This window comes from Athene noctua, chromosome 2 (assembly GCF_965140245.1).
Source record: "Athene noctua chromosome 2, bAthNoc1.hap1.1, whole genome shotgun sequence".
Lineage (NCBI taxonomy): Eukaryota > Metazoa > Chordata > Aves > Strigiformes > Strigidae > Athene > Athene noctua.
This window is the reverse complement of record NC_134038.1, coordinates 135,793,129-135,937,307: the sequence shown is the minus strand read 5'-3', so window position 1 is coordinate 135,937,307 and position 144,179 is coordinate 135,793,129. Positions and strand designations below refer to the sequence as shown.

The 144,179-nt window shown below is 37.7% G+C and overlaps 1 protein-coding gene across 1 annotated transcript; it reads right to left on the bottom strand.

Annotated features, from left to right (window-relative positions):
• Positions 1 to 37,956: 37,956 nt before the first annotated feature.
• On the bottom strand, positions 37,957 to 104,438 carry AHR (aryl hydrocarbon receptor). Its single transcript, XM_074900369.1, has 11 exons — positions 103,888 to 104,438; positions 96,075 to 96,262; positions 62,210 to 62,325; positions 58,497 to 58,586; positions 56,574 to 56,697; positions 51,045 to 51,175; positions 49,964 to 50,166; positions 48,256 to 48,365; positions 46,605 to 46,746; positions 44,565 to 45,828; positions 37,957 to 40,772 (listed from the first exon to the last, which is right to left on the bottom strand). The coding sequence occupies exons 1-11, from the start codon at positions 103,941 to 103,943 to the stop codon at positions 40,617 to 40,619; spliced, it is 2,580 nt and encodes an 859-aa protein (XP_074756470.1). The 5' UTR covers positions 103,944 to 104,438; the 3' UTR covers positions 37,957 to 40,616.
• Positions 104,439 to 144,179: the final 39,741 nt, after the last annotated feature.

The following is a 144,179-nucleotide window of genomic DNA, read 5'->3' as shown; positions in this document are numbered from 1 at the left end:
TTAACTACTCTTTTTTAAAGCTTTGTAAATTCAAATGCCTTCAGAAAGATTTTTCAGAAAGAAACTGGGGGCTCTTCAGAGCATGTCTACTTTGGATTGGTGCTTAAAGATGCAAAATCTCTTTGCCTTTTGAAGTTCACTCATCATTTGTCAAGGACAACAGTGAAGAAAATTTATAGGATATATCTGGTACTTTGGGCAAACATGAAAAGATTTATCAGAAATAGAAGAAACCATAGAGGGTTTTTTTTATCATATGCTCAAGGATCACAAAATGCTCAAGGATCACAAAAAATATTTCACAAGAATCAAATAGCTGGAGTGGGTGTGGCTGATCTGAAACAGCATGAAAAGACAAGAAAATTAATCTGTGCTGGGATATTAAACTGCGCTTGGTGAGTAATTGTACAGTGATGACAATTCATTTGTTGAAGCTGAGGTTAGGTGGTACGAGTGACAAATATGAGATGATCATGTATAGAGAGTCTGTCCCCATTGCCGTTGGCAGCACCACAGAAGAGGCAACTGAGAAAGCATTATTATCCATACGAAGATATGGAGACCACTCCCTTTGAGGGACCCTGGAGCTGAAAACTGTCCCACAGGGATCCTCAAATAGCTAAAAGAAGGCGTCATTCTGGATCAGCTATGTCTCAAAGTTTTGTCCTGAAAAACAAGCAAGCTAGAAAATTGCTGAGCTGTGATGAAGTTATTAAGGCTGCCAACTGAAGCATGCAAAAGAGTAATCTTAACAACCACCACCCCCAATGTATATATGGCAATAGGGATTTTAACTAATTCATATGATTCTATGAATTTAATTGCTTCCAAGACCTGCTGACTTGTTAAGTGTACAGGATGGTGATGAAACAGCTCTGCTGAGGAAGTCCAGGTCCTCCAATATCCTGTCAGTTGAGACTTGGAGGCACAATGCCAGAGCCTGCTGTGTGCTCCCACCTTCCACTCAGCCAGACAATATACAGATGCTATCCCACATATGCACTGTGGTCCTGAGGATCACAGAAATAAGCAAGGAAAAAATATCAATTCTGTCTTGATTAGCATTTAAACACATTGCAGTAAGTATGGCTAGGGACCACGTACTAAACACACAGAGAAAACAAAATTTAAAATACCTGCTTGTTAGGAACACCCTATCCATGATGAGTATTGAACAAGACAAGGGTGATCTGGGATCCTACCTTAATGCATATGCACAAAACAGCTGAGTTATTATCACAAAGACAGCCCTTAAGTCTACCATCCCCTAACTTCTGAATTATGTGGCTTTTAATATTGTGGTTTTTTGAGGTAGGCTGTGTGTGTATAGTTCTAACATATGACAGCCAAAGAATTCAAACGAGGAGATCCAGTCTTTCTAAAAATCTGCTGAGAATTTTTCTCTTTCTTGAAAACCACAAGAGTTCTTGCCAGAGGTTAAATGGATTTTTGTTTCAGTGTAGATTTCTCACTAGAGCAAGTGACTGCAAATCAAGACATCTTTCTTCTGTTATAAATTCAAGCTAGGGAAGTTTGGAGAGAATGATTAAACTCGCTTTTCTGTCCATGAAGCTCATACTCCTTCCTGACTTACTTTTGAAGCTTACAATCTTCAGGGCCTAAATTCTTGCCTGTTTTTGCCTAAATCCTGACATCATAAAACATGTAAGTGTGTAACTCATGACTAAGCTCTAACATGTTGAGGAAATATGTTACAGAATCACAGAACCATCTAGGTTGGAAAAGACCTTGAAGATCATCTAGTCCAACCATTAACCTAACACTGACCGTTCTCATGTTAGTATGCCTTCCCTCTTAATTCCTTTTAGGAGCCTATGTGATGCTTTTCAAGCAAAACACAGTGATTGAAGCCTGTGTCTTCCCCTGTCCTTCATCACTGAGAAGTCAATGTTGAGAGGACTTAGGCTGGTTGGTATCCAAATGCAGATCCTTCCTCTTCCTGATATCTGTGGGGGATTTAAACCTAGATCTTCTAACCACTGCAAAGTTAGAGAGGTTCAGTTCTGATACCTTCTAAGTCTCTCTTGTCCTACTGTGTAAAAAATATTGAAATATTCATTGACCTTGAACAGAGTGTGAAAATGACTATATTTAGATGCAAACCTCTGCTCATACAGCTACTAATGTGTGCAAAGTGGATCACCTTCAACAAAGACTCTGCTCAGTTTATTCTATGGTCTGTGTAAGGGAGCTCTCTTGAGAGGAAAGCAATTTTATTTCAAAGCCTTGCTCTAAATCAGATGTAATAAGGACTTGAATTGAAGGATTCAATGCTTTTATTTCAGCTACAATGACCACAATTCTCTCTTGGCTTTTTTTTAGCAACACTTTTGCATCTACCCTACTTCTGAAAATGATTCATGGCTGTGAAGTATATGTTAAATGAATCCTCTGTCCCTCTACTTAAAAATTTGTAGATGAACCACCTTTTAGAAAAGAGCTAATCCTGCTCTTGCCTGGGAATTCCCTGTCGACCATCTTAAGCTGCCTCACACGTATCTGACTGTTTTCTGAGTTTCCTGGGCTTCAGATATTTAAATGCACTCCATCAGTTGCCTGGCACAGAATCACAGAATCATCTATGTTGGAAAAGACCTTGAAGATCACCTAGTCCAACCATTAACCTAACACTGACAGTTCCCAACTACACCATATCCCTCAGCGCTATGTCAGCCCGACTCAAACACCTCCAGGGATGAGGACTCCACCACCTCCCTGGGCAGCCCATTCCAATGCCTAACAACCCGTTCTGGAAAGAAATGCTTCCTAATATCTAGTCTAAACCTTCCCTGGTGCAATTTGAGGCCATTCCCTCTTGTCCTATCGCTTGTTACTTGGTTAAAGAGACTCATCCCCAGCTCTCTGCAACTTCCTTTCAGGCAGCTGTAGAGGATGATGAGGTCTCCCCTGAGCCTCCTCTTCTCCAGACTAAACACCCCCAGTTCCCTCAGCCGCTCCCCATACGACCTGTGCTCCAGACCCTGCACCAGCTCCGTTGCCCTTCTCTGGACACGCTCGAGTCATTCAATGTCCTTTTTGTAGTGAGGGGCCCAAAACTGAACACAGGAATCGAGGGGCGGCCTCACCAGTGCCGAGCACAGGGCTCAGATTCCTTCCCTGTCCCTGCTGGCCACGCTATTGCTGACACAAGCCAGGATGCCATTGGCCTTCTTGGCCACCTGGGCACTCTGCTGGCTCCTGTTCAGCCGGCTGTCAATCAGCACCCCCAGTTCCCTCTCTGACTGGCAGCTCTCCAGCCACTCCTCCCCAAGCCTGTAGCGCTGCTGGGGGTTGTTGTGGCCCAAGTGCAGCCCCCGGCATTTGGCCTTATGGAAACTCCTCCAGTTGGCCTCAGCACATCTCTCCAGCCTGTCCAGGCACTAATTTGGCTGTTGAGGATTACCCATTTGAGCAGCTGGGTCTCAATTTCCCCTGTACGTGTTCAGGCCAGACAGCAGGCAGGGTGATGGCTCTAGTGTCTCTCTGGATGTTGCAGAGACAGCAAGGGTGACACTGCCTCCTCAGCAGGGTAGAGCACCTAGAGAGGGAAAGTGCTGGGAGCCCCAGGGCCAGGGGGTGGCACCAAGTAGGGCCCAGCCCACCCTTCTGACAGCACCCGAGACAGAATCCAGCCCTGCAACATCCGGTGGGGGTGCAAAAGCCAAGAAGAAAACATATGGAAAAAATGAAATTAAGGAACCTTGTAAAAAGACTGCATTTAGAAAGATGAAAAACACGGAGAGCAAGCTGAGAGGCTTAGCCTGAATAAAAAGCTATGGGTACTGCCAGCCTTTTCCTGTGCAAATAGAAACCCTTGGCCAAGACTTGTCGTGTGAGGTAATCCCTAGCAATACATGGCTAACCAATATCAGATTGGTACACTTCCAATATTTTCATTTTAGAAGGCCTGATTTTAAGAAATGGAGTGAAGTTAAACTTCCAGAATTTCTTGCACTTGACAAATACTAATGAAAAGTTTGGATTCCTCAAAACTATTATTCACATTTTTCTCTCCCATTCCCATCCCTTCACATTCCCATAAGAAAGTGTGGTCTCCTAGGCCAGGTACCAAGCAGAAGCTTGAGCTCACCTCAGGTAAACTTTGTCAGGATATTACCTCCCTGATCCATTTGCTATTGTTTATTCCCTTTATTGAAAGAGAGAGAGGAATGTCTCTTGCCACAGTGAATCTCCTCATCATTAGTATAGCAGAAAGCTAGCGGTACACTTGAACCAGTGCAGCTAAGATATTCTCAACATACTTTGCTGACCCATCAGTTATGGCAGCATGCCTTGTATCTTTTATGGTGGTCACAAGCAAAAGAGCTGGCAAAACTTGTGTGCTGTTCATGACAGTTGCAAGCACAGCCACAAATGTCCGTGAAGGTTTTATTTTGGATGTATACCGTAAATATGAGTGAAGAATTTTTTTTCTTTGAATACAATTGTCAGTCATTGTTCAAAGCATAAAAATGTTTTGGGATGGAGCAAATTGTAAGCATGTAATTAACTGAATTATTTTTTGCAGCTGAGCTGCTTGCTGGATTATATAGCATAGGTTTTTTTATTCTCTGTTTTTTATTTCCTGTTCTGTGCTTGTTTTATGATGTGTAAATATATCACAGGAAGGCTAATGTCAAGGGATACATGAAACTAACATTTTCTAATTAATAAATTAAGAATCATTAATGTGTGACACTTTTTTTTTTCTGAGAATTCATCTTGGAACTTTTGAAGTTGATAACTGCACATCATCAGTGAATAAAGCTAACAGTGATTCACTCTGCTTAAACAAATAATGTTTCTCTTCCATGGACAGATTTAAGATTTTTGCTTATATAACCAGAAAAGCTAAGATGTATTTTTTTAAGTAAAAAATATTAGCATTTGATAAAGTACCCTACACAAATTAAACAAATGAACTGATAAAAGAACATATGTTTAAAAACCACAGATAAAACCCCCCAAACTATTAAAATTGTTCAGGCCTTGTTCAGGCCAAAATATATTTTGGCCCTATGATGTATTAGCCTTGAAAAGGACTGGGTAGTGTCAACATTAAGCTTTCAGCTAGTGCACCTGAAATGCAGCAAGTATGTTTTGTTATTATCTGTACCTGTCTGAACTTGCTGTACTACTCCAGGGCTGCTCTCCACACTACTATGTCTGATGTCTATGCTTTGAAACAGCCAGCCAGTATTGTGGGAGATAAACAGGTCTGTGGCACACCTACTTCATTTTTTTCTTATGCCTGCGTTATCAGAGAAGGAATGTACACATTGCAATGTCTCCTGTTTTCTGTTAACGTAGAGTGACTATAGAATTCTTTCTGGATTACTCTGAAATCTGCAAGAACAAGCAATCACAGTAGGTACAAGGTATTACCTATTAAACCCTGTATACTTATCGTGTAAGCAGTGAGCGTTTGCATGATAGCCATGCTCTGTAACTTAGTTATCTAAAACCCTGCTAAATGTTTTAAAGACCCTTTCACAGGGTTCCCCACAAGTATCAAAAAATAAAAAATAATGTCAGCAGATGATATGTAGCAGCTGTGTTTTTAGCAGGTCTGGGCACTGAAAAGCACCAAAGATAATGGTTTATGAGACCCAAACTAATTCTTCACTTAAAAGCACAGTGGGCATTCTATTACTCAATGCAACTAAGAAGAAAACTTTTGCTTCCATAGCATAATTGAAAATATAAACAAATTAGTCATCTAAAATGAATGCAAGCCATTTTGGATGTCTGTTTCATTCTGATCTGAATTACACTGGGACATCTGATTTTTTGCACGGTAGTGTATTTTTCAGCTGATTAAAAATAGACACTAATAATCACTTCCCATGTTGAAAGCTCTGTCTTCTTGCTTTATAGTCAAATCCTTACCCATGGTAGAACTTTATCATTTATACTGTTGCCCCTTGGTTGAATTAATATTACCTCTTTACCTTAATAATAAGTATATTTCTTAAAGGGCATTTCATTCTTTATAGGCTATTACAGGATTTCTGTTGGCCACTTATTCAGCAATCATATTTTTGTACATATGCCGAGATAATTCTGATAACTTGAACTTAATTTTCCATGTGTGGAAGACACAAAAGAGTAGTTTAACCACAGTGGACAGACACCAGGTGTGTATGAGACTTCGGGCTCTTGTAAAGTTACTTTTTTGGCTTTCCTAGGAGTTGTCAGAGACTCTCCCACCCACATTGGTAACCCTTTAGGGATGGTACTAAATTCCATCAGAAGTACTCAATTTCTGCACATAGGTGAGCCTGTGACTCCCCTGGCAGTGGTGTGCAAAAAGTTCCTTCCAGGTCAGCCTTTGCCCGCAGAGCACCCTGAAAGTGGCTTTCTTTTCCCTGTCAACCAGGCAAGAGGAGTTGCTCTCCCCTCTCCTAACTGCTACAGATGTGCTCTGGGACTGATGGAGGATTTGGTACAGGGAGATGAAAGATGTTCAGACAGAGGAAAAAGAGCAGGGACAGTTTCTCACATTGTCAGCAGGTGAGGGAGAGTTTATTCTTACCCAAGAAGTTCTGTTTTTCCTGTAAAGTACAGGCATATTACTGAATATAATGAAAAAAAGAGGTATCTTTGCAATGGCGTATGATGCATAAAACACTTATTTTGAGCCTCCATCGTAAAAAGTCTTAAGCTCAGCATCTTCCCTGAGATAACATCTGTTCTTCATTATCTTCATGTGTAGACTTTCTCTGTGCTATGTATGTGAATAGTTCTTTTTTTCTGTGATAAGCCTGACATTACACAACTCTCACTTACATTAGAAAACAAGGGTTCTTTTTGTTGAATTACTAGTACTGAGTCTTTCAGAGTTATGTTTTTAATGAAAGTTTCCATAGATGGTGGATTTTATTTGGATGGCATTATACTTCCATAAAAACCAGTAGGTCTTTATTGTTTCCATATATACCTCTTACAGTTGTTTTTTGAGGTGGTCACAGGAAAAGCTGATGTCATGTAAAAATTTCATTAAGGGATCTTTCCAGAATTTTTTGGATCATTATCACAGAAATAGAACAGGGAAGAAAAGTGTCTGAAAGACCAGAGAAATTTTTACTAGCCCACCATTCTCATATTGAGGTACAAGTCTCAGTTTACCTGGTCCTGGCCATGCTTACACTCAACATGAGCCGCAGAAAAAACAGTGAGGGTGGTGCTCTCTCTAGCCAAGGTTAATTTTAGTGCTAGGTTTTAATTTCACCTATAGTCTCTGCAGAGCTCTACACATAAAACTTCCAGACATCTACATACAGTGAGTTCTAGGACAGTGTGTAGCATTAGCATAACAGATAGAAGTCCTATCAACTTTCTATTCCCTTGAATAAACTGAGGATGAATTGTATCTGTAGTTTCAGTTTAGCCGTGTCAAGTGTGTAGGATTGCAGAATCGGTGTATATGGAGAAGATACGAAGGTGTTACTGTTTTCCAGATTTCCTGAAGATGCTGAAATAGCTACATGAAATAATTTTGATGCTATTAGGCAACGGTAAGAATTTTCCATAGTAACTTAGGGAGAGGGACTGGCTTCATCTCATATTACTTTAGGCATGTAAGTAATAGTCGCTGTGTATAAGCTGGTTGCCTAGGCTTCTTCTGCAGGCACTCGAAAGAGATAAGCAGATCTATGGGGCAATTTATCTCACTTAACAGCCCTCAGCAACCTTTGGATTTACATAGCGGCCACACTTTTGGAAATAAAATTGTGGCAGGCATCCTTAAAAATGTACCCATATCAACTATGTTGCCACAAAGCAAGGTAATCTGTGTTTAGATATACTTGAAAGTTCATCCTTCTTATTGGCATCAGTGGATGGATAGCATGATTCACAACATGATGGAATAAGTGACATGAATGAGGCAAGAACTGAAGGAAATGTTAAGCATATCTTCTCTATATGCTTGAGACTATGTTATATATACTTCAGCAGGAGTGTGCATGGTTCTTTGCAGGCATAAGAGAGCTCTCAGGGAATTTACCATCTAAGGCTATTTGTCAGTGCTTTACATGAAACTACTAAACTTGGCAGGATCTGTATTCTTTTCTAATATTACGAGGGATAAAATAAGCAGCCAGGGATCCCACAGACTGAGTAATGCTAAAAGAAGGTGTTTTATACTGTAAATCTGGCACCTTCCACTTCTGTATCTTGAAAGTTGAGATGCATCTGGTTTCAAGATGGCCTGGAGTGGAAGTGGACATCATGGTCATGTATAAAATTCCTCTATCTCAGCTTGAGAACTTGGCTGCTCCTGAGCCGCAGGTGGTCCTCTGCTGGGGACACCGCCTCTTGCCAGGAGCTCTTAGCTGAGATGGGAGAAAGGAAAGCTCCAGAGTTTCCTGTTTTTTTGAACTGAAGTGTCAATGACCATTATTTATTAACTGACAAAGGGGCCTTTTTTTCCTCTCTTTTAATTAGAAACTACAACAACTTGCTTTTCAAAGCTGAAAATACTTGAAATGATCCCAAGTAATATTCCAAAACCACTAGCCTAAAGCTGGCAGTTAGAAATCTAATGAAATCTGATCGACTGGCTGAGCCCTCCTTTTCCTACACACATACTCACATGCACACACACGCTCCCCTTGCCCCAGCACCACAAAAAAAGACCCCAGACAAGGCGACCACATTCCTTCTGAACAGCCATCTACATTTGTTACACAGCGGACAGCTTGGGATCTATCCATGAGAGATTACATGTACTGCTTTGAGAAGCAAAACTTCCTTCGTGAAACCTCCCAAAGCAGACTAAGAAAAGCACATTCATTTCACAGGCTATTTTTAATTTCATTCCAGGCTCATCACAGGGCTTTATAATCCTCTTCTGTGGGGAATATCTTCATGGTTTGAACTCTTTAGCAGGGTAGATTTAGCATTTGCTGTGGGAGGGGGAAAAGCTAAATGAAGCTGCGCTGAGTTACAGCAGCTGCTCCATCACAGGCTCTCTCCTTCCCCGTTTATCATGATTGCCATTCTAGCACAGGCCTCTGCAGCACACACACACCGGCTCACAAGATGTGACTTTTTTTTTTTTTTTTTTTTTAATGGCAGAGTTTGACAGACAGCTTGCTGCTGAGGTTCAGCCAGATACAGCTGGTTAAAGCAGTGCTGCTCATTTACATCTGTCTCCCATGCACTGAGTTCTGTCAGGTTTTATTTGTCCTGGATGAAGTTAATTGCAAAATGCTCAATACTGAGAGAATATGGAAGATACAACATAAAACAAGCATCTGTTCTATGAGAAAAATGAAATGCTGACACAAAGCTGGCCTAAAGCTCAAGCAGTTTAAATGGCTTCATAGGCCCCATGTGTTTGAGTGCTCCAGGATTATTTAGTCTGCCTTATCCAGTCCTCCTCCTCGCAAGTTTCTCTGCTATAGCCCACAGAAGCAGATTCTGAGCCTGTTCTTTCACTGTGGCATCACAAGAGATGCTTGAAGATTGTGGTAGAAAATAAGACTATGTCACAGGGTTATAAACAGCGATAAGATTGGAGCTGCTGTATGACTGAAAGCATTTGAGGAAGAGGGACTTGTGGAGAAGGGCAGTGGGCAGAATTTAGAGATGCGTTAGTCATGAGACAACAGAAAAATATTTTCTAAATATGAAGAAGGTGCTTCTTGAATTTTGCTTAAGGCGTGCCTCCATGACCTCAAGGCTCTCTAGTATGGATGGCCTATGCTCCCTTTGCACAAGAACGCCTGTCTGCAACGTGTTTTCTTAAACTGGGGTCAGATGGTCTGTGCTGCATACAGTTGCTCCTCTTCAGAAACAGCAGGATCACTCTTAGCTGGTCACAAAGCCTTCATGATATATTTGCCACCAAGTTGAAAATAATTTTAAAGAGACTTTTCTGAAGACATTACAGTGCCCAGAAGTTTCCACAAAGAAAAAATTTCATCTCTCTGAAAGCATGGAAAAAACTCTTCTCTATAGAACTTCAGTCAAAGCCTGCCTCTAGGAAATGGTGGTTTGTAGGAATATATAAAACTGGTACATGGCACTTCTCACACAGCGTAAAGACCTTTTCCAAAAGCACACTATTTGTTAGAAATCATGTTTCATTTCCATTTGCACAGAGTTTATCATGTGTTGCTCTATCTATGCTTGATTATAGTACATTTGATACCTCTGTCCATGAAATCAAATCTCAAATGAGAAACATTCAAGAATACCCATACTCTGTATAGTTGGAGTATACTTCTTCACATGCTAACCTTTCTATAGGCACAGAACAATCATTTGCAAAATATTCACAACACACCACACAATGTATATATGAAGACATACACTTAAACCCTATTGATTCAAGTGAGACTTCAGCATTGTAAGTTAAAAACACACTTAAACTCTTTGCAAAATGGTGCCTCAAATACTTGTTAAAGCCTACCTCTTTCATACCAAAGAGTCAAAATAATTTAGTGATGCCACTTCTGAGTACTTTGATCTATGTAGCAAAGTCCTCCTTGTTGTCTGCTGCACATCTGTTTATCTTCTCACTCCAGTTGCACTCCACAAAAGCCTGTGGGCTCTCTGAAGTCATTTAGGTGGGATGCAGCAGAAATGCAGTCCTGACCCATCAGAAAGGCTAAAAACATTGACACTCTTGAGTTGGGAGTTAGAAACTGTACCAGATGTGAAAAGGAACAAATCATAGCTAATTGCAGAAAACTGCCAGCAATCCACGGGGAGATGCAGAACTCCGTCAGGAAATCACACAAACTTCAGGAACAGAAAAAATTCCTCTAGACCATGGTGTCTTTACAGCCTTTCTCTAAACCCAAACTCTAGTTCTTTTAATGTCAAGTTAGCTATCCCTTTGCTTCTTTTGTGTGTATCGTTCTTTGCTACTTTTTTTTTTTTTCCACAATCCCTTTCCCATCATCCTCCTTACCTCCAAAAATATACAAGTAAATAAATAAGCAGTGACTGTGACCTCTCTCTGACTTTGTTCTGCTTTCAATAGAAACATGGTGGAGGTTGATGCTTCAGCAGAATTCGTCATAATTTTAATCCTCTTGAAACAAATGTTTCCCTGGTTTTGTCACCTGGAGCCTTAGGATAAACTTAGGAACAAGAAAATTCTGTCTATAGTTGTTTGCATTGTTTTCAAGATCTTTACGTCTATTTGGTTTTATTTGTATAGAGCATACTGTCCACTGCCAAAAAGGGAAGGTGGAGTCTCTGTGGAGTCATAGCTATCTGTGGTAAATCATTAATTTGTCTGTGTTTTGGAAATTTGGAGTTCTTCTCCATGTTCAGGGAGTCAAGCCACTTCACAAATCATCTTCACCATCTTCCTGAAAAGGTAATATTAAATCTGCCCTGATCACTAACTGGTTTTTGCTTTGTCTTTGAAGTGTCATATGGAAGCCTGTAAAAACAATAGATTTTTTTTCTTAATTTCCCCATCTTTTTATATCAGCAATTCTCCATCCCTTCTGTTCATATGACTTCTCTCACATCAGCAGTTCCAAGATGAGAAAACCTGCCTAGACTGACAAAGATATGTGAAACTCTGCCACATCCATAGAAGGGCAGTTTTTTCACATCAATAAAGCACTTGAGACATAGTAGGTATGCCACATGGAAGGTGTCACACACAAAATCTATGTGACTGAGCACAGCGCTACAAATATTTCTATTCCACAGCATTCAGAACTCCGTTCTAAATGCAATAGGTAACTAGTTTTGGACATTTTTCCAGGCGCTTTCCCAAAGAACTTGCAGATTTTCGTGAAAGAAGTAAACTGGATTGCTACACTATGTCACGGGACTCTTTATCAGGCAGTATAGTGATAGGACAAAGGGTAACCATTTTAAACTGAAAAGGGGTAGATTTATATTAGATATAAGGAAGAAATTCTTTACTGTGAGGGTGGTGAGACAGTGGAGCAGGTTGCCCAGAGAAGCTGTGGCTGCCCCATCCCTGGCAGAGTTCAAGGCCAGGTTGGACGGGGCTTTGAGCAACCTGGGCTAGTGGAAGGTGTCCCTGCCCATGGCAGGGAGTTTGGGACTAGGTGATCTTTAAGGTCCCTTCCAACCCAAAACCTTCTATGATTCTATGAATTAGTGCTTTCTGAAAGCCTGCATTGGGCTCCACATTGTGAGCGTGTTCTTGCAGTTTCTGCTGTAAGATAATGGAAGACTAGGTCTCAACTTGTCAAGCTGACAAATGTCGATATTTACACTTCCTTGTCTACATTAGAAATTCATAACATTAATTTAGAAAACAGTGTAGGTGCTCAATGTGTACTGATTTCTTTGGATCCATAAATAAAATTTCTTCTTTTTAAGAAATCAGGATTATTAAATAAATAAAAATGAATAAGTGTATTTTGAATTTTCCCATGCTTTAATAGTTGAAGAAATATCTTTAAATTTGTAGTTATTTCTAGGACTTTCAATACAAAGCCTGAGATCAAGCAGTTTAAAAGAACATAAAATTCATAGGAACCATGTTTATCTTATTCTTAACACTCAACATTTTGACTTATAAGCTCAGATCATTTTCATGAGAAATTATTGCCTACTGCTAAGAGCTGGATTCAGTTTCTAAGAAATTAGAAGCAATCTTTTGATAAACAAGTTAAGGATCACTTGTGAATTTATCACATGACCCAGATTTAAATTTGATCAGTTTCCCTAGTGTCTTCATTTGCATTAGTGAGGGCTAATTCCAGAATTAAGGGGCTTAGTTGAAAAGTTTTGAAGAACAGAGATGATGTTGATTATTGAATGAACAAAGCCTAAGATTTCTGAGGAACTTAGGGGAATTAAAGACCCAGCTTGCGATGGAATGTAGACACCTAAAGCTCCTAAAGCTTATTTATATTATGACTAAAAGATGTTTTGTTACAGAATTACCCCCTTCCAGAAATGTCTTGCTAACTATTAGTTAAGTTTTGACCAGAGACCTCTATTGTAAGCAGGAACATGAGAAGTACATGACCTGTAGGTAGCACTGTCTTTCTGGGATCTCCAGCCACTAACAAAAATGCCAGGCATGGCAGTATGAAGCATTAACCTGTGTCAGGGAAAAGCTCCTTGTTTCACATCATGCTGTCTTAACAGACCATGCATATGAGCAGAACAGTGACAGCTGAGGAGATGTACTCAAAGTAATGGTCAGTGGGTGCACGTGTCAGCTTCTGCCTGCCCTGTAATGGTGTAATGGTCTTAGCTATTAGAACATCTTACTGATGCTCTTCCCATCCTCCAAGAACTGCCTCGACAAAAAAAATCAGGAAGAGGTGGGAATAAGAAAAATAGTAAACATGAGGGAGAGCGTCACAGAAAGGTCTTCGATTTTCCTTTTTCATTTGTCATGTCCTTGCTGAATCCTCAAACTTCTCCTAGAAGTGCTGCTTTCAGTTGGATATATGGCACTGTGCAATCCTGTATTTTGGGTATAGAAAAAAAGGTGTTCCTTAATGCTAATTTTAGTTCTTCAAAATCAAGCTGTAGTGTTTCTACCTTCCATGTTCCTGTCTGCAACAGAGTTCTGCACACCAGTTTTGTGATACCATTCACAGCTCTAAAACACCATTCTCCTCAGCTGTGCTGGTCAGGGCTGTGGGAGCTGTAAGGTCAATTAGATATCAGTATTTGCAGTGCCCATGGATGAACAAGAGTAGAAGTACTAAGTAGCTCTTTCAGTTACTCCCCTGAATCCTGCGTAGCCAAGAAGAGCAACTGCTTGGTGAAGTTCAAAGTCAGGTGACATTTTAATCAAACATGGTAATCTAAAGTAAACAGGAAAATGTCTTCTGTGAGAGAATAAGTTTGGTGAAGGGAGACAGGAGTGTGAGATGAATCTTCCCACTACTATATAGTACAATAATTTTCGAGGTGGACAAGCTGTGTAATGCATTGCTTATTACATTAATTTTATTGGTGAGCTTTAATAGGATGTCATATGTAAATTTATGGGATTATTCAGCTCACAGTCTCCCATAAAAAGGGAACTTCTTTAGCTGTATCTAATAATTACAGAGCACTAACTTGGAGTTCTGGTCCAGATCACAAAGAAATTATTAATATTCACCAGATGAGGGCAAGCTCAGCGCCCATCTCCACTCAGTCACAGGCAATGGTCAGAAATCCTGTGATCAGGTCATTAAGTCCAAGATCAGATCAATATCGTTAAGTCCAAGGTGCAAATGCAGAACTGGGAATAAATGCCACAGTCAAGTTGACTCTGGTTACTTTATATGTGTCAGCTCAGGCCAGGTTGCTGTGCCAACCATCACAGTGTATTTTCCCTCGACTCAGATTGTTAGCGGTAGCATCTTACGAACTGGTCTGGTCTGTGTTACTGATTGAAAGAAGGAATAGGCACCACCAACATTTTAGACACATTTTTAGATCACAGTTGGCAAAAACTGAAATGGTTAACATACACTCTCTCACTTCAGATTGTGTTTCAAATTGAATTGACACCTCTCTCTTTCCATTTACTTTAAAAACAAGTAATAAATCACTGACATGCCTCAAATGAGCAGCTGGCTAGCCCTATTATTTTTCTTGAGATGAAAAAAACCCACAAAACAAAACCTAATAACCAAAACAGAACTAGTTTATTTGCAATACAATAGACTAAGTTTTTGGCTGTAAACCCTACTTGTGGTGTACTATTGTGTTAGTAATTCTTCTACCCTGTGGATAAGACAAAAATGAATATGGTTGTTCTAAAGCATATACACACAAAAAAAGCCCCCAAACCTTATTCATTTTGGACGTGTTTGTGCTTATCTAACCATAATGGTTAAAACTATTTTGGCAGTGTAACAGTGAATTATATAGTTTATTGCTTTTTGTTTTGGAAAATGAAAGCTGCTAAGATATTGTGGTTTGGAAGCTGTCTGCAGAGTGTGTACAGTGTTTTTCACAGGCGTACACTTTCACTGTACTGTTGTTTTGTCAATGGATTACAGACATCTCATACAGTTAGACTTTTATGTACCTTTTTAAAGCCTCTTAAAAAGTGTAGATAGACTCTCAACTGGTTTAATTTGAGTCACTCCCATGGTATCAGGAGAGTTACGTATTATACCATAATAAAATGAATAATAATTTACCACCCCAGGAGCTGGTTGCTTTAGGCATTATTATTACAGTTTTTGATTCCTTACTTAATAACTAAATCTGCATTCCTCTTATGTTTCCTTAAAGAAAGTTTCCTATCTATAAAAAGATACCCTTTTCTGAGATTTATTGAATAAATAAAACAGAATTAAATTCCACAGTCTTTTTTTCTTGTGTCTAGTGTCCAATGCCAAAACACATACAGAAGCAGTAAATAGAGAGAGACATGAATAAAACAAAGGAATTCAAGGGGAAATGACGTGAAGGGTGTGCAGTGGGGGCTGTTTCTGATGGGATTGCAACAGCAACAACAAAACCAGATTTTATATTGAGGAAGAATCACACTGTCTATGGCACATGGCTTATGTTATTTTTTCAGGATGCTGAATGTACAGATGGATATAGTGAGGGAAAGTGTCAGGATGGAGCTGGAGCTTAACACTTACTTAGAGTTTGGAAGGCTGTTGAGTAGCTTTCCACATTGTACCCAATTCCTGCTTTGCCTGAAGACCTAGAAGGTGGCCTGAGGTTACCACTGGGGTGTTGATGGATCGTATATGCTGTTCTCAACAGTACTTTCAGCTCTTACAGTTGTGTTCTAATTACCTCTCATGTCTTTAAATTGGGATTTATCTTGCACTCAGTATGCTGGGTGGTGATGGGGACACTTATTGTCTATTTTGTTCAAAAGCAATCCAAGTGTGGTGAGATTGTAAGGATTACTAGGGGAAAAACAAGATGTTTTGGTCCAAAGGTTATAGCAGAGGTGTGAAGACTGTCAGGTCTTCATGGGCCAGACTTCTTTATTTCCCAGCATGGTTTCAGTGGCAAACCCTAACTTGGGATACATAAATTCAGTCTGACGAATGTTTCACAGATTTTTGTGTTTCTTCACCTTTATAAATAAAATGGCAAGTTAGCATTTAAGTCCATCTCAGTGCGTTTTCCATCCTCTTTTCCTCTTACTTGTTTATCATGATCAGTGGAACAGTAGCTTGAGCAATAAATAACTGACAGCTTTTAAAAGGGATAAAAAAAAGATCTTTGTTTGTTCACTTTTATCTTAGGACAGAAAGACTGGTGAAAGTACAAGGAAATAAATGACTAACTTATTAAAGTGCTTGTCAAAGAAAATGGGCTTCCATTCTGCGTAGTCCAACATGTGAGTCGAGAGGAAGTGGGAAGATATTTTTCTAGTGGAAAAATACTATCTCCAAGATAGTCACGAGAGTGAGCAGAGTCTGAGTGGTACCAAAGTGCCAGCCTCCTCCTGTCACAGCTGTGTCTTGCAGGCAGCTTGCCTGGTTGTTCCAGGCAATTTGCTCACCCCCAAGCATGCTGGGACAGGCACCCTGGATTTCGGGCTCCAGGTATGCCTGGGGTCATATCTGTGGGCACACAGTACATGGGGAGGAGTCTGGCCATTAAGAAAGCCTGGTCCAAGTGAGGTGGAGACATGGCCAGAAATTCAGAGCTTGAGCTAGCACCATGTTGAGTGAGGATACAGGTTTTAAAGATGACAACACATGGGGAATACAGGCTGTTCTTTATATGTGGTTAAGTAAAGCATGCACTTAATAACATAATCAAGTAGCTATCACAGTGCCTGTACACACAGTGGTTTTTATAACCTTATTCCTTTGTTATTGCCTTCTGTTACTGTAGTCATGGTTTGACGTATGACAAAGATATGTGGGTGTAATAAATATTAGGATGCTCTCATCTATAGTATGCCACTGAGGGAAGTAAAATCAATAAAGAAGAGATAAAAAAGAAAATTACTCTTAGATGGTGAAGCTATAAATCAACATCGTGTAAAGTGCCAGTCATGTTTATGTGGTGCTTTTACTGCAAAAATACATAGCAATAGGAATCGGCTTGCGTGGGGGATAATAGCAGGTAGGGCTTACAACCACACCTTTACCTTTGTTGCCAAGGTCTGTCCCTGCCAACACAACTATGTTCTGACCTATTAAGGGTCTCCTTTTTTATGCTGATCTGTCTACCAGCACCCCGGCTTCTGCACTGGGACTCCCTGGCAGTCCGTGGGGGCCAGCAGACACCTGGTAATGGGAGCCAGCATGGCTGGCAGCCAGACATTGACCTCGCAGCAGCCCTTGCAGGCTGGGCTGCTGGTCTGGTTCCCCCCTCTTTTGCAAGAGCGTCCTCCTCCCTGTCTCTGCCACGGTGCAGCCATGCGATTCCCCCAGTTCTGTACCAGATACTAGTCCAGGCGGGGCCCACATACTCCTACGAACTGGATGCAAACTTATTTCCAACACCTCTTCCAGGGACCGTAGCCTGCCTGCTGGCCTGACTAGGAAAGATAAGTGTAGGTCTAGGCTGGGTTCCCAGATCCTGGAGATAGCTGCTGGGGAAACAAAGGTGCTCCTCTGCAGCCCAGGCAAGCGCTTTAACCCCACGTGTTGCAAAGGGGCCCCTCCACTCGCGGCAGTGTTTAAAGGAAAGTGGCAGTCACGAGTACTTTCAGCATACTTTGCAAATGCCTCTCTGATCATGCCCCATCAGGGATTTAGGCAGAGGAATGCTGGGTTCCCCAGCTCCCAGCTGCTCGGCCCTGTCAGAAATGGGCCCGTTTTGGGAATGTGCTGAGATGTGAAGCCTGGCACCGTGGAATTGCAGCGAAAGAGGAAAGCATTTCTGGTGTCTGGGTGCCTGCAGGCTTATGTAGCTGATGGCTGTGTGGTGGTATTCAGGCCCTACATTTTGCATTCACCACCCAAATTCTGCTCGAGACCCCTACCTTGAATCCACTTAAAGTGCATTACCTGGTGCACGGAATCTTCCCTTCCCTTTCTAAAATGAGTCTTCGCCTCTCTGTCTGATTATATTCCTTTATTTCACCTCTTGTTACTCTATCCTTTCATCTGGCCCCTAAACTTAACCGCCTCTTCTGACTTGCAGGCCTGATCCCACCCCGGCAGGTGTCAGTCCTCCCTGCGAGGGCCTTGTCCAAACCTGACATTTCCTCCCCGTCTCCCTCCCCACAGGGCCTTTCCTGACTCTGGTCATGCACCACACCTGCAGCTGAACTGCTGCAGATTATTCCCCAAATATCTCCCAGTTTTCTCTAATACTGCAGTCAGGATCCCTCCATGATCTCCCAGTCCCAGCAACAACTGCTGCTTTTCCCCAGAGTTCTGGAGCAAGCACTAGTTTCCAGAAGAAAGGGCTGATTTTATGTGGGAAGAACAGATTTTTTCCATCTTTCTTTTTTTTTCTTTATTGTTTCCTTCCTGAAAGTCTTCTCTGTGAAGGGACCACAGGTAACAGACAACAGTGTATTGCTTAGCCTGGTGCAACTATGCGTTTGCTCTGGTAAACAAACAGGGCGCAGAACCCAGCCAGTTCCCAGATTTCATACTTTCCCCAAATGTTTTCACAGGAAAGAATTCACATTTCACTTCCTCTGTTTTTACAAAGATTCAAAGCATTCATATTTGGCATATGGTTTTATTTTATTTTGAGTTTTGTTTATCCTTGTTTTTCTTGAATATAGAAGCCACCATAACTAAACTGTACTGTAATTCAAATACGTTTAACTACATAGTAAAACAATGAAAAGCAAATTTAAACAAAAAGTAAATGAACTCGGCACTAAACCACAGCATATTTCCAAATGAAACCATTACTGCTCTGCAGAATCATTACATTGTCTGCGTGGTGGGATAAAATGAAAATTACCTCTATGAACATTTTTCAGCAAAATGACAATGGAAACTATATAAATATATTTATATATGTGTATATATATATGTATAACATAACATTGGCTAATATCACTTGAAATTTATTCCTCTCAGTATTATCCTTGATTACACAGCCATTATCTTTGATTTATGTCAATACAAGTGAGAAAAGGACCGTGCCCTAGCACTTACAGGCAATCATACCTTCATGTTCTCAAATGTATCCTCTGTTACAAGCATGTTTTCCATTACTTCTTTTTCTTCTCATATTGAGAGCTGTACTTTGTATTTATCTCCGTTGTCATTTTTTTTGCTTCTTAAAAAATTATTCCTTTGTGAGAAGGAGGATTGAACTGACTTTAAAAGCTGTTGAAATCTTCGAAAGTAGAAAAAACATTTATTTTCTATCATTTCTAGTATAGCTTTATACTAAACAGATCTTTTTGTCCAAAAGTCAAATTCCTGAATTTTTTGGAAATGAACTGTACCTGTCATAAAAAATCCCAAACAAGATCAGAATACATAATCTTCCATTTTATTTCACCTGAGATTCTAAAAAAAAAAAAAAAAAAGGTCAATCTTCTTTCTGTGAAGGAGTGAATTCCATACATTAGGAAGATAATACTTCTCTAGCTAAAATAGCATTAGACATGGGATTTATTAGTGCAGGCAGATGTCAGTCAATCATCCTATTTGTTATTACTCCTTTGAAGCCAAATGCTCCATGCAGGTTAATAGAATTCCTACCAGTCACAAAAAAACACTGTTTCAATTGGAGAAGAAAATGTTGGCAAAAGTATGGGAGAATCATATTTAATCTCATAGAGAACAATGAGTTCTTCAATTAAAAAAAGGGGAGTTTCTGCACAGCAGTAATTTTATATCCCCTATTTAAAATGAAATAATGATCAAACAACTTGCTGTGCAGATGCATTAATTGTAGCAGGATGAACAAGTTCTAACAATACGGTGATTAAAAATGATCATATTTCAGTCCAGAGCTAGAAAAGACTGGAAGGTTTCAGTAGATAAGTACTGCGAGACAGTGTCTTTCATCTTACTATAGCTGGCTTGAAGCAGCCCAGGCCAGTAGTAACCAAAAGTTTTCTCATGTCCTCAATAAAGATCTTCTGAAGTCTGTTTTCCAAGTGGAATGAAGCAGCAGTTTCAGTTCTGGGGAACAGTAACTCTCTCACTGTTGTCAGGGTCTTTGCAGGCTGTTCCAGCACACTAGAGAGAGTTTAGGAATGTGCCCTTACTTCTCAGCCCTAGAAGTATTCCCCTGGAGGACAGGTTTGGGAAAGCTTGCTGTGGGAACGTCTGAAGGACAGGTAAGAGTTAAAGTCACCCAGGCTAAATTAACATGTAAAATATACAGATTTTTTCAAATAATTATTCTTTTTTATTTGACCCATTGAAACCTGCTACAAACCTGCAGAGCATCTTTAGAGGCTGCAGGTACTGTAAGTGACAGGCTGAATGTTCTTAACATGAAACTGGAGACCATAGGAAGACTCTGGTTTGTCTTCACCTTCTATGCTATTTCTGTTAGTTGGTCTTTTACAAGTAAGTTATATTATAGGCTGCTCGGAAATTAATTTCCGTTTTGTAACGTGATTTTCATGGTATATGTTTCAGGAATAGTACCTTCTCGACTGGCGTACTGTTATATATTTTTGAAAAGCTCATGTTATGAACTTCTACGCTGTATAAATTATAATATAAACTGCGTTTTTGACAAATTTTGGAGGTTTGAAGTTCAGATGTCAAAACAGCAGTTTCGACAGATTTACTTCTACGAGTTCAAACTTGGACGTAATGCAGCGCAAGCTGCTTGAAACATCAATGAGTTATATGGCCAGGGAAGCGTTAACGAACGGACAGTGTGACTTTGGTTCCAAGAATTTTGATGTGGCGATTTCAACCTTGAAGATCCAGAAGGCTGCAGACGTCCTTCTGATATTTACGACGATGAATTGAAGGCTCTGGTGGAAGCAGACACACGCACAACTGTTCGAGAACTTGCAAAAGAACTCGGGGTAAGCATATCAATGGTTTCTGAGCATCTGAAGAAGATTGGAAAGTTGAAGAATGGTGTGACAAATGGGTGCTGCACGAATTGAATGAGAATCACAGAAATCGCTGTTTTGAAGTGTCATCGGCGCTTCTTTTTCGCAACCAGAACAACCCATTTCTCGACCGTATTGTGATGTGCAATGAGAAATGGATGCTCTACGATAACCGGCGACGATCAGCTCAGTGGTTGGACCGCGATGAAGCTCTGCAGCACTTCCCAAAGCCAAATCTGCACCAAAAGAAGGTCATGCTGACTGTCTAGTGGTCTGCTGCTGGTTTAATCCATCACAGCTTCCTGAATCTGGGTGAAATGATCACGGCGGTGAAGTACATCCAGCAAATCAATGAAATGCACAGAAACTTAAATGGCTGCGCCCAGCACTGGTCAACAGAAAGGGTCCAATCCTTCTCCACGATAACACGCAGCCACACATTGCGCTTTTGATGCTGCAACGGTTGAACAAGCTGGGCTACGAAACTCTGCCTTGTCCACCGTACTCACCAGACCTCTCACCTACTGACTATCCTTTCTTCAAGCATCTTGACAGCTTCCCGTGCGGGAGACGCTTCAGAAACCAAGGGGACGCCGAAACTGCCTTCGATGACTTCATCACCTCCAGAAGTCCAGAATTTTATGCAACCAGAATAAATATGCTTGTTTCTCGTTGGCAAAAATGTGTTGATTCTAATGTTTTTATTTCGATTAATAAATTTTATTCTGAGCTGAGATATGCCACTTCAAACATTCAGGTTGAAATCGGCAATTAATTTCCAAACAGCCAATATCACTCAGTGCGAACTTTACACTGCTTGTTTCTGAATTTGAACCAGTTAGGAAAGTGTGCCTTAAATTTAGAGAGAAAGCTTTGCCTTCTTTCTTTATTAGTGTAAATGATTCTGCTCTGAGTCAATACAAACCTCAGAGCTGCAAGACCTATGGGAAATGATAAGTAGGCTTTTCACGTAAAAGAAAAAGGCAGGAGCGAAACTCCCTCTGATTTATTTGTATGAATGACAGTATTTCTCTTTTACCATGTTGCACAGTGTTTGAGGTGGTCTTGTTGAGGACTTGATGTTCTAGTTGTGGAAGTGACACCCTCTAGTGAATCTAAGTAGATCTACAAAACCGGTGGCAAAGAGAGAATCAGCTGGTAGGAGGGCAGAAGCAGTGCACATCCCTGTGCAAATAGGCACAGGGATTTTCTCTGAGTAAAATACAGCCCTCAACATGGTAGACTTGCTGAAATAATTTTTCTCCTTGTCTTGACTGACTCAGCCCTATCTAGATGTTATTCCTCCTACCGAGGGAGGAATAAGTAGGACTGCTCAGGCAGTTAATGAGTTAATGAGCTAAATTAATGAAACTGAATCATATAATTGATGCCACAGAGGTATCTCAGGTCAGACTTTTCCTGCCTCTTTGAATAGTCTAGATAGATATGTAAAGTCAATTTGGAGTGAGAAGGAATTTTCTAATTGTCCTGTAACTAATCAGTTAAATATTTTGACAGAAGATTGGACTGCATGCCTGGTACTAATTTATTCTCTTCTAGTTTCAGATTCTGTAAATACCTTCCCAATCAAAACCAGTCTATATTCCTAGAGATTTCAGAATGCTTTCAAAGAATCACTGAAAAAAAATCACTGGTGGTAAGGATTGCTTATGACCCTCCACACTCCAATTACAGCCTGAATATGACCCTGTAGGAATTTCCCATGTGCTGAGAAAACCAAAATGTTCTAGAGTAGATTGGCAACTTACCATCTTTTACGTCCCTGTCACATCGTGTGCACTGGAGTTAACTGTAGCTGATATGTCTCTTGCAAGTATCACAGGCAGGAGCCTTAGAGACAGGTTTTTGCTTTTGCTCTTGAACCGGGGTAAAGGTATATGTTGGGCAAGAGAATCTGCTTGACTATTTTAAAGTACAAAATGTATTTTTGGACAGTTGGGGAAAAAAAAAAATCCAGAATAAGCAAATACAATCTTTTAGAGTATGTGCAAAGCCCTGAAAGTCTTGAAAAACAAAGAGTTTTAAGAAAATGAGCCAAATAGTTACATAAATATTTTTGAAAGTTGCTACTTATGATACCAAGGAAGATGAGAAAAATCAGAGTCACTTTGCACACACAACAATGTTGCTTTCTAGTCAGAAATTGCAATTCTGAAGACTTTTCACTCTGAAGGCAGGAACCTGAAGATGCTTTTCTATGGTGCCCACAAATGAGCTTAAGTTGGGCAAGAATTAATTTGATTATAAGAAAGCAGACTAGAAGGCAATCAGAGAAATTAAAAAGACCCACATTAGAAGTGTTCATGTTGCAAATGAACCCCATTTTGAACTCTAATGGATTCTGTTTTGTCTATAGTGTTGTGTGCAAGCTTGATTTGTAATGTTTTAAGTACATGTAATGGTAGGTTAAAGTTACATGTTTATTAAAAGAAAAGCTACAGGGCTTAGCCAATATATGATCATCCTAGATAAAAGCTGATTCATTCTGGCCCAAGGGCAGAATCACTGGAATAAATCCTACTAAGCACTAAAATCAGAGAGAATCAAAGCTACAAATCTGGCATGCAAGAGCTTTAATCTAGAAGCACTATATACATTGTATTATAGTTTGGATTTTAATGTACTCATTGCTTGAGGAAAAACCATCTGCTTTATATTATGCCTGCGGTGCAGAGTACATTGATTTCATCACATTTCTGTACAGAATAACAATAAATGGACTGTGAACCATTCTTCAAATAAATTCTTTAAGAATATAACAACTGGTATAATATTTCAAGGTATGAAAACAAAAAGAATGAAATAGAATAACTGTAAAAATGCACTTTGAGAGCATGTTTCAGAACTGTCTCAGTCATCTTCCATTTATTCTCCATTTTGACAGTTGGCTATCTTCAGCCGTCACCAAAGAGATTGATTCAAAACTTTCACTTTATTCCTATTTTAGAGATACTGTATTATATTGGGAAGAGATATTGATCTCCTGCAACATGAAAGCTGCAGGACATGTCCTGTGTCTTTTTCTTCTTTAAATGAGAAAGTTATTAATTATAACTTTAAGGAAAAAATTAGCAGAACTTCATATTTGCAAAAATAGTTTAAGGCAGAGAACCTTTGCTAAACTTTACCAATAGCTGGGTTTAGAAAAAGTGGATGTCAGGCTGCTTTCTGGAACAGGACTTCTAGAGCTACATAAAAAAAAAAAAAAAAGCAAAAGCACAGTGTTTGCAAGTGTTTGCAAAAGAATTCAGTAACATATGTTGACATAAGCAAACCTAACTACCTGGAACTTTCAGAAAAGCAGAATAGATGTGATGATGGGCATAATGTTACACAAGATATATCATTGTACAAACATTATCTAGAGCATAGAGCAACATACATGATTATTATGGTCACTGGCCAGCACAAAGAAAGTTCAAAGTGGTGAAGGTAAATACAGTTAACAACACAGTTTTCCACTGCTTTGATGAAGAATGTGGGGGCTGCTCCATGCAGTGCAAGGCAATTGTATTATAGCAGGAACTCATTCAGAAAAAATGGTCAGATGAGAGCCTGAAACTTCTGTAGTAGTCAAAAAGTACTGAGCTGGACCTAAATGACTGCATGATGTGAGGGGCAGGCCCTTAACTCGTGGTGTTCTATCATTGCATGATCTGGATTCCCCTGCTTTGGAGAATAAGTAGTCATTGACCAACCATGATTAGGCCAGTAATTAGAAAATTTGTCCTAGACATCAGAAAAATTCAGTGGTCTAGTTCCGGTGACCCAGAGGTTCTCCACAACTGGTAATCAAGAGCCATTCTGTTTCCACTAGACCAGACTCCAACATCTGAATCACTCTCCAGACTTCACTGACTGTAGGTTGAGATCTTTGCTGACAAAAATAATTGATGTATGGACACCAAGGTCACATGTTCTAAAATCAAGCATCTTCACCTGATGCTGACTCTCCACCCTCTCACTCTGCTGTTGCTTCTGTTGCTCTTTTTCAGTCGTATGAATCAAGACAACACTAAGTTATGACCATGCAGACTAGATGGCATTGATCGTTCTGATTCATCCATGAATCTGTAAATAAAAAGAAGTTTCAAATGCTCAGTAAAATGGTCTCAGAGGCTGAGGTCTGCATATGGGGAATATGAAAACACTTTATTTGACTCAACATTAATTAAAGGGCCACATATTTAAGTGGGGAACTATAGAGTAGTTATATTTTATCACTGAGGTAATCTCCAGTACTTTGGGTCAGCCCCATTACATGACTCAGTGATTCACAAGAGAGCAACCAGGACTGCAGGTTCCTCATTTCCATCAAGATGTAGTCACAATGATGGGCTCACTTTGAAACAAAATCTGCTCCGGCAAAGGCAGTGAAAGAAAAACAAATAACCTTTTCCATGGGGGCCCACTCATTCTCCCTGCTAAGACCAGAAAGGTCCATCTTTAGCAGTTGCGTGGGGCTACTCAGTGCCTGCACCATTTCAGGTCAGTAATACCTGCCCCATCTCCTGCCTGATTTCATGAGGTGGCACTGACAATATCTGCCTATGCAGTCTTGAAAACCAGAAGGTTTAGAAATAAACTTAAGCAGTTCTAACTTCAGTAATGATATGTCAGAAATGGTCTATTCTGACTTCTTTGCAAGAGAAAAAAGAGGGTGGGATAGGCAGTATCAAGGGGATGACACCAGCACACCTGAACACAGAGATTTTTTTCCATTTTTCCCAGTCATCTCTCACCACTCCCCTCTACTCAAAATCTCCTCTTGCTTAAGCACCACAGCACCCCTGCGCCCATCCTGCTGTGTATGCCTTCATAACCACTGTCTCAGGTTCCTGGCAACTCAATTTCTACCTGTTTTTGGAAGTCCCACTGCTGCCCTGTGTGCCCTGACATTACATATGCTGGTCCATGACTGTTGCTGCCTAGCAGCTTCTCTGGCTGAACTTGACTCTGTCAGGAAAGAAAGAACTAGAGTACTTCTCTGAGTACATCAAATGAGCTACATTTATTTGAATCTATTTTGACGTATTTGTGAAGACAGAAAAAGCAGGAAATGTCTAATAAACAATGAAATATAGGTAATAGGACTCCAAACTAGTCTCCATTTACTTTTACTACTTTACATTTTATTTTTAGCCTGGGTCTGAAAATGAGGTGAATGCAGGAGATCATAGAATCATAAGAATATTTCGGGTTGGAAGGGACTCAAGGATCATGTTACACCCTAAACCTTCATTTTTCTATTTTGTGGACAATACACAGTTCTTCCACTGCAGTAGGCAGAGGAAGTGACCATACATTTCTAGTTCCCTTTTCGATACCTAAAATAAGATTATGACACTAAATGAAATTATGCTAGCACTTTGCCTGATCTGACGTAGATACTCTTTTCTTCCTCAAGGTAAGTCGGTGGCTCTCAGCAGGTAGCAGAATCCAAACAAATGTCATAAATCATGATAAACATAGATTCAAATAAAATAGAGGGCTTTAACACAACTAATCAAAGTGATGGGGAAAGACTAGTAAGTGAGTCGAGGAGATGAAAGCAAAATGTTATGCTACCATTACACTAAACAAAGAAAGGATTTTGAAGACCTGACCATACCTAGCACCTGTTGGGACCCAGATGTCAGAACATAACTGTGATGCTGAGAGTCTGGCACATGTGGTCAGTGGCTACATGACTTCAAAGGACAGTTATGTTCTGTGTAGGACAAAGGAAAATGTGTCGTACAAAAAAAACCCTAAGTAAATGACCTTTCTGGCAAAGACATTTTGGTATTTCAGGTAAATCAGACCGTGTTTTTAAAAAAAGGCAGTAAAACCTTAATGAATGCCTCTGTATTTGGCATAAAGCCAAAGAAAAATGCTGTACCACTGCTTTTCCGAGAAAGTGAAGTTATTATTCACTTCATGGGTGTGGGATAATTATTATGCACTTCTTTGAAGCAAAACTTTTTCAAAGGCAATTTAAAGCATCAGGTAAATTGCATGTGATTTAAAAATAAAATACCTCTTTTATTGACAATACACATATTTGGCCAGGAGGAAATCTATACAAGGAGCAGGCTTATTGGAAGAAGTGACAGGAAGGTTTCCTAAAGATTAGGACTCTATAAAATACAATACCTTTTTTTGTGACTCTTACTGCTGATTTCAGTGGGAAATTGGTTCCTGTGTGTATGTGTGTGTGTGTTTATATATATATATATTTAAAACTGCTTGATTCCCCTATAAACCCAGACCTCTGTGAGTGGTAGGAGTTCTCAGCCTCACTCACTTCATGGGGGAGATGCACATTCTCAGCATGCTACCTGGAACCAATCTGTTCATATTTTAATTTTTTTTTAGAGTAAAATCTTCTCTTGGATAGGTAGTCTGAATGATTTAATCACTTACAACAGCTTATATGAGGGCTTACATTGTGCATATGTCCCAGGTGAGCCTTTCAAAGCAGTTCTCCAAGTTTGAGTCACAGATCAGCCAGTTTGTAAAATTGTGCAGAACTGTGCACAGAATTTTTGGCCTGACCAGCAAGCTTGTCTTTGGCCTATTACCTCATCTGCAAAAATAAAGACTCTTCAGAATGAGAAACAGGAGATAAGAGGGGAGCAGTTATGGCAGAGCTTCTATTGGAGAAGTGGATGCATCATCTATGAAAAATATCCAGCACTGTTCCAGATAGCTGATGCTACCCAGATACATACAAAGCATATGCTTGAGGGATCACAATGAGCTTTAAAAGCCTTTTCTTCAAAAACATCTCTTCAGAAATGTTCTTCCTCCCTCAACAGGCCAGAGACATGGAAGAAGAAGAATTAGCATAGAAAAATAAACTGAGTGCCAGCAGTTCCAGCAGTGCTGTGCTCACTGTATCTGGCTTCCATGTCTGCCTAAGGCAGCCTGGACCTATCGCTCCAACACCCCGTGGCACTGGCATACAGATTGTACAGTGTCACTGTAAAAGCTTTCTAGTTGAGTTTCTTATCCCCTGTCACAGAGAGGAAAACAGGCTAGATGCTACCAGCAGCAGCAAAATGGATGTTTCCCAAGGTCTTTTGCTCACAGGACAATTACAAGCAGGATGCAACCTAGCTCAATGTGTTGGATAATTGATCAGAATGGTTTTACACTGAAGGCTGAGCACCAGAGGCCAGAACTGATGTGCAATCCTGTGGCCACATTTGGACAGAAGCACTGCATTTTCTTTAGTGAGATGAAATTGGCAGGTTTTTGCTCACAAAAATTTAAGTTGCTTCTGCATCCTAGATGCTTTGATGATACAACTAACTTTTTTAAATTTTAAAAAGTTTTATCAGTACAATGTTAATCAGTTAAGAGCACAAAAGGACTATGACCTGGTGATGGATTACAAAGATAGACGTTAGTAAATTCAGTTTTGCCCTCCCAATTTCCAGGTCTGTAAGATGGTGGATAATTCAAACTGTTTGCCTATTAACGTGCTAAACAAATCCACGTTGTGGTCATGTCAGAACATAACAGGATTGTAATTATTTATTAATTTTTTTCCTCCTAAGTGTTCCTCAGCAATGTGAGGATGCCCCAATATGAGTGATTCATATGCATGGCATAAGCATCAATCTGTTCTGGCCTACCAGCTGAGGCTGTAAAAGGTTATGAAATTGCTTATGTAGATGCTTTCCATAGCCTATAGCTAAAATGACACTTGATGCCTGTTTTAGGTCCCTGAATATCTTCTAGTGTTATTCACTGATGTGGGAAGAAGATTGAATTTACAGGTTCAGAATTTCAAGATGTATTTGTGTAACTACTAGCTATGTATACCCTGAGTAATTAAATGGCTGATCTAAATCTTATACCTTAGTCACGCTCTTGATATTCTGTAAAATACAGAAGAAAGCTAAATCTAGCATTACATCTAGTAACAGATCCCTTCCCTTTGCAACAGTGAAGAATTTCAAATAGTCACTCTTCATTCCTCAGAGTTAAGAGTAAAATGGATGATGACATTATCACCGAGTGAGAAGGATAAGATGCATACCAGTAAGACTGTGTCAGTAGATTGCTAATACAGCAAAGGTTTCCATTTCTCAGTGAAGGGCAAGGATTACATTCTTTAAAACTACACAGATGCTGAGGAGAGGCTGAGTGGTTGAGGAAAAAAATACAAAGAAGGAAAAACACAATAGCTGATTTCTCTGTCTATAAGAAAGATAATCTTCCAAAGGTGTTTAGAAAATAAAGTACAAAATTCTTTCTATTGCCTCAACCTCTTCAAATAGAATATCATCATTTATGAAAAATATGTCTAACGGGCCAAGTAGTGTCAGGACTGAAACGTGGAAAAAGCCCTGATTTTGTTCTAATGTCATGTTTTCTACCTTCTCTGCTGTAAAAACTAAAAAACTGTAGCATAGATTAAAAAACTGAGGTTAAAAACCCCACCAACGGTCAGAATTTTCCAAGCTTGATCCATATTCAATAAGAATACCTTAAAATAAGAGCTTTTCTGTGTTTTATATGAATGACAATCATCTCCAGCTTCAGAGGCAGTAACCATTACTGCTAGGATGGAAGCAAAAATAGGAGACCCAGAGGTAAAATTCAGAGCCAGAGACTGCCAGAACTGTTTTAGGTGCATGCAGAGAGTACAGTTATTTTCACAAATATGGTCTGTATTTTTCTGCATGGATAGGCAGAAGTGATCTCTTTCCTGAGGCGTACAGTTTCTAAGTAAGTAAGGTAAGCCACTTCTAAAATCAACTGTCAGCTTTAAACAAACTAATTTTCTTTGAAGACAACTAAATCCACTGTGACTGGGCCTCCAGGTGAGGAAGAAAGTCATGGTACAGACAAGCAGGAATGGAGGGGAAGACATCAACTCAGTGGGTAAATCAATACCTATCTTTTTTGTTTGTTTTTTCCATGGACCAAAAAGACTCCACAAAACATTGCCAGAAATATTTAGAAGCAGCAAATATAGGATTTACATGCAATTTTTGTAAAGAATCTCAAATAACATGATGCAGTTTGTCGAGTTCCATGAGATAAAACAATATCATGGGCGAAGGAAGATGCATGTTCAGCTGCTATGAAAGCATCTTGATGATAGCTGAGAACACCTGCTGCAGGCTGAGATATGACACACAAAGGCTGTCAGTTAGAGGGTAAACACCTTCCCTTTCTAACTTTTCTGGAGGGATTTTGAAATGTTTGGGTGAGTCACTTCCAAAGGTTTTGTATGATTTTCAAAACTACATGAAACCAAAAAGAAAAAAGCAATTTGGCAGGCAACTATGAGCCCTTTAAAAGCACATAGGCAAGCATCCACTCTTGGGCTGCGGACACATGTTTTTCCCATAGAATGAAAGGCCCCAGTCATGGACTAAGCAAAGTCATGAATAAAAGATGGGAGAAATCCATTAAGTCATATAGATTGTTCAGAGAGCACAAGCTAGCTCAGTCTAGGTCTGAGTGCCCTACACAATGGCACCTCTAACTAACACCCAAGGGACCATCACTGGATCTCCTATTACTCCCCCAACCCTCCTTAATATTTTGGTCTGTCTTTCTTTCACAATTTTATCTAACATCTCACTGCTGCATCTGCTTCTGTCAGAAGAGTTCTCCCTTTCCTTTTTATCTTTTTTTTTGGGGGGGAAATGCAGACTGTCACCTCTTTGAAAGTATGAAGAAAACAAAGAAATCTTAGTGATGGAAAAAGAGACACTGCACAGGATATTTGACATGAGTTTGCAACATAACATTCAACAAAATCAAACCAATACAAATCTGTCATGAATAAGGAATTCCCTCATATAAAGAAGGAGGTAAGAGATTTTCCCATGTATGTATGTCTCTAATACAGTGAACAATTGATTCAACTAATGTCTATTTGTTCAGTACTGAGATAATGGACTGTATTCAGTTTCAGAAAAAAAGAAAACAACAAAAAATAACACCCACCCAAAACCCCAGCTTCCTAGGATTTTGGAAACAGAATAATAACAATGGGCTTTTGTTACAAGGGAAAGGATGGAGGATTTTTGTTGAAGAACTTGCTTTCTTTTCAAGAAAAAATAGGAGCTGGTCAGTTGCTACTTCTGATGGATTGGTCTATTTCTTTGAACTTGTCTCTTCATACCAACTGTTTTATTGCATGTTGTATGGAGAAACCAATTTCTGAATATATACTGTTCAACTACAAAATGACTAAGCGTAATAGTCAAGAAATATTTTGTTGTGTGGCCATCTGGGAGGCAGTATCTTGAGATACCTACATGAAGAGAGTAGTAGGAAGAAATTAAGAGCTGGAAAAGTGAGGACGAATGAAGGGAAATCTTTCTCGCAGGGAGGACTTGTACAGGCTGAACACACTCTTGAGTGAATAGAATTTACCACAGTTGCCCCAGTCAGACAGACAAAGCTTTTATGCAACAATGAAGAATCCTGTTCTGTTGGTGAGAGATGATGTAAGCGGCCCTTGCATCATTCTGTGATTCACTAGTAATATTTCTATTTACTGATTAAAGTTGATTAAAGTTAATCAGGTGATGTTCTTCTACTAAAGGCTTTGCTGTGAAATAGAAACTTTGAAGGTTTCTTACTGATAAAAAGAGATTAAACAGTCTGATCACAAACTAGACAGCCATAGGTCATAGCTTGTTTATGCAGCTCCCTAGGAAACACTCCAGCAGAACGATGACAAGACTTTACATGAGCAGGGTAATAAGCACAATATAGCTGCAATTCACAGCGCTTGACTATTTTTAGTTTCAAGTGTGCCTAAAAAGCAGGCTTTGAGACATTAAGAATCAGAAAAATCAGAACAGGATGCAATTTATCCTGCAAGGCCAAAAATGTTAGTCTAAAGATCTCTTTAAAGTAATCTTAATGGAACTATACTGACATTCATCTGATACGAATGATTTTATTTAGGCAGACTAACAAAAAAAATCTTAAAAGCCACAGAGCCTGCACTGTGGTTACAAATGAGCATGATCCCAGAAGCAGATAAGTAGCTGATTTGCTCCCAAACGTGCAGGATCTCAAAATACATTCATGGTGAGTGAGACTTTTTTAATCTCCAGCCAAGAGTTACTATTTTTCCTCCTTCTGCTACTAGGCAAAATGTGCCTGGACATTTTACAGTGTGTCATAAATTAAAGAACACCAAAGGGACCTTTCCTCTTTATTATAGCAATCTACACCAAAACCACAGTCTGTAAATAAAACAACATATCTGGTTTCTAATTCCAGCAAGCTGAGCAGCTAGTTGTTAATGTGGCTCTCAAAAAGCATTTCATGCATGATTTAAGAAGCTGAGTAAAGATAATTGTATCTGAAATTATACTACTAAAAATATAGTATGGTAAATGAAAGGTCAAATACTGGCTCTTGAGGGATGGAAGGAGGTCCTTCATCATTTGTTGCATGCTATTTTTAAAGCAGTCTCTCAAATTTTGGGTTACAATTAGGAAGTTATAAAAGGCTTCAAAGAGGGTGGAAGTAGTATGTAGAAGTTCTATTCCTCTAACGTGGGGAGGAAGGAGGGAACATGAGTGGGCTGTAATACCTGGCTGGGTATGTTTATCTTAGCTAGGGAATTGCTACCTACCTCTCACTGCTGGCAGCGGATTGGTTCCTCCTGGGCAGAAGAATTGACTCAGGGCTGCATGAAGACTGACAGGCCAAAAAGTTGAGAAAGGCTGCTTTGAGGGAAGACATGACTCAACTGGCAGTGAGAGCACTGAACTATCGCCTTGAGTCTTAGCACCAGGGCGAGGTCCCTGTTCCCAGCACACAGGGGATAGAGGAGGAATAGCGATGACAAGGGACAGACCCAAGACAGGTATTCTACTTGCCAACTCTGCTGTAAGACTGATGGCCAAGGCCTTAAAAAAAAAAAAAAAAATAATCAATCTCTCCACTAAAGGTGAATTAAGGACTATTATGCAAAAATTCCCTGTATGTGCAAAGTAGGAAAAGCTCCTTAAGGTAATGCACGTTAACATGTATGTTAGAAGTCTGTGTTATTTACTGTTACCCACTCTGAGTTGCTGTAGCAGGAATAGAAGTCTGTGTTATTTACTGTTACCCACTCTGAGTTGCTGTAGCAGGAACCACTCACCAATGTGCCATGGTAAAGAGAGTGGCTGGAAGAGCGAGGGACAGAGAGCAGTGAGAAGTTGCAAAGAAGAGTAGCAAAGAAGTACGGCAAAGCTACAGAAAGCAGATAGCACAAGCAACTTAGCAGCTGTTCAAATTGGGTTGTGTTACCCAACAGGTTTTGTCAGCTGAGGGCTGCTACTGCTTAAGTGATATTGCAAGGTGGACAAGAGTTGACCCAACAGTTGCCACATCAGATGAAAACGGAGTCTAAAATAGTTTGGTATTTGCTTTAGGCATTAGGTGTTATAAATCATCCTGTTTACCCAACTTGTTGGCATTTTCTCCCCCCACCTTAAATAACAACTGTTAAGTGATCTTTGTTTGCAAGCAGGGAAGACAGCTCATTTTAAGCATTAAGTAATTTAGATCAGTTATTCCAAGTTCCTGGATTTGAGCTCTACATTTGAATGCAGTCCTTCCTGCTGCCAGTCAAGCCCTAGCAGAAAGGATATACTAGAACCACGAGGCTCTTGCATAAAAGGGAGTCACCAGTTTCTTCACAATTGTCTCAGACAAGTCTGGTCTAGGAATTTACAGTCAGCTCCTGGCCCTGTGGTGTGAGAAGTACTTAGCAATATGGATCTCCCTGCAGTGTCTATAAAGGAGTTAAGAACGTTGGCAGCAATTCTGAGTTGTATTTGTCCTTTGCATGTCCCGTTAGTGACTTCAGCTATGGCACAGCATTGTGGCAGGAGTCTTGCTACCCTGCTCCCTGAGGAAACGGGCAACTTCTCCAGCCATGAAATGGCCATTCTTGTTACACAGACTCCCACAGCTGTCTGAACTTCTTGTCTGCCTTTGCCATCTGGGAGCTACCTGCCCAAGTGATTTGAACAGACTTTCATATTTTACTATGGTCTTTTCTGCAGAAGCTACACAGGTGTTTATTAGGAAGCAGCAGAGGCTACAAACAACATTGATATCATCTAAATGATAGGCTTGTATTGGTCTTATTCTGCTAACATCTATTGAAGCAGGTTCTACACAAGGTTTATATGACTCTTGAGAGGATATAGGTAAGCATGTCCATTAATACACAAATACCTTACTTCTAACAGTAAATAAAAGCAATGAAAAATGTTCCAGTGGTGCATCCACTCAGATCTGAAACTTTTGCCACATGTTTCATTTTTGTCCAAATTTTATCATTAGAAAGCAACTAGCATGCTGGCTTCAAAGTACTTTGAACTTCCACAAGTTTTGAAGTCACAGCTGATCAGAAAATCTTTCTCATTTGTAGCAAGAAATATTTTAAATGCTGCTTTTAGATGTCTGCAAAACAAGGAGGGAATGGAACAAACTTGATGAATGTGACTACATACAGCCATAGTTGAGGGGAAAAGCAAGAATTTAGAAGCATGTTAATGAGGTTTATCTACATTCTTTTAACTGATCATTTCCATATTTCTGCCCCTTAACAATAATACTCTTGGTCCAAAATTCCTGCCATTGTTGTTTTACCTAGCAATATTAAAATTGAAGCATTAAGTTAGCAAAACTTTTCTTTGCCTGAGAATTTCCTTTTATTTATTTTATTAAGAACTATTAAGGGACTGAAAGTAGACTTGAGCCATAAAGCTAAGTACATAAAAGTTTATGTGCTGATTATGTCTAGGACTGAAGTTTAATGCAGATCCTTCTTTATATTGAATGAGGTGTCACAGGCTCTTATTAGCCTTTCAAGGTTTGATTAGATGCCAGTGTAATTAGAACATTCTTTGGCACATTATCATGTGCCTTCACAATCACAGGCTGCTCGGTGTGCATGCATGCGCATGTTACACAGCAACACTATCACCACCCACCAGGGACTCATAAATGCTATACCATTTTATCCAGTAATTTTAGGGACTTCTGCAAGCAAAGGACTGTTATATTTTTCATAATGATTGTCACTACTGTAAAGCCATTGACCAGCTCTTAGCACTGTATTTGAAGCTCTACTGGTAGAAAATAATTTTCCTCTTCTCTATAGTTCCATTTGTAACCTGGAAGAACAATTTGCAGCTTCTGTAGAAACAGGTCTCAGAGAGACTGATGATTACAATGTTGATGAGAACTTGGAAAACATGTGCTTTAAAAACCATATACGGCAGCATAGACTTTCTAGCTACTTTCTGCTGGACAAATTTGTTCAGAATGTTTGGGGCCCACAGAGATGCAGGAAACACCTGGTATGCAACTCTGAGGACTTAGCCAAGTAGATCAGTGCTGCCAGGATCTGAATGGTTATGGAAGAATCAAGGTAGTTGGCAGCTGAGTAACAACTCGGAAGATATAAATTTTGCTCTTTAAAAAAGTATGGATAATGATTCATAAATTGGAAGAGAATACAGATACCCTCACCTTAAGGGTGAGACCATCCTTGCTCTTCCTGCACTTCCCTCTAAAAACTTCACTGACTAATGCCACTAAGTAAATTCAATAGTTTCTTCTAATTTAGCTCTTACATTAATTAGCAAGGAGCCAAGTTCCTCTGGCTTATACCACCTACCAACACAACACCCACTATTCCATATTGAGGGAAGTCTTCATGTCCATAGTCAGTAAAAAGGGAAAAACCTGGTCAAAATTTTTTCTCTTTTCCCTTGTCATTTTGTAAATACAGGAAGAACTGTTTCACTGGAATACATCATACTTAATAATATTCAATTAGTCCCAACATCCCTTAGGCTCCCTCTTCTGTTTTTATAATTTTTTTATAAAACTTCACAAACATTTGTACAGATTTTAGACATTCAGACATTATCACACACAACCTTCAAAACAGTAAAAAAATCCGAAGTTTTTAAATTTCTGAATATTGCTTAATATTTAATTTGCAGCCAGTCTGGATTCAAGAGAAGATAGAGCCTGTTGGCTTCAGTATAAAGTAAAAAAAACACAGTAATCTCAATGCTGAGGAACCTTTCCCTTTCTCAAAGACTGGATACAACGGAAACTAAATTTTGTCTAGCTTTGTTCAATGCTAATAACATTGCCTGCTGGACCTTGACTAAAAAGGTTAGGTTATAAAGAAGAAACCTCCTTATCCCATAGACTGATCACATCTTTGATTTCACACCTTTGGTTGAATTTTTGAACATTTTTGCACTTGGCTGCCGATGCCTTACTATTCCGGTCCTTCTTGTCAGAAAGAGCAAGAGATAAGAGTATTTATAAAACATAGGTTCACCACAAAAATCAGTGCACTAGAACTTGCTTGAGAGTAAGAATGGGTGTTCTGGAGAGCTGGCTCAGATTCCCTGGTAAGCAGTCAAAGTGCATATTGCTCACTGGAGGGAACAGAAGTGAAAGGGTTGCGAACAGTAGGCCATACTGGAAATCATTAAGTGTTCAGATTATGCAGAGTAAACGATGACTGGAATTTCATTAGCTTAAGATGTCAACTTGTATTCTGGATGTCTAAAGCTATTTTGTTCTAGTATTACTTATTTAGCACTAAAAGTGTCAGCTTGCAGGGAAGGATGCCTAGGCAGAGAAGGAAGAAGGCAGGAAGATAATTTGTTAACTTAATCAATGGACAGCATAAAAATACTAAGAGTGGAATCAGACTCTCATTCTAGATAGTTACTTTAACCTAACTTAATAAGCCAGTTCTCACATGAACAAAATCACCTGAGAATAAAACAGCTCTCAGTTTAAGCGTGTGAGTGGGAAATGTGGTTCCTCACTATGAAAATGCATCTCCAAAAGAGATATCTGAGAAAGCCGCCCTCTGACAGAGCCTTGAGTAAGATAACAAATTCCACCAACATACTGCCTGAGCTTATGACACAATGGCCTAGTGTAGGTTAGATACCACCATGGTTGTTAACTTTCATGTTGAATTAGAAGTCGAGTTCCATAAATCAAAGAAAATGTCTCAGTTCAGAAGAAAGTATCTCTCCCCTTCAAACAAAACTGGACAGTGCAGTCTTATACTTCGGGAACAGGTTGATATGTGGCTTGAAGGTATCCTTTTAACAAATAAAAACAGACTACAGAAAAGGATGGCCTTATATTACTGCCTGATTATTTCCAGATGTTACTTAACAGACCTGCAGCCTGGTTGAATTACTCTTGTATCTTAGCTTGGGGTTTTTGTGCTATGCACGTACAGTAACAAGAGGACCTACATACAGAGTTCATAGCCTAGTACTGATTCTGGATAAGACATGTGTCTTAATACACTACAAGATAGAGTAGTTGAAATAAATTAAATTCTTGACCATGACGTCACTAGACCAAAGAACTACTGTAAATTTCTTAAAATGCATAGGGGATTACAGTGAAACATTTGATTCAGCATTACAATTGATTTTAAAAGATTATCATGCAGTCAGTATAGCACCCAGGAAACCGTAGTATGAGTACTTAGAAATAAACCAAAAGAATTTTCTTAACTTAAAACCACTATTTATGAGATAACAATAAACAGTAAGTAGGTCACCAATGGCCAGCTACAAATCTCAAAGGAGAAAATGCTTCTTATTTTTAGCAGCATCTATGCAGAAATCTGTTCCTGCCTCAGTACTGTTCAACTGCGAATTTATTGTCACTAAGCAATGAATATAGAAGCCTTCCAACTGCTAATTGTGTTTTACTATTTACAAAGTTTATTTATAAACTCATTTTCATGCAAGTATAAAATACTAATTCCATGGACAAATACACATTTGTTCACCACTAAATTATATACATTGTATTTGCATCTAATATTCAGAGAAGTGCAAAGTCTACAGTGATGTAAATAACAATAGTTTTGTAAACTATTAGATGATGAGCTCTCAACAGATATTAGTAATGGTATGATAATGTATTTTTTTGTGTACTGCTGAAATCAAACATTTTTGCAGTAAAAGAACATACATTTCAGCTACATTCAAGTGATTATTTTATTACCATATATTATGTCTTACAAACTTTACTGGAGATGAGCAAGAGCGCTACAAAACCATACCTTAACGCAAGAGGTGTATTGCATGGTATGTGCAGGCATAGCAAAGGAGAGGTAAGAACTGGAGAAAAACAAGCTAAGAAAACTTGTACAAAAATGGGTAGTAATACTGACTAACACTGGGTTATAAATGTTACTTATAACAGACCCGAAGGGCTAATAGAGATCCAATTCAGAAACATCCGTGCACTGTAGGTACAGTTTGGTGCAGATCAAGAGTGCACTAATACAGTCAATGTTGTACGCATAAGATAATGCACAAAATACACTGATATGCATATAAACAACTAATTTGTTTACAGTAAGTAGGGCAGCACAGTTGCAGTACTGCATCCTTGGCACTTAGTGATAGGACAACAAGTATTTGGTTTAACTAAATTCATAAACAGGATATATACTGGTTTGTAAGATGTAAAACATACATCATCCCTTTGAACCTTCTGGTTTTACAGCATTTTTTAATTTGCAAGTTCAAATGCAGACTTGATAAACTAGCTAGATATGGAAGACGTTTCAGATATTGGCTTAAAACAAGACCTTCAATTAAAAAATGACAGAGTCACAAATTAATTCTAATGATATTAAATCTGTAACTGATGTCTTGTGCTGGAAACAAAATCTGAAACATTAAAAAAAAAAAAAGCAACCCACAATGTCTTTATGGGCTTTTCCTGAATAGTAATTGCTTCCTTAACGTCCCTTTCATATACGGTAATTTTACTTAAAAGAACTGCTGAATTTATTAATCTGAAAAATTGTTACTGAATTAGAAGTTTGACCTAGCATATCACATCACACAGAATGGAAGAAAATATGCTCTTCTTCAAAGAAAGCACATTTCAGCTATGAAAGGATTACAATTGTAAATGATTGTCCTTGTATTAAACAATATTAACAACCTTCTGGAGGGAGCCAATTTACTTTTGCTTGTTTTAAACAAACCGGCTAAATTACCATTTTATATTATATATAACAAATGTAATAAAATTGTTCTTAACATATAATGATGTAACACTTTAAAATTTACGGGTTAAAAATATTTTACAAAGACATTTTATTATATATGAACTATACAACACACAAGAGTATGAAATATTTTGAACATATACACATTTCTGTATTTTTCACGTAGATTATTATTTTGCACCAAACGTTGGTGTCTGCAATTTTAACAATCCTCTCAGATAAAAACAAACCAAAAACCCAGAATGTTTTTACGGATGTGGATTTTTTTTCCTGAAAATAAAACCTATTGCAAGGAGAATTTCTCTAATGACTTTTTTCTTTTCTGAATTTTCACATTTTGCACAAAGCTTTTCAAATGGATCAACATACATAGAGAGAATAACCTCTCTGTACTTTGCAGTGCAATTTGCTAGGGATAAAGTTTAAACCAAAACTGACCCTTTCCCCGCTACGAACATTGAAAACTGCAGTCAACGTAAACATCAATACCAATTGCTACTGAGACTCCTTTCCCCTGAATTTAACATGCAATCCTTTTCAATATCAATTTTAATGAAAATATTTGCATAGAGCAGCCTTGTATTATTTCTAAAGAATATTATGAGCATTTTAACACAAGATAAGGCACATGTTTTTCAGCATTAATAATCTAAAACTAAACCTGAGGCTCCTTCCCCTCAGCAAAATCTGCTTTTTTAATATACCCTGTATTACCTGAAGAAAGCAGAAAAGCAGTATAGAATAAACCAAAACTCTTTAGCTGAACTAAAGTCAGAACAGTAATCACTCCTGATCATAGTGTAACAAATTCACAGATAAAGAATTAAGTCATTCTCTAAACAAATTATTTTTAGGGGAGAAAATAAAAAAATATACAGCCAGTAGCACTGTAGATGTTAGATAAAAGTTCACATAATATGGATGACATTTATAGTGAGTTTTGCTAAAATAAGCTCCCATCAGAAACAAGGTAGCTAAATTGTGAGGCACTTAAGGTTGACAAGAAAAGGAGGAATGCAAGGGGTCTGTTTCATAGAAAACCTGAAGTTGCATATCATATCCTTGTATTAAGCCTTCTATTAAAGTGCTAGAAATGGAGACTTAAAACAAAAGGATTTAAATATAAAATAAGTGATTAAAGAGCTTACTATGCATTAAAATTAAGTGCTTTTGATTCTCATGATTTCAGAGCTTTTAATATTTTTTCAAAAATAAAGTCTAGAAATAATCCATGTGTGAAATCATCTTCCTTGTGCCATTGATGCTACTTGTAAAGTGCCCAATTATTTTCTAAACAACAAAACCATTTGCCTTATCTTATGTTGTATAGCATGACATAGTCTGTAGTACATATGTAATCCATACTGCAGTGACACAGTCAATCTGATGGAAAACAGCACACGCATACTTTTAGTCAAAAGTTTTAATCCCACCTGTCACTCTAAAAAGCCAGGTCTTGGACTACATATCCACCAGTATATAGTGCAACCAACCTCATATTCTCAAAATGGAATTTAGCTGTTAAAGTCCGGTACTCAAAGATAGACTTATCAAGCTTTTCCTCAGAGCAGCCTGATGCCCAGACAAAATCACAGATGGAGCTCTAGATCTGAATCACATAAATCCACTAGATGCCAAATCGGAGAAGGATCTGGGTTCTGTCGGATGATGAAGAGGCTGAAGATGTGTGGCAGTCTGTACATTACTGATCACATCTAACTGAGAGGGATATGCTTCATTTATATTTCCTCCATTGAAACTGGTTTGGAACTGGCAGGAAAAAAGACCATATAAATGGTTAGTATGGGAAACCAATTTATTGATAAGTTTTTAAAAATCCTTCTAAAGACACTAATGCTGAATGATGAGAATTAAATTCACATTAAAGTAGGGTTTGAATCATGAGTGAAACTTACCCACGTTGAAGTCAGTGGGAGTCCTACTTCTGGCTAAGTAAAGAAACATCACTATTATCTAAAGTGTAATAGAGCTTCCATTTGTAGAAAGCGCAGTCTGACTGAGCACTCAATTTCCACATCCAGCTGTTGCATTTTAAAAGCAACCTTTTTGCATAATTTCATGTCTGCAGTGGGAATCAGACTTTACAGCTCTTCCAGGAATGCACGTGCAATCCTATTAAGAAGCTGAAGCATACTACATTCAATCCACACAGAGCTGTCATAGGGTGGGCTTTTTTGACAATTTTCATAGTGACAATGCCAAGTAAGAGCAATGAGTGGCTTTCATCAGTCTCAGCATAATTGTTCATAGGATTAATCATCTGATGTAATGCTTCCTGTCATGCTACAGAAAAGTCACGTTAACTATAAAATACTTCACTCAGTCATGCAAAGAAAATACAACAAAGTATTTTAAACATTTCCATCATCTCTTCAGGAGTAACTTATATCCTAAGTACTCATTCATTTAAGGTTTGTCCTTAAAAACACGTATTACACATTCATTCATCTGTCAGAACATGCTGGGTTTCGGAAATTGCTTTTTTTTCCTTGTGCACAAACACTGAACTAACTGTACGGTTCTTCTAAATTTTTAACAACAAGACTATGGAGAGGTGAATTATGTTTTTTATCAAAGTTGCCATACTTTTAAAGACAGCTACGATAACATAAATTGGGATTACTTCTGACAGAAGATGATTATTTCAATATTCTTCATTAACAAGATGAGCATGCCCATTAAAATTTCTAAGAAAGTTTTCAACACAGAATTTAGTACTTAGCAAGGTTTTTCTTGCTTAATAAAGGAATATCGATCTTAAGCTATCAAACTATCTAAGGCCTTTCTGCCCTGTCCATCACTGAAAGTGTTTTTAGACTACATTGGCTATGACCCTACCACAATTACAAGTTAGGCAGAAGGTCAAGGCAGATGACCACAACAGACCTTTCTGGCTTTCTAATCCCCTAGACTTTTCATGTAGAAATCGATGGGAGTTAGAAGGTTGAGAAAAGTATAGCAATCATGGCTTGGGTAGCATCTGTCCCCTCTCCAGACCCCAACCGCTGCTAGGGATGTCAGTGTGCTAAATCCAGCCACAAAGACTGCCCTACTTTGGCTGTGTGAACATAAGCTCAGACAGCAGTATCCTAGCTGCTTAGTCGCATCCTTACTCAAGTTACCAATTAGCAATAAAATCAAACCTTAAGTTTATTATCATAAGCAGCGATACATTCTCCCTATTTACAATAAAGAAATGTGTATTATTTGCTATCATGGGTTTGGTATAGGTGATATTTTACAAGATCACTCCAGGTGCAGCAGCTATCCTTCTGACTTACTAGTTCCCATAGGTCCTCATATTTTAAAGTTCTTAACTCCTGTGATATAAGACTAAATACATTCTCTGTAATATAAGCATATTTAGAGTTATCTTTCTCTGGAGCAATGACATTTCTAGGTAAAAAAATGTTTCTACATTAAAACACTTCTCAATGTAACAACTTTGGTTTACACAGAGCCTTACTTTGCATCAATCTATAAAAATTTTAATTGGTAGATGTGACTAGAAGTCAAAACTGAGTACAGTCTGACACAAGAGATGTTGTTTTTTTTTTCATGTGAATAGTATATAGCAGTGTGGGCTGCAAAAGTCTGTTTGGTTTAGGAACAAGCAGTCTCTTCCCACCCCCCACTGCACCCAACTGACATACAGAAGTGTTGGACCCACAAGGACCTGGAGATCAGCTATCTACAATCATTCTTTTACAAAAGGGGTTGTGTGAATAATCCTTCCTTATCTCATCAAGAAGCATGCTCCTCTTTTAAGCTCATTTCAACAAATGTTCAGCAGTTCTCTTCAGAGGTAAACAGGAGCTAACATGCAGAAGGGTAATATCAGTTCTGCAGCAGGTTTCTGCTTATGCAATGCTATCCAGATCCACACAGTACAAGTATACCATAGCAAGGGGGCTGAATTTGTCTCTGAACAACTTAAGTAAGGATAACTTTTCACAAAGTGGCCTTTGTTCAATTTTTCATGACAAACAAGCTAAATGCAATATTATTACTGCAGCACAGCATCCTAGTAAATATGAAGTATAATAGATGTATTTATTTATTGCATTCAGAGAGGTCATCTTAGTCATTAAATGTTTTACAGATAGATAAGAAAAAATAAGCAAAAAAATAACAAAAATGTGGCATAACAAAAATTATTAAGGCAACATAACAAGAAAATAACCTACAAAATAAATGTATTTGAAACCAACCATTAAAAAGAAAGAAATGGAATTGCTTCTGCACTGGCTGTTCAAAACTGATGCAAAAAAAACAGTAGAGCTTTTGTGAAAATAACAATTCTATATAATTCTATACCAATAACAGACTTGGATGACTCTCAAACTGCTCTGCAACCCTACTATCAAGCACTATGAAGGACTAATAACACTGACTACAGCCAGGAAACATACAGCCAAGTACTGTGCAAGCTTGAGCACTGCAGTTCGCCAAAGTCACTTCATGCTATTTCAGCCCTTGGGCAATTGGGCAGAAGCTATTCATCTTGCTGAACTGTTCTGCAATTCAGCAACTACATTTTTTCCACTAGTGAAGCATAGTGGAAAAGGCTTCCACTTCGGAAGGATAGGTGTTGTATTAAACATACCAGAAAACTAGTTATGTTCTACTTGCATTCCTCACCTCTGTCTTGTGTAGGTTAAATGCCAATTAATACTTTAATTCTGTAAATGCTTATGCATGTGCATAAGCATTTGTAGGATCAGTACTTTAGAACATTAACTCACTGAGGTAATAAAAAAGAATTGAGGCTCTGTACTTGAGCAGCATTAACAGAAATAAAATAGTACAATCAAAAGTACTTCAACAAAGTTTATTCAGGATCAGAAACTGCCTTAGTAATCGATTTTTTTTTTATTTGTAAGTTAATTTTACCTGTGAAATATAATTTTTTCCTGCTCTTTTGTCTTCAGTAGACAATTTAGACAGCAGCTTGCAGAATGAGATGACTTTCACTTATGACAATATAGAAAAATATTTTTGCAATATCATTGTGTGTAGAAATGCAATAGTTCTTAATATTTCATGCTATTTATGTGATATTATAATCTGATAATTTAAGCAATTCCAAAATCATCGAAGAATCTGAGTAGCTAGAGAACACTAAAACCAAGATATTTTTCTGGATCCTTACAGCACATTTCATAAAAATGAATGTGTGAGACAATATTACTGACATCATTCCACTCCTCTAAATAAGCAAATACCAAGCTTTTGACCAATCTGTTTTCCCTTTGCTCCTACTGGGAAAATTACTGGTAGGTACAACAGACTAGTTCATTCACTCTTGCTTTAACAGTGCCAGAGAGCAACCAGTCTGTGGATACACATATATAAAAACTTGACCAAACACAACCCTTTTCAATCTAATGAACAAATAAATCAAGGACATTTACACACTGCTAACCCATCAGTTTCAAACTCAGTGATTCAATTGTGACAAACTCTGCATCCCAGTAGCCACTCAAACCAGTAAAAACACGATTCAAAATGCAGGCGATACAGCGATGCTGTTTACCTTACCTTGTTCAACAACGTTTGTTGACTTGCCATCATAGGATCATACTGCATTTGATCCATGCAGCTGGGCTGTGCTTCTTGTGTGCACTGGTACATAGAAACAGCACCTGCATAGCATGTTTGAGGAGTTAGCATAACCGACTCGGAGTTTATCCCACACTCATGATTTTCAGGGACTTGCTGCAAACAACTGAGAAAATCCTCCAAGTTGGAAGAATCAGAATAGGTCAATCTGTCAAAATCTGCTACAGGGAAATCCATTTGAGCAAAATTAGAAAGTTGTGGCATCGTTGCTGGGGGTTGCTTGTAAGGTATAAACTCTTGCCTACACGCATAAGGGGAAGTGTTTACTTCTGATTTGTAAGATAACTCTGATGTAGTGGCATGCATGCCAGGGAATACATATTGCTGGGGCTGCTGCTGCGAGCAGCTAAGAGGCATGCTGGTGTCAGAGCTCCAATTTGTGAACATCCCATTGACTTGCATATGTTTCATCTTTTGACAGAGCTGCTGCTGCTGCTGTTGCTGCTCCATGAGCTGTTTCTGGTGCTGATGAAGTTGATGTGGATCTAACTCTTGCTGTACCAAGCAACCTTCATTCTGGATCAGGGGCTGTTGCTGGTTACAGCCTGAATATAAGAAGTCAGACTTATTTAAGGAATCCTGAACGTAAGTCAGGATTTCATCAGTTATGTCGATGTCCCCAATATCATCCACACCAGATAATTCAGTTTTTAAAAACTCCTCATCCTGCTGAATACACTTTAGGTCTTCAAAGTCAATACCCAGATTTTTCATGATGCTGTACAAATCACTGGTTTTGTTATCTTGAAAGAGGGCTGCACTGTCTTCAGGAAGTGGAACAGTACTGTCCTGGGAACACTCCATTAGCTCCCGTTTGAGAATGTTGTCATTTCCAGCAGGTAGGAGATTATCTGTCCAGCCACTGCTAACAACACTGCCCAGTTCATCTCTGCTGTCTGCAAAGAAGTTCCGCTCAAATGAAAGTTTATGTGATGCTGGAGGGCAGAGATACACAGACTCATCTTGCCTTAACATTGCACCTAGCAGGGAGTTTGGATCCACAGAATCATTGTGTAGCGTTGCTTTGGCTCCTTTTCCTGTCGTGCTTTTATTCTTCAGCTGAGAGGGATCCATAAGGCCCGACATAGGGAAAGATACCTCGTATAATACAGCCTCACCAGTGGCAAACATGAAGGGCAACTTCATGTTACGCTTCCGCAGATGTTCTGCCCCTTCTTCATCTCTGAAAATAAATCATATAATAGCATAATACTGCAGTCCTGAACAGTTACTGTAATCTTTTCGTCCCCTGGAATGACTATACAAAACCCCAAACTTCTATTTGTAGTCATGTTTCAAATTCCTAGCTACTCCAGTTCAATTTGGCTGAGTTAAACCGAGGGGCAGATTATGAAATAAGGAGCTTATGACTGTAATACCACCTTTGCATCTTACATTTGTAATTAAATCTAGATTGCATACACCATTTTCTGTACATTATGAGCTGAAATAAAAATAACTGGGCTTTGTTCCATGCATTATATTTTTCTTGGCATAGCAAGCAACTGAATACCTCTATACTGAAGTATCTCTTTTCTCTGTTTTATAGACTTCATAGAAAAAATTATTTAACCTGTATAATAATGCTGAACTAGGTAAAATTTAGTTCAGCACCATAAAGGGCTTTATTTCTTTGTTATCTGTTGTTTCTTCTACAAAACTGCAGTTAATAGGGATATTGAATTAAAAATAGGTTGGAGTAACTTGGTGCTTACACCATGGCTCTTATTCTTTATATGAAATCAAAACGTCTAAAGTTTTACATGTAAAGGATGATACCACATAAATACTGAAATACCAGAATTATTTTCAATGTTTGTTACCAAATTTAAAGAGGTTTTCTTTATGGAGTTCAGGATTTAAAGGTGGTTTATTTAAAAATAAATAATTTCTTCCTCAATATAAACAAGCTCAAAAGTTTTCAGTTTTTGAAGTACACTGCTTTATGAGATGACTTACGTAAGAGGTCTTTGTGTGGCAATGATGTAATCTGGTCTTCCATTTTTGTAGACAAGACGTGCATTTGCCTGTACCCAGGCCCATCGATTTTCTTTGGTTAGAAGCCTAAATACAGTCATTCCACTCTCACCTGTCTTCATCACTAGAGTTAAAAAGTAAGTATACTGTTTACTGTCCAGTGAACAATAATAGGAAAATCTGTCATGTCATGAAAGTAATCCCATTTGTAGAGCAATTTTACAAATCTCATGTCCTTAATCACCCATTTCTGTGTGGCACTAATGTATTCCTGGTGAAACAGAATGATCATTCCCTTTAAGATGTGTACTTTAATTTAATAGTAAAATAAAAGCCAAAACTGCAAGCAGTTCTAAGATATCCACTAGAGACTGGCAACAACCTATATGGAGCTTCATCCACTATTTCTGCAATAATAGAAACTAATAAGTACTAGAACATAAATGACAAAAGCCAAAGTTTCTTTTACATCCAAAAAGTGACTATGACTTAAGGAATTAGAAAACACAGTAGCTCTGAACCCAATTCTTTCACATTTTGACTGGTGAATGCAGAGGTACTTCAAAATCCATTATTTTTCACTCCCACTATCACTTCACTAAGCAAGGCTTGATAAACACACTACATTTTTGTTGTACATCACCGAAAACACTGCATTTCTAGACATAAAAATTAAATTTAAAAAATATTAGGAAAGTTTAAGAATCCTACCAAAAATAATATTTTCTGCAGGACCTCTTTTTTATCAGCATCAGAAATTGAGCAAAACCAGTTTTAAAACAAAAAGTTTCAAACAAAATTTCAAATGTTCTGTTCTGGAAATATTTCTTTTCTTATACCCTATCAAATAAATCAACCCACTGACAGGCAACAGTGGCTGAACTATACCCAAAACAGAAAACCTGCTTAATACAGGTTGAGAACTAACCCACTGAGAGGGATTATTTAATTACACATCAGGGGAAAAAGGGAAAAAAATTTTCATGAGAAGCCAGTAGAAAAGGAGAAGCACAAAAATATCCTGAAAATGTTTCTGTAACTTCCAAAGACAAAAATGTTACAGCTGACAAAGACAGAAGTTGTCTACTAAATAGTTACATATCAGAAAGCTGACAGTTATTTTCTTATCTTAAAACATTATACTTCTCTCCTTAAGTTGTTACCTAAACCAAATCAAGCTGCCAAGAATCAAAACCAGAAATGTATAGGACACTAGCATGCTAAATCAGAGATGAATTTCTGTCAAAAATCTTACACTGATATCAAAAGAAAATGCTTTATTTAACTTCTTAACAGGAAAGCTATCTTTGAAATAGTCCCTTTGCCCAAAGGAAGTCGTTTAAATAGCAGAAGTCGGGTTGAGCAGAGAAGGAAGTGAGATGAGCAAGATGTGACAGAAACAGGAATATATAACCTAAAAGGGTCTAGATAGGAATATTAAATATTTCTTCATCCAGAATAAGTAACTTTTTATAGGGAGGAAAAGATCACATGAAATTGGTAGTGTTCTTTTTGTGTTTTGGTTTGTTGTTTTTTTCTTTAAAATAAAAAAAAGAGTACTTCATAGTATTTTTTCAGTATGAATATAATCCATGCTTTGATTTTTCACCCTTTCTCAGGGAATGAAGCTTACTTCGGACATGGTTTTCAGCGCAATAAAGCATATCAGCTGCATGAACAAACTGGTATCCTGTTCCTCTCATACACAGTTCTGCTTCAGTGTATCCCAGGACAATCTTTCCTCTGGAAGGTAAAAATAAAAAATTGCAACACTGCTGATGAATCAACTCACAGAATGAATGCCAAGCAAACTAATTACGGCTGGAACATTTCAGACGCAAATGCTAACTCCATTTTGATGCAATATCAATTGTATGCAGAAGCATGACAGTTCTAATAAAAAAAAATACAATTAAATCATAATATTTTTAGCAAAATTACTAGATCATTGAAAAATAGTGTGTCTACAGTTCAGCTAGACTCTTAATTGCATACTTTTGAATATACTCACTTATATCAGGTAGTTCCAATTTGTTGCAATTAAAGACACTGTTTGCTTAGCCCTGTTTCATAGCATTTACCTATAGGTGCTTGCATGTAGAATTAACTTCAATTAACTAAAGCTTCTTGCCTAAATTAGTATTTTTAGTAGCTTAAAACTCAAAACAGGGCATACCTCAGAACTACATCCCTTTCGCTGTTGACTGGTTTGAGACTCCTGTGCTTGCATTTAAGCTTTCTAAGATATGCCTCAGAAGAGTACTGGCAATAGAGTCATGTTTGACACTGGTAGCTAAAATTAGAGTACTTTACTTAGAGGCCAGGGAGATGAAGAACTTAACAGCATTTGTGTGAGCACTATGAAATGCATGATAGAATGAAATAGTGAGAAAGAGACTGAAACAGGATTTGAAACAAAGAATGGAGATCCAAAGACAGGGAAAAAAAGAGCAAAAGTAGGGATGGGGAACAATATATGCAAAAGTGTAAAACATGACCAAAATTGGAGGTTTCAAGTGAAGCATAATGAAAAAAATCAAACAGAGGAAAGAAAAGCCTGTGTTAACGTTAACTTTTACTAGTATCAGTTTATAAAATCCAAGAAAAACATTTTGGCTTAGCAGTAGACAGAATACTGAGAAACTTGACTCTACATTATCCTATAAGTAGACATGGAAATCCACATGAGATATTCCACTGAAAATGAGTCTGAAAGCTGAGAGCATTATCAGTCAAAAATAGGAAGGAAGGGAAAAGGAAGGAAGGAAGGAGGCAGAGGCTTTTGTTTTGAGAAAGAAGCATCTTAATAGGCTTCTTGCCATGTAATGCAATAGTGTTTCCAGTTTTTATGTAGAGGAAAGAATGGTTTGCAAGTGGTAAAAGGCATAGTATGAAAAAAGGACTTAATTTGTTTATTTTGAAGTAAAGAACATTTCCATTGTACTTTAGATCTATTTTAACTGAAGGAGAAAACATGCATGTAGAACAAAATGAAAGTGTTCTATCACTTCTAAAATCAAATTTCAACCAGATTTAAACATCAAACGTTTGTTCTTCCCTTAGTCATTAGGATTCTGTCTTTCAGGTTGTTTTGGGGACTTTGGGTGGATTCTTCTGTTTTTTTAATGAGCCAGCAAGCAATATGCCCTTTCAAGGAAGTACACTATGACAATTCCATTTCTCTTTACTTACTAGCAGGGCTGAATTGAAAAATCCTAACAGTTCCTAAACAATCATCGGTGTTGACTGAAACAGTAGCCAGCTTTATATTTCAAATAAATACTTGAAACATATCTCATCAACAAATTGTTAGAGTATTACGCAGAATAATTTACACCTACTTTGCATCACATCCAGTAGGTGTGAAATCCAATTTGTGTTTAGTTCTGAATATGAAGTTTTTGGTTCGGATTTCAAGGATAGATGGTGGTTGTAGGGGAGTAGCTACTGCAAACAGAGCAAGCTGAGGAGACAAAGTAGCACCATCCTTCCCTTTCTTGTTTTGTCCATGGAGAAACTTCAATCGTCCTTGAAAATTCATAGCCTTAGGATGAGGAAAAAAGTAATCGTTATACATTAGTGATATTTAAGAGTAAGATATTTATGTTATGATGTAAAACATGTATTTATTTTTTTAAGATCCATCAGATTGAAGCTTTGTAGCATGGCATACACAAAATTTAACTAACAAGTACAGAATACTGTTGTTATATTCCTGAATATGTCACTTTGAGATCTACTAAAAAATTCACTGGAAGAACAACTAATGGGAAGGTTGTTTTGTAAAAAACACCCCAAATATGTAACAGCAAATGCCAACTGGATCTTCTAATATTCTAATGAACATGGTGTTACACATACGTCCAATTAACATAACATTATTTCTCTTGTATTTCTGTCAGTCATTAGTATAAAATATGCAAATATGTACGATTGCAAAACCCTATATAAACCATTCTACTTGTAAGAAGTCACTTTGAAGATGATAAACCCACATTTCTCTTAAAATCTACAGCATTAACAAAAAATGTATTTAAAAAAACAAGCACAGCCTTTCCCAAGTAAGGGAAAACTATGGTTCTGTTAGTTATTATGACTTAACACATCACAAGATACCAAACAGAAAATAATCTCTGTAATGCTTTTTTATCTGCAAATCACACAGTACTTTACAAAAGCAGATGCATATTCATATTCCACTGAAGAATGTGAGCCATGAGAAATGAGAGAACTAGCACCTGGCTGCAACAACATGTTGAAGGGGACACATTTAGTGTCACTATCTGAAACATACGAGTTCAAGCAGCTCAGACATCTATGAAGACTTAACAAATAAAGTAAGTTGCTGTATATTTTGTAAGGACAATGCAGATTTCCAACTTGCAAGCACATGTGGAAGTTTTTACATAACTCCATACTCACCAGGAACCCAGATGAATTATCCAGGAGGCATCGTAACCTGCAGATGAAATTCCTTTCCATAAAGGAAGAATTCTCTGGAGGAAGTTGGTCTGGGTTATAATAGGTTGCTGGCTGTGAAAAGCCATTATCTCCTACAGGAAAGGATTATTTATAAGGATTATTTTTAGAAGAACACCTAGTGAAGACTATCTATAACAAATCCTCTTCCGTCTCATAAACAAAGCTTTAGGTCATGACCTAAGTAAGAACAATGTAAACTGGAAACATCCTCAGAACCTATACTGATAATAACACTAAGTTAAATATCAGTTCTTCTGATGGGATTGTTTCACAGGTTATGGTATTGCAAAACTGCATGCAATTTTATTTTTTTTAAGTGGTGTTTTTTGGTGTTTGTTTTGGGTTCTTGTTTGTTTGGTTCTTAATTTATTATGTTTGTCAGCAATCTAGATTCTGAATCAGCTGCAGAGAGCAGAGTTCTTAGCAAAGAGCACACCCAGATTTCTGCAATGGCAGAATCTGCAAAAGGCACAGTAACGATAGGAACGGAGTATTCAAAAGCTCAGGAAATGGTATCAAACTGTGAAACTGACACTTTCCAGACAGCCAGGTGAAAGCTGTAGCACTAAATAAAAAGAAGCATTTTTAGGGAACCACCACAATAAATCAATGTGAGTACTTTCTCTAATGGATGCAAAAACCCACTATTAAACAGTGAAAATATTTCTGGGCTGTGCTGATTATGAAAACAGCATAGTTACATCTCCAGAGAAACCTGGAATATTTTGTGTTTTGTGGGTTTTGGTTGGTTGGTTAAAAAAAAAATAAATCAGACTCAAACCCATGATTTATAACTAGGATAACAATATGATATTCTTCTGCCACTTCAGGACAAGCATTTGCTGCTAAGTGGCATTTAGAAAACAGACTTAAACATTTGGAATATAAAGTAAAAACAGAAGGTAAATCAATAAAATTCTGATAGAATACATATGTTCTGCATGAGACTACACACAGAGATACCAGAGCAGGTGTATTCACAGCAAATTTAGTAAAGCGATCTTGTTTGCAATACATCTAAAAAACCACAAACTACTCATTCCCTAGGAATTCATACACACAGAAAATTAAGGAAAAAGTGTAAAATCCTATTTTAGAGTGCTAAATACTCTGTAATTTAAAGAATAGTCCATATACTCCAAGAAAACTGGTTGCCATGTACAAAGGAGAATAGAGATTTTAAGAAAGAACCCATACTGATCTTCTCGACCTGGAGATAAAGTCAGGGAGAGCATGTCACTTATTCACACTCAACATTATGTTCTCTGAAGCATAATTTTGTCTCTTGGAGAGCTGGAAAAACTTACAGATAGGCTAGGTGGTTTGTACAGTGGCAAATCAATCCCAAAGGCAAATAGATCATGACCAAAAGGCAGTTCAATTTAATCTCCTATGAATTAAAGAAACTGAACTGGAGTCACATGAGATTGCTGATGGCTCACCAAGAGGCCTTGCAATTTAAGGTCATATAAATCCAACAAGAATGCAGAGTTATCCAGTTTTTCACATAAAATCAGGGGATATCTATTTTTTTTTTTCTTAAAAGAACTTCTATGCAAGATCAATTTTTGCTGAACAAACTTCAAGGTATGGAGAAAAAGAAAAAGGGCTTTACCTAATAGTGTTTATGAAAAAGGATAATCTGAAATTACAGCCAACTGCAGAACAGTGTAGCGGCCAAAGCCACCATTGTGAGCTGATCCCACACATATAGGAACTCAGATACTTGTAGTCCAAGGTAGTCAACACCTAACTTTGATATTAGAAAATAACAAATTCCCACACTTGTCATATGGATGGTTCTCAACAGTTAAAAGCAATCTTACTTCCTTAATTCCTACTGCTGCAGGTTTTACTTTTTCAATTGCCAGTGAGAATTTTCAACACTTCTGAGGCAGTGCTTCTCCAAGAGGTGTTGAAACAGATTAAATGCTCTCTGAAGAAGCAGTGATTATGAAGAAAAGGCAACAAAGAAACAGCTTGCAAATCCCAATTCATTTTTCAAAAATCATAACTTTTATATCCTCGAGAATCCCTGCATATACATAATTCAAAATGGTTGATACACTGCATACATCAACATTTGCACTTCACAAGTATCGGCACCAAGGAAGTCACTAGTACTTCACCCTCCCCCCAAAAATCCCAATTTGTGTGTTCCTCTTCTATTGCCACAACTTTATTCTTGCAAAACCAGCTACTACTGAGAAAGCCAGTAAGGCTGGAAGAATATTGGTATCAACAGCTGGCTACTGTCAAAAGAGCTGAGTGGAAGAGCTGCTGGCCAGGCAGGAGTATACTGAGAGCACTGAGCAGTTTAGGGTGCCATAAAGGCCCTCTGTGTGTTAGTTCAGTCAGCTCTTTCATGGACATTAATGATGTTATAGTCAACTTCTTGAAGGGGATGTAGCTTTGCCCCCTGCTATACAAAAAAAGACATAGACATCTGGAGCGGGTCTAAAGAAGGGCCAAGAAGATGATCAAGGGACTGGGAAGCCTGTCATATGAGAAACCACTGAGAACTGGGTTTGTTCAGCCTTGAGAAGAGAAGGCTTAGGGAAAACCTTATCACCACGTTCCAGTATATAAAGGGTGGCTACAAAGAAGATGGAGACTCCCTTTTTATAACGAGTCACATGGAAAAGATGAGGAGTATCAGGTACAAGTTACTCCTGAGGAGATTCCAATTGGACACAGAAGGGAAATTGTTCACCATGAGAACAATCAGCCACTGGAATAATCTCCCCAGGGAAGTAGTGGATTCCCCAACACTGGACACTTGTAAGATTCAGCTGGGCAGGTGCTGGGCCATCTTGTCTAGCCCGTGCTTTTGCCAAGAAAGCTTGGACCAGATGATCCTTGAGATCCTTTTCAACCTGGTATTCTATGATTCTATGATTTAATCATCAGTAGCAGGCTCCTTGAAGAGCTCTGATTAAGTCTTCCAACTCAGATAAATCTGGCTGACAAGTGCCTACCGAGTGTAGCTCTAGTATCTAATAAGCAGTACAAGGCTTTCTGCTAGCATCCTTGGCACTGGTAGGCACGCCCTTCAGCACTTCTGCCACAGGAACAACTCAGTGTTATTCTTCTGGTAAATCCAGAGCTGGAATTTGAATCTTATCTGGGTTTTCTCAAGTGTCTGTCAACTTCCCTAGTGAAACAGGCAGGTCCCAATAGTGAACAAGGCTTTGGTGGAAGAAGTAACAGTCTGTAGGTCATGAGAGGAGGAGGAACAGAACTAAAACCAGGAGAAAATGGGCTTCAAGCCAGAGCCTCCTATGTTTGTGAAAGGAATACTGCTGCACGCAAAGAGTCTTACAGAGCATCTGCAATCCCTGGAGCAAAACTACCAGTTAACACTATATGGTTTAGAAGCCATATCCCTCATGAACCTCACACTGGATCTCATCAACACCATGAAGTGATGTGCAGAACATGTTGTGCATTAAGTCCTTTTCTTTCTCTTTAAGCTCAAGACCAAGACCATGCACGGGTGTATAGCAAGTGAACTTTTAAAGATAATCCAGATTTAAGGCCTCAAAGCAAATATTTGGGACTGAAAAATCAGAATTTTGCAAACTTCTCTGGGAACTTGACAGGTCTGAGAAGCACAGTAACAGCTGAGGAAACCAGTGGTCTAGGGACATACTATAGTATTGAGTGAGAAATAACCAGCCCAGACTAACTGAAGCAGAATTAGTTCCCAGACTCAGGCTGGAATCTGTGCTTAAGCCTGAGCACGTTTATAACATGTCTATAAATATCTGTATAATGCTAGCTGAATCTATTAAAAAGGAAATTGATTAAATTAGCAAAAATGTAAGGGTTTCTTATGATCATAGAATTACCCTTTGTTATAAATCTTAATTCAGTTTAAGAAATCCTTAACATCAAATATTTTCTGCGAGTTGAGGCCCAAAAATAATTAGCAGCTTCTAGTAAGTTAGGAACCCAAGGTACAAAATAAACAGTTGTTTGTAATCGTGCTCAGCACTTCCTGTCATTCAGTCACATCCGATGCCAAGTCAACCGGGAATCATACTTTTCAAACACAACTTTTCATAAATTCATATGCACTTGCTTAAGCGTTATAGAACACCACTTTAAAGTCAACAGTAAGCCGTCACATAAAAACCTGGTTACTGAGTGCCAGCAGCTGTTTGCTATACCAAACTGTAATATTAACTAGTTGTGTAGCATGTTTTCAATCAGACTGTGCAGACTGATCCATAGATGATACAACAAAGTTGACCACTAAATGAAAAACTGAAATACACTGAGCCATGAAACAAACAATAACATTTGCTGGTTTTTATTTCTCTGTCAAATCATGGCATTTCTGTAGTCTAAAATATTATATATGAAATCATTAGAGTTTTAAATCAAATTTCTTCATGAATGGTAGATTTATTTAAAGATAACATGGACTTTTTCTGGATTCAAAAAAATCTATAATCAAGTAACAGAGAGCTTTACCTAAGTAATTAAACAACTGTTGTGCAAAATGGAGCATTACAGCTGCCTCAACAGTTTTGTTGTCACAGGCAGGCATATGCCTCCCATATACATGTAACCATCCTTACGGACACACAAGCAACACATTTCTCCTTAGTTGTTTCGCAGTATAGCGGATCACTTAAGCATCAGTCAGTAACACATGACAACCTGATGCTCTAACAAGCATACTATTTGGTCTTAAAGGATCATCTGTTTCATCTTTGTTCCCTCTTCCCCTTTTATTCCCAAGGGAGGTACTGGTCTATGTGGCAGCCTGCACACAACAGTGACAAATGTGGAAGAGTAAACTCCTCTGTGACCAGGAATGCACTATTCCATATATTAACACCATAACTAACACATTCATAATCATGGAATGGATCTACCATCCTGAAGAGCTTAAGGAAGCTGTCATACCCCACAGTCTGCTGGTCTTCCTAAGCTAATAAATTTGGTGTTACGAATTGTAACCAGGAGTAACACATGTAAAAGAGGGATCATTACTTCTGAGAAATCACTTCCTCATTCAAACAGTGATTAAAGGTGAACAGTATGTGAGGGTGAACAGAGAAAAATAAAACTACCTTCTTACATCATCAAAAGAAACTATCCACTTCTGACTGTCCTCTGTGCCACACAAACATGCAGGATTACCTACTTTGTTATTTACCACAGGACTACTGATCAGACATGCAAGACATTCAGTCATTTATGCTCCAAACTGAAGTCTTTCAATTTAAAGCATAATTAGTATTTTAATGGTGCTGTACTAGGAATAGCACTGCTTAAAGTGGAAAAAAAAAAGTAATTCCCACTGTTGGCTGAACATGTCCATAAAATTAAAATAAATCTAAAAGATGTTATTCCTTTGTTCATATAATAGAACCTAAACTTTTTTACATACACAAATTAAAAACAAACTCTGATTAGTTATCGACAGGCAAACACATAAGTTGGCTGCATTCTCACCTTGTACACTTGGTCCAGAATCTGCAGACTGGGCAGGATTTAATGCCCAATGTAGCTGTCGTTGAAACTCAGGTCTGTCTTCTGTGTGAATCAATTCAAATACACTCTGGTGTATAATATCAGACTATGCACAAAAAGGAAAAAGGTGGGAAAGAAAGAGAATAAGAAACAATATGATATAAGGTATTTGGTTGACAACACTGATATCAATATAGCAAAATCCATTTTGCTCAGGGATAAAGATAGACATTTGCTTTCACATGGCAAAGACTTCACAAAACAGTTTTTAGCAGCATAGAGAAAAATTTGGTCACACTGATGACTGCAAACGTGAGAAATAATAATAAAAATACTACCTCCGAAAAAATATAACATTATGTCAAGTATTTCTTTACTTGCTTTTATCTAAGCAAACCTGGAACTGTTATGCTTAAGTTTTGTTTAAATCATTTCATTTTACATACTGGTAAATAAAGTACTTGCCAGCTGGTACTTGAGACTAACTCATTCTAGGTGCTACAGGAATACAGAAGAAGCCAGGACCCCGAACCAAACAACTTCCAGAACTAAGCCAAGTAGAATATGAACACTGAAACTGAACATTGTTTGCCTGAAAGCTTTGTCACTCCTTAAGGATGCACTAAAATCTGTAATTATTAAGCACTCGTATTGTCACCAACCGCATGGTTAGGAATGCGATCTAAATGGCAAAACTACAACAGCCAGGATAAGTGGCTGAAAGAAATTAAGGTGAAAATATCCACCCAAAATATTAAACAAAAGCCTCAGTCAACTGAGAGGCGTTAAACTGCCCGTTTTCTGCATTGATCAAAAACTCAACCATTATATAAACAGAAAATATTTAAAATATAGATCTGAAGAAATTAAGATGAGCTGGCCAAAGCAGAAGCGTAGCTCAAATTTTGCTTTGATGAATTTCATAAAAGAATCAGTATTTTCCAGAATAAATTGCCAGAAATGCTAATTTTTGTAACTTTAAGACTTCAGTTCTATATCATGCACTTGATTTATTGGCATTACTATACAAATTTTATGCCCAATTTGTTTTCCAAGCTTTTTTGTTCATTCCCCAACAGCAAAAGTATCTGTAATCCTAGTAATAATAATGTTTTGTTTGGAATATTTTCTTTTACACAAACATTCCTCTAATCTCTTATCAGTTAGTTAAAATTGCAGACTAAGCAGAGTTACTGCCTAGTTTTAGACAGCAACTGAATCTATCATACAGTACCCAAAGATATAAATTGATAACTATAACTAAGCTTCCTTCATTTTAACATAAATTAATCACTGGAGTCCTCAAAGGAAGGCAACATGTGCCCACTGGATCTTGGTCTTTACTACTTTGGTAGCTGACTTGCAAGCCCAAGGAAGTTAGCCATACATGATCTGCACCATAAATTGTAAATAACAAATGCTTGTTTTGAAATAAATAAGTAAACAAAGAAAGTAAATACAAGCAAGAAAACACTAAAATTCTAAAAATACTAAAATCACAAAGTTGATATGTAAAACCTCAAGGCATATGGAGTTAATTGTGTATGCAAGGTTTCTATTAAAATAATTACCTTCCCATTGAATTATGTCTCACTCAGCATCATAAACTGGGTAACACCACAGTATAAATTTCAAACAGTTGTTCCAGTAAAGACTAATTAAGTGTGAAAATTTCCTATCTTGCCTAACCCTACTTTGGAAATTATATTCCTGTTGTGCTTGGCCTGAGGTCCCATTTCAGCTATGTAACCTGATAGAAAATTAATATGGTTACAAAGTACCCCAACCCGAAGTAGGTAACTGAGATTTTTATTACACAGACTATCAGACTCTAAATATGAACACTGTTGCCCTCTGAAATTAAGCAAAACCTCTGCAAACAAATAAAGGAAAAAATAAACTTACTTGTTGGAACCCCAGGTAGTCTTGGATAGTAGAAGAGACATAAAAAACCAGAGCATCAGCTGTAACAACTAATACAAAACCATTTAATGCCTGGGGAAAAAACACAGCAATCTGTCAGCTTTAGACACAAAATTCCAGATAATAATTGTGGCTGTAAGTCTACCCTATACCCTAGTCTCCCAATAAAATGTGAAACATGCGAAAACATATCATTATCTAACAGCATAAACAGAAGGATTCTTCACTGCATCTCTCTACAGTATATATGGCACAATGAAGAAAACTGCATTTAATGGAAAAAAAAGTTATTTTGGAAAATTCAGGGGAGAAGCTAAACCCTATTGATGACTTTTAATTACTTTGCTTACAGGAGATGAGGGACAGCAGCATGAACAACTAAGTTTATCTAATATCAACCATAGTTCACAATGCTTGCGTGGCTCAAGCCTTCGGTACACCCAGCTGCCCACAGCACGAACGGGAGCCATGTCACAAACCCAGTCCCCAAATCTGTTCTATTCATAGCGCAGACAGGACTAAGTGGACAGGAAATCAAGCAATCAAGATCCCCTATATAGTCAAAGAAAACATTTTATAGCTTACTTAAAATAGAAAACCTCTGTACAAGCAGATTGTTGCAAGTAAACAATGTTTTTGAAGAGATTTCCCCCTTCATGAAGCAGCAGACTAAGTGGCTCCTTACTCAAAGTCACGCAAAGGGCATTTATCTGGACTCCCAATCAATACAGTTCATGGCAATTGTTGTGATAGCAAACAGTACATTTGTGACTTGGCAGCTCATCTGAAAGGTGCTGATTTACTTCGAATGCATTTCAGTCATGATTTAACAAAAGGCTGTCTCGAGGGACTGGATTAAGTATATTGTGCCACTTAATTTCCTCAACTGCATTCAAAGTCAAATTTGGCCAGCATACTCAAAACAGTTTCTAAAACACTTTATTATGCAAAATTATTGTAACATAGTAAATGCATAGTAAGTGAAGGATATCCTATATCTTACTGTAACAACATAATAACATATTTTTATTATAAGCCAGCATCATTCTTTCACAAAGATTAACTCCCATAGCACCACACTATGCTAATCACCAGTTGCTTTTCCATATTTTGCAGAGATACGGTTTTACTATTTCTTGTATAGTTAAGTCAAGTTAAATATCTAATTAAATGACCGGTCTTTAAGTGCTGCAAAGCACTCCTATTTAATGTATAGGCATTTATCTATTCTCATGAACACAAACTCCTTGCACAAGTTTAGAGAACTTTACCCGAACATAGTATGAGCTAAAAAAAAAATCTAAAATTAAATAGCATAGCCAGTCTGAGAAATTGAGTAGTTATATAGAATCCCTGGTTTTGATGAAGTTCACAGTAATTCCAATGAAGCAGAATGCCGCAATGGCAGGTGTTTGTGTCCTCTGCTGACCTATTCTGCAAGGCGTTTCATCTCAAATCCTTGATATAAAAAGTCTGCAAACTACACAGTATCTAATTCTGGCCCACATGTTAAAATTGGTTATTCTGGTCTGTTTCACAGAAAGCTATGTACAGTTTCTGTACTTGGAATTCAAACACATTTTACAGTGGCTCTGGTATGCAGTTCACCTTGAAACATCATTGTTACTGCAGAAATCAGATGCTTTCTGTAAGCCAAAAATTCTGTAAAATTCAAGTTTGCCCAAAAATCTAATCTGTCAAATTACTGGAAGTTCCTTAAAACATGAAGGTATCCAGGATACACCAATAAATGGGAGATTGGTTATGATCAAGGTTTTGGCAAAATGCAATCCTAAAATAATTATCTTTAAAGGCATAATAAAATTTCTCCGAGTTTATTATTCTGGAGCACTGGAGACAATATTTGTGCTTCTACAAAACTACTCTCAATATTCCTAATACAAAGACAGTTACAAAGCTGGTCAATTACTGGTGAGAAGTCGGGCTTTTTAAAAAAGTCTTAAAAGGTTGTCATTTGGCTTGCACTTCATATCATAAACTTGCTCAGACTATAATAGATTATGTATCTAAAATAAGAATTTGAAATAATTTAAATACTTTTAAAGGAGATACAGCTTAATTTTAAGGAAGATACATCTATGACCTCTACTTGCACAAAATATTGATTTGATAAGACAGTTTCTACATTGGAAATTAAAGACAATTTCTATTTGTTAGGAAACAAGAAAAAACATCTGGTGAACAAATAAAAAAAATATAAAAAATAGGGTATATATCCCTACCAACTTTGCAAAAAATAGAGAATAAAAAGGAAATGTTAATCATTAGTTACAATTTATGGAAACCTGTGCGACCTAAAAGACATAAAAGCTTAAGCAGAAGGGAAGGATTTTACCAACATTTACTGATACTCTGTATCTCCTAGAAAATTCTCACTTTCATAATTAATTTCTTACATTCCCAAAGAAAACTCTATCTGCATATTCATTTTCATAATTTCTTTTATATATAAAATATTTTTTAAAACATTAAAGAAATTAATTTACTTACTTCTCAAAAGGAGCAGAATTTACAGTACCAAGTATATCACCAATTTCATTTTCACACTGGAAAGCAGTTTGCTATAGCAGTTCCCTCATGTAACTTCCATTCAGAAGTCATGAAAAGTAACTAAATTTCACATCAAATAGATGCCTCCAGTATAAACCATATACAGTGGTTTTTGAGATAATTTATATTTAAAAGAAAGCTGTTCACCTGCAGTAACACCATAACAGTTCTTTGTCATACTTTATTAAGGTTAGAAAATTACACACACGTCCTGCTTTTTTAGTCAGTTAGGAAACAATTTTCAAATAGCATTAGCTTATAGTAATTGTTTTGTGAGATTCTTAGAAGCTGTTTTCATTTCTATCCTTTGAACCGTTAAATTAATTTTGGTTTAAGCAAATGATTGGCTCTGACTGACCTAATGATTTGCCACTTCTGATAGATAAATCAGTGTGAAACCTGTGTACAAGACAGATTATCAACATATTTCAAATGGAGCTGCAGGTCACAGTAAAGTTTATTTTACAAAACTCATTAGAACATTGGAATACTTATATTAGTAATTTTGTGAGTTTAATCTGGATCTAGTATTATATTGTTATATTTCATATTCTATGATACTCTAGGTCATTAAAACAGACTATAAATCAGATGATATAATTTTAAAAAACTCTTTTTCATTAATACTTCCCATTAGTTCACACCGCTAAAAGGTATTGAAAGTATTTTAAAACCTATCCTGAACATGTACCATGAACTGTGAGGTCTTTCAAACAACTGAGAAAGCAAGATATTCCAGCAAGCCCACGGTCTTTTAAAAAGAAATTGTTTTTTAGACAATTAGTCATGAAATTTACAGTAGATGACTAACCTATCTGACCTTTATGAAGATTGTTTCTTTATATTAATATCTTTATTAAGAATAGAGGCAAAGGCATGTGAAAAAACAACTCTAAGAAATTACTCTGAAAGAGTTGAGAACCCTGTAGTCCAACATTCACTCTTCGATGTCACTACTACCACCAAAAAAAAGTGCAAGAGCTGTATAATATTAACTTAAAGAAAATGAGGAGTTTAACAATAGGAAAACTACCTTTTTCAATCTCATCTGCAAATAACTGGTACATTAAATACAATATATTTTTTTTTAAATCTTTGTGTAATACATCCACTGCAAAACACACCTGCAGTAAGAGTTCTCCTTCCAGGATCTGCATCCCTTCTCCACGTTTTGCTGTTCTACAGTTTTCCTGAATGCCATTTCTTTCTGCTCTTGTAGAATTAGAAGATTTTAATGCAACTAGAAAAAGAAAGAAAAAAGGTTGAGTGTTCTTTGAAAGGTTCACTGGAAATTTATGTGATAATGTGCTACTTTGTGTAAGAAAAAATTTAAAAATTATAGTTTAAAAATGCTTATAAAGTCAATCTAATGAAAGATTTCTGTTTCAGTGTCAGACTTTTTCCTTATCTTTAGAGACAATCCCCAGATTTGTTGTCCATCTCCTTTCTAAATTATAATACCTTCACAACAGAATCAGTATTATTCGAATAAATGCAAATCTCATTATTTTATTCCTTTTTTTCTTCTCTTCTTTACTATAAGGCTCACCTTCAGTCTGAAACTCCCGTTAATAAAGGACGTTTTCGTTTTCATGCAACAATCTCCTATAACCAGCTAACAACACTGCTTTAGGTATGACAACGTTGACACTTATTCTATCCCATCTAATTTCAGACATCAAACTATGGTACCTCAGATATAAGTCACCTCTAGACCTAAAGCTCTCTTCAGAGAAAGAAAGGAAAGAAACAGGAACCCTAAATATATATTACAAATTAAAGGAAACAAAGAAAGCTATTTAAAAAGAAAGTTTTTCACCATAATTAAATTTTAACCATTTAAACAATTAAGCAAAATTTCCAATTTCAGATAAAATACTATAACCATGAACCATCATTATTCAGGTCACAAATACATCCAATTGAAAGAAAAAAAAAATTACTCAGTGAATAAGGGATGAAGAATCAGACTAAATTGCTACAAAGTATCCGAAAGACATACTAGCTCCCATCTCTGCACCCTGTCTTCTAATTAACAGGATGCTGTCAAGTAAAAGTAGATACTCAAAGATTGCCCATAACTCAGAATGTATTTACTGTCCACAGAGTTCTAGAAAAAAAAAAGTCTCCAAATCTGAAATTAATCTGAGTGGATCCACAGTGTCTAAACAGTTTAAAATTACTTGAGTAATTGTACCTTAAACGGTAAGTTTAAGGGATAATTTTACAACTTTACCGTAAGCAGCAACACCACAACCCCAAAATTTGTAAGCTGAAAATGAAATTTATAGAAGCAACTGCGTTTCTATAAAATGCCAACAGTTTCTCATAACAATGAGATATTCACCCTAAATTCCAAATGATTTTTCAACCTGCTAAAAACCCTTCATTTTTCAGCTGCTCAGAACTTTAGTCAAGAAACCTGAAGAACTTCTGTTCACTCACTGTTCAAGTAGGTTAAATATACTAGTATATTAACTCAAAGATAATTTATGCCTTTCAAGGGTTTTTTTAAGCTATCACCACAGCTAACAACTTTCAAGCCAGAGAGTTTTCATTAAAATATCCCTCAAAGGCACCACACAGGAAAAACATGTTCTAAAAAGACATTTACTGATTAATCAGTCAAGAATTTATCTGAAGGTTTACTTTGAAATTAAAATCTTAATGCTCTCCTTCCTACCAGATAATCAAAAAGTACTGTAAAAGGCCACACAGTGTTGAATTGCAAATTCATTATAAATTCAAAGGAAGATGGAGCAATATTTTTTTCCTAAGCATTATTTTAAAAGAATGTCTAGAACATTCACTAAAAACCCCTGAAATCCACTGGCAGTAGAAGAAAACTCCTTTTAATTTACACTGTATGATTATTGAGAAGGCCCACATTCAGCTTTGGAAGTTGCAAGATATCTGATCACTCTTGCCATTCTGAAAAATACCATATACAATTACGTACAAGTGTGTTTTTTTTCTTTTATAATGTGCAAATAATAAATCGTGGGGAGGAATTAAAGGTGGTTGACTAGTGAATGATGCTCTGCTCTACAGCTGTCAATTAACTAGAGCTCAAACACAGCCTATGCACTGGTATGGTGATATTCCTCCTAACTTTCAAAGCGTACAATAGGCACACATGAAGTTCCATATTTTGCTGAATTAGAACCTATACCTTTTGTAGAAATCAGAACATGGATGAGATCAAGCTGTTGTAAACTGAAACAGATGGAAAAATGCTGACCAAAAAATAGAAGATTGTGTTTAAAAGAAGTGGAAGATAGAGTAGAAATTGCAGCTGTATACATCACTGGGTGGGGGCACAACTCCTGAAAAAAACCCAAACCCAAATTTACCTTGTTCTGATTGATAAATCACAGGCTTGCTAGTGCCTGCTACAAGCCACCCAAGTCACTGAAGTTTCTCCCTCAACAGCCATAGCTAAGGGTGATCACACTACAGGGAACATCACGTTCTGAGACTTTGGAAATGCATCATTAACAGCTCTAAAACATACAGATACTTTAAAAAACCAAGCTGGAAAACCATTAACTGTTCCATCTGTGGAAAAGAAAATTTTTATCATCCCTCATCTTGATTAATAAAGGGGCATCAAAACCGGTGTAGATGTTGCTTAGGTAGGCGTGGTCTTCCACTGATTTCATAAAAACTAAAATGTCTTTAAATAAAAACAAAATTTTGTTTAACCAGTACTAGAAAAAGCTAATTTTACAAAAATCAAAAGTCAAATTAGCTAGAAGCACATAATTTCAACAGCAGAACTAATTTCTTGTTAGGTGGAAGTAATATAAATAATAATGTAGAAAACAAACAGTAGAGATAACCAAATATTTCTATTTAATACTTCTGAGAATAACAAGAAAGATATTCACATTTCATGATAAAACTAAAAATTTTAGTCAAGATTTTAAAAACAGCTTGTTGAATTTCCTGCTGGGGAGATAAAATAATGGAACGGATGATACAGAACTTTGAACAATAAATACTTAAAAGAAAATAGTATTTAAAAAAATAAATCAGTATTCAAACCATCTATAAACTTTAATAAAATATAAATGTAACTTGTAAAGTTAACAATGCTAATATATGGTAATTAACAGCCCTCTGTGATTGAACTTCTTTGTTAATAGTCTTCAAAGAAACATTTAAAAAAAATTGCTAGTAAGGTTTTAGGTTGACACAAATACTCTGAGACTAAGAGAGACAACACAGGTCCCTGACACTGAGCAATCCCCGCTATGTGGATGCAAACTTGCAACGTGTGGTTCAGTACACTCAAATTGAAGGCTACCAGATCCCAACAAGTGGCCTGACGGTATGGGAAGGCCATCTTGCGAAGCAGTAATTCTGAAAAGACTTAGTCATAGCACATAGTGCTGTGGCCTCAGAAATACCAGCTAGAGATATAGTAACAGATGATAAGAACTAAAACTAAAACCTGTTACTCATCCAAAGGTAATATTACAATCAACATTACCTAGTTTAAAATCAGCCATGCATTCTGCTGCTTCCTATAGTCTACGTTACTCATATAGTCAGATGAAATAATCCCAATAGTTCGCTGCTTTATAATCTTTGAATCTCTGAATTAAGTACAACACATTTTGGCCTACCCCCTCTTAATTTTCAGTCACAGAAAATCAAAATGTGAATACTCACAGAGTAAACAGAAAATCTGTATACATACTCTAAAATACATGAAAGACACAATCAAATTACATCTCAGAATTTTCCATTAATAACTTTAAAGCAACAAAAATAAAGCAAAGTTGTTTATACCTATTAAAAAAAACCAAACCCCATAAAATTCTGCTACACAATTTTAGCAAGAGAGCTAGATTGTAAGCACTTGCTTTCCAAGTAGGTTAATGATTGTCACAATCCTATGTCGAGCAACAAGCATCATTTCCACTGCCCAGACTTTCCTGATTTGAAGTAAAAGCTAAATCCCAAAGAGAACAGAACTGGATAGTGACCTTTAACAGGTTTTTCTAGACACAAAACAACATTATAGTTTCTGGTACATTTGTTTTACCGTTGTGAAATGCTTTAGCACACAAACCAGCAAATATAAAGGATAGTCAGCTTTACATTGTATCTACAAATTAAATAACAGTGGTATCATCAGTGTATACCACTTTATCTCTGCTTCTAGCTGGTACACTCAGGGGAGCAGATTTGTACAGAGATGTAGTGTACTTTATTAGACTAACAGTATGTCTGGGAAAGAAAAAAACAAGTCTGACATACAAGTACTTCTTCAGGTCTGGAACAGAATTCAAACAATTGAGTTCTAACTACCGCCAAAAGCCATCTTTCATTTTAAAAGCATGTTAAGCATTCACTGAAAAATTATTTTCGATACCTAAGGACAACAGGTATTATGCAATCTTGCTTCTTTCCAAGGACTAACATTCAGTCTGAAAAACTGCTTTTGGGATATATCCTAAACTTCATTAGTTAAAAGCAGCGTGCTGAATCAACTGATAATACATGATAGATTAGTTTCATGAACTATCTGTTGAGATTTTCAGAAGTTAATCTAATAATATGAAGTAAATTATTTTTTAAAAAGTCTGTCCACCATCTCCTTTAATGTCTATACTATCCCCCAAAGAGAAGCCCTAGACCAGGATGCAAAAGGTCTTTTTCACCTTCAAACACTTGATCTCTAGGGTTTCTACATTGCAGATATGCTCCAGCTGCAACCCATAGCAACTGGGGTCCTCTTCCTCATGGCTTTCACTCCTGTTCTCAGTGAGAACCTTTGCCATCATTTCCTCACTTGACAGCCAGCTGCTTTGAAGTCCCATCTCCACTGTTTTCAGCTTGCAAAATCAATGACCATGCAACCATCTGTAGCTACCAGAGCACCTTCAACAGAAATCCTGTAAATGGTGATTACTTACTCTGATTACCAGAAGTTGGAGCATCAGAGAATTGCAAAATTTTCAGAGCAAATGCAAATACACACATACTCCAGGGGGCACTACCTGTACTAACTGTTGCAAAGTTAATAAAGTAACTGGAGATGCTGAGTTTTCAGCATAAGGTGTATGCCAGCAACTATCCAGCCAACTTTCTGATGGGCATTCATACAGAAGCCTGATTTAACACACAAATATTTGAGCAGTCTACTATTACTTTAAGAAAATAATATTGGCAGTTGAAGTAATAGAGAGGCATTCAAAAACCATTCTAGTTCCCCTTTCTATGAAAGAAGTAACACTCCTACAATACTTGCACAAATATGCAAAAGGAATATCAGGAGAAATAAAATTTAATAAAAATGCCTTTAACCTGCATATGACTATTGTCTTACGGAATATTCTGAGAGAGAGAATCCCTAGAGATGAGAAGAGGATCCCTAGCAGTGTATATCAGGACACTGTCAATCCTCAACTCAGCCAAACCAAGCTCTATTATACTGTTTTCCTCAAATCTAGAAACTACTTAATTTGAAAAAAAAGTGCGATTTTGCAAAGCATCAGAAAGAACAAAACAAACAAGAAAAAAATATTTAATTTTCTGTGTTGTGCGAATATAGTAGTTTCTCTAACATAAATGAAGAAAATAGATCACATTTGAGGGTGCTCAGCCATAGAGTCTGAAGAAATTATCCATTGAAACCTGGGCATTCCCACACCACATGTCTCATTATTATTAAAGGAGTGAAGAAATATATGATTAAACAGACTTTCCATCTCAAAGTTTGCCTAAAGCAGACACGTTATAAGTGTTGAATAAAAAAACAATTCAGAAATTGCTGACAGAAAAGCTTCATGGAAACCATACCAAGATACTCTGCATTTAGAACCTTCTCTCTTTTCTACCTTCCCCATGCCCCACAAAGAAAAAGCACATCAAAAAGATTTGAGGAGCCATGGTAGCTCACTGCAGAGAAGCGTAGAGAAAGGAATATCCAAAGGATGCCAAATTTTAACTGAGCCTTTTAAAATCATATTGAGATGCAACAAATTTATTAAATCAGCCTGAAGATTATTTTAATTTTAGTTGAATGATTTGTTCAAGCTTAAAACTGCACTGAAGTAACACTTGCCTAATATCATAAGTATATCGTTAGCACATCAGTCATGTAGTCCTGGAATTTAATCTTAAAGAGCTTCCCAGAACTGCTTTATATCAACTTTTGGCACAGTTCCCACAATTCAGCCAAACAGGTCAAAGTTTGCAGTCAGAGCCAATTTAGACTGCTTCATAACCTTTTCAGTAGAATTATAAATTCAACTAGTCTGTTCTAGATTACTTTAAAAAACAACAGTTCTCATGAGGGGGGTGGTCTTACTCGCTTCAGCAACAAATGCTAACCTCCAACACAAAGTTCACCAGCCAAAACAAGACAAAGAGGGCACTACTGAGAAAACCGAGTTTAATATTAAACTCTTGCCTAAATCATTAACATACGCTGAACTGTTTATACTGGCAAAAGATCCATTTTAAGTGGGAGAAGGTATTATATGTATCCACGTAGCTATATGCAACCTTGACTATCTGCACTACTTAAGATTATATGAAACATTTTGCACTTGCTACCTCTGAGACTATAAAGGGAAAAATGTTTCTGAATGTTATTAAGTACCACAAAGAAAAAATGCAATTAATTATTTTTTTAGAAAGATAAAACACGCATTGATTGCATATTTTGTAAATAGCTACACTTGTACAAGATAGCATAAACCATATATTTACTTGCTAAGGATTGCTCTGTACTTAGAGATACAAGAGAAAATAAATACAATTCAGAATGATCATAACTGTATCTCTAAAGTTTTAGTTATGCTACACAAAGACATAAATAGACTTCTGTGTAGACTGCATGTACCACTACGTTACATATGGGAAAAAAAGAGTTTTCACCATATTTTGCATACTTAACTTTTGCATTTCCTATCCCTTCATCTATGAATTCTGAATAATTTTCAAGATAGTAAGATATAAATAAACAATATAAAGATGAAAGCTGAACAAGTATTTACATTGAAGTGCTAGAAAAAAGGCAATGTATAGTGTAGACGTCTTTTTTAAAATCTTGACAAGTTTTTAATATTGAAGTTCCATATTTTAATTTTATAATCCCAATATCTTGACCTCCAATTATTCTGTCATTGATTAACAATTAAATCTGAGAGCTGTGATATGCACCAGACTTTTTATTTCTTATATGTCTGAAGAGGAAAATTTAAAGGCTCTCTTCCTTGTAAGCTGTATTAGAATTTGCAATACAGCTTGTAAATTACAGTAAGCTGTGGATGGATGGATATAACACATGTATTTTCCATTACTATCAAAACACCAAAACATAAATACATTAATAAAAATGTAAAAAATACATCACTACTCTGACACAGTCTGAGGCGATATATGCAGAAAACAATTGACAAAATTAGTCACGGAAATTGAATAACAGGATTTTGTAAACATAAGCAAAATGAGGGTGAAATTGTACAGTTGGGAGTGAGTATTAACAAAGGATACCTTCTTCCTCTTAAGCATGTGAATGACTGTGCCAAATTATGACAATAATGGACTTGCTTTCAAAGAATAGATTTTACTTTTAAAGCAGAAAAACACCAATAAAACATATGCAGAAGCTGCCTATACTTTGATATTTCCATAAGAAAAGCCAAACAAAGGTTAAAAAATTAGTAACAACCAACCTTCAACCTGAGAGGACACAGTTCTCTGATTCATGAGCATATTTTCAGCTAGTGCTGAAACATATAAACATGTCTATATATTTAGGAAAAGCAGTTGAAAGAACCTAGGAGCCATGGGAGACAGGCATTTCTTGATTTGGCCTCAAAGAAATTATTCATGGTTCAAGAGAAAGAAAATACCGTGAAGCAGCTATAATAAGAGGATAAATCACACCACCATGAACTTACTAATAGTTCTTTCAAAGAACTATTAGTAGGTTATGGTTTGTGAAAGAAGACAAAAAAGAATGAGGAGGAATAGCACTTATACCAGGTTTTAACAAAAGAGATGGGAAAAAAAAAAAAAGCCTGAAAAAATTATTTCTACTAATTAAAATAGGAGAACAAAGGGTAAAAAGTAAGTGGTCAGGTTCTGGGAATTTCCTGGGCTTTTCAGTCAACTACTTAACTGCTGTCGAGATACAGATTGCCTACTGATGTGTACAAATCTCTAGAAATCAAGAATTTCCAGGTGTGTGTTATTTGCAATGCAGATTTTGTGCCAGAGACTCAAACCAGAGCCCCTCGGTTCCACAGACCTGCACTGCATGATGCAAATTCTGCGCATGTGCACTCTTCAATTTCCAGTCATCCAGTACTTTCCAGTTTAACCCAAATTCAAACCAAGTAAAATGCAAACTCATCAGCTATACAATCAGACACGGCAGAGAGAGCACAAGTCCACCAACCTGCGAGGTTGTTCAAGTATACAAGAAAGTTTCTTTAAGGGAGAAAAAAAAATTTAGGATTTGCCCCAAAATGCTTAGGCTAAAGAGAAAACAGAAAAAGGAAACTTTCATCTCCAAAAGTGGATAATTCTGAGGGTTAGAAGTGCCTTGATACAAAATGTTTCCGTAAAAACAATTAGGAACATATAGGGATTGCCACTAAACAACTACTACAATAAAGCTGTATTTGTTTACTAGACTAAAGCGAACTATTTATACTTTTGGTATAATCAAGATAAAGAACTTCCAATATTAAGGTTCTATTAAGAATCACCCTTGAACATTTCACAGACCATTTATGAAGAGAGACTTGCAAACCAAAAATAAACCAGTAAATATTTTGTCCACATTGGACTGAAATTACTCAAGGTACAGCTCCAGAAATTCCCAAGGGTCTGCTGTACTACACTTCAGACATGTCTTCATACATATTTTACACTCAACAACAGAAAAGTACAGAAGTGGTACATATTACTTGAACTGCTGGAGTCTAAATACTCTCTTCATTGCAATCAATATACAACAAATATACATGAGGAGTAAAAACAGTACACAGTATTTTTCTCAATGCCAAGTACCATGGTTTTTGAATGTGCAATATTTCAAATAAACTCTACAAAATCCATCTCATTTTAAAATGACCTTGGGTTTCCCCACTATACAAAAAAGGTCTAAAGTGCAAAATATTATTTTTCATTTATCTGTGATCAAATACTATGCGTAAATAATTTAGCACAAAAGCTATATTTGGCATAAGGAAGTCTGTTGCTTGCCCTTTCAAAATTGACATGTCTCTGAGCTCAGACCAGTGCTACTTAGTTTCCAGGTCTATGGCAAGGATACATTTCCAATGTTCAGAGTTATAAATCATAGGATGGACAAAAACTTGGCAGGAGTATCACCTTTTTTCCTACCTAAACTTCAATCAAATTTCACTGGCCAAGACTCAAAGGGAGCCACGTATTTCCCAAAAATTACATCTCTGGATCACAAGATTATTTATGAGACAGTAAATGAGTTTACTGTTCTACCAGAAAACAAACAAACAAACAAACAAACCACCTTTATTTTTTTTAAATCTAACTTTGATGCTCAGTGAAATTTACCAACATCAGCAACAAACATAAGGGAAAAAAACCCCCTAGCTTTCAAATATTTCAAAACCCTTCTGTACACCTTTTGTTGATAAACCACCTTATCCTGGAATACTTTAACATTATTTTTATTGCCCTTTCTTTAGTCTGGTTTCAGTATGTTATATTTGAACACAGTATGTATTTGAATGTGTCTTCTACAGAAGATGATCTGAATTTACATTTGTCATTTTTGTCATTTAAATAATTCTTAAATGGCATCTACAGAAAAAAAATCATACAAAGGCATATCAGCAACTTTCTAAAACATCTTAAAGTTTCACAAGGTGAACCAACAAGTCAGTAACTTATTTGCCATTTTACACCATGTAGTTATGTGTTTACTGAACCACAATTTCAATCATAAAACTCATTTATAATAAAACTAGGAGATATATTTTAATAGTTTGCTGTACTGACAAGCCATTGTTCTGCTAAGTCCGTAACTACATGGGTAAATACTGAACAGGAAGAAGAAAACCATAAATCCCTACTCTTTCTAGCACCTGAAATATGGGAAGGCCTCTATTAAGCTCCAGTTCTCCCTGGTAATATTTTTATATCAGCAGAAAGCCTCTTAGAAGAAATGAACCTTAACCTTCCTCTCCTATAGAAAGCTGAATAGGTAATGGCAGGTAACGAGGACAGGAATTAGATCTTACATAGTGAGTTTATTTGTGATGGACTAAATGTATAGGAACTTACTGAGCCAGAATTTGGACAAGACATCGTTTCCACTGTTATTTTGGAGAAACATCACAAACACTATGGTTAAATATCCTAAAAGTTTTAACTGCAAAAGTCTCCAGAAGTGACAGCTGTCGTTCCCCATAGCTTCAGTCATTGCCGTTTTAAGACAGCAGAAATATATACAAAAATGAGAAAAGCAATAAACAACACAGAGGCTGTGGCTTAGGTGTTTTCACATAGTAACACACTGTTACACTTTTCAAATTAATACCGGGTTATAACTATACTACAGCATATACATGGGTCAGGGTGTGTGGTGAGCAGACGAGAAAGACTGAAGACAAGGAGAAAGTTATCAAATATGCCTAAACGTTGAGAGGACGGATGGTTTTGTGGTTCTGACACCGTCTTCCTGTGCGATGTGGTGGAAATCATACAGGCACTTTATCTTCTTAACTATGAAACCGGAATAAGAGCACTTGTAACTCCAGCAGCACTGCAAGGATAAATGCAGTAAAGATTTAGGGAATCTGAACTTCTAATTGGGAAAGATTTTAGTGCCTCATATGAAAATCATATTAGATAATATATAGTTTAAAGCTTGTGATTGCACAGTATTTCAATATCATCTTTCCTGACAACTTTGGTTTGTTGTACTGAACTGTAACATTTATGAACTAAAGACCTACGAATGGTTATAGACTAAATATAACAATGTAAAATTTCAGTGGCTTTCTACATAGCAGAAAAACAGGAAAAAAGGTCAGACTGGATTTCATCTCATACACTCCTACTGAAGACTGTGCTTAAGAGGTCACAAAGGACAGAGGCCTGTATTTTTGATGAAGCATCAGAAAGCAGAATTAGCAGCAGCAAGCATTGTATAGTTTATGTTGTTAAGACTGTTAGACCCTAAGGAGTAGGGACGGAGAAAGGCAAGGGGAACAGGAGCAAACACGCTTAAACTCTGTAAGAGGACTTGAGGGAAACAGGAACCTCTGCTCTTCCCCACAGGGATACATTTCACAGAGGTCCTGTTTTAGTCCATCCAGAAATGAACCTCTGAACACCTCCATTTTCAGACAGAAGTGGTCTGATAAAACCCCAGACAAACCATGAGTGTTAAATTTTGCAAAGCTTATTCCATTAATTCTAACACTAGAAAATTTTATACTAAATATTAAAATATACCTTAGATACACTGAGTATTAACACACACTTGCTACTAGACAACTCATTTACTAGCCTTTCAGAAAAGTAATTGCTCAATTGAGTGGGAAGTGTATGAAGACAAGCACAACGAAGATAAAGCAAAAGGCTAGTTTGATTAGTGCATTACCAGACACATCTACCAGTTCTCACAGACAAAACCTTTTTTCCTTTAAAAATATTTTAACATATTTTATCATTTTAAGATTCAAAATTTAATCTAGAGTTTTATTTATGATTTAAATAATCATTCCAGTTAAAGCTCTATTCCAAATAATTCTAAACACAGAATCCCTTTCATAGCACTAGCTTTTCAATAAACCAAAAGCTTACAATTGCCTCAATATTTTCAATACTTCCATTCTACTGTTAATAAACTGCCTCAGAAATCAAGATAGATACTCAAACAGTATTCACTAAGCATCATCACTTAATTGACTCACTGCAACACGAACAAAGCAAGCTCCTGCCTTGAGAAGACTGCCCTAGAGGGCAACTATATGAAAACAAAAGATGAGCAATAGCATCTGACTTCTAATAAAAGATTTCAATTTCTTGTCACAGTTTCACTTTAGAACTATGTGACCTGTGTGGACTTGCAGAGGGGGTTTTTTGTGGGGGAGAGGTCAGGGGGTTTTGAGGGTTTAGGGTTTTTTTGTTTTCTGTTTGTATTGTGGGGTCTTTTGTTTGTTTTCAGACTACTTAGAAATACAACTTATTGTGAGAATCTGACAGCACAAGGGACTTTTCTGAAGTTGTGACACCACCTGGCCATGGACTTGATAAGGTACCCATGATGTGCTGTTGCAGTATCTTATATCTTTGGAGTTGAACATTCTACGCCACAATTTAAAAGGCATTTTCACCCACTTCCAAATAACTTTGTCCCACAGTTCTACAGAAAATAGATGCACAGAAAGAACAGCCCATTTCACTGACTTTTTGTTTCATACATATTCCTTTCTTGTTTGCGAATTACATATATTCTTACTTCTAAAGAAATTTGACATTTGAAAGGCTGTATGTAAGCAATCATCATTTCCTCTCAAAATGCTTTTTGAAGCATATTCAACCTTCACTGCAGCTGAAATGCCATTAGAAATCTAAGCTGGAAGGTGCAATGTCTTAAAAGAGAAAAAGCAACGTTTTCAGTCAGTAACTGCTGTAAGAATTTAAGACTTGAGAGGGACCACATCACCACAGTCAACATCAAGCTAAATCTTAAGAATACTTAATCCCTCCTCCTTTTCTCTGAAAGTCTAGCAAGGTTTATTTTGCTACTAGAAACCTTCAAATCTCCAGTGCTCACTTCATCATGTCCAGCTTATTCCTATGTCCTCCTGTGATAGTGCTGCCCATTAACTTCAACAGCTCTTCTCACTGAGAAGGGAGTACACCTAGCATATTCACAGGCAGCAATCATAACCCCAACCCTTCACTTTGCCACACCAAGCATAACAAACTCAGTCATCTCCTCTAACACACACTAGGCCTTCTCTACACCTGTTACAATTATATCCATAAGACCCTAACTTGATTTTACAAACTGAATGACATCTCTTGATCAGATCTTTTAGAAAGTCTCAGTTGTTTTAAACTGAATTTGATAAATGGAGAAACCATGTATCATGGGAACAGACCATCTAATACAATCTCCAATACTGCTTCAGAAGACTCCACCAAAATCTTCAGGAGGAAGAATAAGACAACTAGTCCAGCTTAATAAACAGTCCTCCCCATCAACTGCATTTAAGTCCCACTAGAAAGCTGAAACAAGAACAACTACAAGTTTACAAAAAAACTTCTCATCACTCTTTATTAACCGTAGCTATTGAAACATTCTTAACATTTTAGTAGGTGAACAGGTTTTGTTTGGCTCCCAGATTTCTGAAAACAGTTACATAATAGGAAATACTGCTTGAACATGGACAATTGTAATAGAGATTGCTATGGCTACAGGCCAGAGTACTGTACAACTCAACTCCAGAAGGCCAGATCCATAGAAAGGACCTGATACATGAAATTTAGGGTTCTATACTCAATATACTATTTAGAAATCTCACAATCCACATATCTTATGTACTTCATTTTCCTAAGTTTCACTGTAAGCCCACCATGTATAGCTGTCATACCTCTCTCTGGATGGGAAAAAATGGCTGCTTCACCCTGACACCAAGATCCAGAAATTAGGTGTTCTCCTGACTCTCCCCCATATGGCATAAATCCAGCTGCTTCTGACAGCTAGCTGGTAGCCACGGATTCTTTCGTAAATCTGAACAAAGTTACATGGCCGTTTTTTACAGTATCCAGAGATGCTAAACTTGTGTTTCATTCACCCCTCTGCTACAGGTGGTTCCCACTCATTTCTTCCATTGTGGCAGAAGTCGTAAAGCTGGGGTACAGGTAATACCTACTCTTCCTGCTGAAATGTTTCTATCAAACAGAAAAGAAGAAAAAGGTTTCCCAAGCCTGAAAGTTAAAAATCAAAAAGCAGGTTCCCAGCTGGGGCACTGACTACAAAGGACAAGATCAGTCCTTGATCCAGCCCACACTGAAAGGGCCACTCCACTCTTTTATGGGATGGATGCTTCATGGGAAATGCATAACCTAGCCCAGAAAACTCAGTTTTGAAGGGACTTTAGATCAAGTAAGTTAATTAAGAGAAATCAGAAGTCATTTAACATGGACTGTACTGAATTAATTTTGACAGCAAATTTCTTATGATGTAAAAAGTATTTTTACAGGCTACATCAGCAAGGATATCTGCCCACAGAGTGACACTGCAGTGGAGAATTAGCATTTACTGATTTTGGCCTCCACATAGAAAAGAAAAACAGAAACAAGCTTGGAGCCAAAATTTGATGGCAGCTTTATTTATAATGAATGTAATAATGTGCATACATTTGCTTGTGAACACCTGCATGATATTAAACTTGTTTTTACAGTTACATAGATTGTTCAGGTTTCTACCAAGATAAATGTACTTTGGTTTCTTTGCTTCAAATTTTCAGTTAGAAGTTTGTGCCATGCCTTTATCAAGTATATTCAGATTCATATTAAAGTAAGCACAAATCAACTCATATTTTAATGGTGCCATCTGTCTTTTTTTTTTTGTAATCTTCTGCCAATACAGCGGAAGATCAAATAAAATAAAATCTAAACATGAGGTTTCACTTACCCTGCCACAAGAAATAATGTTTAAGGTGGCAAAGACAGATCTGTTTGATAATTATGTATTTTCTGCTAAATTGTTCCATATGCTTCAAACATTTGGGATTAAGCCAGGAAGGAAAGCAAAAGCACTTCTGGTAGTTGAGCAGTTCCTCCCCAAAATGTGTGTTGAGTTATCTTTGCACAACTGAATCTTAGGTAAAAAGATTTATATTAACTATTTCTGTTCACTAAGTTGACTAGAAAAAAACCCACACAATTCCAGAAATACACGCATTTAGCTTAACAGTTCACAAAATCCAGTGCAGTTGCAACTATTCACCATCTTTTAATAGAAACTTTTACTCCCATCTTTACAATTTAAGACATTTGCTCTAGTTCTAAAATTTATCCATCTAATTAAAGATTAGCTTTGATAAAACAGACTGAGGAACTACTACTAGTTTTAATAGGTAGTGAGGGAAAAACACAGAGGACAGATTACAAGATGACACAGAGATCTCCCCAGGATTCAGATGATGACTCTTACTGATAGGAACTCACTTCCTTCCTGTATCCCAGGCCTTTGTGCAGGAGGATTCTGAACTCATCAGGACTGTTTTAATTAGCGGTTGTAAACTACATCATATTCTGATAATAACTTTTTTCACATATACTGCTGCTATGAAGTGTTTTGTAGAAATGAGTACTGAATGATTCCAGGTACAGCTTTGTACTACCACCCTGACCTTACAGTACAAAGGTAGGAACAGCAACATGAGCATTTTTGGCAAAAGCTATATGCATCTCCCTTACCGCATTGCATGTCATCGTTTCTGTAACAAAACTGCCAATCATAATTTAAGGAATTATTTTTACCTTCACATTTAATACATCACATAAATTTATAGAAGGAAATAGAAGAACATTTCTATTTGTTCAGAAATGAAAACTTCTTAGAAGAGTTTGAGAGCACTTATACACAAACAAATTTTGGATAAAGTTTATTAATTCTGCAGTTCCGTTTCAGATATCTGCATTCTAAGTGAGTATAAAGTTGAATGATTCTCATTCTTCCAGCAAAACACAAGTAGTACGATGGAAACAAATGCAATGGTTCAAAGAACAGAAGGGTTTGACTTGTGAAGGTAAAGGCACCCATCAAACAGTACCCTCAGCTTGTTTTCCCTCCTGAAAGTAGACATTGCCAACGCTACAACTTGGGTAGCTTTACCAGGGGATATATTTGCCTTTAAGCTAGGATAGTTCACAGCATATGGTGCTCATGTAAAACAAAAACAATAGCTCTTCCTTCACATGGTGAGTAGATGACCACTGCAACTCAATGTTCACAGCCACCCAGCTTCAATCATTGCTGCAGAGCTCAACTACTAATGCAAGCCAGAAGCCCAAATAAAGTTTAATAGAACATATTTAGTAACATCAGCTGCAACTTCCCAATTTTGTAAATGCTCTTTGCATACATTAAATTATATTTGCAAATGTGATGGACAGATATTAAATGTTACCAAATCCACTGTTACATTTAACAAACACAACAGAAGATAATGACTACTGTCTTCTCCTTATACATTAATATTCCATAAACAGCTCTTAACTATCTCTGACCCAAACATATTCCATTAAAGCAGGCTGCTGGAAAAGATAGTGGTATGTTATTTTACTAATTTAGGAAAGTGAAATGAGCCTGTACTGTCTCAATTTTGTGATACTTATGTGTATCAACTACTTAGAAAAAAAATCACCTCGTTAAAAGCCTAACTTCTGACTGCTCTCTCAGGTAGGTTTAAAAACAAAGTTCCAGTGGAAAAGGTAATTAAGAAGGCATATTACTGGTGATGACTATACTAGTGTGTGAGCAGAGGAAGGTACAGACATGTACAAAGCTAATACAGCAGGTGGGATAGATATTGTCTGTTTTGAACAAAGCATATCAAGAACCTCTGAGATGGAACTGATCTTGTTCAGTCCCGTAAGAGACAGGTAAGAAATTTCCAGGCATTCCTTCTTCAGGACAGCCTGGCTTTCTAGGGCAGACAAAGTTATCACATTGCTATGAACTTTCTCCTAGCCTACTTCTAGCTTCAGCAACAAAATAAGTTATTTTAAAAAGTAATGTCTATAGTATCAGATTTGTTTTCCTGCTCTTCATGCACAGAAGATTGTGAAAACTGCCAATACTTGCCTCTCTCCTCAAACATATCTGGCATAATTTAAGGGCGAATTATAAACAAAGTAGATTGAGTTCAGTAACATATTTCTTAAGAAAAATGTATGGGTGTTTAGTCTAGTTAGTAATGTAGTAATTTACAACTTTCTCCTTTTACGTACCAAATGGTATTTCCATCCTTAGCTCCCAGTGCCAAAAAAAAATTCTACTATTTCATTCCAAACATTTAGCAGTACTACACTGCTTATGCATACATAAATATGTATCTGCCAGCTTTGCAGATTAAATTCAAGTGACAAAGTACTTGACATCCAACCTGTTCCTTGAAAGCAACTTACTCTGAAAGCAAAACAGGAAAAGTTTCAGCTATAAACAATTTCCTGCTCTAAAAATCAAATTTGAGTATCATAGCTGATTACAACTTTAATTGTCGTATGGCATAAAAATATAAAAATAATCAACCTCTATATATTCATTATTTCCATCTCTTAGCTCCATTTATCTTATGCATATAACTTCCTTATATAGAACTTTTAAGTGGGGCAACAAGTCATATTTAAATTCAATTTGAGAAACATGCAGTCATTATGACATTCAGAAAGGAAACAGCAACATTTATTTTCAGAGAAGTACACGGAAAAGATGACGCTGCTGCAATGTCATATTCAAACTTACTGCATCAGCTAACAATTTACCACGCTGAAATTAATTTTTGAGTTACCAAAAATTACACAAGTATCATTTAAGTGTAAAATTGGTTAAAGCTATTATCAATGTCTTGAGAGGAAGAGTTCAGTTTGTGGTCTTCATATCCATCTAAATATAGTAAATAAACCATAATATGGATTATTTCCTAGGTTCCTAGGTTGATTTTTAACAAGTACCAGCATTTAATGAAGTGTTTTAGTCCTTTAGTTCCTACTGACTGTAATGATGAAATCACAAACAAAAATATAAAGCTATTAAAATACAGAACCAATTCCCTAGACATCTCACAGATGCTGCAAAATGAGCTACAACCTCTGTTAAGTATTATAATTTTAATTAAGGGAGATTAAACCCTCCTGTGTCATATCATGGTGCTAACACTGAAAACAATCTTGACTGCATACCTTCCCAGAGAACCTTCCACATATCTATTAGGTCTGAAGTATGCCTAAGAGTATTTAATGGCATGATTTGCATTTTAAAAGTCCCTTGAACATGAAGTCCAAATTCTGATGCTAAGAAGGGTCCTAATAGCACCTACTGGGTTCTTCCATCAGAGAAAGCAAACAGAAAGGAGAGAAACTGGTTGTGATATATTAAGTCAGTAAACACCTACATAAAGACAGAAATTCTGTCCAGGGAAAGATGATGGAGCCCTAGAAGGATGCCTGTAAGAATCGTGTAGCTGTGCAGACAGTGCCATCGTGAAACCCTGAGATCAAAAATCTGAAAAAGTCTGAAATATAGCTGTGTTCTCACTGCTGTAGCTTGCTAAAGAAAAAAAAAAGATAAAGCAATTCCTCCAAAAGTCTCTTACACCTTCCATTTAATTTAATATGGCCCTAATTTGACATTTACTTTAATATGGCAGTGGGTATGGGGTTGGCTAATGCAGCCAAAGAATCTTCAGAATACTTGAAAGATACCTCAAGTATGAAAATATTTACATACAGTGTAAATTCCCCATGTTTTATTTTCATCCTGAAAGGAATGTGACCCACTTTACGAAAGAGAGCAACTGTAGGCTTGGGGGCCATTACCAAATCAGAAAGCAGACATCTTTTCCTGTAGGATTTCACACAGATAGAATCTCATGAAGTTTCAAGCTGCACAAGATTTTGAACAGTATTGAAAGATTCTGCAAAGGCCATTTTCTCTGAGACAGGTTTAAAGCAGAAGTGTTTTCTGAACAGTTATAACCATCTAACAGCATACCATTTGAATCTGCCCCCTTCCACATGATATCGCCTTCCCTTCCTGTTCGTTTCCATTTATGTTCCTCTCCAAGAGACTATAAAGTAATTTACATATGGGTTTCCTGGGAGAGAAGAGGTAAAAATGAACATGGCTATATTCCTTCCCAGGACACTTAGGAGCTTAAACTGGGAAAATAAGGTGAAGGGCTAAAAATGAGGAAGAGTCTTAGCCGCTTATCACCAGGTTAGTCACTAACAGGTATAAGACCTACGTTAGAGGAAGGCACAGAGACATCAGATAATCTGTCCCCACTCTTGCAGTTCAGATAGTGTCTCTCCATTAAAAAACAGAATGAAAGCTATCTATAAAATGTAACAGCCCTCCCCAAAACATGACTTTGTGTGTAGATGTAGTGACTCTCTTGGGCCATACCTATGTTCCAGAGATGAGATTCATTTCACAACGCAAGCTGCTCCTCGAACTGATACTGCTACTTGAACTGATGAACGAAAACAGAACAAAATGGAAGCACTGAAAATACATCTCCTTTGCACTAGCAAACATAGATTGGAATGGCTATTGCAGGTAACATGACAGCAAAATAATTTGAAGTTGGGAGGTGTGGAATAGAAACACTTGCCAAGGTTCCTCTCAAACATGCCATGTTTCCCCATTTTGTGCAAGTTTTGTGACCTTCTTCCATTCTGGTCTAATTCAGACAGATTCAAATCCTGCAAGAAAAAAGCTTATAAGATTCCTCCAGTGTTCTTGAACACATAACAGCTAGAACCTGATGTCATTTTTTAAAAGTCTACCTGATCAGATACTTCCTCTTCTGTCATTAGGATCTCATACTTTCTTTTAAGTTAGAAGGGGCAGTGTAAGGCTTATTACAATTTTTACACTAGTAATCCAACTCTCTGAATTATTTTTTCCTTTAATAGTTATGATAATATTCCACCATTCTACCTTTTTCCAAGATTCCTTATTGCTTAATGATTTATTTTTTTTAGTCTAACTATGCTTTAAAACTTCTCATTTATATACAATGATTCTACAGCTTTGTCCCTCTTTAACTAGGTGTGTGTTTTATTTAATTCTCTAACCAAGGCTCCTAATGATTTTGTAGAAGTGTCCTCTGCTTTTATCCAGTCTTGGCTCCAACTCCAGTAATTGGTTGTTTTTGGGTTTGTTTTTTTTTTTTACAGTCTGTTTTTACTGGAAAAATATTTACTGAAGAGGTCAAAGATACAACAACTGATCCATTTCATGCCTTCATCACTTCTTGAAATTTTGCCCCAACTTTTGATTCTAAATCAAAATCATACACTAAATCACATTTTATGAGCAGGAAGCTCAGATCCATTTGGTGAGGGGTGATCTGCTTGCACACACAGGTCCTCTCACAAATGTTTTTTTCTTTACAATCAAGGCCTTTTATTGTTTACAAAAGTTAGCCTTTTACTTGGCCTGTACAGCAAAACAAGATGGGGTGGGGTTTTTTTAAACTTGTTCTCACTACCACAAGCACTTTCAATTAAGCAAGCAGAAGTTGTGTCTGAGAAACAAACCACCTTGCACAACACCACAGTCCAGGCAATTAGCCATTTTTTTTTTTAAAAAAACCCAACATTTTCAGTGGTGTTTTCTGTATCACTAATGCAAAAATGTTAAGAGCAACACAAACATCATAACTTATCCTGAACAGAAACTGCCTAGTATCCTTCTGATATGGTTTGAGAGAAGCAAATGTCTATTTTGCTCTTAAATTCTGAAGTCAGTTAAATATTTAAGTGCTGGTTTTAGAACGTTTTCAAAATATACAAATCAGACCAAATGTAACTGGAATGTCTGCTGACAGTGTTCTGCTAAATTTTTCCTAATTCATCTCAATATGTAAATCTCATAATATCAGCAGTTTATCCTCAAAAATCTCTTGACAAAGATCTCTTGATTTTTGAAGTACCAGAAATGTCACAAGTCTGGAAAAAAACACATTCTAGTGCTAGACCCACTAAAATGGAAAACTAGAATAAGCATTAGCAGTTTAATACCTGAACTCTTACTGTTTGTTTTCTTTCCCCATCCCAACAAATCTATAAACTGTTGGCTACATCTCATTCCTGAAGTTACAGCTGCTACCACCTATAAAATTTACTGCTACCAAACAGTAAAGTTGTACTAACAACTACAGAAAAATGATGACCAAGAGTAATGAATTGGGCATTTTTCCCCACATCTGTAGAATTAATTCAATTTTCAATTCTTTGCATAATATTTTAGTCCTCCATGTGAGACAGCAGAAGAGGGATAGTTTATTGAGTTAGCTACATGGCAGATGATGTTAATCAACCTTATTGGCTTACACAAAAATGCCTGCTGCATGCTTACAGCAGAATGCTTTGCAAAATATAAGTTGCAGAGTAATCTAATTCTTTTGCCTACAATATCACACCCATATATGGCATTCTTAAAAGTGGCTGAAGTTACGATATTGAAGCAGCACACTGGTTTTAACAGCACTTCACACAAAGACATTAGATTTTACTAGATTTGCCCAACGTATATACCATAAAGTTACAAAAACTTGTTTTAAAACAATATCCACGTAACCCAAGAACTTGGAGTTTAACCAGATTGTGTATGAGATTTTCCTCAACCTTCATAGGATACTTTCTTTTTACTCATTCCCAAAATGCAGCTCAGCAAGCCCTGAACTGTTTTTGTTGAAGTAGACTGGTGTTTCTTTTAAGACCATTGAAAGATTAAAATAAATTTTAAAAAATATCTTCTGTTAAAGATCTGAAAAATCATTATACACCACTGAATTGCTCACAACATGGATTAAAACCAACTGAACTCTGCTACACAGGACAACTGAACTTAGGTTTTTTGCTTGTTTTTATCCTTTTAAATGTTGCTTTTTAAAGAGAGTAACAGCATTAAGTGTGGAATGTTAAGTGTTTATGCAGTAGTCTCCTTTAAATGGGGGACATATCTTCAGTTGCCACAAAGTGGTACTTAACACACCGCTATGTTTTCTTAAGTAGAAGGAAAAAAACAGCAACCAAGTTGTGTATTTTTGTTTCCCTTAAGTGACTGAGTGATGCTGAACTTAGTTCACAGCATGCTAATTAATCACTGCAGAAACACCATGCTAAGTCAATATGTGCCTACCTCCAACAATAAGAGTTCAGTCATTGCATTTGGAAGATTCAAGTCTCTGTTCACGCAAACACTTGCACTACCTAAAGATGTTCCCAAACTGTGCTATGCAAGACACTTAAATGTCTTTCTTATCTCTGTGGTGGGCATGAGGAGCCACTGCTCCTGAGCTGGGGGGGGGGGGGGGGGGGGGAAGAAAAAAAGAGAAATAAAAGCAAAAAACAAACAGTCAGACGCTGTTACAACTACTATGTAATAGAAGTTCATTCATTCCCTTAAAGTCTACAAGCATACATGTGCTTCTTGCTCAGAATGACCCCCACTGGCAGAATGTAAAAGGAAGGCAGATCAAGACTTATGGGAGTTGAAAAGCAAGCAGCCATTTTTGAGATCAAGAATTCGGCAGAAGGTTACAGGACCATGAAGTGCAGGATCAGGAATAAACTATTACGCCTTTGAGAGAGCCAATGACCCTATATGCTCTCTGGGAATTTCTGTGCTTCTAATATACCAGGGTAGTTCTCCTGAACTTAAAGCAGAGCCTGAAGTTGAGAAAAAAAAAAAAAACACCCTGAAGAATGACTGTACATGACATAGCTATAACGCAGCAGAACAACAATTAGTGTGCAATGATTTTACAGCTAGCCAGTTTTAACTAGTCACCTGATGCCAGAATTTTAGTTCAGGATTATTTTTTTTTTTTAAACACACATAGGGAATATAACTTTATTTTTGCTTTTATCATTTACTTTAAGACAGAAAGTAAATCTCAGGAAACATGCAGTTGTTCAAATTTGTCAACTCTCACTTGGGCTTTGAAGCTTAACCACCACATACCAAACCTTATACTGCTTGTGGTTTCAAGACTTGGAGGCAATGAACTCTTGTTCCATAACTATCACAGAGACAACAGTCACCTGCTGAATCACCAAAACCATATCCTGGCATACCCACATCTATTCTGAGGTACTTCCCATCCAATTGCTTTGTCTGGCTACATCTTCCTTGCTTCTACAGAAAAACCTCAGCAAGAGGTGCATGCTTGTAAATTGTAACTTACCATCAGACCTATTAATACAGTACTGCTTTAGCCACAAAAAGGGGATAAAAAAAGTTTGCTAAATTTTTTGAGGTGAGGGATGAAAAGTCAAGAAAGTGAAGTGATTTACTTTGGAATGAGATCTATGGGATCTACAGAAGTAGCCAGATGCACAGAGGTACCTACCTACAATATTTTTGTGTTTTTTGAACCTTTGGTTCCTAAAACAGAATTTTCTTTTCCTATAACTTAATTTGTCCATGTTAGAACAATGCAGAAAGTTTATATGCATAAAGCTAATTAGACATTATATATTGTTTAAAAATTATCATCCATTTGTTATACTTTTGATTTGTAAAGACGACAAGTTAATACCAAGTAGAAAATATCAGTTAATAAAACAGGGGTTTTTTTACATTAAATCACTAATTCTGAAACAAATGGTGGAACTCTGTGCTAAAACAATATCCTACTATAAAATCTGTTCTCTCAGTTTTAGACATCAATAGTAATTTTTTATTATAAAGCCTAGGAATTTAAAGTGACTTTTAAACTCCTACAGTTCACAGTTATTTTATTACCTATCAGTTTCAGTGAGGAACTCATCTCAAACTTGGACCTGGTACTCAATGATTAACTCAAATCTGTACTTTTTTTTTCCTACTGAAACAATGCCTCTAACTTTGGCTTCACCCAGCTGATGGCTCAACAGCAACTTCATATAATTTTTACCTGGGAAATCTATGATTTTAACTGAAAAAAAGGAAATAGTCAATTACATTCCATGTATGAAACAGGACAGTTTAATTATTCTACTAGTAAGATGCGATGTTGAGTTTTGCCGCTATTACATTAGAAGAGTATGGAGGTGGGTTTGGACGATTTCTTTACAAGACCATTAAGTCCAGCCCTTGCTATACAAGCACTTTCTAACCAAAATAACTTTTCTTTACTGAAGAAAAAAACAACATATTCCACCAAAAGATGTGAAGTTGTCTTTTTATGCTAACTCAAAGCTTTTCAGCAATTTAACAGAAGACTTTCTGCAACGACTGAAGCATGTCAAGGGAGTCAAGTGGACCTTTGGAGGGTTGCTTCCTTTCCAGCCCAAGACTCTTTTCTCTACTTGGGATATGGGACTTACTCTCCGCTTATTTCACTGTCAAGGCCCATGAACATATCCTGTTAAAGCCATATGCATGTTCTCAGTCTGAAAGATGAGTCCTTCCTTGTCTCTTGCAGTCACCCTCTGCACTTCACAGGTTGCTGCTGAGGTTGACACAATTAGACCTCAATTGTACTACAGAGAGGGGAAGAGGAATGGATCACTTGGGACTGAAGGGATGCTCTGTAGAGACCTTAACTCACCAGCCTGGTGATACAAAAACAATGAGAGTCAACAGTGAAGACCTTAAAGTCAAGAGAACCTATATCCACTTCTCTCCCATTGTCCACAAAACCACACATCCTTCATAAAAGGCGGTCAGGTTTGTCAGGCATGATTTGCCCACAGTCTACAGATAAATGAGACTAGTGTTCTCATAGGGTAAAAGCTGAGGACAAACTTTTTCACTTAAATAGGGCAGTAGCCATTTCAGAGTAGTACATCCATGTTACAAGAAACACTGAGGGATTCAGGGTAGCTGACGCCCCTACACTGAAGACAAGTAATTGCAAGCACTGCAGCAGAGGGCCCGCAGTCAGCTGATACAGCTTGAGACAAACAGAGCAAAGGGGGACACTGCAGAAATACACAGGCTGATACATTCGTAAAAACTCTTGGAGCCACCGGGCTCAAACCCTTCCTGCAGGAGAGCATAAGCCTTGCATTCTACCTTCACCTGCTGATGGGGGGCATGAAGAGGTGCGACTTTTTTTTCCTTCCACATGACTAGGTAGAACTCATTAGCATTTATGACACCTGATTAGCATACTGACCAGGACTTCATATCTGCATTGCTATCCTGAAGAATCAGCTACAAAACACAAAATTTGTCTACAAAGTTTCCCATTAAATAGGTCAAGAAAGCATATTAACAAAAGCCTTCAGTATCAGTGTGCTGTATGACACCAGGTGCATTTCAACATTCTTTAATGTTGAAATTTGAATCAAATCAACAGCCTGGTCTCTGGTAAGATACTACATATAGCACCATACAGAGCGTGATGGTATCAAAGCAAAATTAAGAGCAGTTATAAGGACAAGAATAAAAGATGGGGATTGTTTGCTCCAGGAACCTTCTGTTCTCTGATAAGAGTACACCAAACGTCAAATGGTACAAGCGAGGAGACTGGGAGCGGCTCTTTTCCTCCAAGCAAGCAAAATATTTATGTGGCACATTGAAAAAAAAAAAAAAAAAAATCAATAAAGGAAAGACATCATCCTTCAGTTTGTAACTGATGTAGACACCAAGAGGCTAAAATGAATTCACTGAAACCGAATACTTCAGTACAAAAACTAGTGTCTTGTGCTGGCCCACAGGAATTGTACCACTGAAGACATGACAATGGAGTCTGATGGGGGTGTCAGAATATTTGACCAGCCAGACCATGGACTTGCTCCAGTAAATTCCTACTTTATGCAATCAGTTAGAATTTGTCTTGAAGGCCCAAGTATGTACATCTTTCAGCTTATTAGATGTTATATGATGCCATGCATAAAGTGTGTGGTAAAGAGAAATTCAAAAGGCACATGGGTTGAATTTCAAGAGGCAATTATTCAGTGGAAAAAAATGAGCATCTCTTTCTTCAATTAGAAACAGAGTTTAGTATGCATCACTGAGGGCGACTAATTCTTATTTGTGTGTCCCCTTTAATGTTCACAGCTGGCAAAAAACAAAACTACATTTTCTTAAGGCAGTTTCAGATAACTAGTTCTTACAGTTTACTTGATTTAAGTTTCTAGAATAACTATGGTACGTTTTATCATTAACATAACGCCTTGTCAAAACATACAGCTTGGACAGTCCACCACTGCACTGAGGTGCAGGAACTCCCGGAAGGCTTTTCCCACAAAGCATTTATCAACACATCATCTGACACTCTGGAAAGCATGTTTGAAATTGGTTATTTTTTTTACCTTTTTCAGATTCTCTTAAAAAGAAGTTAAAACTAATCACTTACAACCACAGAACTCTGGTAACTAGAATTAGCTTCTAGTTATCTAGCTAGATTTCCAAAACTATTCACAAAGCAATCATTCTTTAACTAGTTAGTGCTCTATCAAAGCATGTATGGAGCAGAAACTGTTTTAACAAACCTAAACTTTTTGTTTACTCGTGAAAAATAAACAGTGTTATAACTGGCTAGAACTGTAAACATCTACAGAACTCAGTTACACAAGCAAGTCTTATTTCCTTATCAGAATACAGGTAACGTCAAACAGGAAGAGCTAGGGCATTTCTCCTATCAACAAGCACACACAGGAGAAAAGCAGCTGAGTCATGAAGGCATGCACAGCATTAAAAGTTATTCCAGTATTAATAGATTATTTGTACACATTTTTAAAATGTATTCATACTGAAGTCTTAAATCACCAGGACATATTTTTAAGGTCACAGTCAAGCAAACTATACTTGTACGAATTCAAATGGATGAATCCCAAAGCCCATGGAAGATGGATGTTCAAAGCCTAGTGCTGTCTCTAATTAATACTTCTACAAACTGTCTTTGGAAAAGGGATCAACAGCTACTGTGATTTGTATAACAAAACCAAAAAGCTCCAAATCTCATTATCTTTAGGTGCTACAGTTTAGTAATAAAAACCTTAACAAAGATTACAAGATTTGGAATACACAGTGTCAGAGAAGCAGTGGTGCTTCCTGAGGCCAGGCTTTTTATCTTGTTACCTGTTCTGGGTTTGAACATCATACTGTTGTCCGAAAAGCTGACGTGTTGCCCAGTGTACAACAGGTCAATAATCACACACTCTGGAGAGACATTGCTCATTTATTTAGGGTTGCGCAAGCCTAGGTGCTCCGTGGTTTCCCACAAATCAAGCACAGCAATAGGACTTTGCGTGCTATATTTACACACAAAACTTTCAGAGTTACTAATTTATGATTCTATGATGATTGGTTAGGAATTTACACACAGTTATAATACTGCTGACAATACTTCTACTACTACGCATGCTCAGGGGAAGGGTCTTCACCCGGGCAAGCATCATCTTGACCTATAGGCATGATTTTAGTAAGGAGGGTAGTTCAGCTAAGGATACATGGACCTTGAGTTTGCTTGCCAAGTTGACAATGTATCCTCTTCAAGGTCTAATTGCTCTGGGATGTCCTTGCTCAAAGAAGGTTATCTATTTGTTCTTCTGATTAGGGATACCTTTGGCTTTAACATACACAAAGAACATCTTTCTTGACCTAATCATAATATTGCTACATTGTCCTAGGAGTTTAACCTTCAACAATACCAACCCTGACAATATCAATCTTCAGAACACTTACATGGTTAGCATAGAAATGATTATATTTTAGGTTCTAATCTTGGAAACAAAAGAATATTCACTGCAACAGGTATCCAGAGCAAAGCCCAAAACAGTATGCTTAAAACTAATCTTCCTATTAACAATGGCTATAGAGAAAAGACAAATGCTCTGCATACCGGGACAGGGTTTTCAAGATATTTTACAACAGCTTTGTGGATCGTAAGAGGCTCCTACATTGACTTTCTATATGCCTTTGATTAAATAATACATACAGGGCAGAGAAGAAGAGGTAAACTTTTATTTCTCTTTCTTGCAAAGGGAGTTCTAAATTATTAACATTAATCACTGAAATACTACAGTGCAACAGGAAAAGAAAATCTGAAGAATACATCGATTACCAATATTTCTAACCCGTTTCTCCTCTTTATCCTACAAATATACTGACTTATTAAGTTCTTTGTGATATAAAGAGAATTTTCAAATTTAGATGTTCCGTTTGGAATACATTAATTGTCAATTGTATCAGTCCATAGGGGTATAGAGCTGCCTAGTTGCATGATGAGCCTAGTGACACAGCACTCCTAAAAATAAAATGTTTCTGAACAAGATAAGAATGAGGATGTAACAGTGAAAACATACATATTTTGAGATTTAAGGTGATGTCACAGCTACATGGCTTTAATCATCATTTTTAAGGATCAGAATTTAGGACTCCAAAGCCTAAATCCCTACTTACGTTCTGTTATGTAAAATACAGGCTAAAATAGCCTGTAGCAGACAGCCACAAATGCTCATCAGTATGAATCTCAGGGGATTGGAGGTGGAGGGTAAATGTTCAGGGGCAGGGAGAGGGGGAAGGGAAGAGGCAAGTACAGCAGTGTGGAAGAACAAGCAGTGATTAGGAAATAACTTGAATGGTACGACAGTCTGATACCAAAATGACCATACAATTCCAAGGTTCACATTTTGTAATAATTTTGGATTGGGGCCAGGGGGGAAGACAGTACAAAATGAAAGCATAGTTCATTTGTTTGTGGGAGGTTTTTTTCAATTATTTTTTTCCACCAACTCTCAGATAAGATTCAAAGCAGCTCATTCAAAAATGTGAAAATGAATTCATATGCCTGGTAGAAATACCAAATACAGAAAAGCTAATTAGACCGAGAATGACGTAACTTGCAAGGCTGGAAACCAAGCAAATTTACATCTGAGAAATATTTTAACAGGATGAGATATCTGCTAGAAGAATCACCAAGAGATGTGATGGATTCTTCATTTAACTTCTTCACACTGATGCCGGATGTGTTCTAAAAAAACCCCACACAGAATCTTTCTCAAACTATGGGGTGCTTTCTACCTTGGAAGTGCAAAAATGGCTCAAGACAGAGTCATGAATCAAGTAAGACTAGTCAAGCCCACCAGAAGCTGCTGGCAACAGTAGATTCCTATATGGCATCAACATAAACACTTGAAAGTGGTAAGTGCCGCCTGACTCCACTGCCCTGCCCTGGAGGGCTGTAGCTTTTCCTAACTTGGGAGTCAGGAGCATCGGGGGGAGCAAGGAAAGAAGGTAACATGAAAAGGAAATCACACTTTCAAAAACTACATGAGGAAAGTCACATGAGACAAGGCAGGTAAATATAGTAACAGTCTGAAATAAAAGCAAGCTAGGCCAGATCTGCTGTATTATCCTGGTCTCAATGTGCTGAGTTTTAATTGGTTTTGTACTTTCAGGTTTCTGTTCCAGACCACCACCTAACACTTCACAGAAAGGCTTTCTATATCCACTAGACTGCAATAAGTTGCAGCCTTTCTCAATGTGACAGAATACATACATTGTCTCCCACTTTGCTTGTCTTTCCCATCTGTACACCTTATCTTAAGCTATACTCTCCAACTCAGGAAGCACATGCAGTCTGTTCTCTCCAATACACAGTACGATAGAACAGTAGGCATCACAGGAAAAATACATTGTATCAAAGAATATATTTTATCTGATGACAATGGGTGCATTGCAAATTTAAGCTATGTTATGCCAAGGAATGTGCGTTAATTATATTACAAAAAATGCAAACTTACTGGAAAAAATTCTTAATTATTTTGTTATTGCTGTGCTTGCCAGAATCACTTGCATACAACATAAGAAACCAATTCTAAACTAATTTTGAGCAGAAACTTTCTTCTGTAATTGCAGGATACTGTCCAATAAGCAAGAGGGGAAAAACCACATACTTTAAGCCACAGGAATTCTTAGTGAAATGGATGAAAGAATAATTAATAAGCAACATGTTAAATTTTGTTTCTAGTGTATTGATACACACAGAGCACAGCTACTTCATTTTAGAATCTGCAAGCCTCTCCTTATTTCTCAGTATACCTCTAAAAACAAAAATCATGCCCCTAACATTAAAAAAGATGATCATACGAACTCTACTTTTATCCGTTTAATCTAGCCACTTCACCAAAACCCTGAGAAGACTCATTATAAATGTTTTTCCTTACTGCAGTGAAGTATTTAAGTGATTATCAATTCATCATATAAGGAGCAATGCTAGAGACAAAAGGGATTTTTCCTTTAGTGTGCATGGGGAACATGGGCTATGCCTAAATGATCATCCAGTTGTGCTCCAGATGCTGAACTCACACTAACCTGCACCCACATAAAGCGCTATTGTCCTATATTCTACTTCGTATTTTTCACCACTGAATGCACACATTCATGGGCACTTAGCATAAAAACAGAGTGAAATAATATCAGGACAACATACAAAGTCTTTCTTTACTTCAGAAGACACCTGCCTGATTTATCCTAGTCTCTTAAAAATAAAAAAGCTTGCCTTAAGCCACTTTAAGAAAGTATCTTACACACACGAAATAAATACTCCAACAGTGATTTAAGCTAACCTGCTTGACTTTGAGGACTGTTAATCCACTTCAGTACAGGCAGGTAGCACCACCCAGCTGAGAAGCAACACCGCCTTAAATCACTTCTGAGCTTTGACTCACCGTGCAAGAACTTTGACTTTATAAAGAAACAGACTTGGCACATATAAGCCACCACCAAAAATTCCTTCTTGACTACAAGGTCAAATTTGTACATAAACATATAAGAGCATGCCAGAGTGCTTGACATGAGGATGCAAGAAAGCCTTCTGACTCCATGTAGACTTGAGATCAACCTGATCACACAGAACTAGTGTATCTAAAGGGCAGTAATACAGAAGGATCACTTAACAGCACAGTAACTTCACTAACAAATTACAACAATCAAAAGCAACGGCTTAACAGAATACAATCACCAACAGAAGACAGTAAGATGTTTTGAGGTTGTGAAAGAGGAAATAAAAAGTGCACCTACCTCCTACAACTTGAAATACACTAAACATGCAGAAGTCCACCACATTTTAGTTGTTTCCACCACGGAAAACCTCAGGTGTCCTTAGCTCTGGAGAGAATTCTGTACTATCTTAATGACTAGGGGCAGGGGAAGATGCTTTATTGGTTTGTCTGGCTTTTTTCAGTTTGGTGTTTTGTTTTTTTTTTTTTGGGGGGGGGGGGGGGGGAGGTTGTTTTTAATAAATACACTTAGCTTTTAAAGTAACAACAAAACACCCTGTAGATGTTTAAGTGAGGTACATTTATTCAAATTGATGTAACTTCTTGAGATGTCTTTCACAAAAACAGTTTTTTGTGCCCCCCAGATTTCCGCCTTCAGAAAACAGACATTCACTCTGGATTATTTAAACTTGGAAAAATGCAAGTGTTTTCTTTGAAAAAATATCTATTGTTACAGCAAAAACTTGGGTTTCCTTTCAAGCAAGATCATATGATTACACGTTTATATTTTACTTTCCGCAGGAATTTACACACCCCCCATTTGCATCCTGTTATTCATTCAGCGTTTCCCTTTACTTCAGCATGCTGCATTAATAAAGTGGACCTGTTGGCTCAGTCTAGGCACTCAAGGTGACAATCTAGCACTCACTCTTGTGAGATTCAAGTTTTGTTAAGATTTATTCTATAAGGCTTTCTGCATATATTTAACTACTCAAAACATTCCTTCAAAAAAACTGTTCTGTGAGAAGCACTGCACAGACAGATGGTGAAACACTAATCTATGGGTTTTCAGGGAATTTTTGCTAATTCTGTACTTCAAAGCACTAATTTATCTTTTGGAGGGTAATTTTCAACTGAAATAGATTCCATGTTATTTAAGTACATTAGAACAGGATAAAAGATATTATTTTCAACACTGGATCTATCATAGGCTGGTCACACCTGTTTATCTTCACTTGACGTTAGCCTTTAAACACCTTCAGATAGATACTGATTACTAACCTGATTTGTAGTCTTACAGTTCAAAGGCCTGAAAAGAAGTAGCAAAAAGCCTTTTTCTGCTGAAATAGGTTCAGATAGCTTCTACTGAAGCTATTCTATCTGAAGGTAGAAATTGAACTTGCTTCATCTTCTACTGTTCCAAATGTCTTGTACAAGACAAGCAACAACAAATTATTTATCTTTTCATGTTTACTGGGCTTTTCTATTTTATGGAGACTATAGGAAAAATATTCTGCTGTAATACACCTAGTATATTACTTGTTGCTTGAAAAATCCCTTCCTATGAGGCAAATCAAAATTCTGCTACTACTTAATTCATTATAACACAATTAAATATCTACAGCTCTGGTCCAGTATGGTAACATTAGCTGCATGTGTTTGTCTGATGGGGATACCATCCTAATAGTATGCTGCTGAGTTGAAAAAAACACAGGTTAACTTTGCTTCAGTTCTGGATCCTCAGTAGTCAAATTGCACATCTAATTCATCAGCACTCTAAATGGCTGAAAGCTACCTTTGTGCTCAATTTAGAAACAAGCAACTGACATGAATTTTGGTGTGAAGTGATTCTGGCTGTCTCTTTACAGCTTAAAGCCATGAATTTTTTTTTTTTTTCCTATACAGAAATCATAGCCTTAAACCCCTTTAATTCCAGGACCTTCAAGTGCAAATTTTTAATGGGGGTGTATGGTGGTGGTGGAAAAACAAAAATCAAGCACTTTCATTGCATCAGAAATTGAGATTTGCTATTATCACTCCATCCTAAGTAAGGCAAAAAGCTTGCAATCTTGTATTTGTTTCAAAATACATAATTTGTTTTTTGAAAAAGTTTCACTGAGACTAAAACTTCCCCTTCTATTCACCAAGAGAGCACAGACAAACCAAATCATTTTTTTTATGACAGTCAACCTGGCATAATGTCTCACAAAGACTTTGATGAAACTGATGTGCCAAGAGAACTCCTTCAGTTAATGGGAGAAAATATTCTCATTTGAAAAAAACACTGCTAGAAATATTTGACCAACTCTAGCTTTGAGTAGATTCCATACTAAGAACTGTCCTCAAGCACAGAAATCAAGATGCTTGCATATATTGTTCAAGCAATAAAACACAGGATATAAATTTATAAGCACTACTAAACCGAAGCCAGTTGACTCAAATGAAAATAAATGTTCTGTAGTCCTGCAGGAAAAAGTGGAACTAACTTAGGTGGTTAGGCTTCTTTAGTCCTTTCATCCATAATATGGAGTCAATGTCAAGAGGCTGGAACACTAAATCTTAAACTAATGAGGACAGAGGTTATTTTAATGTCAAAAAAAACAGTAAAAAACCTCATCTTGCAATTTAGTATCAACTGCATTTCAAGCAAAATTCCTTTGTTACAGCTGATCAATATAATTCCACCTTCAGTATAACAGTGTAAAACTTCACTGACTGATTAAAAAAGGACAGTTATTTAAATACAAGCTCCCTGCTTTATTTCAGCAATGAAAAGGACCAGACTATTTCTGCTTTTGAAGAAACTGGCACGAAGCCAGCCATTGCATCTCACCCAACAGAACACTTCAGGTAGTGAAGGAACAGGTAGAACTCCTTGGCCAGCTCTTAGATAGCACAAAGAACACGTGCTTCTGGCCTGATTACTACTCTGAGCACTGCTGCACTACCCTTGACAGGGCTGAGGTCAGTGAAAACCTGCTCACACAACTAGAGAACCTTAGCTGTCACCTTAATGCCTTATACCCTGCATTAATCAGGGCTTGAACACAGGAAAGACTTTGCCTTTATTTCTTTACAAGTCACCTTTGCAATAAACTATAGGAAGGGGCACTAGCAATTATTTTATATCAAAACAAAGCAATTTTTGATGCATCATTAAGCAAAACATACAGCTAATGGGAACTCATAAGACATGTTTTGAACAGTAATAGTTTTATGAAGGCAGTTTTGGCAGGGGAAAACAAATCTCTTTAGTATCTTTGAAAGTCTAAGGAAAAGGACTGAAAGACTCCATAAGAACAGTATTACTTCCAAATGCAAAGCTTTGAAAGACTGGTGATTTAAGTGAAATATAAGTAATTACATTTGGTTTTCAATAAACTGGAAAGCTTACTTTATACAGTTACATTGTATATAACCACACAACTGGACGTTCACTTAAAATACAGATACATTTAACAGTTTTAAGTACTTGAAACAGCTGAAATCATCATACAGTATGAACAGAATTTTACAGGCAGTCCAAAAACCAAATAAATTCCCAACCCTTACCGTCAAAAAAACTTTTGGCTCTCAGGTAACTGACGCTAAGCCTAAGCACAGACAGTTTATCCAATTTGGCGATAACATCTTGAGGGAAAGGCAGAAGGCTAGCCAAGCGGTCCAACTCTGCATTCAAGCGGTCCCTGTGTCTCTTGGATGGATTGGACTTGACTCCTTCTGCTGGGGATGGCTTTACTCTGTGGCAAAAAAACAAACACAATATAAATGCAAGTTCCCTCCCAAAATGAAGGTAAATATTCACCAAACCTAATGTTAAAAATTGTCTTTTAAACTTTAACAAGCAAAATGTTTTTCCCAAGTGACTTCTATTTCCCATTTGGAAAAAAAAAAAACCAACCCCACTAATCTAAAATGGCTTAACCCCCACCTCCAACACACACACTGCTAAACGGAGCAGAGCTACAATGGCTACTTGAACACATAATGAACATTTGAAACCTCTAAGATTCAGCGTTTCTTATTAAAAGCTTCTTACACTTTCACTCAAATGTCACTAATTCTTCCAAATGGTCATATTACAAATAATTCAATAACGTTTGGTAATATTTGTGTACAAATGCATTTGACAGTACACTTTTTCAAGTACAATTTTTCACAGGTATCCTTAATTTTTGTTGTTTGGAACAGGCAATTGTCAAATGAATAGAACAAAAATTTTAGTAACTTGCTAGACAATGAGGCATCCAAAATTGCACAAGAAAACAAGAGATACAGCTCAGCAGGTAAAATCTTTGTAGCAAACACTATTGAGCTCATCTTTTAAGTCACCTCTCAGCTGAAGGCATTTCATTTGAGTATGGCATGATTGAATGTATGCCTTTGTACCTTACAAAGTACAATTTATGAAGCTTTCCATTATGAATTGTTCTATGAAGTTTTTTCAAACTTGCTATTTTCCATTCATATCCACCCTAAACTCTAATTCCAGATACTTGGACACTCACACCTTCCCATGTACACAGAATTCTAGGAGCGGGTTTAAACCCCTACTCATTTCAATTATAATTAGTTGTTACAACTAATACTGAAACCAAATAATCTATCTGCACAAGCCATAGTAGATATTTACTAAACAGTTTTCCAATTAGAGTGATTCATTCTCACTTTTCCAGTATTGCAGTTCTACTTGAGATCTGCAGCACTTATCAATCTGTACCACTCTCATCACAGGCATGTTGGTTCTGCAAGATGTACTACTCATGAAAATACCAAGCATACAGACTTTCAGCAGTCAATTTATTCAGTATTTCATCTAGTCTGCTTCCAAACTTCACCCTTACATCAATTTTACGATGAGAAATTTCACAAGCTCCACTAGGTATTTGTGCGACTGCTGAAAGTAAACCATATGAAAAATAATTTCATCTTGTATTTCAGTCAAGTAAGTAGTGATAGAGTGGACATCCCTATTTTTAGCTTGGTTTTACTTTATGTTTCAATTACATTTCTTGTTAGTTTAAAATTCAAGCCCTTCTTTATACAGGCATTGTTTATTCAAGCGTCACTTGTCAAAAATTTGCACTTAAGCCTGGCTGCCTGTTCCCTAACACTACAGCTGCCCTTTTGAACATTAAAGGAGGCATGCTCCTTATGTGGGGCCTCAAAACTTGAAGATGCCATAATACAAAACATTTAACACACAGAAATATAATACATCAGCAACAACTACTTACTCCCCAGATGAATAAAGTTAAGCTTGCTGTAGGGTAAAAATTGTCTAGGGCACTGTTCTAGTAGAGCTTTACCCAAAAAACATTGGAAAAGGGGGGAAAACAGATGAAGAAATATGAAAATTCTACCTCTTGAAATAAAACATAGGTTCATCACCAACTGCAATAGATGGCAAACTAAATATTTGGTTAGATGCATGCTTCCATCACAAGCCCTGACTTTGAGACCTGCAGCTCACGATACCTCCAAGTGAACATTAAATTTAAAATAATTTAGTAAAGCTTTTTTGATGTTCTCTTATTCTGGCAGGATACCACTTGTACAAGATACATGATCAACACAATTTAAATACAACCACAACAAAATAAGGTTCAAAAATCACCAGATATTACCATTATCATTAAAATAAACCGCCATAAACGTAGAGACAGAAATTCCAAACTTTAAGCACGTAGCAGTTGTAAAACAATCAGTGAACAGCTCACTATATCAAATTGAACAGATCTGCTTCCAAAAAGTGAAGGTCCCCATGGAAACCATTCAAAACATGTAACCTTTTCCAGGGAAATTAGCTCTAAATACCAGACTTCTCTATTTTCACAACCGTCCTCTGCTTTGCTTGAAACTTCTACAGGCACCTTGACAAGATAGTTTCAGCTATCCTGTCACTGTGCAGTTATCTCATCAAGTTGTTAGACCTAATTGGGTTTGCTTTACTTTCTAATGATTTCTCTTTCTTACTTCTAACTAGATTAAAGCATATGGCTTTTCTATGTGCGCTATACAGCATTTCTGAACATTAACTTATTGGTACTTGCAGCATAAATCTTACCATGTTCTCTCCCTCTAAATTAAACACTTTTTTCCCTAATTTTCTCCTTTGTCACCCAACTAAAATCCATTATATAAAAGTGGATCCTTCAGCGATGAAGGGAGTAAGGGCAAAAATGCCAGGGGCATAAGTAGCAAGCTAAACCATTTTCTATCCACTTATGTAAACCCTTGATGCTAAAGACAGCTCTAGCTGCGTTGCAGAAAATTATCTTCAAGGAAAATTACATGCTACATCAAGATTAAATCCAGGCATGTATTTTATTTAAAAAGAAAAGAAAAAACTAAGGAAGGGAATGGATAAGCTGATTTTTCAGTTCTTGATCTTTTACCTTTCACAGGAAATTTGAATTCCCTAATCAAAGGCCAGAGGTCTCTGTACACTCCATGTCTCCAAATCAAGCTACAATCCTTATCATCCAACAGCTGCAAGACAAGCAAGAAATCTTCATTCTTCTTTTAACAATTCTAAAGGATTTGCCTTCATAACATTAACTGACTACTATTTTCACGGGTTTGCTGCAGGCTACTTAACCAGAAGTTTTTATTACACATGCTTACCACATACGCCTTTAAAGATTTTAACAACACAAAATTATTAAAAAGAAAGTGCACAAGTACCTGAGTTAATTATTATCAAAAGGCCAAAATAAGCTTCAATCTTTACATGCTAATTTGTTTTTTAAAAGGAAACTGAAGCAGTTCTTTGAAAAACTGAAAATAAAGCACAAATTTATTTTTTTCATAATGACAACAAAAATTTTGAAAAGAAAAAATTAAACAACAACCAAGCACTGAAAAGCACAATACCTTATTAACAAGACTAAAGTGCAAAATACAGTCAGAAAATAAAAGAATGTGAAGAGCAGCACTAAAGAGAGCACGACATTAAAAAAACTAATTCTGTTGAAAAAAAACTAATTAGAAGCTCACCAGAACTATTTTATTGCTTAGGAAAATTGTACATAAGGAAGAACATACATGACACCTAGCTAATGGATTGAATCTTTTCAGCTACATATATTTTTCATCTCACACTTAATAGTACATGCAATAACATGTTATTCTTATGTATATTATTTAATTGTGTAGGTCAGGTATATGAAACGCACCAGTTATCACTAAGCAAGTATTATAACAGGTGACATCCTTTAGCAACTGAAAAATAATTCTAAGCTAATATTACTCTTACTTCCCACACCAAAATTACAATTACTGAATATTCAGCTGATGATTCCTTTGGAAGAAACAGGTATGATACAGACTATCGACCTCTTTGATCAAAAGTTGTTAACATCACTTGAAGGGGCAAGAGACTTTCCAGTGGTCCTTTAGAAGGCTGTGAAACCAGCAAAGATTTAAGCCGCTGAAGGGATAAAGTTGTTTTTTCTTTTTACTAAAGAAACCTCACTCAGCAGTGTGCTATTCATCTGATGCTGGGTAATTTTTTGTCCTTCAGTCGTAAACAGAGTTTTAGTTTGCTCAGGTTGTTTTGGTGTATGAAGGACTCCACCAGTGATAGACACAGCCAGACTTCTAACGAAGAATCCAAGATTCACACTCAGTTTTAATGTATTTCATTACTAAGATGACAAGCCTAAGCTATTTGGAAAGGGGGGGGGGGGGTGGCGAAAAGTATGTTCCTATCTACCAAGCATGTTATCCACATTCATCTACCACCATTTACTGCAAATTACCTTTCTGAAAAGTATACTTTTGCAGGGAGCATTGACCAAATACCAACAACCAAAAAACCCCACAAACCTTAAAAATAGTGAATTTTAAGTATCAGTCTACATGTAACATACAGGTACCCCTAGACTGGCAAGTTTATTATTTATATATAAGTTTATCCTACATATAACAGCTTTATTGCCTCTGTTTCAAATAAGAGGTGCAAACTGCTGTTTGTAGCAGATACTGTTTTACACAAAGGAATCTTTTAAAGATTATTTTTCTTTTCTGATGAACTTCCATTTTGAAAGCTTGTTCTGGCACTTCTTGTTTGTTTGCCTTAAAAGAATAAACAAACAGTTTCATTTTAAAAATTCAAATCTCTCTGCACTGCTTTCAAAATTATTATGTCTACTCAATTACAGATCAACCAAATTTTTCTCTTCAGTATTTAATATCAGAAATAGATTTTAGTTAACACAGAACAAAATCATATAATAATTTCTTATTTAGTCTGCTAAAGAAACACGCCATTATGCTTTTCTCACCTGCATGATATGAAACTATTAGACCTCCTTAACCCATTCTTTGTCTATTACATTTATCCAGTTATGCAAAACAATTCTTATCCAAACACTGAAAAAAAAAAACAAACCCAAACCCCAGGCAAATCAGAACTACTAGGCAGAAAACTATAAAAACTACACTGATATAACATCCACCAAATATTAGAAACTACAGTAAATCCCACTTCCACAAAATTTCCATTTTATCCTTCCTACTACAATACTAGTATATTAATTCAGCAGTTCAGTTAATAATCATTAGAGTAAAAGAATTCAAATCTGTAAGAAATTAAAAAAAAAAAAAGGCAAGCAGGGGCCACCCATTGCTCTCCAAGCTTCAGTGGGGAGTGAAACACCCCACAGATGTGCTGCCACCAGGGGGAACTCGCCTTGTTCAAACATGAAATGGGGAGGAAATTTAAAGGCTCCAATGTTTTAAGAAAGTGATTTCTGTAGCAATTGGAGTGCACATGGTTTAGAAGGCCCTTTTTTTTTTTCAGATGACAACAAGATGAACTGCAGGCACAGTTGCCTATTAAGTTCCCCCATGATTGCTTTTCTTTTTCAGCTGTGATACTGTAATTCCCTACTGAGTAAAAAAGTAAAAAGCTCATTTCAACACTCAGCACTGTCAGGCAATAGCCCGAGATTCCCTCTCAAGTTCAGTTCTTTACGTCGCACATAAGAAAATGGGGAGTTGCAGGGGAAAAAAGTTTCTTAAACTGGTTTTGAGTTACCACTGTGGCTTTAATGAGTTATTTGCACCTGAAGCAAGAAGTATTTCTTCTACCTCGTTTTGTTCCACAGCAACTATGGCATTATATGAATAGCTTCTTCCATTTCTATAAACTAGCTGCTTATTACCACAGGTTACCAATTATCATGCTCCATTCAAAGTATGGTAAATAAAACAGTCTCTTCTATAAAAGATACTAGCCCAAATAATGTATTACTTTTTTTTTTTTTTAAATCACAGTAATATCAAACCTTTATTAATCAGCATCAGGTACATCTTCCCTTCCTGCACCAATCAGCTAGAACAGCTTATTACCTCTCTCATGTTTTTGGCCTAAAGGTATGGTCTGTAATTAGTTACATGAGAAATTGGGGCCCTCTAACCCATTAGCAATGTTCTGTACGTTTGGTCTAACAGAAGCAGCACCCAAAGAGCACAGCCATTTTGAGGAGGAAAGAAACATATAAGCATTATATGTGAGATCTATCTGTCTTGCATGAAAATAATTTCTAGCAACCCAAGCAAGGTGGATTAATAATCAGCCTCCACTTCAATTTATTTGTGAGTAAATATTTTAATATGAATACTTTAAGAAGAAACACTTACTATCTCCCTTTGGTCCTAAAGGGCAAAGTCCCTCAATAGATAAATGTTCCCATTAGTAATAAAAAAAGGCTTCAAGTTCAACTAATCAGCGAAGCTCAGCCAACTTACATAAAGAGGAGATACACAGAAAAGGATTACTTATGTAGATACTACAGTAACAGAAAAGAGAAGGTTTCACATCCTCTAAGCAAGGCTAACCAGAGTTTAATAGTAAGCCAGACATTAAGTGATCTTACCTTAGCAAGGCAGAACACCTCACTCTTTCACAATCAGAACACGCAAGAATTATTTGCCTTTAGCTACTAGTAGTCTACAAATATGGCTAATACATTTTTATTTCTTCAGGAAAAAAACACTCATTTCAGTCTTAAAATCCAGCTCTACAGCATGAATTTAGTTAGGGACCTCTACATTTTTATTTGTAAATGAATCATCAAAAAAGCAAACGCTACTATTCTCATAATGAATTAATCTTATAGCAAGGGAATTTCAAACCGAAAAAAAAAAAAGCATTTTTAGACTGTGTTAACTTGTTGGGTGAAAACCCAGCTATGTAAACGTATTCATTCTAACAAATCCAACCGTAAAGAAGCAAGAACTCAAGCTAATTTCCCTCCCCCCGAGACAGTTGTCTGCTGTAAGTCTAAAAACATATCCTTCACTACCGAATTTCATTAAATATTAGTCATTCCCTCCTTTAATGCTTTTGTCGTCTTGGCAGTTATTTTACATCTACAGAAATACCCCACAGAAATACACGGGGATTTTCTGAGCTTTGCTTATTTTTCTTGCAACTCAGTAGTTTAGCTTTGCTACTTTTTATGACCTATAGATTCTTGACTTTCAGTTGAAAGTGCAAGTTAAGCGTCTCCTCTAGTCTGAAAAAATCGCTCTCGTGAGACCAGACTTTTAGCAGAGCATACAAAGCCCAGGACTCGAACCTACAGCAGGTGCAGAATACGAAATCACTCGGGTACTAAGCTGTTCCCAGAGTCTCAAAAAGATAAATTAATAAGCAAAAAGCCACCGTACGCCCAAACTTTTTTTTTTTTTGGCCTCTTTCGACCGGTCAGCAGCACTCGGGTTTGTCTGCGGCCGAACAAATAAAATCATCTAATGCAACACCGGAGGGTTAAAAGACGGTTCAGCCCTCCAGGATAAGCTCAAACCAGCCCTAAACGGTGGGCATTGGCCGAGCCTCTCCCGTCTCCGGCCCCGCGCTGCCCGCAGAGACACCTGAGCGCGCCGGCAGCCGAGATGCGGGGCGGCCCGGGCGCGCCGCGGGGCGGGGCGGCGGGAGCGCGGCACCCCGTCCGCGGCACCCACCCGCGGCGGCCCGCTCCGGTGGGGCGACCGCAGCCACCGCTCGGGAGCCGTCACCTCAGATGCCTCCCAATGTAGGTCAGCCGGCTGCGCCGCGCCGCCGGCACCGTGCGCTCCCCCCTCCCGCCGCCAAAACCCTCCGCGCCCCGACACTCCCCACTATCTTTTTTTTTTTCTTTAACAGGGGAAGGGGACAAAGCTAAAAACAATAAAAACCCTGCCGGCACCCCTAGGTGCCACCTCTCCCGGGCGCCCCTGCACCGCACCGCGCCACCGGCCGCCCCCGCCGGGCCTCCACGGCGCGGTGCGCGGCAGGACGTGGAGTCGCCGGGGAGCCGGTCCCTCCCTGCCTGCCGGCCTCCCTCCCCGCCTCCCGCCCCGCCGGGCGGCTTACATTTTCTGCACAGGTTTCCGCCGCTTGCGACTGGCGTAGGTGACATTGGGGTTCATGCTGCCGCGGCTCCAGCGCCCCGCGCCGCCGCCGGCTCCACCGGTCGGGGGCCGCCGCCCTCCTGCCCGCCTCGCCCCGGCTGTCGGGAGGGGGCGAGCCCCACCGGCGCCGCAGCCCTCGCCTCGCCTCGCCCGCGGGCCCCGGCCCTGCTGCCCGCGGCCGCTCGCTCGCTCGCTCCCAGCGGCGGTGGCGCCTTCCCCGGCCGGGCGAGGACTGGAGGCGGAGGCGCTACGGGGCGGGGATTCCAGGTGATCGGCGGCGGCGGCGAAGTCGGCTACACCCACTCACCGCCCCCCGGACGGCACAGGTGGGAGGGGGGGGGCGGCCGGGGCTTTCCAGCGCCGCTCACTCCGCGTCTCCCCGCCGAAGCGACGCCGTGTCCCGGCCGGTCCCCTCGGTGCGCGGCAGCCGTCTGCCGGCCGAGCGCCTGTCAGGGTGCGCGGCGCCGGGCCGGGCCCTACCGCGCCGCCTCGCCCCGCCCGGCCCGGCCCCGCGCCCGCTCCTCCCGCCGCCGCCGCCGCGCTGCCCCGCCCCGCCCCGCCCGGCCCGGCCGGCAGCCGCCGCCCCCTCGCCGCGGAGGCCCCTGGCGGCGGCGGGGCGGGGGGAGGAGGGGGCGGCCGCGCCGCCATGTTGGGAAGGTCACGCGAGGAGAGGGAGGACGCGCGGTAACGGGCGGGGGCGGCCCGGGGCGGGGAGGGGGGGGCCGAGACGGTAGGGCTGGGCGGGGGGGGTCGGGGAGGGAAAACCCCCGATCCTGGGGTGCGCGGGGGCTCCCGCCGCAAGTGGGAAGGAAGGTCAGGACCCAGCGCCCGCGTAACCCTCAGCACAAAAAATAACCTGGGGGCGCGGGGAGGGGGGTAAATAATCACAGCGCTCAATTTTCAAAGAAAAATGACACTACCCCCGCGAAACGGGGAGGCTTGTGTCTGTCCGCCCCCCATCGCCAGCCCTGCCGCCTCCTCCGCTTCCCGCCTCCTCCGGGCTGAACGAGTCACGGCCGCGGATCGCCCGGCAGAGAAACCAGAAATCATACACGAGCGCCAAAACCGGGGGGAGGGAGCCCCGGGCGGGCGCACCCGCGATGGGGGGAGCGGCAGGGCGCTCAGGACAAGGGCGGCGGGACACCGGGGGAGGGAAAGGGGGGTCGCTGGGGGCAAGGTGGCCACTCGCTGAGCACCGAGGGGACCGACGGGGCTTACTGGGCGAGGACGTGGCTCGTATCTTATTCGGGGATAAATCTCCGAGGTACTACACTGACATTTTAAGCGAAACAATGTAAAGGAAAAGCTCAGCATCGCGAAAAGTAAGAGGGGCTGCCAAACTGTTGACAAATAAAAGCATCCACCAAGAGCCCCGGTGCCTTTCTGACCCGCCGCCGCCTCTCCCGCCCGTTTTCTTCCTCTGTTTCCTCTCGCGGCGGCAGCGGCAGCAGCAGAGCTCAGCTCTTCCCCCGGAATAACCGCAGTAAATCGCGTCCCGGCGCCAGGCTCGGGAGCCGGGAGTCGCCCTTGCGTGAGCACAAGTTGTACGCGGTGGCGGCTGCGACAAGAGCAGTGGAGCGCTGCCCGCTCTACCCTTCAAACCCACCCGCGTCCCGCGGGGGGACGGCCGAGCGCAGCCCAGCCCAACCCCCGGGGAGCCGCGGCGGCGGCGCGCTCAGCCCCGCTCCCGCCGTTCGGTGCCCCCGCTCCGCCCGTGCCCGGCTGCCGGGAGGCTGAGGCAGTGTCCGTGGTGCTGGTGTCCGTCTGCCGGTCCGCCGGGGCTGGCCGGGCTGGCGGCGCCGCACGGCGGCTGGCAGCTCCCACCTTCCCGCGCTGCTTGCCGAAGCCCCGGCTGCTCAAGCGGCTCCGGTCCGCTCCGCGGGCGGAGGTGGTTATCGGCGGGACAGGTACCAGCGGACGGTGAAACCCGGGGACTGTGCAGAGCCCGGCCCCCGGCGGAGCGCGGCGGCTGCCTCCGGGGCCCTCCCGCCGCGCGGGCCGTCCCGGGCCTCCTCCGCGGCCGCTCGCGGCTGGTATTAGGCAGCATAACGCGTGCTTGTTTGCCAGCTTAATTGCTCGGGTTTAATTGCCTGGGAAGCTATCCCAGATGCAAAGGACGCTGAAGCCACACTATGCAGATAAAATGAACTTGACTAAACCTTAGCGGCGCTGATGTGCTTGTTTGTGTGCTGAGAGTTGAACAAATGGTGTTTTAAAAAATATGTCTTCAGCAAACAAAATTTTTGAAAACGTACTGTGGAAAGAACCAACTGTATGACTGACGAGGTCAGTGCCTTGCAGTCAAATTCCTGCCACATTCCTGGCCGAACACCTTTGCACAGGACGTCAACTATTCGCTAGCCTCTGTCTCTCCCCGGTCCCCTTCCTCTTCACTCGTCTCAGTTCACAAGATCTTACCAGCATCCTGGAAAAAAAGGTGGGCTGTACACCACTTCTTACTTTATTTTCTTCTCCAATCCCTTTCAACTTTCGATATGAGGGCTAAAACTGGAAATGAATGCATTTTCTTCACTCCAAACCCATCCATCTGTCCAAGCACTCGGTTTCTTCCAGCCTAAAGCTTCCCAGTCCCTTTCACTACACTTTTCACCCCTAGCCTCTCCCTGCTCACTCGTTTCTTCTTCTGTCAACACAAGTGTGCTGTGATCACTCCATACCCAACATAAATGGCTTGCTCTGCTTTCATTCTTCTCATCAGCTACATGATCTTTGTGTTGAAAGCTTACAGACATTGTTTAAGGGTTGTTGTCTTCCAATTTTTAATTTAATTGGTTCCAGTCTGTCTTTTACTTCCTCACTGACACCGAACAAAGTCTCTAGCAACTTCTTACTCTTCACTGGACCTCAAGATCTCAACTGTTTCTTGACTATTTGTGCTACTTACTGTCAGAGACACCAGTACTTAACGCTGTATCACGGGCCAGCTGCAAATATACGGGGGGCTACATGAAGGAGGAAGTAGGCTTTAGCCTTCCGTGATGGACTTCATCTCCCCTTTCCCTTCTGGGGCCATAGGAATGTGCATAGCACCAGTGAGGGACTGTGGATACTCTTCAAGTCCCTCACTGGAAAACAGAGGGTAAGGAAAGCTCAGGCTGCTAAACTGAAGCCACATCTTCTGTGCATTTACAATCCACTGTCAGCTTTTGGAAACCCACTTCTATGGGTCAGCCACCTATTTAACAACAAATACAAGATTTCAGACATTCAGCACACAGAGAATCACAGAATGGATGGAAAACTTCCCTGTGTGTCACTGGGGTCTGTTAGACTCAGTTACCTAAAAATTTCTGTATCATATTATCTTCAGCTTTTGCAAATCTGGCCTCTTCTGATGTTCTTACTGTCTCTGCCTAATCCACTGTCTCAGTATTTTCTTTTCTATTTGGTAATTTGGGTACAGTAGAGATCTTGCCTCATATTCAGTGTAAAACAAGCAAAAACTATACAACCATGATTCAGCAATTTTAGAGTCTTCTTTACAGCATAATACCTTTGTTGGGCTTTTATTATTATTATTATTATTATTATTATTATTATTATTATTATTATTACTATTATTATTACTCAAAGTAATTGTCAGGTTTAACAACATGTTTGGTCTTGCAAAAGATGACTGCGGCTGATGTCATGTGGACAATTAAAAGGATTTAATCCCTATTCAGATCACTTTCATGTGTATTGTACAGCTCTAACTAGTCTCTTCCCATTTTTTCTCTAGACTGCTATCCAGGTGGCTCACTAGATGTAAACTAAAGAGCACATCTTCCCTTAATAAATTGTCTCGAACCATTAGCGATCACTCTTCTCCTTATTGCTCAAATCCAGCATTTTTGCCCTCATAGTCATGAATTGTGATGCCATCCAGTGATGAGATTTTTAAGAAAAATGCGTTTGTGCATCTAGTGAGCTGTGCCTGTCTCTATCCCTGGCATATGTGAGGTGTCATATTAATGAACACATTCTTCTGTATCCAGTATGCTTTGTGGTTATCATCCTCTGAAGCTTCCAGAGCTCTCAACTTGTCAGCAGTCACATCTGCTATCCTGATTCCAAAATGAGCGATATTCTTTTGCTCCATGCATCCGTTCTGCCCCATTTCTGCTTCTCCTGCCCTACACAGTCCCCTCCTCAGCTCAGTCACCTCACTCATTTCACAAGGTGGGAGCTGTTTGGAAGAGGGTACTTTTACTAAACAAACAGAAATTCCTGAGTGGGCTGGAGTTTCACAGGATCACCACGAGACTGACAAAAATCTTGTCATTTGGGAGGAATTTATAAGAATTATAAACACTGCTTGTTATCTTAGGGTCATCTCTGACTCATTTCTAGCCTTTATCCTACCCTTTCCATCCATAGCCAAATTTTTACTTCCCTCAGCTTAATTCTGTGTGCTGACTTGATCTAGCTGTTTCCAGTGCAAATAACACAGAAGAAATTTGGTTTGGTTATCTGTGATTTCTTTTCTGCCTCCCTGGAGATGAGGAAAGAGGATTGTAATTTAAAACTGTGGTTTATGCAGCTCAGATTTTGGGGATATACAGAACTACTGCTGATTTAGGTATTATTTTCCATGCACCATTGCTCTGCTAAGAAAAAATACCTGTGGTAACTCAGATGATGCTGTTCACACTCATTTCAGGGAAGTAATCTTCTACGCAAGTTGAATTAGAGTCAGTAAATAGCCTATATACTGATTCTTTAGTGACTGGGAAGGTCACACTAACATTTTACTGTGAGGAACCAGGAATATTGATGGAAATTCTGCCCCACTTTTCAAAACTTAAACAGAAATAATTATATCTAGAAAAAAGAAACTCAGTAACGGGACTAATAGTAGTCTGCTTGATGTATATGATGATTTTTTCCTACAGAAGCCTCATTTGCAGGTACTAGTTGAACTGTATACAGTTTTAATCAGAATTAGATTGACATGAAACATTTTTTTTCTCTGCTATTTGTATTTTTGTTAATATATGACACCAGTACATTCTTTTTCTCTTATCCGTCCCCACACCTGGCTCCCCGTCCCCACTACCCTTGCAGGTGCTTTTGATATGCCAGTGTTTAAAATTACACCCAGTTTTTTATTATTTAAGTTGGGAAGCATTTCTGGAATTTGAAGATCCATATAAAGGACAAAAAATATGAAACATAATTAATATTTGGGCAAGTAGACTATGATTCTCACATAATGATCAGTGCTGAAGGGTCGTTTTTAATAATAATGCTTTAATTATTTTAAATTTGCTGAACTGCACTAATCCAGTGAAATGTATGGTCTTAAGTGTTCCAACAGGGGCCAGAAAAAAATCCTGGGTAGATGAAAACCAGCGACAGTGTTCAAGGTTTTTTCACTTTGGGAAAATTTGAGAAATTAATATGCATCATCTCTGAGGCAGGATCATGATTCTGCTCAGATCATATGACATGTAAAATGAAAAGCATGTTTCACCTGTAAGCACAGAATAAAGGAACAATATCATTACAGAGGAAGTATAAAAATCAGTACATTGCTTACTATTCACAGGTTTTCTCTCGTATACAGAAATGAGCAGAAGAGAACAAGTGTATACAGAAACTGCCTCAGTTCAAGAGAACTCTCTTTCTTTTAATCTAAAACAAAACAGTTCTGAAGAACTATACAGATATAGCAAGCAAATTAAATTAACCTTGCCCGCCTAAAGCATTCAGCAACCCTATTCCCCCACAAGCATTAAAAGCAAATTTTACTATATAGCTAAAATAGTCTCGCATTATCATCCCCAATCAGCTTCATGTTTTTGTCCTGAAAAGAGCTGCCCATTATTTTAATCCAGTATAATCCACTCCCAATCAAGTACTGAGAGCCATAAAGTAATCAGTGGTAATAAGTTATCCCTTCCCAAGGGCAAGTCAGGAGGACCTTCTAGAGCCTTGTAACCGAGACACCAGCAGTTAGAAAGATGTATGACCGACTGCCACTCCTTCCTTCTCCTTTCCTTCCTTATTGAAGGGGTAGGTTTATGTTTGTTCCACGAATATACAAAGACTTATGTCTGCAACTACAAACCCATTTAAAGAAAAATACTGTTTCTGCCTACATTGTATGAAGTTTCTGCCAGTGAAACTATTGGGATCAGCAAATATCTTCTGTTCTCAGGATCTTTAACTGCCACCAAGGCTCACTGGCACACAACAAATCAAATCCATACTATTTTCTTAGTTTCCAAAGTAAGGTGGCTGCATGCAAACTGCAAATGGCTACTGGCCTGTGCTAACCCCCAGACTGTCCCTGGGAATGATGTAGGAACAAGCCAAAACTATGGAAAGGACAATTCTAACCGCTTAAAACTACTGATGATTGTGTTTTAATGTCCAGGAAGTTCCATGGCACTTGTTAAATTTACTAGGACAGATATAACCTCAGAGTATATTTCCAATGCTTTTGGCCATAAATGTTACAAATAGCCTACAATTATTAGTATGCAGAAGCAGGAAAGTTTGGGTCATAACAGTAAATCACCATGACAATGAGCAAATGTGGGCAGCATATGATCCAGCTGCACCAACATATGATCTTGCTGCACCAAGAACTTCTGTGCTGCTATCCGCAGAACAAATATATAAAACCCTGATCATTTTACTTCTGCTTTTAAAACACTACTGAACTATATTTATTAACAGGGCTTTGTTGCTAAATTGGCTTATAATATTAACAAAACCTGTGGTTTGAGAGGGCCTGAAACAAGCTTACAATTATGATGGCTAACTCAGTAGGCTGCAAATTCTCTTTCTGTTCTCATTAAGAGGAAAGGGTATACACAAAGTAAAACTAATGAGTAAAAAAAATGATCTAAATTAGAAGTGACAATACAGTTGCCATGCTAGAGTTTAATTTCTGTACCAACAAAACTGAGCTTATTTTAATAAATATAGCTAGTTGTCATGAATTTTTATTTAGCCTTATAAAACCTTTCTGTGATTAAGACAAGCTACAAGTATTATATTAATGGCAACCACATTTTTTCTCTTTTTTAGTAGGACTTCTTATCAAATCTATCAGGTATTCATAGAGAAAAATATGAAAAAATAGCAAATAGATGCACAGATGTCTGAATGCCAAAGGCCAAGGTTAAAACCAATACGAAATCAGTATAATTACACAGAAAGATTTCCATGAACATAATGTGTAATTAATAATAAACAAGAACAAACAAACAAACAAGAAAGCCCAAGCACAGTGATTTTAATACCTACTCAGGAAATAGCCTGCCTGAGAACAAAAATGTGCTATGTGTTAGTTCCATTCAAACTATTTTCATCGACATGATACAAGATACAGTCATCCATTGAGTTCATAGTTCTCGAAGGCATAGTGAGCTGTACCTGTGTCACACCTGATGGCTAAATGCCCTACCCATTGTTTACAACCTTCTGTCACAACAGTTTCTCAATAAGCAGTTGTAATTTTTTTAGATTTTTAAATTTAGACCTGTAACATCTTTTCCAATCCAGAGTGACTACAACTTTCCATCATTCCAACAATAAATTTTCTTGGATTTCAGCTGTGACTGAGACACCCAAGAAAGTGACAAGAGGAGAGAAGACAGTGTTAGGGCAGGAAAGCAGAGAAACAACTGCCTCTGAAGAATTAAAGTCAGCATGAATCCAAAAAGCTACCACATTCCATAGAACAAACAATAATGCTGGAGGAAGGGTAACAGGAGCAGGTATCTTTGCTATGGGAAACACTTGAACACTTTTATTGTACAGATAGTATGTTATTTCTTCTCAGCATTACTAGAGAACATGCATGTACTGAAACTGCCCAGAAACCCTTTGATATATTGTTTGCTTTATCCTTTCCTTTCTTCCACATTTATCCTGTTAAGTGTCCCAACCAGACTGTGTTTACATGTATCCCTAAGCAAGCCAAAACTGTTGCTAGCTACATATCATCTTTATAGTCCCATTATCTCCGGTTCTCTGAATTCAGTCTGGCCCACAGAGTAACTTGTAGTATTTAACACTTGCTGGTAATGAGTCTTCTGAAAACCTTCTAATCAATGTGCCCTGCATGCAAGATAAATGTTTAGCTCCTCAATTATAGCAACCTATCTGTTAATTTTCACAACCTGCTATGTAGCATCAGCTTCAATGTAGAGCCCCAGGTTCTGTCTGAAAAGTAAGGTTTTAACAATCTCAGCTATGCAGGTGTCTCTTAAATGTATATTATAGATGCATAAAAACCCAGACCTATGTCTAGAGCATTCTTTTGCTGTTCAAAATGTTCTTAAAATATTTTCCTCTTTACTAATATCATTGAAGATACTGAATTACAATAATATCTGTCCAGTGGGGGAAAAAAAAACACAACAACAAAAAACCCACAAAAACCTGTTCTGCTTGTTCTAAAGAAAGTTACCTTAGTTATAATTTGTATTCTATACTATATGTAACTTTGTAGTGTCCCTGACAAATGAAATATTGAAGTGGAAAAAAAAGCTATCATGGGCATTCTTTGTAGTAAAAGAACTTTTAGAAGTAAGTGCTTGTTTTTAGTGTGTGTCTTTAATTGTCTGGAAAACAGTAGATAAAAGCTGATTCAAAAACAGCAGAGTGCCAGTTTTTATGAGCATCGTTGCTCTTAACAATTTCAGTTATTTCAGCACAATACTGTTCAGAACTGTTTCTTCAGTGTTTCCCATAAATATTCTTACTGCATCCCTATAGTTACAATGGATTGTATCACCAAGATACCACAAAGCTTTAGAAGTTTATCATTTCCCCTAAATAGTCAATGGAGCTCCTATCTAGTCTATCTGCCAAAGGGTAAAATTTGTTCATTTCAGAGGTATAAAATATTGCTTGTTTATTTCTGAGTGTGTCTATCTGGAGTTCACAGTTCTTTAGTAAGGAAGACTTACCAAAAGAACTATCCTAGAAGCAGCAAGTCTCCAGCAAGCATGATTTTTTTATCCAGTATTTCTCTTATGAGAATTCCCTGACTCTATACTTAGCAAGTTTAGATCTGGGCTCTTTAAGGTTATAAAATTAAGGGTGAGGTTTCTCTAGTAATGAGAAGCATGATAGATGGTCCTTCAAAAGTAGTTGATAATTCTTTCAAGGAGCACATGACAATATTTCAAACTAGAGTCGGATTTGAAAAGAAACCAAATAAGCACAGAAATTGTAACTCTGTTACATTTACTTTTTTCTGTTTCTAGTAAACATTCCTACTATCCCTATTAAAAATATAAATAGTTATAATGATATGTGGTGAATTGAGTCTCTATTTCATCCAGTTCCCTAATTCCATCAGATCAGAAAATCTGGAAAATGGTTTTGTGCATTTTAAGTAATAAGAGAACAGCACATTGTTCTTGGTGTAATGATGCATTCATTATCTGCTAAATGTAATTAAGCATTTCTATACAATCTTGAGATGTTTAATAACAAAAAAAGTCTTGTGGCATTTTATCAGAGTCACAGATCTTTTAATGTCCTACTCTCTAAAAGTTGGATTCATACAGTACATCCCTAGAAGTGCAACCAGAATTGAACAGAAAGTTAATACTGATGAAATGGAAAGAGAATAAACACAGCAGACAATGAAATCTGGAAATGGCAATAAGCCAATAGATAAAAGATGTGATTATCAAAGAGAAAACTGTCAATGGCTAAGGATAAACTTGTGATCAAAAAGAAGACATTAAAAAAAATGAAAAAAATAGACAAAAGAGAAAATCAGAATTCCACTAGTAGCTCATAGAACTATGGAAGCTATTATCTCCTAATAGTTAATTTAGGAAAGTCACTGTAGGATCTAGTGATCAATACGTTGTTACACTGAAAAGACCTTTCTCAGAGTTCTTCATGGCAGTGGTTACAGTGGCAGAGAGCCATACAAGGAATTCTATGAATTTAATGGTGTATGTCTGAGCTGCAGTATCTGGGTCACCGCTAACATCTAGGCTCTACTTAGTTTCCTAGATAGACGTTGCCTTTTACATCTATGTTCTAGAATCAACCAGTCCAAAAAGCTGACAAATAAAGTGAAAGATAGGGAAATGATCTTCAGCTGGTTCCCATAGAGTCTTCTAGTGGCCTTTCAGCTCTGCAGAGCATCTTGTGATTTTACAATAATTCTTCCTCAGTGAAGCTCTCAGGGAAAGGCATACCCAGGGAAGCAACCACCTCCCCCACCACACAGCCCTTCTGCAGTAAACTGAAGAAAGCAAGCCTTTCTTAAAGGAGACCTGAAAACAAATTTACTTTGGGATATTAGTCTTCCTGTATGAATCTCTCCCCAGCCACAATTGTTTCAGCACTCCATGTTCCAGAATGTTATGGCTAGATAATGTTTGTTCAAGATGTATTGCTACCCTTGTACAAAATATTTAGGTCATTCCCATAACATTCTCAATATGTAGCAAGTATGTATTTCATGGTCTCTATTGTTAAAGGCCAAAGTTTGAACTGAAGTCATGACAACATTTATAATGGACACAATGAGGCCATTATCTTGATCAGGGCAGAACCTGGTAGTTACCTTGTGTGTGTTTTCCCCTTGTTTTCCTTTTCTTTGTAGCTACACAGATGGAAGAAACACAGCTCAGTGGGCTTTTTGTCCTTCATCTCAAGTTTTTCTATTGTAGGCAGAGCAGAATAAAGAAAAACTGCCAGTTTAGGGGTTTGAGCCTAGAACGTTACAGTTGTTGGTGGTTGGAAATATGGTTACTTTAAAATCATGGTTGTGGGTCACCTGAACTGCTTTTATTGGATGAAAGTTACATTAAGTAGAAGAATTTCAGGTATGTTTGTGCCATTCCATTCCTGCTATCCTTATTGAAGCTCTGACTTTGCTGAGTTTGTTCCTTTAGTATCCACGTACAGTCTACCCATAAGCAGCCAAATAGTTGCTAGCATAATGTAATTTCACGCAGACATGATTAATGACATTAAACTTGGTGATGATGCTGTAGGTAGCTTTGGCTTGTGGTGGCTAGAAAAACGTACTGTGTCCTCTCCAAGTTTATTATGACTGCAGTCCATAAGCAGTGCAAATTGCATGATATATATATATATACACATCTGCATCAAATTATCCTATGAAGATTTATATATGCCTAACATACAGTCAGAAAAACAGTAATTTCTAACATCAAGCTATATGCAGACTTAAAGCAGAATTTTCTACAAATGAATACACAATCTGGTTTAAGCCACAATGTGTCACGGGGAAAGGAAGGAAAAAACATTATATCCTTTTTGCTGTTGAATTACTAATATTATCACTAGACATTTAGTAGTGTTTCTTGATATTCACATGGTGTAAGAACAGACGATATTGGTAATATTTGATATATTGTGCTCATTCAATTGAATTTATTTCACACTGATAATATATTTGTGTGTATCCAAGGAGGAGAGTTACTAAGTATTTTCAGAAACACTTGATAAATATTACATAGCTTACAGAATAAGCTTTGAACAGTACTCCATGCTCTAACTCACCTGTGTCTTCTTTATGAAATAAAATATTTTTGAGTAGCTGGGTCATTTCCACCTATAAAAAGCAGAGAAATCACAGTGTTTATTCTGGTAGTAAGCCTTCAATCTATTTATCTTAACAAGTGTACAGAGGCACACGGAAACAAAGCAGTCCTTCCCAAGCCTGTTGTTCAAGAAAACAATCAGGACAGCAAGCTGATGATACTATTCCTGTCTTCTCTTGTAACTGAAGCTATTGCAATGGTGATATTGGAAGAAAAACCATATTAATTTCTAGAAAACTATGTCTTCCATGTAAATTATCTAATATCTAGCCTATCTTGCTCCCCAAAATCACTCCAATATAAAAGTGGCTCTCCTCAACAACTCTGAGCAGCATGCTGCTTTGCAAGGGCTTCTATTGAAATTAATGGTTCGTCCAGACTGCAGGTGCTGTTAGACCCTGAGCCTGGGTGCAGGTACTAGCTGCATCCTATGGCAGGATGATTGAGCTGCAATTGAATATAATTTTTTCTCTTCCTCTTCCCTTATTTCCTACACTTCAGTTTACACTGGAAGAGGAAACATCAATAAGAAGAAAACTCAGTGTGTGCTGTTCATCAGGTTAGCTGAACTGCAGGATCAGTTAGAAACTACTCCAGCTTTGTAGTCTAAATTAAATCCAGTAAGATATATTACTGAATGTAAGGTTAATAGAAGCTAACCAACAGTGAGTACTTTTGCAATTTCATCATACTTTTCTAAGGAGTGATAGGATTCAGAAAAAAAACAACCTGGTGCTCTTTGGTTTGATAAGCAGCCACCTGTACTGCCAGATGTACAGATCCTCAGGCTTTTGTACCTTTCAAGTCAATATTCTGCAATCCAGTCACTCCGACCAGCAATCAGGTAACAGTCTCAAACATTCAGCATGGCTCACTCAGGAATTTCAGCTGGGATTTGGACCCTACAGGACTTTCCTTAGGGGAACTTGCCATGGCATGTTTGCGCTGACAGAGGGCTTTAGAAACAGAGTAATTTATATTGCTTTTTGCAAGGTAAAAAGCCTTTAGGAAAAGTAATAAATAAATAAATCATCTTTGTGAGCAAATCCCACCACTGGAAAAAAAAAATAAAAAATCACATTGTCATTTTGAACAGATATCAACAGCACATTTTTGATAGCTTCTCCTTTCTTTTCACACTTCCTCCTGTTTGAAGGATTCTTGAGATTTCTGGTTTCTGCTGACCCAAGGATTACTGATTTATATATGTTGTATTCCTTCCGAGCACTCTTATCCCAATATATGCAAAGTGCAAGCACTTTTCTCTATGGCTTTGAAGAGGTATGGGAAGATTGTACCCCTATCATTATTTTACATTTCTTTCTCACTTTTTTTAACCCTTCTTTTATTGCTTTATCTAGCTCTTAGCTCTTGAACAGGCAGACAACAACACAAAGCTAAATACATTAGTCACTGAAAATAACTCCATCACCCTTCATCAGAATGTGTTTTGTTTTTTCTGCAGCTGTACACTGCACAAAGACACATTCATGAAACTACACAAAACTTCGGTTATTTTGAAGGCATGGGCAAAACAAGCAACAAGAGCAAACCAAGCGAAAAATACGGGAGTGGAAATATCCTCTTTAATTGCTTTCTTATTGAAATGAAACTGTATTCTTCAAGAATTAATGCTTAAGGTGTCTGAATTAAATACATGGAAAGTGATATTAGATATCATTAACTACATTTATTACTAGTTCTTATGGCAATGCTTACATACAGTCCTGGCTACTGTAACTTGTGTTAGTACACAAACACAGAAGCTGAAATTAGAAGATATCAATAATATTGACTTGTAAACACAATGGAAAATTGAAGGTGTAGTGTGTAAATGAAGACCTATTCTTATAATATAGACTTTTGTTTTTTTTCTTCTAGGGGAAAAAATAAGTGGGAAAGAATCAGAAAACTGATTGATTGATTTAGGTTGAAGTGATAAAACAGTAATTCAGACTCGCTAGAAAAATGAACACTTCCTTATCTTCAAGTTTCTTTTCCATATGAAAATTCCTTTGTTTAGGCATGGGTTAAGGTTTCCAACCAGACTTTAAAAATGCTGCGATCTTTTTTTCCAATGTCAGTTGAAACAGTCAGCATTAGTGCTCAGTGACTTGCTGAAATGAGTGAATCTCATACACATAATAAATAAATTGCTTGGATCCAGCTCTACTCAAAATGGACTCAGATTTGATTTTTGCTCCAGGTTCATAAAGTACCATGCACAATGAATCCAACACAATTCAGGCTCAGATTTTGAATGGACTCTCAGGCAAATTTCCATGTGTTACCTATTCCATTTAAAGCTATTAAGCTGAAATAAATAGGCATCAGTTTATATAATTATTATTATATTTATATGCCTAATAATAGATTTGAATATCCTGAAGAGTTGAGTCTTGAAAAGTCAGAATTAAACTGAATGCCCTGCCTTAAATCTAACAAATAGAGAATACCTTACATTCTGTAACATACCATATTACAAATACAAATAACACCATTAACACACAATACAGGTAATGAAAACAAAACTCAGTAGCAATCTATTGATGCTCAGTTGCCAAGTTATTCCCGAAGAGCTATTGTAACTGGGTGGAAAACAATGCAAAGCAAAGAGAAGAGTTCCCAGGGAAATGCTATTCTTAAGGAATCATTGCTTTTAAGAGGTTATGCCTCAAGTAAGCATGTGTATGATAATAACAACACTCATTTAAATGTCTAATAAATAGTTCCTGAACCATAAACATACTGCACAAACCCTGACTAGGCAAAACCCTAAGTCATGCCTGTTCACTTCCATTCCACATTTTCATCTTGGAGGGAAACAAAGTCAACCTCCTCTGTCAGTTCTCCCCATAGGACCTCCAGGAGTCGGGTGTTTCAAGCTCAACAGAGGCAGTGAGAAGGCAGAGATTTTAGGGGTTGTTGTAAGCAACTTCAGAAGGCAACCATGGTATGAAATCCACATCTATCCTATCAACCACCATAGCAAGCATTAGAAAACCTTTATAGGAGTGAGCTAAGATTCATAAATCCATATAGTCTTAGTCTTAATGTGAAGTTCTGACAGCTCTGAGACTTCAGCAGAAATAGTGCCAACTATTATTAACAGGTGCTTGTTCACCTTGGTTTTTGAAGAAAGAAAGAGATTATTATTAATATCAGTGTAAATCCATGTTATAAATATGGTACAACTAGCTAGTTACAAAAAAAGTTACAAAAATTAAGAGATAGAAAAGTCCTAAAATATAGTGCTTATATGTAATCCTCATAGAATCTGACTATATGGTAGGAATGGGCCAATAACTATTAAAATAACTAAATAAATCAATAGATAGTAATAAATAAATATAGTATCATGACAAAAAAAGGAAAGAGTAGCCTGGAAACAGCACACAAACTTTTCAAAATCAAGTAGAGCTATCTAAGCTTCAGAGGAAATGAAGTAGGAGATGCTAATCTGATCATGCAGCAATCTTTATGACCCCTTGTGCTGGTTTAGGTTAGAATAAAGTTTATTTTCCTCCTAGTAGCTCGTATAGTGCTGTGTTTTGGATTTAAGATGAGAATAATGTTGATGACACACTGCTTTTTCAGTTGTTGCAATTGTAAGCAGTGTTTATACTGTTAAGGACTTTTCAACTTTTCATATTGCCCTGCCAGCAGAGACTAGGGGTCCACAGAAAGCTGGGAGGCAACACAGCAAGGATAGCTGACCCAAACGAGCCAAAGAGGTATTCCATACCATATGGACTCACTTCCAGTATCTAAACTGGGCAGAATTGGCCCGAGAGCATTGTGGCTTGGGGAGTTGCTGGGCATTGGTTGGTGGGTGGTGAGTAATTGCACTATGCATCACTTGTATAAGTTATTATTATTATTATTATTATTATTTTCCCTTCCTTTTCTGTCCCATTAAACTGTCATTATCTCAACCCATGAGTTTTACTTTTTTTTTTTTTTTTTTTTTCCCAATTGTCTCCCTATCCCACTGCTGGAGAGAGAGAGTGAGTGGCTGTGTGGTGCTTAATTGCCAGCTGGGGTTAAACCATGACACCCCATTATGTTGATAGGATCATTCCTCTTAAGAGGAATTAAAATTTATGAAGGCATATGTATGCTAAACTGTACTGAGATGAAAATGCTTATCAAATTATATTTTGCTGAAAATAGCTGTGCTGTGAGATGATGAGACATCACTTGCCATGACTGAATCACTACCTGCTTCTGAAGGCAAGGTGCTGATTTTGAATACCCTGCTTCTGCAGGAATGTAATGATTTATCCAGTGTATTTCCTCACTGCTTCAGTAGTCTTCTTTCTTCTTTGGCATTTAGTAGACCACCTTGAGGTACCTAGGTTTTCCATTTGCTTCAACTAAAAATAGTGTTAATGAAGTATCAACCAGCTTCCATTCATCATGACTGGTCTAAGTTCGCCAGTCTGAAATGAGTAGATGCTATTTAATTTTCATACCACAATTCATACACAGACCTGGATGTTTAAAAAAAAATTTAAATTAAGGTGTCTGTAATTTAACATTTTGAAAGAAATCCAACAAATTCAGAATTTGTTGGAGATATATATGTATATATATATGGAATATACAGAAGACTGTGTGTAGCATGTGTAAACACTAAAATAAGGTTAGAAAGCTTAATCAACTTTCATGCTTTGAATCATCTGGAAGTAAAATAACATTTTTACAAGAACAGCAAACGGACCAAATAAAAGGTAAAATAGATTTAATGAAAATAGTTAAGTAAAGTTTTTTCTTAATTATGATGTATTACAATGTTAAAATGTTCACTTCAAGATTTTAGCTCATTACAATCGTGTCTTCCTTTGGACACAACTAATCAAATTGCTTCAGCATAATTTAATTCTTTTGGGCCTAATAAGCTTAATGCTTTATATAGCAGTGCTAAACTGAACTGTATGAAGTCCGGTACATGTGAAGAGTAATTCGTCATTGTATAAACCATCATGTGCAAATACCCCGATTTAGACAAAGCTATAAACTACTTCAAGCAATATTTCAAAGGTGTCAGCACATGACATGACAAAAAACTATTTGTGCAAGAGAACTTTCCAGGCACTAAAAATATATTTACAAAGCATGAATGCTGGTTTTTTTTTCCTTCTGCAAGACTCCACAGCATAGCACAGAATGTACTGTGCTATACACAGACTTAATGCTTCGATGGAGTTTTAGAAATATTTTAATTAAAATAAGTTATCAATGCCTTGAAAATAACAACCCTTAAACAGTCCTTTCTCTTCCCACCTGCGAAAACTCTTCAGTAATAATGCTTTCTGGGAGAGACATGGGGGAAGGAAGACAGCTCTGAGATACTTTTTATCGTAATGCTGAAGGCTATGTCTGTAGCTGGTATGCAGTACATAAAAAGACAAACTATCAGTAGGTCTGTTTATCTTTTTTTTTTTAAACCCAACGTGACTTCTGAGTATATTAACAAATGCCCTATGAAAAAGCAGCCAACCTTTGATTTAAAAGATAAAGGATCTTATATGTATAAATATATTTCTAAAACCTTGTTTAACCATAAGGATCAATATTTGCATTGATATCATATGGTTAAATTAGCCATTTATTTTGGAGTATAGCTACTATTATAAATATATATTCAAAATATCTTTTGAATCTGGATTTCTTTTCCTAAAACTTTTCATTAAATTTCCTTAAATTGAGAGTCACATTTCCTCTCCTACTATAAAAGATCAGTTCCACTAGGACTATTTCAGATATCAATAACAAAATCAGCTGCCTTTGCTAGGTAGCCATAGTACTTTGAATTATTATAAATTAAGGTATATTTTTTATTCCAGTGCACCTTCTGCAGTATTTGTTTGCCTTTTTTTTTTTTTTTTTTTTTTAACCTCCTTTCTTTATCTTACACAACAGAAAATACCAGAGTTGTGAACAGATCTGAACATTTCAGGATTTAATGTCATGATGTAATTGTATAGTTTTGTGTGTGTATGTGTGAATTATTCTGCAGAAAAGTGAAACCCATTTGTATGGCTTTCGTGGTTATGCAACTTGCTGAACTGAAGTCTGAAAAATATATTTGACTCATACTGTCTCATATTTTTGGAAAACTTCTGGAGCCTTACAGTTCACGAGAAAAGAAACCTATGCAGATCTTTTGAGTTGACTAGGCAGTGTGACCAAGTTCAACTACTGCCCATCTCCAACCAAGACACCAGTTGTCTCTCCTTTTATTGCCTTTATAGCAACTGGACACTAAATCTAACATACAGGGGAAATATTGAGCTTAAAGGTTATTCCAGACAGAGCAGCAGAGAGATGGATCCCTCTTTGCATTAGACACTTGGGAAGATATTGAATGAAGGCATGAACCAGAATATAGTCCTAAGGCCAACATGAGGGTGGAAGGTAATATCATGCATCAGACTGTCTTGAGGATTGAAGCAAAAGAAGCAAAGGCTTCCACCATGCTGGGGAATTACTTCTTCTAAGGGAAAATTTTGCCTGTCCCACTTTAGTATACATCATAAAACTTCTGTATTTCATCTAAAGAGACTGTAATGTCAAACAAATGCTGGTAATTGTTGTAAGACTTCAGTTCTCTTAACTGCTTAGCAAGGGAGAGTGGAAAAAGAAGAAAAGCAAGAGTGTGACTATAAGTAGTCATTCCTTCATTCAACTTGATAAATTTGCTCATTTATTATTTTTACCAAAACAAGGGAAACCAAGAAAAGATTTAAAAAAAAAAAAAAAAAAAAAAAAAAAGAGGAAGAATAGTGAGGTAAAGTGTTTCCTGGACTTTGTCAGACTTCTTTATTCTCAGAATTTCTTTGTCTTTTTTCACACAGAATCCATGTAGAAACACAGTGGCGGTGCTGACAAGTCCACTAAGTTTAGGTTTACTTCCCTTTTTCCTTTAACATAATGAAAATCATAATGACAATAACAAAGATGTTCCAGTCCAGTAATTTCACAAGAAACTCAACAAATCTCTGTAGCTGGTGTGTATGAAATAAAAAGTGATAGTCCTAGTATTTTCCTAACTTTGAAAAAATCTCTACTATAGCTTAGGTGTTTCAAGAAAGACTTGGGGGTTTTTTGGTGCAGCAATATGAAACCTATTCAGAAAGATGGGAAAAGATGGAAGACTGACATCCAAACCTTCTATTCAAACACTCAGGATCTGCACACATTCAAATCCAGATGTGAAAATACCTGTATGTCTATCGACTCTAACTTAAACACACCAAAAAAGCTGGTATGCAAAATGAAACCTGTTGCCTAAGGTCTATCTGTATTTAATGATCTTTATTATAGTTTTGAGACTGTAAAATGTTAACCTTTTTGCTTTGTAGGAGACCCTTCTAAAGCTCTGAATGAGGACAGCACCTCTGCTCAGGAATACTGGTCATATGCACATTTAACTTTGGGAAAAAACAAAAATAATTTAAAAACCCCCAACACCCACATTTGGACCTATACTTTCCTAAATGAGGATGGATTTCAAAAGACTGTCAGGAGTTTCTCCAGCAGATACAATGTCTTAATTAGTGTGTCATCTAATTTGTCTGTCATGCCAGGGAATGTGTAAAATGGACAACATTATGTCTTTAACCACCACTCAAGAGCATTCTCTTTCAATAAGAAACAATACATAGAGGAAACTGAATTCTCTTTCTCCTCATATGTGTCAAAAACAATTTGATGTAGTTAATCTCTCAGGTCTGGCAGTGAGAAGACTGGGCAGCTGTAAATGTCCCATTAGCACTGAGGAAGCTAGGCCCCAAAGCAGAATAGCCAGCATATAAACTAAAGGAACTCTATTTGATTGTAGTAGTTAGAAACAGGACGAGCTGATTGTAATTAGAGAATCCAGCCCTATGATAAGGTATGATATAGTCACCAGACAGAGGTTGTATCAGATAAAAAAATATCTAAGATACTCTAAAATATATTTAATACAGGAAGAGTATCTCCTGTAAAATGAATGGAAATGCAGAAAACAAAACGAACAATGGTTGTTTTGACAACCTGTACCTTGATCCTTATTTTAGGGATTATTCAATTATTTACCCAACAGAGGTGTTTATGTAAATCACCTATGGGGCTTTTGAGTGTGCTTTTCATACGTAAATATTGTCAAATATGATATTCTGGCCTTTATTTTGTGCTTCTGTGTTGTTCCTGTGACTCGAACAATGGAAAGGACAATAGGCTCCCCAGCACGTGGCTGTAGTCATCACTTCTCCAGAGAAAGCTGCTCCCTGCAAATCACAAGTATTCACTCCACTCAGGTGCTTTCCCACAAAATCCTTCAGATGGGAGGCTTAATGTAAGCCCTTAAAGAGATTGGATAGTGCTCCTGGGGAGTACTTGCTTTTATGTTCTCTTCTTTCTCTGAGAAAAGGATCAGCAAAATATCTGCTGTAGGGTACAAGGCTGTTAGAAAAAGAAGCTTTAGGCCTAAAGAACACTGAGGCAGAAGACAAATCCTAGAAAATGGATAAGCAGTATTAACATGCTGCTTGAATGTAGTTTTGTAAACTACCACAGATACTTTTGTCATAGATACCATTATTACATTAAAAAATATAATAAAATTTAGCTTGCTGTAAACCAAGAAAGTAAAAATTCTAGGATTTACAGTAGCCTGAAAAACTTTAAATCTTCCTTCCTATGTAATTCTTGAGAGGTCAGAATAAACATAGAGTGCTATGGAATTATATAGCACATGATCATGTCATTGAAAGCAGTATTGTAGTAAGTATATACAAATGCAATGTAATACTAATGGTATCTTTCCCTGCACTATCAAGCTTGTCTTCTAGACTCAGTAGTGCACAGCATTTTACACTAAACAGGCCTACCTTCATACATTTCAGTTCAATAACTCATAAAACTTGGGATAGCCCTCAAACTGTCAGCTGTAAGACACCTCAGCTATGAAGCAACTTTGCAACTATGATGTGGTTTTATGGATGGTTTCATCTTCTAAGAAAAAACAGGAAGAGGCCTAATAGGCTAGGCAAGCAAAATTAATTTCCATGAAATATACTTACATCATCATATATTTCTAAATAATGTCTGGGAAAAAAATGCTGAAAGAATCTCATTTAGGATGTAAAAGGAGCTGTTGAAATGTATCTCTGGTAGATTATGAAAATGACACTTCAGCTCTGCAGCAAGTTCTGGGTTCCACAATTACCTATTGCTACTGAGGTTTGGTTGCTCACCCTTTGAAGTTCCAGGAAAAATACGTGAGAAAGAGAATATATTGAGACTTTTTCAGAAGTTTTGTGACAATAGTCACTGACATCTGGGACTGTTTCCAATAACAACTACCCTGAGGAAACAGCACAATCAGCAGCAATGAAGTCCAAAAATTAGGAATTAGTTTGGCATAGAAATCAGTAATTTTGAGGAAAGGAGCCAAATGAAGAGCACTTTATGCATCTGGCATCTGGTGAATAGATGCTCTGTATGACACAGAATGATATTGTGAGCAAAGATTTGAAACAAACTGGAAACAAGTAGCTCAAAACCAGGCCTTATGGGGACTGAGAAAGATTCTGTGTTGATAACAATATGGAAACGCTAAAATATGAGTCTCCTGGGAAAAGGGTGAACCACAAAAGAGGCATTGCTAAGAATATCACTGAACAAAACTAAGTATCATTTTCCAAAGCCTTAGTGTGCAGATAAGCTAAAACCACATCCCAGTAAAAACAACAACTGAGATTATTAATACATTATTAATTACATGACAATTAGAAAAAAAAGAGGGGTTTTTAATTTGCTAGAAATATGAATGCTAGCCTATCAGTTCTTAAAATGAGGCATTTTCAGGGTGAGTGGGAAACATAGAACTGGGATCTGCAATATTAAAGCAACTCTGAAAAATGATTTATTATAGGGCTTTGTCTAGTGTTAGATGAAAGAAGGCTGTGAATAAACTAAAGTTCTTCAAGCCATAATGGGATTAAGACGGCAACATGATGAAATTTGATTAATCTTTCCAATAAGATGTTGAATGCATTTGCTTTTCACTGCCATAAAATAATCACTCTTTTCTAAGTGTTTTTTATTTTGATGGGTTATCCAATATAACATGATGTGGACCAGCTTAAAGGCAGTTGTACTTGATTATTTTCCTCTTTGTTTATTATGTTCCTACTGTTATTTTAAATAAAAGGATCTCTGCAATGCTGAGGATAACATATTCAAAAGCTGTAATTAACAAACTGTAGACATGGGTGACTCTAAATGTATACAAACACAAAAGAAGTTTTGAGCCAAATCTGAGCATGATGAGTAAATTATTCTAAGAACCATTACTTAAGTATCATCAGCAATGCCAGACTGCAAGAAACAAATTGTAAATCGAAAACATGACCTTATATTTTCCCTAACTGCAGGCACTAAAAATTTACAGAGCCTGACCTGCTTTTAACTGTGAACTCCTAAATCTCTGTTAGAGAACCTTTGACCTAGGGCACCAGACTAGGTCCACAATTCCCTTTTGTAAATCCTGTGGCCATGTTCATTTTGGGTTTCTTCCCCTACCATGCTGTACAGAGTGATGCACATGTAACTGTGGCCTACCAAAGGAATCTGCAAGACTCCTCTGGCCTTTAGCAAGAGCAGGTTCTCTAGCCTTTTGCTTTTCAGTTCTTTCTTCAGTTTAGCCTCTGATTTTAGTGTTAGCCTCTTAACCAAATGATCACTTGTGTTTTCTTTGTCTGGACAGCCTCTCATAGAAAGCCTCATGGAAAGTCTTACTATGTTCATCCGCTACTACTGAACATTAGCACATTAACATTCTCTTGCATGTTTGTACTGAACAGGTGTTAATGTTAATCTCAGAAGTCCATCTATCTGACAAAAAAGAGAAGGTGGTGTTTCTGTTTTGTCAGATTACAAGTTGGTGGCTTCACATATACAAGAAACATAAAAATCAAAACAAAAGGCAAGTGTCAGGAGACAGTCTTCTTCAGCCATTCTCCAAATCCAGTTTCTGTACAGGTTGAAGGACCTCCAAGCTGCCTTGGAAATTAAAACATTTACTAGTGGCAAAGAAACAATGAATTTTGCCTTGGGACATTGCCGTGTAAGAGCTAGGTCGAAGGATACAGTGAGCAGAGCTTTTTGCTACTTTCAAGTTGTCAGATTTAGCTTGTGCCAAAAGCCACTGTGCTCCCCAGTGAAAGCTAAGAGTCTGTTTACACCTCACAGAGAGAAGAAACTACCCTTAGCTGATGTCTGAGGGATGTTTCCTGCAGACAGAATCCTTTATAGTCCAGAAACCTGGTTTATTTCCCTTATCACCCAGGCAAGCTCCCTCTGCTGGGAACTTCATCGGCTTCCTGGAGGAGAAGTTCAGACCACGCCTCATGAGCCAGTAGCCTACCTTAGTATTGAGGGAATTCTTCCCTCTTTCCTTGACAGAGTCAGGGATCAGCAATAGCTCCCATTAGCCCCAGCTTAGCAAGATTTGGCAAGAAAGAGTAGCATTTATCTCTAAAATTTCCTTCTTTAAAGATATGTTTTAAAGGATATCTGCTGCCAGTGCTTGGGATGGAGAGACCAGGGTGTTTATTATTGTTAATTTAAAATTTATACTTGAGTGGATGTAGACTGAATGGAAAACATTTTATGGCAGTTTTGCATTCAGTGCTGCCATGTTGACACTGAGGTCTGCTATACTGCAGCAAAGCATCTTTGTTTTGGTGTTGGCGTTGCAATTTGGCATTCTTGGCAGGCTAACATCTCTAAAAAGGTGGCTGATACCACCCCTCCATTTCCCTTTGTCAACCCCTGCCATTGCACATTGTGCATTTGTCTGGATATATTTCAGAGCAAAGCAGCCTATTAATGCTTTAAGGCTTACTGTCCTGGTCCATTCATCCATCTAATTTAGACAGGGGTTGTACCCTTACCATTTTTGGCAGTGTTAAATACTCAGGCATATTGGGTAAGAAGTGAAAATTTCTGCCATTTCTTGATATTTACACCACAGAGATGTTAAACCACTTGATAGACAGAACATTACTGTTATTTGTTAATCAGATAAAATGACAGAAATCCAACAATGACTGAAAAATTGTGTTTTCATTTTAATACCGAGTTCTCACTGATACAGTCAAATAGAGAAATATAGAACTGAAACTGCACCCATTGTTTCTGAAGCTGTCAAACTCTTCAGGGCAATTTCTCCTCCCACTATATTTTGCTGTACTCTTGTAGCTTCTTAAATCCATAGGCTCACACACCCACACAGAGCAACTAAATGAATCAGTTTCCTCCACGACTTCCGCCCTGTCTACCAAAAAAAAAAAAAAAAAATTTTCTTAAAATTGAATAACCAGACTGTTAGCAGTCATGTGTATAAAAATGAGAGACAATTAAGGAAACATAACTTCTCAAAATGTCACCAATGCCATAAGTTCCATAAAGGGTTTTGAATGAGGTCGCAGTTGCATATAGAGACAGAGTCTGCTGATCAGACTGTCAGGTTCCCTATCCAAGGGAGGCTCCCTCTTAAGAGAATCTGATCACTTCCATGCAAGAGCAGTCCTATTGAGGTAACAGGCATATATGATTGTAAAGTTTATCTCAGCTTATTAAAATGTCAGAGAACAGGGGAACACCCACTTCACTCCATGACTGCTTTCTTCAAGCATTTCAAACCAAAAGCATACTTTTAGTGCTGGATAATACCAAGAAAAAAAACATATACAATACTCCTACAAACTGTGTGAAAGTGATCTCCATTTCAAACTGTATAAAAGAAAGAAATCCAAAGAAAAATAGTTAGAGAAAATCATGGCACAACACCACTGGGGAAAGTTGTAATCAGTGATGAAATAATCTGGTTTAGGATCATAGCTGAATACCACACTGCTTTGAATACCACACTGCTTACCAAATGTAATACGTATTTCTGCTTTTCAGTAGTAGGAAGCAGCCAAAGCAAAAATCAGTCTAGGAAGAGATAAGACATCTGTTGCATTAACTGCTTAGCTGTAGGAATACATTTTCACGTTTTAAAGAACCAGCCAGGATATATGAGCACATATTTTATTTTCTGCATCCTCTAAAATCTAGAATGCAGTTTTCAGTTTATTTTTAATAATTAAGAAATGAAGTTGAGCTTTCCTATGGGCAAGTGAACATACTATGTGTTACCCCTATGTGTAATTGATTTTTAAAACTTATTTAAATATGAGTGAAGGGCTATTTTCAGCCACTCTATTTTTCTGTCTTTTCTCGTGAAAGAAGTGTAACTTTTTCCTGTGTTGCAAAAAATTAACATGATATTGCAGAAAAATTTATTTTCAGTTGTATTTTATATAGCAGAGTGAGCAGGGAGAGCGTGTGCATCTGGGTTTTTGGTGGGGGATTGTGAAGAGGATCTGTGAAGTGTCTGTTAAATGTGTGAAGCTAAAGAAATAGGAAAAAGAGAAGGCTAAGTGTGAAATTATGTATGTACATTGACTGGATGAGTACTTAGTTATCTGGAGTGAAGTCTGTTGCAAATAATGAGGCATTCTCCCTCTGTTCTTGACAATTGCAGTGGAGTTGCTTGGGATACCTAACAAAGCAGATAAATGCTAGCCTCAGTGACTACTGAGGAATAGTTATACATAGGGAAATTTTTAACTGTGCTAGGAGCTAGCACAATATTTATTTTCTTCTGATAATTCACTCAAGCTAGATCACATGAAGAATTTGAAGGGGGCCACTTAAATATAAGGATGGATTTCACAGAATTCTGCCTTTGTACGGTTTAAACTTAGAAAATGCATAGACACAGCAGAAGGGTTGATTTTTATAGTACTGACTGTTACTGACTGGGACTACCACCACCTCCTGTAAACACCTCATCTTGTTATGGTCTTTGTTAAAGGCTGCAAAGAGATATTTTACTCTTAGAGATGGTTAGGAAATGGTTAAGCATCTACCAGATGGTTTTCTAATGAATTTGTGTCAGGAAGATACTGGTCTTTAAATGCAAATTTTCACTTTTCCCCTGTCTTTCTTTCACTTTCACTATGCAAGAAGCACATTTCTTCATCATTATACGCCTGTTGATTAAATAAGTAAACTAATTAGCTAAGTAGCTACTTAACAGCTTAAATAGCTACAGCCAATAAAAGATATATAATACCAGAAAACTGACAGATTTTTGTAGACTATAATACTTCAGAGATGCAAACCTCTCCCTCCCTTCATTACCAGTTTGCATACCTTGTGCTTTCCTTAATACAGTTAAACATATCATCAAAACCACAACACTCAGTTTCATTGGAACAAATTATAATCTTAAAGCAATTCATTATGATTTCTACCCTCCCACGTGATAGCCAGGCAATCCATTTATATCTGTGCAATTAAAATAAAGTATCAAGAGTTTAGAGGAAACAAAGTACATCCCCAAAGACTGTAGAAGTCTGTGTACATAGAAGAAAACTATTGGTAAGAAGTACTGTAGTCAAGCTGACATCCAGTAATGAGTTTCTAGTTTTATTTTTGCCAGAGTAACAAAATCTCCTCAGCACCACTGCAATCAGTATTTCTAGCAGGATGAGTGCCCTGCAGCAGTACTGCTTGCTCATGGTGAAAGCTGGAGGCTCATCTTTCTCTGTAAAACAGGTGTTACACAGAAAGCATCGCTACAGGTGCTTGCACTTTTTGTGGATGAACGGATAGCTCATTCTTCCCTCTTCATCCACATTTGTCTGCTGACATGACAGCCATAAAAAAAATCATTGAAGGGGTAGCTTTATCTGTAGGTCTGTCAGTGGTGTATGGTGTTTATGCACTGAAAACAGGAGTGAAATATAACCTGTTTCTTATGGGATAGTGATTGTTAGGCAAAATTTTTCTGGCAACTCAAAATCAGTACTGAAGTAAAGAATAAAAACATTTTGGAGGTATTTCTGATTCATCCGAAAACCTGGCAAAGCCCTTAACTGAGAAAGTAATAGAAAGTGTTTAAGCAGCTGATCATATCAAATACTGTGACACAAAAAAAAAAAAAAAAAAAGCCACAAGTTTTGTCTTTTTAAAATTCTTCTTCACATGACTGCTAAATACGCTAGACAACAGTGTATTAATGATTTAATTATCTATGTTTGCACTAAGTACAAACATTTTGAAATTTCTGAAGGTATGCAAATATACAGTGATATAATTAAGGCAACCTGAATTTCAAAATTCTCACAAGTGGCCTGTCCATCACAAAATATTGGGTTTTTTTAGGGACATGGTTTAGTGGTGGACTTGGAAGTGTTAGGTTTGTGGTTTTACTCCATGATCTTAAAGGTCTTTTCCAACCTAAAAGTTTCTATTATTCTATGAAAATTCTCACAGAAAAACTTTGTGGAATTCCAGTTCCCTTCCCTGTTACAGTACACAACAGCATTGTCTTGGCCACAGAGGGATTCCAGGAAGCCCATCTGTATCCACTACTCTGTTGTGTGAACGTAATACCATTTCTCCAGAAAGGTAGTGTTGAACTGTGGTACTAATTTTACCGGTTGCAAAGGAAACAATTCATTATTATGTATGTACTGAGCAAAGATCTGTTTCTGTCTCTCTCCATGTGGCATGGGCACACTTCTAAGCAATATGCAAGTGGTGCAGGCCTGGGCTGCTTTGGGATTGGAAGTAAGAGGTAAGGCATCAGTTTGGTGAGAAAGAGAATTGCCCAAGCCATCAAGTATTGATGGTATTGGTAGACATCATGGAGTATGTAGCGGAAAAGTTGGGATCTTCTACTCCTTCTGGGAGTTGTCCTCAGCTGAGAAAGTGGACAGAGAAGCATAGGGATGCAAAAGCATGCATTTCTGGTCTAGACATATGCACTCTATTTGGAAGCTTGGAAGATGCCAGCAGCAATAGGTAGCTCCTGTCAATGGGTACTCATGTTGTAACATGTTAGACTGTTCCCGCTATGGCCCAATAAACTTCAAGTGGATAAGAAAAACTCTCTTCTTAGGACGGACTTAAAGCTGGATTTCCAGTTGAAAAAGTACTTCTTGGTATTGTAAGGAGTCTTTCCTCATGTAATAGATTTGATTATATTTTATGGAATAATAATTTTGACTATATGATTTTAAGTGGTAGAAATAATCTACTCTGCAACAAGAGTAATGTATACATCTACAACCTAGAAATTACGCAAATCATAGATGTACAAATATTACGTGATATCTTTCTAAATAGAAAAAATGTTGGATCATACAATTAATGGGTGATGTGCCAACTCAAGTGCAACTGTGTGCATAGAGTTGTCACATGTCTTGTGATGAGTCTGTTCTTACTGGAGGAGGTTACAAAGAATACATATTTCATCCACACACCACAATCTATCTATATTTCAGCAGATGTTTTCTCACAGCAGAGATTTTGGAAACAAAAGCCAGTCTTTTTAACCACTAGATATGAATCACACTGCAGTAGCATGGAAACCAAGGTTTTAATATGATGCACATTCAGAAATAACAAATAAAGAACAAAGATAGCAGTCTATCATGATAACTATAATTCTTAAGAAATCAAGAAGATTCTTAGGAAATATTCTTTGCTCTGTGAACAAATTAAACTTTACAGTTTACTTATGAATGAGACTGATTAAATTCTGTCTTTGAGTGAAAGGTTTTTGAACCATTAATTATCCTTTTTCACAGATAGTTCTAGGCTTTCTTTCTTTAGCCTCATATTTTAAATTATGTCTTAGTGAGCTTTATGGAAGTGAGATGCTACTTTCACTTTAATTTTAAAATTGAATACTTTGGAATTTAAAAGATTTAAAAATAAAATTAATTGTAATTTCTTGAATAATTCTGTCACTTTTTCTCCATATAATTTTCTTGATTCTTACTCTTTTCTTCTTATAGCACTGCAGTTTCATCATTCCATGACCAGGGAGTCACAACCAGCATCTATTCTGACCATCTGATGTCTGTGGATTAAAAACTAATAATTAAAAAAAATCTGAGTTTCTGGGATTTTTTGCTTTTAAATAAGGTTTGTTACATCCAAGCTGCTAATTCTGCAAACAGATGTAACCTCACAGGGAGGTGTCTAACCCAGGCAGCTGCATCTGTTCTGCAGTATGACACAGATAGCAGAGGCACCACCACCATCAGCACAGCATGATGTGCTGGGGAGATGCTGGATCAGTCAATGCTGTGTGGTGACGTGTTACTTTCCCGGTGTGCCTAGACCTGGCTCCAGTACAGTGCTGTGCTGGGGGTAGTGGACTTTGCTCCAATATTTCTCCTCTTCCTTTGTACTTGCATTATGCTCAACATTTCCCCTTCTTCCCGTTCGCTGGTACGCTTGTCCTGCTGTCCTCCTCCAACACACAGTATCTTTTCTCAGTACTAGTATCAGTTACTCAATATTAGCATTTTTTATTTTCATCGTACAGCCTGTGTTGTAACTGTGGCACAGAGAGAGATGTAGGTATCTCAAGGGAGAAGGTGCACATTCACTAGCTACACAACTTTAGTGTGCCTTGCCTTCATGAAGGAGTTGTAAACCTGACCCACTTGTGGTTTATCATTTCACCTCCCGCAGACAGCTAAAGTCTAACATGTCGCTGAATGTCCTGCAGGTATTCGTTTAAGGTTAAAAAAGACAGATCAGCATGTTTCAGAAATTAAATGTATAGAAGTAAAAAAATCCAAGTGTTGACAAACATATATTTTTTATTAGCAATCAGCAGAGATGCATGCAAATAAAATTCATCCACCCTATCAGTATTATTCGAAAAAGTTCTGTTCTGGATCTACAGTTTGGTCTCAACACAAGTTTTGAGATTTTGGCCTGTGGAATAGAGAGTGGTTTGGCAGAACAAAGAATATGTTTACTTCCCCCAGCTTTTGTTTAGCAAATCTGAATTATCCTGCATTTAACAACTAAGAATGACTTAATAAGCATATATGTATTTGCCAAAACCCTAATTAAAATTTAAAACATGAAGTTAATACTTATATCCTTTATTGTTCTTATATACTGCAGGGCAGAAACCAAGCAAATAAATAAAACTGAATGCAACAGACCTCTGCCTTCAGCTAAAGTTGGGATTATTAATGCATGAAGACAGGTCAAATACTGTTGTGGTTTCACATCAGTTTCTTCTGTTTTACTACCATATTTTTGAGAGTTTCCCTTAGGTAAGGAACACATCTGTTTATGTCTGAAAACAATAGATATGCTCAAGCTGGAATGTGGAGGTTTCTCTTCACAAAATAAGCATAACAGTCTCCTGGCAGGCTTGCCAGAGGGCACAACATAACTAAGAATATGAACTGCTCCACTTACCATCTCTATACAAACACAAAATTTTGCTACAGACATACCCTTGATGATACCAGGAGAATGTATCTGAAACTAACAGTGGAATATTCCCATTTACTTCCTGACACTGAGATAACCTATCCATCAAACTCACAGAGGCAGATTACTTCCACTGTGGTATTATTCAGACTATGACAGTGCAAACAACAATAATAATAAAAAGCCCAATGTCCATATCAGCAACAAATTTATGCATGAACAGATCAAAATGCTGGCCACCCTACAGTCAAAGAGGTCTTGTCCTCATTTTTAATGAAATTAATGTTTAACCTTAAAAGTCTACAATTATTCATGCAATTAAAGATGTAGTCTATTGAAATGAAATCAGGTCTGCATTAACATGTTAAAAAAACCCATTTGGCTAAGCTTTAAAGAATCGATCATGAAAAAGTTACATGTACACTACTAGTACGAGATCAGTGTTAGAGATAGTGCCTTGGCAATGATATTTCCTTCAAGCTATGGTGAGAAGAGAAAAACACATTTTTAGTGCAGTCATTAAGTTAACATCTTTCATAATTAATAATCATGAGTCACTTTCTGGGAACAGCATTAAAGGAACTTCAGGACATATTATCTGAAGAAAGAGAATTTGGGAAATCCTGTGATATTGTGGAACCACGTTTCTTAATAATTCAGGCAAGTGATTTTAAGCAACTTTGGAAGGAGGTTGATGGTTTCTTTTAGTAAAAATGAGTCACAGAAGTAAGGGATGCTGGAATCTAACAGTCAAAATGAAACATCACCAAATAATACAAGTAACTAGCAATATACTTCTGAGACACAAGCAAACCACAGGTTTCTGGCAAGTGTTTTATCAAGAAAACTTGGGAGTAGTTACAGGAATATATAACGCACAGAGGGATTAGATTGTCTCCTGTTTTAACCAATGAAGACTTTGTTTAGCAGATGATACTGATTAGAAAATTACTACTTTATGCATATTTATATGTATATTTACATATGTTTGTAGAATTTCTTTAAGCTTTCAAATAGCATATCTGTTAAGAAACCAACACTGATGGAAATCATTCTGTCTATTTCATATGCTTATTTCAGACATAACTTCAGCAAAAGGTTGGGGTTGCAACCCCTACTTCCAGAACTGGTTTTGATTTTATTCAGTGATGATCTAATATGAATGCATACATAATCCTGGCCATGACATTTTAGTTGTGTCCCTTAGGAGGATAATCCTACTGCTAGACTAGGGTCTGTTTTACCTGCTTTCCTTTTTACCCCATGAAACCTCTGTTGTCGGCAGCAGAGATGAATCATCTTCAACCACCAGAGCAGCATCTCACTCAGGCTTTGTGGTTAGGACACAGATATTGGACCTCAGGTTCTATTCTCTCCAGTTTGAAGCATCCAGTACTGCCCACTTCCTATGACCGTATCAACCTCCATCAGACTTAACTGTGCACTTGACTGTAGAAAACTTCTCAGATTTTCCTGCAAGACTGGTGAAGCAGCTTCCCCCTCACAGGAACACCGAAAAGGAGATTGTTGCCTCTCTTCCTCCAGGACAGCCACTGTGAGCAAATGATCTGAAATGCTAAAAATGTTGGGGGGAGGGGGGAACCTGAAAATTCTGAAATGTTCTGAAACTTTTAGTCTAACAACATCATACTCAAGGTCTGGCAGTCCCTGAAAAAGTTGAAGTGAAATTAAAGTTCTGAGATCTTCTTTTGGGCAATATTCAGGTAGATTCTGCTCTACTTTATCATGTCCGATAAGAAGGCTAGTCCTGTTTATATCAGGAGGAAATAGATCCTATGCCATTTTTTCACGCTTCTCTAATTTACTTGGGCATTACTTCTTAACATTTCTTCAAAAGAAAGAAAAAACAGATTAATATGTTCCCTTCCTTCTTCTCCAGCCAAATGAAAATTCTTCCGTAAGACTTGTTCATCCATCAGAGGGTTAATAGTAAAAATACATTTAATAAATGTATGTTTTATTAAATAAAAAATAAATAATTTTATAAAGTAGGGGAGAAAGTTTAAAGGTATATGTAAAAGAAAGTGTAACTTATCTTCTTATCTTCCTTTTCCATTCCGTTCTTTTAAAAGTCTTTCTTCCTGAAATTGTTATCTTTGTCTCGCATTCCAACTCTATTACATAAACACTCTTACTAAGCCTTTTTTTTTTCTCTAGTAATCTTTTTTCCTCCCTCTAGCAGAAAGATGAAAGGCAGGTAATTTGTGTGCAGAATTTCCAGAATGATGAGAAGCAGGAGATTCTGTGCAAAGAGGAAGTTCTGTCCACACACAACTAAAGAAAACATCACAGAAAAGTGTTTCTCAGTGGCACAAATGCTATTTGGAACAAGTCATCGATCATGTCATATATTTAAGGTATTGCAATGAGAAAGTAACAGTCTGTATTTTACATCAAAGGACAATTTTTCTACTGAAGGTAAAAAAATAGCAAAATGTTTTATTTTGCTTGGGAATAAGAACCCCAAAATAATGATCATGTCTTTACAGTCTTCCAGAATAAAAGTAATCAGTTCTCATCCTTAAGAGGAAGCTTTATGAGTATATTTTTGGTTATTTTGTAAATATAGGCTTCATAATTTAGGAAGAAAAATTGAAACTTTTGTCCTCAAAGAGATGAACATTTAATTTTTGAAAGCTGAACACATCCTCACTCTGTTTTATTGATCATATTACAAAGTTTGAGGTGCAAGTTGTAGTAGACACGTCTGTGCTTTGTCTTTTGATAGAATTTCAGCCCAAAGTGTAGAAATAACTGAAGTCAGATTACTCCTGCAGGTGAAGTAAATAGGTCCTGACATGAGCAACAGAAACAGACAAACCAAATTACTTTCAAGAATATATCCTTTTATCTAAAATAAGTAGTCCACCTGCTTTTTGTTTCTGTTTTTTTAAGACTGACTCTGCAGTTGAAGAGTTTTCTTCCCTGAAGGGGAAATATAAAGAATGGGAACTGATAACAAAAGACAACAAGCTTTACAAATGTATCCAAGGGACACAAGTGCACAGTGCCTCAGGGGAGAAATGAAAAAAAGGAATAAATTACTTCCAGATATTTCTAAATTGTTGTCAATGACCATCTCTCAGTAAGAGGTGACATTGTTTTAATTTAATCTCCCTCCCAACAAACCCACAAACCCCTCTGACTTAAAAAAAATCTTTCCAGTTCCTCTGTTTTTTTTCACATCTCAGAAAAGAACCTGAGTTGTACTTCAACAGGTAGGTAAAGTTAAAAATAACACTAAAATTTGCCATTTCACTATGCAAACCAGTCTGAGACTTTCAGTGCAGCTCCTGGTGAAGCCCAGGGTGTTCCCACTGATAGCTCAGTGCAGGCACTGGCTGGGCCCAGCTGCTTCCCACCTTTTTTTTGCCTTTGTGCCTTTCACTCCAGAGACAAACAGTCCATGAAGTTAATTCTGTTCATATTGAAGTAACTCATATTAAAGAGTGGCCTAAATAATGGTGCTTATTGTGTTTCACAGGATTGAAGGAAATGCCATTCCTCCTCTTTTTTTTTTTTTTTTCCTGTATTTTTTTTAATTTTAGCGTGCCAGGCAACATAACATCTGCACAGTTTAATCAAGAGGTGAGTTCTCAGAGACCACCTCCTCTCCTTCCTCCAGCTCTTCTTCCTGCCATGTTTCCTTCCCCAGTCTCTCTTCTTACTTCACACTGCTGCCAGCATCCCCTACAGTTTTTCAAAGGCTCAGTGGAGTATTGCAGTAAATCTTGTTCAAGGGCTACATTTACTAAACAAAACTAACCCTTATTAGCTATTTCCCTGATACATCCCATGGCAGGTATGTGAAATACAGTTGTCTCAGACATCTGTGTTGATTTATTACATTCACAACGGTTCAAAACATAAGGATACTTCAGAAAGTGTTGGCTAAACATACTTGTCTTCTTTCTTCAGTGAATATTTTTAAAAAATTAGGATAAGGCAGATGACCTCTGCTTTGGTTTATTACATGAGTGATCTAAAACAGCCTTTGCCCCCCCCCCCCCGCCCCCCCCCTCAGAATCTACTATCATCAGGCATTTAAAATATGAGTGCATATTCTCACATTTACAACATAACATTGGCAGAATTACACCATGTTGCTTTCCCTAGTACATGTCACAGGCTAAAGGCTCTCCTGCAAAGACCTGCTTTGCCTCTACAGCTGTGCAGTACTTTGACATACTGGTGTAAGTATACTGTGTGCCTGCTTTTGGTCATTAATTGGACAAAGTAAAACAGCTTCAAAATGAGGGTTTAAGGATCAGCCTGTAAAACATGTAACTGTGAATGTTGATCTGAGAGGAAAGTAGAAAGCAGGAAGAAGAAAAAAACTCTTCTGCAGGTGAGTTTCTCTGTCATCAGAGTATTGTTCTTAATTTAAGAACATATATTATGATACTATTTGGTAGTGCTTGAGGGCCAATAAAGAACGAAGCCATGCATCCTTTTGTCTAGCATCTATACAAATAGAGACATAGGTTTCTTGTAAAGCTTATCGAGCAAATAAAAAAGGAAGACCCAAGGTAGGGGAAGTGGTAAAATAATTATATATTTGACCTGTGTGAAGGCAGCACTTTCATGTTAGTTTCCTCAGAGACTAGAAAGGACTAAAGTAAATAGAAAAAAAGAGCATGGAAGGATGTTGAAGGAAAGAAGTTAAAAATTAAAGTGTAAAATGAGCTTAGGAAAAAACAGAATGGTAAAAAGCCAGGCATCACAAGACAGAGTAAGTGTAGCCAAATTCAGGAACATTATCTCAATGGCAAACACCTTATTTGTTTTTCATGGATATATCTGAAAGTTGGGCACTCTGCTACACACCCTTCTGTGATTTTCCCTAAAATATCAAGCACAGAAAGGAAGTGCACCTTGTAGATCTCAATGGACCCAGAGATGGACCTTCTTCTGCAATGGATTGCTCACTGGTGATGCTGGACATGGGGGCTGTGCTTGCCTCCTTGGGATTGTTCTGCATGCAGATGATTCCAAGTATCAAGAATATAAAACACCAGTGATGTTATTCAAACACACAGCAGACACACATCCTACATCTACAAACAAACAAATGTAGAAGGTAATGGTATGACAGAGCCTGGGTAAAATGAATCACACATTTTCCTGATGTGTACAAAAGCAGATATTTTTGTTTTCTCATACTATTTTATTTATATTGTTGTTTCAACCCAGAAGGATTCTCTGAATGCAGTACTTCAATAAGAAATAGATACTGCACAGCAAATGAGCTAACATCCTGCGTGTACAGTTGCCTGAAAATTCATGCAGTGAGATGATCATATACATCATAACATGTTTCTGACTCGTTGTTAGTACAAGAGAAAATAATCTCTCATCTGCAAAGAGAAAGAATAGTAACCTTGAAGTCACAGCAAATTATCTCCACCTGTGACACTGATGAAATACTGAGGTGAAGCTAGCCAGGTGAAACTGTAGAGGTTGCAACTGTAAAACAAAAGCATCTGCCTGGAAAAGGTTGTATGTTCAGACATAGGACTTTGAAGAAGATAAGCAAAAGGACAATGTTCAGTTGCTATTTCTGTAGTGGAATATAGTGAGTCAAATAACCAGAGTGTATGCTGTAGCTGGGGGAAAAAAAAAAAAAAAAAAAAAAAGACAGACAAGAAAGAGGTCTTCTGTCTGAGTCTGGCATCTATGAGAAACAAGAAGTTCCTTTTCTGAATAAGTTTCTCTTCTTAATAACTTCCTAAACTCCCAAGGTATACTTTTTATGTTGCTCCTTAACTAAGGAAGTAGAAGCCAAGAAAATGAGAAAAATTATTGCATAATGTCACAAAGGAAAGACTTTGTCTGCTTTAGAGATGGATCAAATTAATCTGTAACAGCAGAAACTTCGTACTTTTGAAATGTAAATGTCGGTATAAGCACATACTATATTTGAAAACATGTAAATGCTAAATGCACGTGTTTGGGTTTGTTCATCAAAGCTTACAGAATTTTTCTCACCATTAATCCAGAGCCAGTGAAACTTTACTTTGGTACAGATTGGGACAACCATGTGCTCCCAACTTTGTTCAGCTGGCCTACCAATATGCTGAGATAGATGGTGCCAATTGCTCCCACTAACAGCTTCAGCAGAAATCTTTACAGTGAATCAGTCTCCTAACACAGAGTCTCATTTTAGTGCTGCCTTGCCATAGTCCACTAACACAGGCCCTTCGTTTCCTTCACAATCAACAGACAGAAGGAGACATCTTTGGAGACCAGAAGAAGAAAACCCAGTCCATCTACCATAGATGCTTTCCACCTCTTTGGATGCACGGGCACTTTACGAAATCTCCAGTTAATTTTAGATAGATGTATAAGGAACTTAAAAAATGTTAGACAAATCAATCTCCTCATGGGTCAACTGGCTTAATTTTCTTTTGACAAGGCTAAATCTATCTTCTAAAGTGACCAATCTGAAACAGTTCTTAGACCTTAAATACTTACTATTTGTCAATAGACTGACAAAATTGGCACCTGTGATACTGCTACTGATAGAAATAAAGGAGCATAAACAGGCATTCACTTTTTTATCAGGGTTTTGCTCTGTGAAGCTTTAGTAGGTAGCTGTAGCACATGGAGGAATTACCTGCATGTGGGAGAACTGAACTTAGCAGTCAATGAAAAGCACCTGAGGAAGCTTAATTGATGTAATCTCCGGGATGTTTGAAGCCCATGATATACATAAAGCTATACTGAGTAGCTGGTGATGTATATTAAGAATCAGCAAAAACATAGTTGACCATAGTCAGCCTTCCTTGCTCAACCTTTGAATCAACATAACTGCACTTATATCCAGTAATTTCAAGAACAGAAATGTCTGGGCCTTCACTAGTAGACAGTTATGGGCTTCAGTTTTCCTTCTGGTTATGGAGGCTTTACTCTGAAGTCTGATATTACAAAAGTCAGAGTGGACAAGAACCTTGTAATAAGTCAATCTTGGTCTAACTGGGCCACTAGTTTATCATGTTCTCATGTTAAGATTCAAAAATTGCCACTGACAACTGCATGAACTGGCACGATGTGGATTGCATTGTGCTTTTGACTGCACAACCTCAAAATTAGAGTACACGTTTACAGGTGGGAAAAAATTTTGGAAGCTTTGGCTTCAATTTTCACCTCTGGATCTGCAAAAAGATTTATTTACCACCATTCAATGCAATAGGTATGGGAGAAGCAGCTACTTAGCTCCAGTAAAGAGAGTAAAAACCTCTCATTTTCTTAAAAACATTGATTTCCAAGTTGGCAGGATATAAGTACGATTTTGTAAGACAGAAAGAGAGTAATAGTTAAGAACATTGCGTCCTTGCTTTGAAAGTTTTTGCTGGAAGCAAACAGTAATGATTGAATTCAACTTAGAAAGAAAGAGTATGGAATGACCCAGCAAGATCTCTCACAATTGAATGTGTTTCTGTAATTTAAAACAGGCACCAGAAAAGTCAAAAGTCAAGAAAAGTAGTAGTGGTGTTGTTCCCAAGATAACAGCCTATGCACTAATTTAAACCTACTCTTTATTGTGCCCTGGAACAACAGCAAGAACCAGTTTTGCATTTGTTAATTTTCTTTTAACCGGAGTTAAACATTTCACAAAGGGGTTATTAGATCTTAGATGATAAAAAAGAAAAATCAGTCCGACATGCAGCATGGTGCTCATCTTCTGAGGAAATTTCTCTGGGTAGAAATGTGAGTGTTAATACAGAACATATGGAATTGTGAGTCTATCATATAAGGCGTCCTTCTTTTTCATCATAGTCATTACACTGTCACTATGTCATAGCCCTAGATAAACTGAAGCATTTTTCTATCAGCATCATTTGCTTATTGTAACTCACTATTCTATAAACTCAGGAGTGTTAGAATGTACGCGATAACCATCACAAAGGCCTGGATGGATTATATTACTAAACTATTGCTAATTCAACAGAATCACTTAATAACAGAAAACAAAACTACAACAAATACAGTTGGCAATAAATATCCAATTGCTGTAAATATTCATATCTAGAAATGTTCCAATGGAAAAATTGCAGAATAAAGTTCTTCACTTGCTGTACAAAATTTTGCCAGGCTCTTTCTGGTCTTGCCTACTCAATGAGTGCAGTTCGTCATACAATAATGAATAGACAAAACCAGTGGAGAGTAAAGCTTCTGACAGGGTGGATCCAATTACTGTCTAATTCCAACTGGTGTGTTAAGACACCAGAGCCTGGATTTTCAGCTGGTTCAGGTCCTATTGAATGAACTCCCATGGGAGTTAAGAATCCATTCGGAAAAACCTTTATGTCTGTCTTTGTAGTAGATATTTTAATGTAATTAAACCCATTGAAAAGTGACAGTCTGAAATCTGGTATTTCTTTTGCAACTTCTATTTCAAACAATTTCAACACCAATATCGATGATAATGACTATACATGCACATAATGAATCTATGTATGTACATGTATACACACACAACACTCTGAACAGATAATCTTGTTCCCTTTAACTGCCTGCTATTTCTTACTTTCACTTGCGGTGTTATGTCAAGTTTGAAGGAGCTCCAAGTTGCTCAGATTAGCATATGTTATTATTTTATTTTGATTGGTTATCAGAATCCATATATTTATTCCCAGTAAAAGATATTGTAGTTCATTTTGCAGCACAGTGTGTATGTGTTTACAGGGTGCGAGTTCTTTCAAACTTTGTGAACGAAATGCAGACCTTCCTGAACTGTGCTGATCTTAGTGGTTCTGCTGCTGGTCACTGAGAGTTTGTACTTCTACCTTCATCCTTTCTGTTGTTCTACAAAGAACTTGGACACCCTTTAACTCTGAATTACATTAACTGAAAGAAACAGTAAATGCTGCTTGTTAAAGCTCCCTGTTTTCACAGTGTTAGGACGTCTGATAACGATTTAACCCTTGCCACACACTTGCTAATGCTGTGAAGTGTTCACCTCCATCCATCACCTTAAAACTATTATAATTTTAGAATCTGGAAAAAAAAGTCAAAAGTCAGAAGCGGAACTCAATGATTCATTGGTGATTCAGAGTGTGTCATTTATCCTCTATTTGTTACCAAGGGAACTTGACACCCACTTCCTGCCACATCATCACTACAACCAAAACAGTATCAAGCCACAATATTGCTCTGCTGCTGTTTATGACTGCTAAATGCCAACTTCTTGTGAAAAATAACTGTAAAATAGGTTTTCTTAATATCATCATTCAGTTCTATGTCTTAAGAGTGTCAGTGGCGAGCTAGAAATCATACCAGAAAAGAATGATATGATCTGAGGCTTCCAATCTGTCTTCTGCTGAACTGTTAAATTGGTCCTGCTAAGTGATTTAAACTATAGTACACCCTGAATCTTGAATTTTGTAAGGGGTTGATGGGGTATTTTGAAATATTTTCTTATCTTCTGAAACCATTTCAGCAAGAAATAAGCTAAAAATGGAGGTATTTGAAAGTGGTTTTCTAGTTTGTAAAAAATGTTCTGGGTTTTTTGGTTTTATATTTTTGATGTGATTTACATCCAAAATAGATTAAATCAATCTTTTTCAATATTTTCAATTAACTACAAACTTCCCTTATCTCATTCTCTGCCAGTGAGATTGACACGTCACCAGATGTGTCCGCTCTGAGGATAGAGAACTGAAGTGGTATCCAGTACACTTTAACTGAAATTTTTTAGGCTCAAACAACTGATCTCCAAGGAAAACATCTTGCTGAAGATCTTATGCCTGATATCATAAAGATATTTCAGACTGGTCCTTTACTTCCTGATTTTAAAATCAGTTTATCTGAAATTATTTCAAAATTCTTTAGGAAGTCCCACATATACTTTAGACTGACTTGTGGAATCACTCATTGATCACCTTTGCCTTCTTCAGAAAGGTCTCTGTCTATCACTCTAGAAGGAAAAGAAAGATTGAAGAAAAGCAGTTTCTGAATAAACAATAAAAGAAGTTTATTTTATGTACCATAGTATATTGCAAGGTTTCTTGGGTGGTTTACCTGTTAGAGATCCTGTTCTCACTGAGGGCTGGGCTTTGCAAATTGCTGGATAGATCTGCATTGAAAGCATTTCCTGGTCACACACAGAAAATTGGTCTTGAAATTTATTTTTGTATCAGCACAGAATGAATTCAAGAAAAGCATGGGAGGGGGCGAAAGCTCTGCACCCTACTTGGAAGGGCACTTATTCCAAACATGGAGTTTAAAAATTCTACATTGAAAGTCCATACTTTTTTTTCAGTTCAGAGTGACCTGAGACAAAAGCTTGGCTTCAAGCCAATCACAAAAG

Bases quoted from the DNA above. Each gene is read 5' to 3' on its own strand.
- AHR (XM_074900369.1), bottom strand. From the start codon at position 103,943: ATGAACCCCAATGTCACCTACGCCAGTCGCAAGCGGCGGAAACCTGTG. The intron at 62,326-96,074 runs GTAAGGGTTGGG...TTCTTTTTCTAG, and splicing joins AGCCAAAAGTTTTTTTGACG to TTGCATTAAAATCTTCTAAT. The intron at 48,366-49,963 runs GTAGGTGTAAAT...TTTACCTTCCAG, and splicing joins CCTACTGGATGTGATGCAAA to AGGAAAGATTGTCCTGGGAT.